Source organism: Dermacentor albipictus, chromosome 8, assembly GCF_038994185.2.
Source record: "Dermacentor albipictus isolate Rhodes 1998 colony chromosome 8, USDA_Dalb.pri_finalv2, whole genome shotgun sequence".
Lineage (NCBI taxonomy): Eukaryota > Metazoa > Arthropoda > Arachnida > Ixodida > Ixodidae > Dermacentor > Dermacentor albipictus.
The window spans coordinates 82,083,904-82,205,799 of NC_091828.1; the positions used below are offsets into that span (position 1 = coordinate 82,083,904).

The 121,896-nt window shown below is 46.3% G+C and overlaps 3 protein-coding genes and 1 long non-coding RNA gene across 5 annotated transcripts; 2 read left to right on the forward strand and 2 right to left on the reverse strand.

Annotated features, from left to right (window-relative positions):
- The first annotated feature begins 7,227 nt into the window (after window positions 1–7,227).
- Window positions 7,228–13,378, forward strand: LOC135898597 (uncharacterized). The gene is made up of 2 exons (XR_010563373.1): window positions 7,228–7,484; window positions 12,846–13,378. It is a non-coding gene; the product is annotated as an uncharacterized lncRNA (long non-coding RNA).
- A 15,915-nt stretch (window positions 13,379–29,293) lies between these two features.
- Window positions 29,294–97,897, forward strand: LOC135898596 (uncharacterized). Of its 2 annotated transcripts, none has more exons than XM_070522880.1 (3): window positions 29,294–29,429; window positions 88,854–89,049; window positions 96,381–97,897. In XM_070522880.1, the coding sequence occupies exons 1-3, from the start codon at window positions 29,373–29,375 to the stop codon at window positions 97,856–97,858; spliced, it is 1,731 nt and encodes a 576-aa protein (XP_070378981.1). In that variant the 5' UTR covers window positions 29,294–29,372; the 3' UTR covers window positions 97,859–97,897. The 2 variants fall into 2 exon arrangements, with proteins under 2 accessions (XP_070378981.1, XP_065283716.1); XM_065427644.2 differs by lacking the exon at window positions 29,294–29,429 and adding an exon at window positions 83,569–83,941.
- On the reverse strand, window positions 90,154–95,207 carry LOC135898681 (uncharacterized). The gene has a single exon (XM_065427782.2). It carries the CDS (start codon window positions 95,056–95,058, stop codon window positions 90,154–90,156), a length of 4,905 nt encoding a protein of 1,634 aa, XP_065283854.2. The 5' UTR covers window positions 95,059–95,207.
- Window positions 97,898–106,135: 8,238 nt separating the features above from the next.
- On the reverse strand, window positions 106,136–121,465 carry LOC135898595 (uncharacterized). Its single transcript, XM_065427643.1, has 4 exons — window positions 121,276–121,465; window positions 119,502–119,737; window positions 110,292–110,954; window positions 106,136–106,590 (listed from the first exon to the last, which is right to left on the reverse strand). The coding sequence occupies exons 1-4, from the start codon at window positions 121,366–121,368 to the stop codon at window positions 106,260–106,262; spliced, it is 1,323 nt and encodes a 440-aa protein (XP_065283715.1). The 5' UTR covers window positions 121,369–121,465; the 3' UTR covers window positions 106,136–106,259.
- Window positions 121,466–121,896: the final 431 nt, after the last annotated feature.

Below are 121,896 nucleotides of genomic sequence, written 5' to 3' on the forward strand. Positions count from 1 at the left end.
CTGCCAGGATGTCACAGCAAAGAATTGTATCCCTTGCCCTTAAACATTGCGGTGTCCGTTCCATTCAATTAGCACCCACGCATGTGAAAGTTTGTCAAGACTGTCTGAACTATTCTAAAGATCGCTTCATCTATGGCTAAAAAAAAGTCAGAATTTGGGTACTGGTGAGAGTCAATTAGTTTTCATGTATCAAGTAGCAGTGTATTCGGCGTATCTGTAGTAAAATGACGTATTGTGCTTCGTCGTGTTTCTTTGGTATTGCTGGCAGATTACATGTAGCATTGTCGAAGGATACGAAAGCCATTATTCAATTTCCTTGGTTTTCTCATAATTCTTTGTCGTCTGTGCTTTAGTGTTGCACATAGGGTTTACATATTCAAGCATAGGCGCTGGAATATGTTACGTGATCAGTCACTCTCCTATATTTTTATCTTGCATAAAATGTCTAAGAGATCAACCATGTTTCATGTGCAAGAATGCAGATTGAACAACAGGAATAGGAGCTATGTGTATTGGTAAAACCAAGCATGGTAATAGAATGCGTTAAACAACGTAGGTGAATTATTTTCTATATGGGATCGCAGCAATATATCGATGCCTTATACTCCTCAAACATTCCTGCATGGTGAGGTTATTGCAACCAAGGTGCAGCTAAACAGTATCGCGGTTCCTCCCGGAAAGTTAGCCGCTTGCGGAGCTTCACCAATGTTCTCGCGTGATAGGGCACTTTTTGAAGCTATGTGCACATAACGACAAATATTCAATCACTTGACCAACAGTATCTCCTAGTTACGCCGCAGATAATGTCGCATCCCAAAGGAGTTCTAGCGCGAAGCGGTCGGCATGCCTCTGCGCGTACAGAGTCAAGCAGCCTCTAGTGAACATCACATATAATGAAATCAGCGAAGATACTTGCGTACGTAGTAGCTTTCATACTTCTTTGATTACGCTGAATATTCTTTACACCAAAATACAGTCTTAAATGCAGTTTCCTGTGGAATTGAGCGCGACAATAGACGAAGCCACATCGACAAACGAATGACGATGGCGACATGAGGTGAGCCGGATGCCGAAGTTTTCGTGATGACGTCGGATCGTGATGGCTTCCCTGATGATGATGATTGAGGTTTAGTGGCGCAAGGGCATCAAGGCCAAAGAGCGCTTCCCGACGACTGTAAAACGGCGAATGCATGACTACGATTGCATGATAATGGCGCGTGGTACCGTGTTCTTAAGTGTAAATATGTTGACTCTAGCAAAATAAACTTTGCGATGCATTGCGCGTCAACGCGTTTTTTTAGTATAACTTTGACGATAACATGCACCATGGTCGGAAAACAGGAAACCGATATTTTTTCTTGGTTTCCTTGTTTTATTTTTGCTCTTTGCTATAGTGTTGTACTTACCATTTACACGCCAGTGTCGTGTTATTGTCTCCCTAAGAGCTTGTACGTTTAGCGCTTTTATTTTTCTAAACGACAATTAGCACCAAACCGTCCAAACATCCCTTCGCGTAGTTCAGATGTAAGTCAGCGTTGCGTTTGTCTCACCATCCTGTCCCATTTATTTCGTTTTTCATTTGATTTCTAAGTATGTACCAACCCGCCCAACCAAATATGTTGCTTTAGGCAGGCCGCTTTTCTTTCTTTCGCGCTACTTTCTGGGGGAAGGAACTTGGAGCTTCTGGGCCATTTGGCAAAAGAAAATTCATAAACATGCGAAAGAATAACGAGGAAAGATGCTTCGGTAAACTCCTCAAACTTTAATGAATGGCGTCGCACAGTCACTACTGCGTGACGCGATACGCTCATGGTGCCGAAAATAAGAAATGGCACCACCGCTCCAAATGACGTCTCTTGTAGGAGCGTTACAACTTAAAGCAGCTGCATAGGATCAGCTATCAACTACCTTGCTGACAAGTGGGCCAAAGGGGATTGCACGATGAAGTTATGCAGCACTTTTGCGATCCACTATCTGCCATATTGTTTTAGCCGATACACTTGTAAAAGTGCATCGATGCGTTTATAACGCATCGTTCTCGTGCCACTTATAAACAGTCTCCAACTGAATGAATGCAAAAATTAAGGAATAGCGTTATTGCTTCAGAGTCTTAGCAGTAAAACCAAATTGTCCATGTGATAAAAATAAGAAAAATGGCAAATTAATTGCCAACCTAATCCCGTACATGTTGCTATGACCGGCCAAGAATCCAAATTAAACTGCATGGCGCATTTAAAAAAAAAGCATTCATTATTACCAATGCAGGGTTGGTGAGAACCAATAACGATCTGGCATTGTGTTTGACAGTCCAATATAGGCGGCTGAATCAGAACTTATGGACAATGTGTCAGTGCCTATACAATTTGACGGACGTTTTTTACCCCTGCATCAAGGCGCAAAGCCAAAGATAGCATGGGATGCCAAAGCAGGCCCAGCATACGCAGTAATTTCAGCCGGCATACACATCGAAAGTCATTCACTGGCAAAGCAGGGCCAATGCAAGATGACGATCGCAGTGGCCTTGCCTAGGAGGTTTAAATAAACTACACAAATTCGGAGAATTCTCTACTGATGAGTAAGCACTGTTTGTCTTTGCTGTGACTTTTTTTGCAAAGTTTTGCAAAATGATCAAATTTGCTACAAACAATTTGAATAATTAAAGGCTTCTACTTGGTGTTCAGTCGACAGCAAGAATGTGTGACTATTTAAAGTAATAGTATTTTCGAGGTCATACACAGCTAAGCACGGTGAACATAAATTACGTGGAATACTCATAAGCAAAAGAGACAGCAGACGTCTGCGACCTGGAAGAAATATTTCCTAATTTCGATCGAAGCTGTTTCGTTCGAGGAGCTGCAATAACATTACATTCCCTGTATTCATATCCATCAACTAAAATGTTGCCCTATATCACTGTTCGTTTCCAAACGAGCATGAAATTCCTCAACACACAAGATACTTCGCCAGAAGACTGGCCATAATGTGCCCCCTCCTTCCCTCCTCATGAATTTATGGCTAGGTTTTATATCAATTGAGTTCACACTTCACCCAAGGCAGCTAGATAATTGCTGCTTAGTTCATAAAGCACATTCACTAAGCTGCAGAGGCTTGCATGCTTAATTTACGGTGAATGTCACAATTACTCGCGTGACATCGAAGTTCGCCTACTTGTTCTTTCTTAACACAAACTTTATTTTTCACCAACAATAAAGAAAATGGCTTGCTTACTACCCCAAATACATCGTTGAAACAAACTAGCAACGTCTGATGACGCAAGAGAATGCGGAGAAACTAACGGCTGAGTAATTATTTGCAGCGCGTCTAACTTTCCGGGAACCTAAAAAATGTACCACACATTTCAGTTACGATGACTGCCCCCGCCTTTGCACGAAATATAAGCAGGTTGTAACCTATACTTATTTCGGGCTACTAAGAAGCATGGCTAATAGCAGACATACCGAAAGCTGTAATACTTCAGTCATTCTTTACGAAGGCTGCATTGGAACCCACCACATTTTATGTCGCACAAATATTTTCCGTGGAGTACAACCAGCTTTTGGTAAATTTTGTTTTTGTGGCGTATATAGTGTGGAGACGCTAATAGTTCTCGTTGGTTACCTCACTGCAAAACCCTTCAAAGTGGTATATAACGTAATAAGCTGTGCAAATTTAACTAGGTGTAAATGAAATTATTTCGCTTTCCATTACACCAATTATTATTTCGCAGATTATTGAGCTTCCAGATTATCGATCATCGAGTGCTCAAATTCCGATTCACTTTTTTTTTCTTATAAGAGGCGTGGTGGTCTGCAACAATATTTCTCGTGCTGACGTGTTTTGATGCTGAAAAAATTTTCCATAACAGCCAGGAGCTATTATGCGAGAACTGAGAGAGCCACAAAAACATGGCCGACAACGTCGCTGATTATACTTATGCACACTGTATTGTCGAACGGACAATGGAAAGGTAAAGCAATATACTCGAGAGTCGCATTGACGTCAGTTTCCACGAATAGTACTATATCTAAGTTACGATACGTCACTCCAATCCAAGTTATTCGACAAGCCTTTGTTTTCCATTGTGCTTGCCTTTTCAACTCTGGAAGACGAGCCCACTTTCTCCCCGCTTCGCGCTACACCCACCTAGACCCATGTCGCTGACAGCAAACAGCTTCATTCACAGCTTTGTGCCCTGTGAAATGAACAATAAGAACTGCATATGAGATGTGAAATTTGATCTTTTTTGGCAATGCATATGGTATTTTGAAGCAACTCAACCGTATTGTTTTCTCTTCCTCAGCGCATTCACTTTCTACCCTTCTTCGCTCATAATGATTCACATTACCTTAAATTTCAAATAGTTGTTTTCCTAGACTATGCGTGTTTCCACATGGCCTTTTGCCGTGACAAAGAATGCTTAGGCTTTAGTGCCCAATCGTCAGATTTTCTCGCTTCATCTGGCCCCTTTAACGCAACCGCACGAAATTGAGACGGAAATTGAGATGGTTTAAGAACCGTATGGTCACGGTTAACGTTCGTGTCGTCTTGAAGTCCGGCTGCTTAGACTTCTGTCAACCAAAGGACCATGCAGGATTTTGTAAAGGCTACTCAACAATAGACCATATTCACACTATAAATCAGATGATAGAGAAATGTGTGGAATATAACCAATGCTTATATGTAGCATTCATTGATTTCGAGAAAGAATTCCATTCAGTCAAAACCTCAGCAGTCATGAAGGCATTGCGGAATCAGGGTGTAGACGAGCCGTATGTAAAAATACTGAAAGATATCTACAGCAGCTCCACAGCCACCGTAGCCCTCCATAAAGAAAGCAAAAAAATCCCAATAAATTGAGTGGTCAGGCAGGGAGATACGCTCTCCCCAATGCTATTCACAGCATTTTTACAGTAGGTATTCAGAGACCTGGATTGGGAAAAATTTGAGATAAGAGTTAATGCAGAGAGAGAGAGAGAAAGCACTTTATTTGCAATCGCCAGAGAGTATGGGTTATCGGGGTGAGACGCAGCTCCCGCTTTCACCATCTACCTCCCCCCTAGACGTCGGCCGGAATTAGATGGCTTCCGGCGGTGGTCTAGGCTTGACCTATGACTTGATTTTGGGGTTGTTCTTCCTGGTTTCGAAGGGAGGATTCCCATGACTCTTTGTTCTCATTTAGACCATTTAGCGCTGGGCAAGCCCAGAGCATGTGGTTTAGGGTCGCTATGTATTCACAGCTTTGCATTTGGGAGAGTGCACCTCAGGATGCCATTTGTTAATGGAGAATACCTGAGTAAAGCGATTCGCTGATAATATTGCCTGGCTTATTAACTCATGGGACCAATTGCAATGCATACTCGCTGGCTTGGAGTGGAAAAGCAGAAGTGCGGGTCTGAAAATGAATCTGCAGTAAACTTAAGCAATGTTTAACCGTCTCACAAGAGAACATCAGTTTACGATGGATAGCGATGGACTGGAACGGGTAAGGGACCTCTACTTAGGGCAGGTAGTGACCGGGGATCCGGATCGTGAGACTGAACTAATCAGAGGAATAAAATTGGACTGGGGTGCATTTGGCAGGCATTCTCAGATCATGAACAGGAGGTTGTCGTTATTCCTCAAGAGAAAAGTGCATAACTGCTGTGTCTTACCAGTACTCACCTAGGGGCAGAAAACTGGAGGCTTACGAAAAGGGTTCTACTTAAATTGAGGACCACGCAGCGAGCTATGGAAAGACGAATGATGGGTGTAACGTTAAGAGATAAGAAAAGAGCAGATTGGGTGAGGAAGAAACGCGAGTTATTGACATCTTAGTTGAAATCAAGAAAAAGAATTGGGCATGGGCAGGGCATGTAATGAGGAGGGAAGATAACCGATGGTCATTAAGGGTTACGGACTAGATTCCAAGAGAAGGGAAGAGAAGGGAAATTTGATTATGTTTGTCATGCGCGTGACACGTGGCTTGTTAACTTAACTGGAAAGCGATTGTTTCACCTGCTGCTTGGTCGTCATATGCTACTCTGCTTGATCTGATTGCGAGAAACATCGCGATGTTGACATAACTCCTAGATGATGAGGACCTGGGATGAAATGACAAGAGAGATTCTGTAAAAAAAGCAAATGTATAGTTTTATTGCGTGCACTGTCTCTCGTCTTGTTCTTGTTGTTGCGTTTCTTTCTTATCTTTTAATGGAATGATGGTGCGTTTGAATGATGCGGCTCCTTCGTGGAAGATTATGACAGGCCGATGCGTAGTGTTGTAACTGATGTAATTGAATGGGGTCATGCTTGGCAGACTCCGTACGTCGGTGTGGTCAATGATTGTGGTCATCAACCGTGATCAACTATACTCCGGCGGCGGCTGCGTATAGCGTGGCCACGCCGGCCTTACACTAAGGCAATGTGTGATTGGGAGAGATTGCCCTGAGCGTTGATAACTTCGAGTGCGCTGTGTTCTTGCCACTTTATTCGAGGTGAAGCGAGAGACAGCACGAACGTCAATTCGCTCGCTGCTGCACGCCTCTTCTTGAGAACGATCTGTTCACGTGGGTAGGCATCGAAATGCTTACTGATTTATACAGCGCGGCATCTGCATACAAGTATATAGCAATGAAATCACAGATCATGGACGTGTTGGAGTTTCGAGTTTCTGTGAGAGCAAGTGAGCAAAGATATTGAATTGAATTCTTGGGTTTTCCATGCGAAAACCACAATTTGATTATGAGGCACACCGGTGTGGGTGATTTGGAAGTAATTTTGACCACCAGGGCATTTTTAACTGGCCTTTCAATTCGCAGGCAGGGGACACGGGCGTTCTTGTCCGAGCAAAGGTATCGAACAATGGGTGTAAAAATAAAAAAATATACACTGTCCTTTCTTTTTTTTAGGTCATAAAGGTACGAGCGTTGTCAGATTATGTATTCAGAGTTATAAACGTGGCTACTGCAAGCCATAAGGCCGACTCATATTTTTATTATGGCGTGCAGTTCTAGCACTGCGTCTCAGAAGGGCATTGTTACACTCGTAGGCACCCTCATCTCCTGGAGTTGCTGCTACCTAAAATGCCCCGGAGAATTGCTCTTGAAATAAAACGCATTGTTCAAAGTGTGATGCATAATTATTTATCTGCAAGCCTGCCCCTAGAAGCTTACGTAGCAAAGAGAAGTACAGCAACCCAATCCTAAATAAAATTTATTCTTTAGCTTGATTGTTCCAAATGGAGCAAAGGTATCGGCGAATCGAAGTTGTAGCCACAAGGCTTCTCTTGCTGGAGACTGTAAAGATGGTTTCCAAACGGTTTCATTTAGTCGCTCTAGCCATATTTTATCTTTTGTCCCCGTTGCAACTGGCGGGCCCCACATGTGCGCAAGCAGGTTATAGCTGGACCGGTTACCACCTTTCAAGGCAGTGGAACAGAACATCATCGCGCCATACTACTCGAACGACTACTCGTACGACTACTCGTACGACTACTAGGCGGCCACGTAAGTATACATAATGCCATCAGCATTCGTATTCCACTCAACGCGCTTTCATAGGACTAGCCTTCTTTGGCTGTTATTATTTTCCAGACAATTTGGCTCAGTGCAGTGTCCGTGGTACATGTAGTGCATCGAGCTTCTGTGCCAAGGAAGCAGATTTTAAACCCAACCGTCAGACAAACTTGGGCAACAGGGTACGAGGTGCTGGCTAAGTGCTACACTTAAATGAAGTTCTTTCGCACAAACTTTTCACTACGATTGTGCCACTCGTCAGCGAATCTCATTGATGTAAACTTAAGTCGGGGGATTTGTGGCACTGATTACTGGACCACTTCAACGGCAACCTCGGTCACAGCGTATGTGCCGCTGGGTATCGAACCTGCGTCCTATATTATTTTATATTCATCACTAAACATACATTCACACTCCCGCCACGTGCTGACTGGATGCACACCTCGTGCATGACACGATAGGACGCTGACAGTAAAGTGCGTCCCCACATGGCTTCAATGCTAATTACGTCAACGTCAACATTCGCCACGAAATTGGATCTGCTGGAGGTTACTCACTCTTTGAATCATGTACTGTAGCTGTGGATTTGCAAGTGATTTCACTCATCACCTTCACAACTTATCGTGCGGCAATAACACGATCACCACCTATAGGTACTTCACGCACTTTCTCATGGTTGCCTGACTTTGTCTCTATATATGTCAAATGGTTTTTCCGCCACTTGAATCACCGAGTAGTCCACGGCTCATTAGGTACTGGAAGGTCGAGCGTCGGTATCGGTGAGTGCGGCACTCGGTATTAGGCCTGGCGTCGTAGCGGATGCCACTCCTTGCTTCCATGCAGTGCTCCTGTTGCTGCTGCTGCTGGCATTTCATGCTTTGGAAGTCAGCGAGCGTGCGTGGCATCAATGCTGTCTATGTGCCGTCCAGGCAAACACTACTAGGCTTAGCGGCCGGTGGCCGGTAACGCTGGCGAAATTGCGGCATTAGCTGCACAGGAAAGACCGAAATTACGTCTCACCAAAAGGTGAGCGCCTTTAGAGGTCTTAGCACACATTTGGACTCCAATCAGAGAGCTTTCCGCTGCTAGGGCCAAACCTTCCAGGAGCTGATATCGATCCGTGCTCACACGGTGGCACTTCACTCAGCAGGGGACGAGGAGCGTTCTCCAACTTTGCGGCCACCGTTCGGTACAGGGCTATCAGTTCAACATATTTTCCTACCGCCATTGGCCCCGCAGAGAGAAAAGCACTCACGCGCACACACAGACGCCGCCGGCGTCATGCGTTCCAAGGGGAAGGAGCGAATGCTCACACGAAGCTTAACCACCTCTCTCGCTGAAAGGATACACCTCTGGCTAGCCCACTAAGATACACTAGGGCGTCGTGCACATCGTGGCAAAGGAGGCGAGAATTCGCGCACAGAGGTTAACGACTTTTCGCCATTGTGGCGTCCTAGGTGTTTTTCAACGGTTGCGGGCTGCTAGGCGTATTTCATAGGTTGAATCTTTCGCTGTAGCTTTGGCAGCGTGGCGTAAGTTGTTCGCCTTCTAGGCCAGTCTTAAAGCTCCACCTGCAAAAATATGCAAAATATGCAAATACATGCAAATAATACGTAGTTAGGCACAACCAAGGTAATGTTGTTTGCCGTCATTAGAAGATACTTGCTTAACTTTTGCACTCTGCGTAAATATATGATTAGGCTTAATTATTCAATCAACTTCTCAAATATTATAGTTAGGTGAAACTGTTTTTCCTAGCCTAAAAGAAGCCCGCGATTAGTCGCAAAATTGCCGCGTGACTGGCGACTCGAGGCACTGTTCGTCTATTCGTAGGCTTCTCTCATGCTTGAAAAAAAGAACTCTTTGTGTAGCACGCATCGAGTAACAGAAAACTGTATCGGGAGCTTTTCATGTTGCTTAGCAATTTTCTCATTGACTTTTTCATCTAATTATATTATTTGAGAAGTTGATTGACAAATTAAGATCTATTATGTCGTCAGAGCCAACGCAAACAAAAATACTGAATATCTCGAAGCGACGGCTAACAATAATACTTTGGCTTTGTCCAGCTACGTGGCATTTGCGTATTTTTAAATCGTGGTGCATGATAGTTGGGATACCCTGTATAGCTTATGCACCTACCTTTTCTTATATGTAATAAATACCATCCAAATCAATGAAGCACTTCTTTATGGTAGTGTCCTTCTGGTAGTGTCCTTATGGTAGTGTAGTGCTTCTTTTTGATCTTATGAATTTGACTCCTTGCTAATAATGTATTTTTGGTGCAATCGAATTCCTCCCGTCACTTTTCTTTTAATATACAATGACGATAGGCGAACATAGTTTTTCTTTCTACGGAGCTGCATGGGACACCGTACCAGGCGCGTCGCAATATGCCACCCCAGTCCAGTGCTCCGGTGTCGAGCGCGACACCGATCCAATTTTCAGGTATGGCTCTATGTACCTGGTCGCAGTAGTACTCAATTGCGCCATAGACGACGGACAACTTTAGCACACCCCGCATCCGGAGACGCCCGATGTTCGGGCGGACACTTTGGTTTGTTTCATATGCGCACTGGTAGCAACCAAGCATGTTGTTTTCCCTTAAGGTTCCTTTAAAGGAAATATTTCTTTGTCTCTTCCATCAAATCTCCTGGTGTTGCAGGAAATTTGCAGGAAAAAGTCGTCATTGCGTCATCTTCACTCTAGCTTCCTCATTCTACTCACGTATTTCCGCCACTGTCATGTCGCCGTAAACTAGCAGCTATCTTAACTCTAGTGTTGTCCTACATTTGTTGTCGTGTCGTCGTGTCGTCCACATCATGCCATCATCGTCATGTAGTTATTACCTCTTTTATATGCTGTACAAATGGTTGCATGACTGCCTGGTACCGATATTGTACAAAAACCAGATGTAAGACTCTAATCGACACAGCCCACGGTGGCAGGCAATAAGAGTCAGTGAGAACGTGAGCTCATTCTCTACACCCTTACGTTTTCATGATACCTGCGTGTTTCTGTCCACGTCATTTCTTCACATTCATGGCATTGTAATCAGGCCTTCGTTGTAACGTCATCCTCATCCTCCGGTCGTCGTCATTCTCTCACGGTCACTGCCTTTTGAAATCAGCCATACCGTCGGCATCTAAGAGGCGTTGTCGCCACACCGTCATCATTGTTTGGTCATCATCACTCCATTGTCCACATCTCGTCGTCGTCACAGAGTAACAGTAATACCGTCGCGAGATCTCCAAAGCAATTTTGCCCTTGAGCATTCGAATTTCTTCAGTCCATCTCGTTCATGCTTCTCACGTAAAACCATGGTTGCCGTTCCGTAATAGGTATTGCGTTGTCGTCATTCCACTTTCATATATTCGTAATATAATTGCAGTCATGTCACCGGCTACATGACGTCGTCGACAAGCAATCGTGATCGCAAGGCCCTTGTTATTCTGGCTCGTCCCACCATAGCCGTCATACCATCGACGCTGTTTCACGATCCACATCGCAATGTCATCATGCCATCGTCATGTTCTCGTCTTCATACCATTCAAATTACATTAGGGATACTATGATGTCATCGTCTGTTCATTGCGGTCATCCCATTCACGTGATTTGGCCGCAGAAGCTCCAGTATCTATCAGCGTCATGTCAACATCGTCATCCCACCGTCTTCACCGCGCTGGCCCCACACCATCATGTCCATGCCGCTGTGCTTTTTCCGTCGTGTTTTACTTGAAACGATGTATTCTGTTGTGGAAAAGTGCCTATCTGCTCCTTTCGGTGCCTACATGAAAGTGATTTGTAACTATGTACAGCCTTCGTCCCCCCCCAATCCCCCCTAAAAAACATATAGGGGCACCTAAGTACTTCTCGTAAGGTGAAAATGAGTGACTTTTACATGTCGACGAGTGTGTAGCTCAGTTATGTCACCGAGTTTAGTGCTGCTTCGTTACGTTTCCGGGTCAAATATTGCAGCTTCTGAGATCGCAACAACCCAAGACAACAAACCGGCCACATTGCGATCTGTCAGATGAGTTCCATTTGGGGAGAACTCCTAAATGTAACGTTTCGCGCACATTGAGTAGAATGCTCTTTCTCCCTGGCACAATTTTTCCAGTATGATCACACCACTTACCCGAGTAGCACCATGGCGCTTACATTTCGTTACTTCGTCGAACTCCACTTCATACTACGGGGGACGTTATAATCGTCGTCCAACGGGTACCTCAAACGCGTTACATCTTATTCGTCATCGTCGTCGTTAGTGGGCTTCGGCAATGGCGTCTGCGGGCCTCCAAATCTAAAGGTGCAGCCAGTGCCTGCAGCTTGCCGAGCTCATCCCGCCATTGCTCCGCAGCCGCTCTCTCTTCTATCGAATCCGGATAAAAGAACCCAACTACGTGCACAGGCTTGGATATATTCGTCACTGTCACCTGTTGCAGTGGTGGTGCAATGAAACGGCGGTGCAATTCAACAATGGCGCAAGTCAATGGTGGTGCAAGTCGACGATGGCGCAAGTTAACGGTAGCGCATTGGTTAGCGCGCTCAGCTCGGGAATGGTAGCAGTGGAGGCAGAGCAGAGAACCGAATCTTCGCCGTCACCACTTTTTGTTATCCTGATGAAGACGAGGTTCTTTGTGTGCCGTTTTTCTGCCCCGGCTTTCTGAAGGTGGCGAGGCCGCACATAGGGCCAATTAATCCTGTCCAATTATTAACCCCTAAAAACTTCCTTTAGTCTAACTTCTACAGGACGTGGGAGCAACAGATTTTCTTTGTTGATCATGACAGGGTAACCGCCTATGAGTAGCGAGCAACAGACAGTGCGGCTCACCAGAGTCACTTTTTCGCTACAAGGTTGCCATGTCATGCCAATGACAGTGACGTATGAAATAGCCGAGCACGCCCCAAATTGTGGTAAATATGTGCACGTGTATATTCCGCTATAATTGCTGAGTGTCAAGACGAAACACTCGGAAAAAAAGAAAGTGAAGGTGACAAATTTCAATAAAAGAACAGGGGAAGCTCCGAAGCACGGCCTGCATAATTTTCAATTCGAATCCCCGTCCTAAACGAGGTGTGCCTCTTTATTGGATTAAATTAGTGGTCTGCGTCGACGAATTTGTTCTCTCACATATTCGCATTGGCCAAGTTGAGGAAGCTTCCTGGATATTAATTATTTTTCAAGATTAGATCATCATACCTCGCAAACTGGACAATAAAGTGGCTACGTACCTTGCCCCAGAACTAAATTGCTTTGTATTGCTCGCTGTTTTCCAGATTTATTAGTTTTCTCACGAGAGAAACATTTAACCAAATGTTCACCCACAGTCTCTTTTTTTTTTCTTGCAGCCCCAAGCTGTGGAGGCAAAGTGAAGGGATGACAAAACTGAAGTTCTTCAAGATGGTTAACACGGACTGCTGCGCCAGATAGTTACAGTGCCAAACAAGCAATATGTCAAACATTCTCGTGACGTGACGTTTAGGACACCGTCCATGGAAAAAAATGTACCTTTATAAGTTGCACAAATTTTGCGCTTGCTTCGCCACAGGTTAGGCGTTTCTACCCAACTTCTAAAAGTGTGGAGAACAAATATGTAGAATATTCACCCCATTGCTCTATCTTCTGGAGGAGATGATGTCGCACTATGGTTCACAATCTCTTTTTTTCGGAGGAATTAATTCCTACAACCAGCGTTCCGTCTCCGCTTAACACCGCAATGGTTTAGACCAGAGGCGCACGTTCCGGCAGGCAAAGAACAGCCGTGGACGGATATGCTACGTAAAGGTAACAAGCTGGGAGTAACAGTTATCACGAAGATGCACTAGGGGTTCTAATAATGGAGTAATAATCTTTAGAAGATGCAAATAAAAAAGTAATTTCACTTGCGCATCTCGGTGTCTCTGTACCACGAGCCATGTATCTCCTGGAACTCACAACCGGAACGCGAGTAAAAAAAATGTGTTGACAGCACTCTGGTGCACGATTAAACGGGCGGAAGGACGGACGGAACGCCTTAAGAACTATCAGCAATACTATGAAGTGATGCGCCCATCATCTTCTTCTTTGAGAATATATTGTGGCTAAACCATCAGTATTACTGGCGGAGATTTTTATAATTTGACAGCTTAAATATCAGAGATATTAAACGTAATTCTGCAAAATCTCAAAGAGATCAACAAGGTTTGCCTGCACTCCTTATGTAAGATGAATGGTACATTCAGACACTGAATGAACAACAAAGAGGTAGCCGGGCGCACATCATCAGTTGCAGTCATACTCCGTTAATTTGTTTCTTCCAGTTCAACAATACACCACCCCCTCCAGAAATTAATACATGAAAAAGAGTGGCAATCGTTTGTAAGAAACCTCGCAGCAAACATTAATGCAGTGCTTAATGTAACTCATGCACAGAAAGTGCTACAGGAACCTTGTTCAAGATATCGAAAGGCATTCCAAATGAAGTTCTCGGGCAGGAAATGAAGAATTGTCGGTGCGCATCTGCACACTATAAAACACACAAAGGAGACGGCAGGCCTCTTCTGTCCATGCCGCTGGCGCTTTTCTGTTTGCATGTTTAAAGCCGTTCCAATCAAGAGCCACACTTTCTGCGTTCAACATGACACCTTTCTTTCACGCTTTCATCTCCGGAAAAAGAATACGTTTGTGTTATTTTTTTACCCTTATAGATCATTTATCATGCACTATTAAACAAAAAAACCGGCAGATGCATGTTTCCAGAGAGGCACTTGCGATTATAATAAATCTGTGCCAGATTTTACGTAGCACGATAGGCTCCTTAGAAGAATATAAAAGTTCACCGCCATCGAGAAAGACATCCAATGAAAGCACAATATAGCTTACAGCCAATACAGAAATTCAGCCGTAAATGGTTATGCTTCCAAATTGCACAGCAGATTGCACTTTAAAATCTTGAAGCATTTTAAAATCACAGCCAGCAACATTAGCTTATACAAAGCACCTGGCTGTGCGCACTCCTCCGAATTATACACCTCTATGACTTTGTTAATGCACCACTCGAGACTGCGGGTGAGCCCGCGTAAATGCGCTTGAAGTTCAGCTCATAAATGCACTTGCGCCCCACGTCAACGATCCCCGATTGAGCGATTCCACACAAGTGGAAAAAGAAGATCCACGTCGGTGTAAAATGACAGTTATCGCAATAATACGAATAACTGCGCATACCAAACTTAACAGAAGCAATTGAATGACCAGTGGTATAGCTGCAGTAGGCGTAATGTCCGAACTATTTAAGCAAGTATAGAGAGGGGCATTTTTATTTATATACATTGTAATGACCAGAGTATGCTGTGTGAAAACCAATGTATGCATGCCATTGTCTCTGCCAGGCGAACACAGACGGTTCGGTTACAACTGACAGGCTACTCGGAAGTGCCTATGAAATGTAACGGACGTTGTTGGCCACAATTTGCGGAAGCATAGCCAGTCCTAATGAAAATGCAGGGCCAGGATTGCCACTATTGTCACCTGGTTTAGCCTACGAGAGCTATTCATCGTCAATAACACGCCCATACTAGATACCTGACAAAGCGGCACAGCCAGCACTGGCGCTATGGAGGCAACTGCGGGCCTGCGTTGGCGCAACCTCTTCCAAAACTAAATCCATAATGGTTCCAGCTAGCCTCATACGATGCCAAGAATGCGCCTCGAGTGGCCAGTCACGTGGCAATGTCGCGTATATTCGCGGACTTGTCTCACGCGGGGAAAAACCCTTTTATATAGCACGTAATAGGCAAATTAAAACTGTACCGCGAGTTTTTCATTTTGCCCTACAGTTTTCTCAATGAGACTTTTCATTTAATTGTAGTATATGAGTTTATTGGTTATATAGTACTCATTATCTAACTAGGCGGAATGCAAAAAAAAGATAACGTGAGTATCTCCAAGCCATTGGAAGCAAGGTTACCTTGGTTCGGTGCAGCTGCGTGGCATTTGCCTATTTTTTATAGTTTCGCTCAAGTTGCTTGGGGCACCCGATATATACATAATGAAGGAGGTCGTTCACTTGACTCTGAGATACCATTAACTTCTTTGACGTATTAGTTTCAACGCTAGAACCTGTTATCCATGTGCTGGCGTTGATGCATAGAAGACCATTGCCGTTGATCACAAAATTTAAAGACTGCAGGAAATAATAAACAGCGCAGCCAGAGGAATGTTTATGCAGTACAAGTGACTCTGTGCTAAGCTAGAACAAAACCATTAGCGCAAGGACATCAAGCTAAGGTCCTTGGAAAAGAAAGTAAAATAGGACAAAAAAGCGCCCAATACCACAGTGGTGCCTATAGCAAATCAAAAATAGAATACTACGTACCCTTATGGGTGTAAATAGGGTGTATTTATCTTTTCACCCTAGTAAACACCCTAGAAAAATCTTTTCTAACGGAAAAGGGTGTTCAATAAGAAAACACCGTCGGAACACCCCAGTCTTTCTAATTTACACCCTACTTTTACGGGAGTAGATGAAGAAGCTTACAGCATATGATAAATGGACATTGGCAGTTTACGCTTTGATACTGGCTATACATGAAACGCGCGCTACCTGCGCTTGAATCAGCTAGCTGGAATGATTATATCGGGCATCTAGGCAGCAGCGTACTGACTCCGAACCGCGGTCAAAAAATGATTTATTATTTTTATTTATTTGTAAAATACCTTACAAGGCCCCTTCTTGGGGATTGAGTAAGGGGGGCATACAATCAAGTACATACAATTAACAACAATAACAAATGAAAACAGCAGCCAAGTGCACAGCCTAAAAGTCATGAAACATATTAGCTACATAAAGCTGCATATGATTACAATAAAAAGGGACAATATAAGTTAGTAACAACGTATAACCCTGCAAGAAAAAGGCAAAGAAATAATACAGAGCAGTGAGTGTGTTATTAATGGTTAACATGGGTTAAGCGAGTTCAGTGAGCGCTTGAATTTATCACGGTCAGTTTCCAAAACTATGTTGTCGGGGAGGTCGTTCCAGAGCCGAATGGCACGTGGAATTGCAGATGAGTTAAATGCTTCTGTTTTACCATAGATGCGCGTGAAGCTATGATGATTGTATAATCTGTGCGACGTGTGTGACGACGTTTCTAGGTGTAAGGAATGTTTGTTAGTGTGGTGGGCGTATTTATGAAATAATGACAAAAGGGCTATGTCGCGACGATTACTTAGTAGCTGAAGTGAAAGGTGAATCTTTATTTGAGTTACGCTAGAACGGTAGTCATAATTTCGGGAAATCAAACGTGCGGCTCTATTTTGGATTGATTCCAGCATGGTAATTAGGTAATTTTGATGGGGAGACCAGATTGGAGCGGCAAACTCAAGTCGAGGGCGAACAAATGTTTGATATGCCAGTTTGCGGATAAGTGGAGGTGAGTTCCGAAGGTTACGTCGCAGGTAACCCAGTGATCGAGAAGCACTGGCACAGATGGTAGTAATGTGAGAAGTCCAGGAGAGGTTTGTTGAAAGATTAACTCCTAAATATTTAAATGATGAGGTCCGAGATAATGGGACATTTTTAATACAGTAAGAATAGTCCAAGTTATTGTGTTTGCGGGTGAAGGACATCACTTTACATTTTGATGAGTTTAGAGTCATTAGCCAGGTGTCACACCAATTAGTGATTTCGTTAAGATCATTTTGGAGGATCAGGTGGTCATCGGAGGTGTTAATAGAACGATAGATAATGCAGTCGTCAGCGAAAATGCGCATGCATGATGATAAGTTATTGGGTATGTCGTTAATGTATATCAGAAAGAGTAAGGGACCAAGAACGCTTCCTTGTGGTACACCGGATGAAACATCTGAAAGGGGCGAAGAGAAGCTGTTAGCGAAAGTAAACTGCTGCCTGTTAGAAAGAAAATTTCGAAGCCAGGATAGTGTTAGTGAATTAAGTTTTAATGATGATAACTTCAAAAACAGGCGACAATGAGCTACGCGGTCAAAAGCTTTAGAAAAATCTAGAAAGATGCTGTCAGTTTGAAGGTTTGAGTCCATGTTAAAATGTAAATCTCTCATAAATTCAAGCAGTTGCGTTTCGCACGACAAACCTCTTCTGAAACCATGTTGATTATGAAAAAAGAAGTTGTTCGATTCTAGATGTTGGTAAATATTAGATGCAATAATATGTTCCATCATTTTGCAGCATATGCACGTTAGTGATATCGGTCGGTAGTTCTCAGTTATGTTTTTGTCAGCGTCTTTGAAAATGGGTATGACTTTGGCTGTTTTCCAATCTTGGGGTATTGGACCTGTCATTAATGATTGATGAAAAATGTGAAATAAAAACTTGCTAGATACTGATACTGTATTTTTTAGTAATTTAGAATTAATATTGTCAATACCTGCTGAAGATGAAACCTTCCAGTTATTAATAGGTTGAACAATACCATCAATAGTAATGTTAATAGGCTCCATGTACCGGTAATCTAGGTCGCCAACAATGGGCAAATTAGTAATACTTTCTTTTGTGAATACGGATGAGAAAAATTTATTAAAAACTTGAGCGCACTCACTGTTAGGAATAGGAATGTTGTTTTCTTTATTGTGTAACGAGATGTCATTAGTATTGCGTTCAGGAGATAAAATTTGCCAGAACTTTCTGGGATTAGATTTGAGTAGTGAAGGAAGGTCTTGGGAACAATATTTATTTTTGGCTACATTGAGAGCGGAGCAGTAAGAACTTAAACAGTTAAGGTACCTTTCCCAAGCTGACGGGGTGCCGGTTCGTTTTGCAGTTCTCTATGAACGTTTCTTTTTGTTTCTGAGTAGATGAAGGGACTTAGTGAACCACGGTTTGTTTTTGTCTTCAGTTATTCTTATTAAAGGAATGTTCTGCTCAACCAATGCGCATAACTTATCTCGGAACATGACCCAGGTATCATGAACAGACCTGGCGTGGAACGAAGGTAGGAAATGATGTTCAAGAAATGATTCTAGCTCAGTGATGATTACTTCATAATTTCCTTTGTTGTAGTCACGAATTGTCTTACTTAAGATACCTGTAAATGGTAATGGGATACTGATGGATACATTCAGTAATCTGTGGTCACTGAAACCATCCGAGCATGTTACTTCTTCTATAGTTTCTGGGGCGTTAGTTAGTATAAGATCTAAAAGGTTAGAGCCACGGGTAGGTTCTTTAATGATCTGGAACAGATTATAATCTAATGTTAGGCTAATGAATTCTGATAAAAAACTGCAGGATGACGACAAGTTTGGCCAATCAATGAGAGGAAGATTAAAGTCTCCTATAAGGTATGTGAACTCAGTTGGACAGAGCTGGGTGGCTTTAGCAATGCTGCTGCGCAGTTCATCAATGAAGCAATGACTGTAATTTGGAGGGCGGTAACAAACGCCTATCAAAACTTTGGCAGAACGGCAGCGGCATGCGGCCCAGACAATCTCCAGACCTGAAGATGTGTCAATAATATATGATGCGATAGCTTTTTTAATAGCGAGGAGGACGCCACCACCTCTTCTATCTGAGCGATCGCAGCGATAAATATTATAGGTTAGTTTTACGGGAAGAATTTCAGGATCGGCTAACTCGGGGGAAAGCCAGGTTTCGGCGAGAGCAAGAATAGTGCAGTTGCAGTCTTCAAGATAAGATGAGACGAGTTCGCATTTCGACATCAGGCTTCTAATATTAGTGAATGATATTGTTTACGATGTAGCAATGCGATGAGTTAGCGGCGCTTCGCATGTGTCTTGGTCTAGCTATCTGCTGATTTCCACAACTGAACGCTTTGTGGCATCATATGCATAAGATTTGTTATCAATGCGCATTCGGTCAACTGAAAGTTTGAATGGTTTATTTAGTGTTTTCGCGAGATCAATCAATTGTTTTCTGGCTTGTCGTGTAGAAAATGAAAAGTCCTCTCGAACGTAGAAACCAGAACCTTTTAGTTTGTGCGCAGAAGACAAGATGCGTCCTTTATCTTTAAAATATGTTAGCTTAGCAATGATAGGTCTGCGCTTTTCATCAGCGAACTTACCCATTCTATGCACTCTGTCAAACTGGGCGCCCGTTACAGTGATACCAAGTTTCTCTGAGCAGAAAGAAATTATCTTCTGCTCCGATGCAGCCCAGTCTTCTCGAGCATTATCTTCTATGCCAAAGAACAGCAAGTTTGAGCGTCTCATTCTATTTTCGTTTACATCACACCTCGAAGAAATTTTTTCGATCTGCTCAGAAAATTTACGCAATGAATGAGAGCCAGGGTCCGGGCCACCTGGGCATTCGAGTGAAGTCCTCGACTCCACTGCAGAAAGCTTCGTACTCAGCAGCTTGACCTCGCCATGTGCGGCAGACTGCCTGTCGTGGGCTGCCTTTAGATCGGCCCGCAAAGTCGCATTTGCTTCTTGAAGTCGACGCACCGTTTCTGAAGCAGCTGCACGGTCATTTTTGACGTAGTTTAGTTCAGCAACTAAAGCAGCCTGCCCTTCCTCAAGTTTAACTATTTTTCCCGTAGTAGCGATATCAGCTGCCTCTAGTCTGCGTATTGTTTCCAATATAATAGCAAAGGAATCCGCCTCCGTCTTGGACATTGGACCCGGGTTTAGCTCAACATCCCCAGAAAGTACAAGCAAAAGTACAGGTAGAGCGGAAAACACATCACCCGAAAACGCTAGCATTCGTTTAAGTACATCAATGTTTCCTTACGAATATTAATTTCGAATGAATGACACCAACGTGCCGACTTTGCATAGCCAGATATCTGCAAAAGGCTTCGCATGATCAGTGGCGAAATCTTTATAGTGCTATCACTGAATATTTAAAGGTGCGCAACCAGTTTGACTGGGAATGGTTAGGAGTGAGGGAGAATGGTAAATAGCTTACCAACTTACGGTTTGTAAATCACATTGGCATACTCAGCAATGCTGCAGACTGTTTGCAACAAATGTTTGAGGACCTTAGCGAAGAAAGTGTAGGAGTCTGATTCAAGGTTAGTATGCAAAAATGAAAAGTAGTGTTCCACAGCCTGGGGAGAGAACGAAATGTCATGATCGGTAGTCAGCCTGTAGAACCTACGCAGAAATACATTTATTGAGGTTAATTTCTCGCAGGGGCCTCTGATAAAGGAATTTAACAAAAATAAACAAAAATTGTTGGAACGCTCATTGCAGGCATTACTAAATCACTGCCCTTTAGCTTACTGCTAATCATTGCTTTCTACCGTTACTAACATATGGAACCGAAACTTGGAGGTTACCAACGAAGCTTGGGAAGACGTTGAGGAGCTCGCAAGAGCGATGCAATGAAAAATCTTCGGCATGATGATAATAGATGGGAAGACAGTGATGTGTATCAGAGAGCCAACGGGGATAGCTGATATTCGGTTGGCATTAAGAGGAAGAAGTCGTGCTGGGTAGACGAGGCAATGCGTAAGGGAGAGAAGCACTGGTCAATTGGAGTTGCAGAATGGGCGTTTAGAGAAGGGAAGCACAGTTGCGGACGGCAGGGAATAAGGTGCGTGTAATGGAATTTCAAAATTTGAAGGCACATGGAACCAGTTAGCACAAGACAGGGGTATTGAAGATCACTGGAGAAGCTTTCTTCCTGCGATGGACATCAAAATAGGCTGATGATGATTATGTCATGGCATCCATGCCAGCTTCGTGGCATATCAGTCATGTTATATGATGCATGCATGTCATGCACGTTCTGATAGCTCGATTGCGTCGATAGTGGGAGGGGGGGCAGTAGCGGCGTAGCCAAGGGGGCACGCTGGGCACTTGTAACGCTTACTAACAGTAAAATGTTTTCAACTATACCGCTGGCCCAGCTCCTTCCACCTACACGGTCAATTAGCACCCCCACTCCCCTCACACGCAAAATTTTCTCGCTACGCCACTGTGTGAAGGGGGTTACGTGATGAGGTTGCTCTAGACCCGCCCCCCTAACTAGTCAACGGAAGCGGGGGAGGGGAGCTCCCACCGGGCCGCAAACCTTAGGCAGCTCAATTACCGGCTGCATTTCCTTTTGGACCTAAATACCGCTTTAATGTCATTACACAGTAGAATTCATGGTGGTAAGAGGGCATGCGACAATAAAAAAACTACATACAGCCATCAGCAAGTCTTAGCTTGAGTAGGTCTTTGTGAGCTGGGCAAGACTCTCATAGAAAGGAAAGCTTCGCACCCCTGTTACATGCATTGTCAGCTCTGGATCACCACCGACTGCACCTTTCCGATAAAAAGAATCACACAGAAACTCCTCTGGAAGTTGTCTAAGCATACGTCAGCATTGTGACACTTGCTCATCTACATGCAGTCCAATGTCATTATCAAGAATATGAGACTTGAACCAACGATTATAAGCGACTGCGCTGCGGTGACACAAGCTGCTGTGGTCGGTGGCGCAAAGTGAATGAAGCGAGTAAATACTGGAGGTGGCGGTGCCAGGTACGCTGATGACGTTGCATTCATTTTGAGCCGTTATCGCTCTTTAGCGCTTCACTCATCCGCGTCGAACCATAACCAACCATTCTCCGGTGGCGTCTGCTTGTGGCACGGCCGCGCCAATCGTATCTTGAAAGGGAACTGCAATGCGGACGGAGTGGGCCCACTGCTGAAAACTTCACGCGCTGTATTCTCGCCGTTTACTTAGCTTTGAAAACAGACGCGCGCACACCTATTTTGAAAATGATCTCCGAAAAGTGCATGGTGCGTCTTGTGCTGAGAGCTTCGTGAGCGCTGTGTCCTCGACGCTTAGGTCGCGTTGAAGCGAGAGCTAGCACGAAGGTCAATTCACTCACTGCTGCGGGTTCTATATTCAAAGATCTCGTACGGTACGGACTGACGGATGGATGGTTTTTCTTGTTGGGTAAGTATAGAAATGCTTACGTACTAAAAGAATTGATCGGCCCACGAATTTTGCGATAGCCACCAACATCAACCTACTCGCAACCCCCGCTGAGCGATGCCGTCTAGGTTACCACCTCCCCACACCCGGGATATGGGACACTACGCCTCTATCTGACGTTAACAAACGACGATGAAACGCTAGCAACGACAGAGAGAGAGAGAGAGAAAACATTTATTCGGACCATCGAGGTGGTTGCTCTTGAGGTCGAGTGGGTGGTGTCCTCATTCCAGGACACCACTGGCCATGGCTGCTCGACGTACTTGCTGGACGAGAGCTTCTTGTCCCGCCAGGGTATCGCCGGTCAGCTGTACCTCCCGCCGCTCAAATGACGTGCTAGGAGTCTTTAAGTGTTGAGGTTTGCCCCCGCACTCCCACGAGATGTGAAAGAGTGTCGGGCGTGTGTCGCCGCACCAGGGGCAGATGCCGCGATATGTATGTGGGAACATTTCACTGTATCTGTGTAGGTTTGGAAATGTGATGGTCTGTATTTATTTATTAATTTAAAAATACCTTACAGGCCTCAAAGTGAGGCATAGAGTAAGGGGGGCAGTACATAGAAAATACATTGAATACAAGACATCTATAAACCGTATCTGTTTACAACCTACAACCAAAGTACAACTGAGATGAAAAAAGAATTATTTAGATCACGATTCACTAGGGAAAAGAAGAAACATAAAAAACATAATATAATAACACGGAATAAATCACACAGATTGTTTTCAGTGAAGTCGTGTAATTAATACCAACAGTAATGATGAAAAGCAATGACAGAAACGTTACGGACGCGACATTCCAACGAAACGGTAAACATAGCGACATAACAGCAATAATGCGAAAATAAGCTGTAAATATAGTGCAAGTATAGAAAGCATTGTGCGACAAACGTAAAACTTCACTTTTCTTTAGTCATGTATTCAGTCAAGGCATGACGGAATGAATCGTAGTTAGATAGGCTTGCAATGCTGTCAGGGAGCGAATTCCATATTCTGATAGCACGAGGAAGAGCAGAGCAATGGAATGCCTTTGTAGACCCGTAAAGGCGGGCATAGCTGAAATGATTATGAAACCTATGTGACGTGGAGTAGGGTCGTTTCAAGCATGCGGGCGTTCGAGTGGAGTGAAGGAATTTGTGGAACAGTGTTAAAAGGGCAATGTCTCGGCGAGTGCTCAAGGATTGTAATGAAAGTTTAAGTTTTATTTGTGTAACACTAGACTGGTAGCTGTAATCGTTTATGATGAAGCGGCTTGCTCTATTCTGGATCCGTTCTAGCGTTTCAATTAGGTATTTCTGGTGAGGGGACCAAATGGGAGATGCATACTCGAGCTTGGGACGAACGAGAGTTAGGTAAGCTAGCTTGCGAACATTTGAAGGAACATTTCTTAAGTTGCGTCGCAAGTACCCCAACGATTGGGAGGCATTAGCTGAAATGGACGTGATATGCTCTGTCCAAGAAAGATTTGATGTGAATAGAACCCCTAGATACTTAAATTGTGTAGCTGTTGTAACAGTGTAATTGTTAATATGGTAGGGATACTGTGAGGTTGCCGACTTCCGGGTAAAAGACATTACTTTGCATTTTGTGGTATTTAATGTCATTTGCCATTTATTGCACCAGTTATTGATTTGTTGAAGGTCTTGCTGAAGAACGAGATCATCACCTGAGTTTTTAATTGGGCGATAAATTATGCAGTCGTCGGCGAATATTCTGATGGTGGAGGACAAATTTTGAGGTAAGTCGTTAATAAATATTAGAAAAAGCAAGGGACCGAGGACGCTACCCTGTGGTACACCAGAAGAAACGTCTGTTACGGAGGAAGAGTAGTTATTTGCAATAGTAAACTGCTGACGATTAGACAGGAAATTTCGGAGCCATGACAAGGTAAGACAGTCTAATTTAAGTGCGGAGAGTTTTGATATTAGGCGACAATGTGCGACACGGTCGAATGCCTTCGAAAAATCAAGGAACAAGCAATCAATTTGTAAGTTATAATTTAAGTTAGTGTGTAGGTCTGTTGTAAATTCAAATAATTGTGTATCGCACGAGAGGCCCTTCCTAAAGCCACGCTGATTATGAAAAAGGAAGTTGTTAGTCTCAAGATGTCTGTAAATCTGCGAAGCGATAATGTGTTCAAGCAACTTGCAGGGAATGCATGTCAATGAAATGGGACGATAATTCTCACAGGAGTTCCTGTTGCCATTTTTAAATACAGGTATAACTTTCGCCATCTTCCAATCTGCGGGAAGGTGGCCTGTCGCAAGTGATTGTCTGAATATGTAAAAAAGAATTTTGCTAGACATTTCTACGGTATTCTTTAAAATCTTTGAGTTTATACCATCTATGCCACATGAAGAAGACATTTTAAGGTTATTTATGAGAGAAGAGAGGCCCTCCAAAGTGACTTCAATAGGTTCCATGTATTGGTAGCCTAATTCTGAAACAAAAGGTATATTTGAAGTGTTCTCTTGTGTAAATACAGAGCTGAAGAATGAATTAAAGACCTCCGAACATTCACTGACTGGAATAGAAATATTGCTGCTGTTATGTAATGACAATTCATCTGATTCGTTGTTAGGCTTTATGATTTTCCAAAACTTGGTAGGATTGTTCTTAAGCAGCTCAGGAAGATCATTAGAAAAATATTTATCTTTAGCTTCGCCTAAAGCTGAGCAGTACGATTTAAGGTACGTTTTGTAATTCTGCCACGCTGCTGATGTGCGATCTCGATTAGCGATATTATACAAGCGTTTCTTCTTGTTCCTCATGCGATGAAGCTTTTTAGTAAACCAAGGTTGCAACTTATCGTTAGTTATATTAACGAGTGGAACGTACTTGTCTACTAATGCGCACAGTGTATTTTTAAACATGAGCCAGTTTTCTTCAACGGATCTATCGTAAAATGATGGCCACATTGTGTTTTCGAAGAAAGTTTCAAATTCTGAGATTATTCTTTTATAATTGCCTTTATTGTAATCACGAATTTGTTTTGTTGTTTTGCCCGTAACCGGTGGCGTTGTGTTTATCGTTATTTGGAGCAAATGGTGGTCGCTGAAACCATCCAAATATTCTATGTGACCTATTGTTTCAGGTGCTGTACTAAGAATGAGGTCTAGAACATTGGCACCACGTGTGGGTTTCGTGACAGCTTGAAATAGATTAAAGTCTAAAGACAAGTTGATGAATTCAGACGATATATGACAAGGAGATGATAAATTCGTCCAATCGATTAGTGGATAATTGAAATCCCCAACAAGATAAATTAAATCAGCCGGGAAGAGTTCAATGGCTTTGTTGATTGTGTCGCGGAGAGCATTAATGAAAGAATCGTTAGAATCTGGTGCACGGTAACAATTACCTATTAGTATTCTAGAAGATGACATCGTGCAGGCCACCCAAACAATCTCGAGATCATTATTAGTGTTGACTAAAAATGACGTAATGGTTTTCTTTACACCAATCAAGACACCACCTCCTCTTTTAATAGAGCGGTCACACCTATATATGTCGTACATGTTTGAAGATGAAAAGATTTCATTATTTGTTATTGCAGAATGCAGCCATGTCTCTATGAAAGCGATAATGTCCGATTTACTGTCTTCCAAGAAGGAAGAGATGACATCGCGCTTTGATAATATGCTTCGTATGTTGGCGTACGATAATGATAGCGAGGGTGAAGTCGGGGTTAGCTTTAGTACATGGTGACTCTGTGCGCATGCTCCAAACCGTAGCTATCTATTCAGCGGGACAACTGCACTTGCAGAACCATCGTAGATATAAGTTCTCGATTCAATACGCAGCTTGTCCACTGAAAGCTTGAAAGCCTTATTCTGAGTTTTCGCAAATTCAATTAGCTTTTGTCTAGCACGTCGAGTTTCCGGTGAAAAATCTTCGCGAATGGAAAATGACGTTCCCTTCAGTTTGTGTGCCGAAGAGAGAATGCGATCTTTGTCCTTAAAGACGGTCAGCTTGGCTATGATTGGTCTCCATTTGTTCTCGCTGTATCTTCCCAACCGATGCACCCGCTCAAATTGTTGTTCACTTATTTTGATGCCCAGCTTATCCCCACAGAAGTCAATTATTTTTTGCTCCGACTTTATCCAGTCTTCTCTAGGGTTATCTTCCAAACCGAAGAAAAGCAGATTCGAACGTCGCAGCCTATTCTCGGAGTCGTTGCAGCGTGCCTTAATAACCGCCACCTGCTCAGACACCACGCGTACGGCGTCGGAATCTGTCCCAGCTTTAATTTAATTGTGCAATTTAACTGCATTGCCTTTTCCAAAGACACAATCTTATCACTTAAGATTTTAATTTTGTCGTCAGCTTCCACTTGCTTCTCCCTGGCAGACTTCAAATCGGCTATCAGGGAAGCTTGACCCTCTTCAAGCCGGCGGATAGCATCTATAGCTTGGGCAAGTGAATCTGCTTCACCTTTTGTCATAGGGCCAGGATTAGATTCTATATCTCCCGAAAGCAACAGTAAAATAGCAGACAAGGAACGAAATTTGCAAGTAAACAGAGCCATCAAAAACTTCAATTTTTCAACAGACTGTGGTGGGCACGACACCACCAGCAAAGAGTAATTACTACTTCTAAAACAATGCGCAGCTTTCAGGTAACTAACCTGTAATAATAACCAGCGTGAGTGCGACATCTTGGATGTGATGTCGTGCCCGAAGTGGGAGCCAGCCAGCTGTCCTTTATATCCTGCCTCGGCCGCCGTGAACGCACGTGTAATCCCAGGTTGCCAGGTGGAGCACTTGGATTCATCTGTAACTGGTGGGTGATGTCCTGAAGTAAGCAATCGTCGATGCGGATTGTCAGGCGGCAGCAGCAGGTCGGCAGGCGGTTGTCGATCCGGGCGAAGACACATGGACGATACCATGAGCGTTATCGTAGCCTGTAATAATAACCAGCGTGAGTGCGACATCTTGGACACCGGAGAGCTACGGCATCTTCGGTGCTGAGCTTTTTGTGAGGCGGAGGATAAATCATGCGGTTGAGTCGCTGGATCTCGAGTCGGTCGCAGTAATTGGATGGCAGGGGCTTGAAGGTAAAGGGTGGGGATTGATGAGACGATTGTTCTTGCCCCGCTCGGTTGATTAGCGCTCGAGCTAGGGCGTTCGCCCTTTCGTTCCCCTCCAGACTCGCGTGACCCGGCGTCCACGTGATTTGATGGTATTCTTGCAGCCTCGGGCCTAGAATCTGAGCTGCCAGCAACGGTGTTCGTCCGTTCGTAAAGTTACGGCAGGCCTGTTGCGAGTCGGTAACGACATGGACTTCCCTGCCTATCCTGTCTTCTTGTTTTATAACCAGCGCCGCGGCTATGGTCTCAGCCACAGCTGGGGTCTCTGCCCTTACGGAGGCCGCGAGGGTCAAGGAGTTGTCTCTTCCGTTCACGGCGGCTACCGCGAAGAGGCCCCCTACAGGGTACGCCGCCACGTCCCCGTACGTTACGTACGGGTCACCCTTGAATTGTCGGCGCTGTCTCTCGACGCGAGCTTTGCGTCGTCCTTCATGGAGTTCATGACTCATGTGCTTCGGTATCGGGTTCGCCTTGATCTTGCCTCTGACCTCAGGCGGGAGTGATCGTTGCCCATCGAGGGCACGGAGCTCCGTTGCCGTTCCGGTCCGGTGGAGGATGGCTCTGCCCGCCGACGTGTTCTGTAGTCTGGCCTTTTGCGAAGCCACAACCGCGTCCGACAGCTCAGTGAAGGTGTTGTGGATCCCGAGGGCAGCTAACTTCTCGTTTGAGGTGGTGACAGGGAGACCCAGGGCCGTTTTGTATGCGCCTCTGATGATGGCATCGACTTGTTCTTGGTCGCGTTTGTTTAGCGAGTGATAGTGATGCGGCATGCTATACGCTATTCTGCTGATCACCAGAGCCTGGACGAGGCGAAGCGTGTCCTCTTCTCGCATGCCCTTGCGGCTTCTTGTAACTCGCTTTATAATCCGCGAGATCTGGTTGGTGGCAAACCTTAGGGTTTGGATGGTGTGGGAGGCTTTCAGGTTGCTCTGGATCCAAAAACCCAGAATCCTAGTCTTATTGCCTTCCGTTATCTTCTGGCCCTCAAGATAGAGGTCGATAGGGCCGGGGGACTTGTAGATTCCTCCTCCGTGCACCCGGATCACTTCGGACTTTTCGGGCGCACAACGCATCCCGCTCACTGCCGCAAATCTCTCCACGGCCGTCGCGGCCTCTTGAAGGGTCGTCTCTTTTCGCGCTAGGGAGCCCTTGGTGGCCCAGAGCGTGATGTCGTCTGCGTACAGGGCGTAACCTAGGTCGGGGATCTTCCGCAGCTCTTTGGTCAGCGCTAGCATCGCGACATTGAATAGAATCGGGGAGATTATCGCCCCTTGCGGTGTTCCTTTGTTCGGCGCGTCGATCGTATCCGATCGAGTCTTGCCTATTCCGATGGTTGCCGTCCGACCCGTCAGGAACGATTTTACGTAATGACTATAACGGCGTTTTCTAACGCGTTGTCTCATGGCCTCCGAGATTTTCGCGCCAAGCTGGGGCGCGTGAACCTGTGCGGCCGTAGTTGAGTGCTAGTAACATAAAAATACAAAAAGATAATGCCAAGCGACGCAGTAAAATAACTGTAGACAAAGAACTCATCTTAACCATACTCGTTGGGGAAAAAAATAAAAATTAGGCAGCCGCCACATCCGCCACCAAAGCCACCACTGCCGGCGTAACGCGGAACCAACTATTGGCAACATTCATTCACGCTTTTCCGCTACCCCGCTGCTTCGTCTCCGCAACGAGAGCCGCCATCTTTTTGCGCATATCGTTTTGTTTTTCTGCAAGTCCGCGCACGCTACTCATCGGCGGGTGCACGGCTGCACGGCGTCGCACTGTGGCCTGCGTCCTTTTCTCGGTTTCGCACAATCGGTGTGATACATGTCGCATGTGAAATGTTTGATAGAAGTGCCTCACGTCCAAGTGAAGTGGCCGTACGGGTGCTATGGCGGTGTGCCCCGTTCTAGAAAGTGTCGTCGGGTTTTCGGCATGCAGATTTCGGGTACGTGCAATGTGTTTCGCCTTCCTATTGAGCTCCGGAGGAAAGCGTGCAATATTTCATGTGGTAAAGCAGTGCCTGTCATCATGGTGTGAATTTGGAGCGCCAAATAAGAAGTGCGGAACTTAGCGCACACTGGGGCTGCTAAGTCAGCGTGAAAATTGTTTTACGTTGCCCTAGTATATTGCTGTCAGTCTAATCTGCGGCTTGTGGACAGCTAGCCCATTGCTTGTTGGTTGTGCAGCCCCCCCCCCCGCACGTTTCCTGTATTGAAATATTGTGGGTCATGCTGCAGCGGTCATTTGTAACTTGTGCCGTTGGTGCTTGTAACTGTCCTCCAGACTCGCAAGACGCGTTCCTAAATGCCTAAACGAATCGCTAACCTTTATATGTAACAATTTTCCCGGCTCACTTATTATTCTTGCTGGTGACATTATTTCCCGGGAATTAACAAGCGGATGCTTACAGCTGAAGGCGGCCCAAGGAAAGCTGAATGTACGGATTTGTTTTGACGTGATTTCTTCTTACGGATTAAGCCAAATAGTTTCCTTGCCAACGGGGCTATGCTATTTTGGACCTTGTGCTGACCAGTAAACCTGTCAACGTGCCTGTTCATGCGTTAGATTGCATCAGTGACCACAACGTCCGTCATTGTGAATACGATATAAAGCGCAAAACAAGTGTACAGGTGGTACAGGTGGTACAGGTGGTACAGGTGGTGCAGTAGAAGAGGCTTCTTCGAACAGCCACGTTTGCGATGAGCTCCGCTGGAAACAGCGCATCGGCCCTTGGCCGAGGATCACACCCACCATCATCTACCGATTCCGGTAATTATAAAGTCGTTCTTCCTCGTCTACCGACTGGCAAACCATCCTCAATTCAGTTTTCCTGCATGCTGACCTGGCAGGGTGGCCGTATCGGGCCCCGGACTTTCGCGATGCTCTCCTTTCAGTGCTAAATGCAACTGATATCCTCGGTGCTGGACAATACCAGATGAGCCATTTGTGGTTGGTGACATGTGTTAATAGCATCGCGAAAAAGAAACTTTTCGACAAAGGCGAGTTGTTGGTGAAGGGCCTCAAGTGCCTTGTCATTGACCCGGAATGCAAGAATATCAACATGAAGCATCTTTGGCTTCCCCCACACCTCGAACAGAGACGGATTGTTGAAGCGCTAGAGACATATGGCACAGTTCAGTCCATCACGAGAGAAATGTGGCGGTGTGACGGCATGGAGGGCTGGTAAAAGACGTGGCATTCACGTTGAAAGGTAGCGCTTCTGCCAGTAATCTGCCACATCTGTTGAGCATATATGGCCACCAGTGCCTTATCTTGGTACCTGGCCGACCACCACTTTGCCTCTGGTGCAACAGAGTTGGGCATATCCGCCAACAATGTCGAACACCACGCTACAGTAACTGTCACCGCTACGGTCACCTTGCAGATGCATGCGTCGGAACCTACGCTGACAAGCTTCGTGGAAATAGATCAGCTGAGGATGATACCATCACTGATCATCTCATGGACGTGAGCAAAGTTGTGGATGCAACTGGAGAAACACTCCCTGAGACTCATCGACAAGAACAGATTAAGCCGTCATTGGCTGACATTAGCCTCAGCCAGAAGCCTGCGAGCGAGGATGAGACTAAGGCGCCTGACGACGAACCATCTGTGTCATGGGCAGAATCTCCACCAGTTCAAGATCGCCCACCGTCAGGGGAATCTGGATCGATGTGCGAGGCCGCTAAGAAGCGTCCAGCGCCATCTGACAATTCATCGCCCTCCAGAGTAGAGGCTCGCGTTCCCAAGGTGTCAAAGTTGACAAAACCGCTCCGGGGAGCGCCTACTCCTGCAGATGTCCCTTGTGTTACCGTGCACCAGAAGGCCCATTGTGCATCACCTCATCAAGAAGCGAGTGGTGCACCTCTGGAGCAGTGTTTAGACGCTGCACCTACATAGGTAATCATGGCGGGCGCTCTTCCCTTCCATTTTGGCACTTTAAGTGTCCGTGGCTTACGAAGTAAGCGAGGGCAAGTACAGCTTCATTTGTTACGCAATAGAAAATTAGATATTGCTGCTATCCAAGAAACAAAGATTGAATCCGACGAAAACACAGAAGTAGCTCTATCTCCATTCCTATAATGTCTGTGTCAGCCATGCAGTCGGCGTTTCCGCAGGCTGTACGTTATTTGTTAGAAAACATTTACCATGTGATTTGCTACATTTGTTTACAGATAGGGAAAGGCGCCTAATCTGTTGCGATATGGATATCAGTGGTATGAGCTTTAGATTTGTGTGTATGTATGCTCTGAACAAGTTACGTGAACGCGAGGGCTTCTTCTTATTTCTAGAACGTCATTTCTGTACTGATCGTGCATTGGTCCTCTTTGGAGACTTTTAATTGTGTATGTAACGCGCAAGATTGTACGTCACTGAAGCTGAGACATGATCCAAGTAGTGATGCATTGCAACGCCTGATATGTGATTATCAGCTTGGGGACATTGGGGAAAATGAAAAGGCAGGATGTCGATATACGCACTTCCAGGGCATCTCACATGCAAGGCTTGATCGAATTTACGTTTCACTTAGCGCACTACCTCTTATTTATGGTTACACTGTGCAGCCTATATTCTTTAGTGACCATTGCTTAGTCTCAGCATCGTTTGGCAGCCGTCGGTGTCAAAGTCGGCGTATGTGCTGGGAGCTGTGGAAGTTTAATAACCAATTACTTTCGCGTGAGTGTTTCTTAAATCGTGTTACTGAGCTTACAGCTCATGCGTGATGCCGCAAGGACTTGCCACTCTTTGCTGTGTGAGAATTATTCAAACAGGAAGTTAAAATGATAGCTATCGAAGAATCGTCAATATTGCCCTCTGAAAAAAAAAAGAATAATTACAAAGCATTGTATAAACTTCTGAATGAATTGCATGAGCTTGAATGCCTACATTCGGGTCAATACATTGATGATATTTATAAGGTGAAGGCACAGTTACAAACTTTGAACGCAGAAAAATACAGAGGTGCACTAGTGCGTGCGCGAGAGCAGCGTTTCATGGAAGAACAGCCTTGCTGTAGGGCCCTTGGTGATGAACGCCGACACGCGCTGTCGAAACATACTACATATAGAGTATGGCGGAATCATTGTTAATGAGCCTACTCTAATAACTAAAGCATTTTCCGAGCATTATCAAAAACTATTTCGAGGCCACAAGCCATTGGATAGAGATGCTGCCAAAAAATTGTATCGTTGCTGCCCCAGTTAAATCAGGATGATTACAATTACACAAATGAAAACATTAATATCGATGAGGTAACTTCATGCATCGTTTCGTTAGCGAAGGGCAAGACGCCCGGCCCCGATGGCCTTACTGCCGAATTTTATCAGTGTTTTCGTTCCCTCTTATTACCATTATTACTTCAGGTGTACCGTGAGGCCTTGGAAGTAGGTTACCTAACCGCCACAATGTACGAAGGACACACCGTCCTTATAGCCAAAAGCGATGATGAGATTAAATTGCAAAAAGTTGACGGATATCGGCGTATCTCCTTATGCAGAGTTGATTATAAAATTTTTGCTAAGGTGTTAGCTAACCGTTTGCAAATTGTAATAAGATCTGTGGTCGGTGATCATCAAATAGGTGGCATCAGGGGCCGGTCCATTCAGACGAACATTCATGTTGCGAGATCGGTGCTAGAGTGTGTAGCTGAGGGGTTTGGACAGGTGGCAATGGTACAGCTAGATCTGGCTAAGGCGCCCTCGTCACCTCTGACACCGCCATTACGCTGATCATATTCGAGTGAACTTGAGCAACGGTTAGTGACACGAAAACAATCATCATCATCAACAGTGCTATGGAGAAGAGCTTCCAACAAAGTCTCATTACGTTCATGGTGTATGAAAGTTCTATGTAGGGCGTATTTCAATCCTTCACAGTAGGTTTTTCTTAGGTCTGTATATCTGGCTGCTGGAGTCGCTACTTCAGCCGAAGCAAATGTGTGGTCTCGTGCTCAGAATACGCCGACCAAGCACTCTCGTCAAGCAAACCCGTTAAAAATGGTTTTTAAATGCTCGCCTTAAGCAGCAGGGAAAAGGTCTGTGCTTCCTCCACATTATTCAATTGCCCTCCAAGGTCATGCTCCATCCGCTGTAGTTCATTGCCAACCCCTTACACCGCAGTTTGCTGATTTTCTCTTCTTCAGAAAGTGACACCGCTGACGCCACCAATGTCCACCGGATGCTTGGCCGTTTTTTCTATCTGCCGGACCAAGAGTTCGACTGCCAGAAGACCGAGCACAATGTGTATATAGGTCAAGGTGTGCGATGTGTAATAACATGCAGAGGCTCCAAACCGAGCCCCTCCAAGCACCGTTTTGCAGCGCACACAAAATTTCCTAGGTGCGCACGCTGAGCATGTCGATTACCCGAACGCAGACACCCCGACATCAATACATATGAAGATGATAAACATGTTCGGCTAATTTCACATGCACAAAAATTTGGGCGCGGCTCATCAAACTTCCAGGCACTTTTTGCATATTTAAGAAAGTCCGTAGATGCACCCATGTCTTGTCACGCTCGGTGCATGCTGAATAGCAAAATTTTCATACGTCGTCAAAACGACGCACATGTGAATGCTGTTTTCACGCATATTGTAGATATACAGCTTTTGTTCCCCTCCCGCAAAGGGCCATCACAGACCCGCTGTAGCAGCGCATTCCGCCGACAACACTGTCCCCGTGCGCCGGGTGGTGTATGTGCGAGGGAAAGCACGCCAGGCAAGCCGACTATGTGCAAACGCGACGTCTCCCGCCCCTCAAAGAGCCGTAGGAGGATGGGGAGGAGGAAGAGAGAGTGGCGCCACAGTGCTCCAACTAGCAACTTCTCATTTTGCGACAGGGCGCAAGAGGAACTGACGATGCCGGATCAATCTCTAGCGCCTTAAGAGTGAGGAAAACGGGAAGGCAGCGCGGGAGGGAATGGTGGTGGCTTGGACTCCGCCAAGTGTGACTAGAGGGTACTTTGCACGGCCACCTGCCATCGCTCGCACCGTATCTTGAATGGGATCTGCAGACGCCTCGTGCCTTTGTGCGCTGTGGCTTATTGCCGATTTTGCAATGAAGGAGTAGGCCGCACGAAGGTCATTTCGCTCGCTCCTCATTTCCCGCGTGCTCACACCAGCGTTCTGACAACGTGTCCGCTTTCAATCGTGTGTGATTCGCTCAGGTTCTCATTTGAAACCTAACTAAATATTGCACATGCGACTCAGGATTTTAATTGTACGTGTGAGTAATATATGTACATTGCGTAAAGTCAGACGTTTTCTAGTGTCCTCATTTTAATGGGCGCCAATTTTCTTTCGAATGCCTGCATGTGCTAACACACCAACAGGACGCAGCATTATCCGCAGTCGTATATTTATGTTAATGGATTTCAGGAATCTGTTTCCGACGATGCATTCTAAAACGCATTGCGATACACTTTCATGTGGGAATTTTAACGCCACTTCCAAAACATTTACACCACTGGAAATTCGTCATAAGAAATTGATCGTGACCTTACAAACTGAGTATTTTATTACAAGGAAATCCAATGCAAAATGAACGTTTTTTTTCAAGCCGAAAAGAGTTTATAATGTGACTAGTATTGCCCATTGACATCATGAAAATTGAAGAACATAGTTACATCGAATACGCCGCTGCTAACAAATTTCAAACCGGTGCTGACAAAGTTGCAGCTGTAATGGCGTAAATCGGAATCGCCGGTTGCGAAGTTCAATGATGCGAATATTCAACAAAAAAACACGATAAACTAGTTGGTGCATCGGAATAAGCTAACATTTCAGGCAGCAGTCGCTCGGAGAGGCCGCAAGTGACGTCCCCCAGCCCATTCTTATTCTTCTGGTTATTTCAGTCTCATGATCCGGATCCGTGGTCACTACCTGCCCAAAGTAGATGCATTCCCCTTACCACTTCCATCGGAAGCTAACATTTCAGGCAGCACTCGCTCGGAGAGGCCGCTAGTGAGATGTGAAGAGTGGCTTCACCATCTTTCAGGGATTGATTTCACCATCTTTCCACCATCTTTTAGAGACGACCGAGCGACGGTCAGGAAAGGGCACGACGCTCCTACGACAGGCCCTACGGAAGAATTTGTCGACTCTCCGACTAGGCGCACAGAAGGCCCCAGTGTCAGATCGCCGACAACCATGGGTTTATTCAGCGAATATGCGGGAAAGTTCGACAGTCACGGTGATTTCGAACAACCCCCCCCCCCCCCCCGCAAGACCGATCGAGTAAGCGACCCTGCTCCGCTAGGGCTAACCGGGTAGTGGTCCATCAAGCTCGAGAACGAGAAGCCGCGGGAGCAAGGTTAAGCTCCTTGTTACGGCATGTGAGCATCTGCCGCGGTGATACAGAGCTCAGAAAAAAGAAAGCGGGAGGAGAGGGCGCCCTTGGGCCACCAATGGTGAGGCCAATCAGGGAACGTGCCAGTGACGTTGGCTTTCGCGGTGACTCCAGCCGGGTAGAGAGAGGTACGGTTTCCACGGCAAGTTAGCTCTGTCGCGCTAGGCGTGTCCGCCTTGTTGCCGTTACGGCGGCGGTTTCCGTAGATCGAGCTAAGCACAACACGCTTACGGGAGGATGAGAGGCGGGAAGGCACCTGGATCCTAACAACTTAAAAAAAATTTCCCTGGCATTCCCTTCTATTACCTTGAACTTTTATATGCCATTGACGGAGACGTATCCGTGGACTCGAGAGGCTCCATACTTAAAGCTAAACACAGGAAGCCAACAAACGCTTCGGCCCTCAGAGGCATCAAGCATGGGATATCGGTGTTGTTCAACGCTTCAAATGCATCCATCATCGCCAGGACTTCCGGCGGCGCCTTAATGTCTCCTACGGAGCGACCACAAGATTGCGTGGCCGCTCTGCACTTCGAATTTTTGGGAAACATATACGGAAATGCTGCGTCGCTAGCAAAAAGGCTGGAAGCTGTCACATTGACGCGCCGTCCACATCTCCGGTAACGCTCAGCAGGACCGTTGATGCCTCGAGAAGTGACGCTCACCATATGGCAGAGCACTTCCGGAGAAAACTGTCGCAGATTTCGATTGTGCTCCTCCGAGTAAATAATAAACTGAAGGTGATCGTACTTCCATACCTCCATAATTTTTCTTTCATGCAACTGATGGATTGTCGAGACGAATGGCAGATATAGTATCTCGGGAAAGGCGCAAAGTCATCGATCTCTTCATTCGATAAACCACAAATTGCTTCATCGTTGAAGGCATACAACTCGCATTCTATTGGGCGGTGCGTTAACGGCACAAATTTTGCAGCAGTCGACAACTCTTTCACTCGAGGACAAAACCATTGTCTGTCGGAGGTGGAGAACAACAAGACCATGCGCGCCTTCGTAACATTTGACGCCACCATTGCGCTGGTCATATTCGAGGGAAATTGAGCAACGGTGAGCGACAAGAAAGCGAACATCATAATCCACAGAACTATGGAGAAGAGCCTCAAACAAAGTCTCCTTAGGTTTATCGGGTGCAAAAGATGTATGAAGATCATCTTTCAATCAGTCACAGTCGCATTTTCTTTGGCCTTTATATCATGCTGTTACTAAATAATCTCGTAAAGCAGGCTACTGTAAGATGATTTATAGATGTGTCGCTTTTTGCAGGAATGAAAATATTAGACGTTGCTTGACGTGAATAAATCGCCTTCGAAATTATACTCCAACCAGTGATATTCCTTACCAACCTCTTCCACTCTATTTCATTTCTTTTGTGTTCTTTAGAAAGCGACACCATTCAGACTGCCGAAACCGCTCACTTCACCACTATCTACTGGATGTCAGTGCCTTTCTTCGTATCCGCCCAGACAAGAGTTCTACCATCGACTACCAGAAGACAAAGTAATGCGCGCATCTAATTCGCAATAGACACGGTGCGCACCTCGTCTAATAACTTACAGTGGCTCACAACCTAGTGCCTCCAAGCACAGTTCTCTAGTTACAGCAGCGTGCCATTTACAATTTCTCGAAGGTGACACCTTCACCACATCATGCCAGATCATGAGTGAATATGTGCTCGACCTATTGTCAACGCCCTAAAAGCTAACCGCAACTTATCAAAGATCTAGGCACAGCTTGCATGTTCACGAAAACACGGGCACGAGTAGGGCTGTTGCCAGCCTAGGCGTACACAACAAAGATTTGCATACGGAGGCAATATACTGCGGATAAGGTGGCTGGTTTCACGCATATTATATGTACCTCTAGCTCCTCTACCGCAAAGGGAGAGCAAAAACCGACTGTAACAGAACTTTCTAGCTTTTTCTCTTCTTTTTTTTTCTTTTTTTCAACATCAGGCTTTTGTTTTCCATCACGGTTGCAGAATGACGAGTGATTGTGACTTTGTTCCTAAGCTGGCTTTGTGGAAGGCTCATCAGTGCACTTTCGCAACCCTTATCTGTACATATGTTCTGATAGTGTGCACTTCCCCCCACGCTAGGTTAGTGGCTAGGGCGTGGCGCCGTACAGCTCTAGGTCGTGGGTATGATACCGGACCCGGCCACCACATTTCAATGGAAGTGAAACGCAACAAATATCGTGTACTATCATTTAGGTACAATTGAAAGAAAGCCCAAGTGGTCAAAATTAGGACGGAATCCCCCACTACAGCATGCCTCATGACCAGAGACCATGTTTTTTCTAAAACCCCATAATTTCACTAAATGTAATTGGCGCTGAAATGGTACAAGTGCGCCATGGTGTCCAGAGTAACGCCGGTATACCGGAGAAATTCAGCCATGTTCGAGAGATCAATCAATTGCGGCCCTTTCGCTGTCGCCATGGCGACCGCCGTGCTGTCGCGCTGTCGTGCTGTCCCCGGCGCATGCGCGGGTCTCGGTTCTTCTAGGGTGCAAGGTCGCCAGAGACGCGCGTGGAGCGTCTGATTACAAAAACTTGCAGAACCACTTGCTTGCATAGAACGGTAAAGCAGTACGACTATTACGGTCATGTTCTTTTGTTGGGCAGTAAATTGTCAGGGTCCGCAGGCCAAATTTCTGGAGTGTGCCAACGGAATTTAGAACTAGGCCAGGCCGAGTTTGAACATAGGTGAACACAATTTATGAATGGGGCAACGTCGCTTATGAGGGTGAGGCACCGAAATTTTCGGGGTTGGCCAAGTAAAATTTAGGAGTGGGCGAGTTCCCTATTGAACGTGGGTCAACTCAATTTCCCAATGGGGCACATTAAATTTTTTGTGTGTGGGCCACGGTGTCCGTCCGATGCCCAGGCAGTTCACTGCGGGATTTCGAAGTTCCAGCTTCACCACATCCAGCGCGGGGAACGAGACGGGATCACTTTGTCGTGTGGCTTTTGGTGCCATCACACATATTACAACCACACGCGAAATTTTTCGATTCATGGATAATATAACGCTATCGCAATAAATATGACAAAACTCATTGTCGACATACCTTCGAGCTTTACTCGGGACTTTCCTCTAATCAGGACAGCTTTCTGTCTTTGGGGGCTGATCACAATAATGTGTCCCGTTAAAGAAAGCGATTACCGTTTTCAGGCAGTCGTTGAAAGCCGCTGCGTTTACCGCTATGTTCTTAGGGTCACAAGACAACCATACGTACGCCCACTTCACATGCAGTGAAAATAGGCGCCATTTAGAGTGTACTAGCTCTCAAAACTTTAGCGTAAAAGGTTGAATATTGGGCTTTGAAAATAATTACAGCATCCGTGTTCTGTCCCTATATGGATACATTGATCATATATTGAACCTAATGAGTTCTATTATTCTGAGGAAACTTTCGGCACCGCATGACGGATGTGTAGGCACAGTTGAAAGAAGTTTGGGATAATTGTATTCCTATGTTACTCTTATGTAAAATGTGTTTTAATTACTGTGTATGCTCAGGCAGTATGAGAAAAATAAGTGTCTGTTGTAGAAGTGCCGGTTTTCAGAAGAATTTCTTGAAAAAGTGCTAAAAGCCTTAAATGTTGGTAACGTACGTGTGCCCAAACGTTTGACACAAATACGGGCAACCCCGCGAATGTTGTGCTTGAATACCGAGCAAGGAAAATTCTTCATGCAATTGCTGAAAATAAGAAACCGCTTACCTGAAATGCTGGTTGTGATTTAGCATTGCAGTGAAACAACCCTGTAAAGACACCTTACTGAAATAATTTGCAATGAAGGCAGACGTTGTACAGCAGTGTTTCAGGTGATGGAATGTGCTGTTGTACGCATGTTTAGATGTTGCGCACTTGAATTTGATATATTGTTAACCATGACAGTAAAGTAGAAGAACTGGCGCAAAAATTCTGGTGATAACTATAAAATCTGGCGACAATATACATTACGGTCACTGTACTGAAATGAGGAATTAGGATTTGTGTTTACTGCCTATAAACAATACCATGAGAATGGGCTCAAAATGCATTCATTTCTTCATTTATTTAGCCTTTGTGCCTTAAAATCCAAAATATGATAACGATAATGTAAACGAAACAAAAGTGTTGTTCAATATTGCAACAAGAGGCCTCACTCCAACCACAGTACGTGTTTATTCGTCAAAGTGCAAAACACGAAACATACATCAAGGAAAAACGTGCGGTCAACATCGTTTCCAATACAGCATGCTTGATGCACTACAAATGCGACACGCATTACATGATCAGTGTGGTTCTCAGTAAATTAACAATTATAATTACGCTCAGGCCAGGGACTTAGAACTGCCGGCTCTCCAATCCTGTGGTGCCAATTGGCACCGCACTTTACTGTCTCAGCAGTAGAACGCACCATGTGTCGCAGGGGCCTCTCTGCCGGCACCTACCTAATGCCTTCTTTGATGCTTTGGGAGCATACTATCTTTTTTTAAATGCTTCCTTCACTTCCCGTGCCAAATGAGCGTTCCGTGGTGACCTCAAGTGGAGTTGTGATTGCGTCAGAAGCTATTTGAGAATGCGTTATAATAAGTTCGTCAGTGATTCTCCATAACATACAGTTGTCGCTGCTTGAAACGTATCGCCACAATTTTTTTTTTGTGTGGTATTGCATTGAAAATACAACCCCTGAAATCCAATCATCCTATTTAAAAAAGCAATGAATTGTTTTTTCCAGCGAAACCAAAAATTTCAGTCCCGCTTTCATTGAATTGCTGTAAGCAAATTATCATCTTAACCGAAATATGCCATTTTTCTGTGGGCCTCCGGCGTTTGGTGGTGCAATATCAACGGTGTTCTCTGCTGTAAGTAAAGTGATGGATGCATAGAAACACCGCCAATGACTAGAGGATTTTTCCATTTCTTCATCGTGGAGAAGGGGGCAGTAGCGAGCAACAAATTGAGTCAACGAAATTATATCCGTCTACGAAATCGTGGCCTACACTCTTCACGTTGTGGGCAGTGCACTGCTGAGAGCATACAACATAAAAGAATTTACTTTTCATCTTTCTCCCTCATTTCACTGCCACAGGTAGACTACTAACCCCCATGCCAGTACACTCCACCTGAAAAATTATGGTTGTAATATTTTCATTTTTATTTGAACTGCGGAGCAACGCTAGCTTGCATACGAAATTTATTTTCCAAAAATAACTGTTTAGCCTACTACTACGACCATCACCCTTGATGTCGAATAAAAGACTGCCCGTTTATAACAATGCGCTTTGGCGTGCTTAAGGAACTTCGCATTTAAGATTTTGTTCTCCTTTAGGAATCAAAAACTTCGTGGGTGCTTACGACAGATATTTCTATCGGTATTTCTCCCAGACTGGGCATCAAGTGAAATATTTCTTAGACCACCCGGTAATCCCGAGCACAATGGTACATAAACTCGTACTGCAAAAAAAATTGCTTAGACATGTTACTCTTGTTACTCTAGTGCGCTGATGGGGCACTTATTATTTTCATACATTTACTCAAACGTTTGGCAAAATTCACCGAACGTGTTGAAAAGGAAGGGAACACAATGGACCAAGCAGATTTCAAAAATTAACGGCCCTCCAATAGGTGCATAAGTCACTATGACAAGCATTTTTGCATTTTTCAGTCACGAATGGCCGCACGGATACGTTTGTCGAGCATTGCAACATTCCCTCACCTATCAAACACGCCGTCAGCAAGATGGCGGAAGCAGAAATATTTCCAGATAGCTAGGCATTTTCGATATCGCCCTTGCTGATGGCTGTAACGCAGCTTTTTCATAGGCGACGTTATACCCGAGCTTTGCAGTGAAGCCTGAGTTTTACCTTCAAAATAATTAAAGAAAGAGCAGTACTTCTCCAACGTACTCATGAGCACGGATACTCAAATTTAGCCAATGAAAGGGCTGACACAGGGTACTGTCAAAAATACTCAATTTCGGCACTCCTTTGCGGTCTTAAGGTAGGAACCGGTGAAGCCCGATGTGAGAAAGAAAAATTCCTCACTCTAATATAGCCCGCAAGGAAGTGGTCTATATTGGCCTGGTGTATACACAAAATACGCTTTGATTTATGACCACCGACAACTACGCTTGAAGCCCATTCGGGACTCCGACGCAGACTGCATTGATGGCACTTCGGTTATTGATATTCGATACCGATCACATCGCTACACGTCGTCATTCAGTGACGTGGCTTAGCTACGGTACCCGAAAACCATTGCGGAAAACTCCTAAACATCTTCAGCAAATAATAATGGAATCAGCCTAAGATGTCACCGCCTGCACACGCCACCGCAGAAGCCACATCTAAGCTCCATAGAGCGGTGACCGCTTTTTGTCGCTCACGTTTGACTGCGATTGTGCGCTTCAACATGCTGATAAACGATTTGCGTGACTAGAAGAAGGTGCCCTTCCAAACTTTTTTACGTGGGTGTAACGCTCGGAACCACTTTTCTGTTTGTGTGAATAAAAATATGCTGTCCTACATACTAAATTTCTTATCACGAAGGTTACATTTCTGATGCTTCAGTTAAATGGCCTGACAATTGAATGAAATTAGCATACCTTACGTGCATTTCAAGTTCCCTCAAATAATGTACCCAACTATCCACTCGTTATTGAGATCCTGCCGAGTGAAGCGTGTCGTAGTACACACGTGGTAACACAGGACTGCATTTCCAGGTATTTGCTTCAAAGATGCGAGCAACGAAAAATCCCATCCGGAAAACAACACGTGGTGCATACGAATTTGAACTTCTGCAAGCATCACCGTTTTTCTGAACAAACGACATTTCCCTTCTTTCGCGCTTTGTCATGACAGCTGTGGAGGAACATCGGTTGTACCCCAATCGCCACCTGCGGTTTCTCAAGTCGGCTTTACAGTTTCATTACTCAATGTGGATCAATGAATACCGGGACAACTTCTGCGGCAAAGGTGACATGGTGTTGTGTTGTATATACACTGTGATACCGGGCACAAAACTGCATAAGGTTAAGTCCTGATTTGTGCACGTTCTGCGCAGCGCAAGCTTTTCCCTTTGACCCCATCCGCCTACACTAAGCAATTGACGTAGAATGCGTGAAGAGAATCAGCATTCGCTCGACTGCCAGCGCGCAAGGAAACATATCTAGGAGCCTTGGGAGACATTGGGCTTCGCCTGCTCGTGGCAAAAACATTTGCAGGATTATTATGGGCAAGCCTGTGTGTGCCAGCATGTGATATAAATAAATGATCAATACCAGTGTTGCCTATTAAATCGTTATATTGGTTGACACACATCTTGGCAAACGTTGTGCTTGTATGTGAAGTAACCTCTAGACTAGTGGGTGTGTTCTGCACTTAACAGGGGCCACTGCACATGCATGCTCATTGCACCATTTCTACGTAATGCCTAAACCTCTTCTCCTTTTTACACCCCTTCCACTTTAGCAAAGTTCGTAGTACCGGTTCCGCTGGAACGTTCCTCAAATCATCACCGGCGTCTTATTGAATTAACCTCTCTTTTCGTCTAGTAAAAGCAGTGTACAACACCCAAATAGGAAAATAAAACGAGTGTGGCCGACGACAAAAAATCTGCCACAGTTTCATCTTGTGAAAGCCGATGTACAACGAAGCTGTTACCCACCTAGAGGACGATACACAACACCAGCACCACACGTGTGGGGAAGTGCAGCATACATGCTAGTTCCTCTCCACCCTACGCCAAGCGCAAATGCCTCGTTTAACTTATTCAATTGTGAAAGGTAACTTAGGTTGGAGAATTCGTAAATTCTGATTTTGAAACCAGCTGCAGACAGGATATTTTTGGAGTGTAATTCCAACATAATTGAAAACCCATTGTTGTCACGTGGAAACTCTCAGACAAAGCCCATTTCCTGCTGTCGTTTGAGGGCGGTCCGAGAGGCCGCCGCAGCTAGGTGGAGCGTTTGTTAATCTACAGTGTTTGCCATTAGATCGATGACGATCTCAGCACACGCGGTACGGCAGATGCAACGGTCAAAGCTCGCAAGCATCGAAGACAGTCACATTGTGCGCACGCGTACGTACATGTTTCATACATAATCGTTCTCTTGGCCCTCCTTCAAGCGCCAGTGCGCAAGTGTGACTTACACTAAAGCCGCAGAATTCATAACTTCGGGCTGTGATTCGATTATACCAGAATATTGGCATCGTCATGCGGTGTAATCTGATGACGTAATCATGTCAAATGTGACGTCATGCAATCACGTCTTTGTCAAATGATGATGTCACCTAACGCAGTCCTGTGATGCCTCTGAAAAAAAAGCAATCTCCTGTGCGCAAGGCGATTCCATTCAGTGTCTCCGGGATGGGCCTTCATTATTTTTTGGGGGGGGGAGGGGGGGGCACGACGGACGCGGAAAGAAAACATCTCAACCAACTTGAGGCCAACAGCCTCGCTGTAAAACACAGCGCGCATTGTTTGCATTTTCCCATTACCAGCGCATCTATAACCTTTCCCGCGCTTTCTGGATACTCACTGCTTTCGCGCCTCAAGTTTCGACCATCTCGGCTAAATCGCTTTCGATGCCTTCTTCTCTTTTTGCGTGTGTTTTTGACATTATTTTTATTTCGCAAGCAGCATCGTCCCGAGATCGCCGCTATGGCAATCAGGGAGGCGTAATGTCACCCACTCTCGGTCGGTGTTTTAACCTGCACAGCAACTCTGCTGCCAAAGCAGCACATGAAATCGCGCAGCCCGCAAGGTAGACGCCGAAGTACAGATCAAACGACTCCGCTCCAGGGTCCTGGTCGACAATCTGCGGGGGGAGGCGTCTTCGGTAAGGGACATCCAAGCCATGTTCCGCTATGGCGAAGAGTATCCGTCGATGCTGATATCTGCGCACGTGGGAAAAACACAATTACGAACGCCTTGAAAAACAGCCAGTAACGTTGAAGTACTCCGCGAGTTAACAGCTGATCATGTGCCACTTCAGTTGGGAAAAAAAAACAGAAAACAATACTCCATGGTTTCATTACACGCTGCTTTATAATGCTAAGCCTCCAAACAACTGCGACGGTTTTTCCGACATGGCAAGTTGGTCTTGCACCCATCACGCCTCTTTGTGCATTTACTTGTGGATTTCACACGTACATAAATCATTAGATGCGACATGCATTACGCACGTAAAATATTGGAAAACATTCTTCTCGGAAACACCCCACACTTCACCTCTCGCCAGTTACCGGCATCTGATTTCATGTGGGTCCCCACACGGTCTATATACTTACGGTACAATGCTAGCTCTTACACATAGCAAGCAAGGCTTGGGCCAAAAGACAACGTAAGGTTACGTTCAAGTTCGTATTTATTATAGGTGATATTGAAGACACTATATGGGTACTTCAACATAAGCTTGTCTCCACGACGACACATTACCATACTTTATATATATATTTTTATTTGCTTCTTCGTTTGAGTAATTCTCCGCTGTTTCGTTGCTCCACAATTTTAAGGAACAGACCAATATTAAATGCGGGCACAGTGGATTAATTGTATCTGCTGGAGTAATGCGGGATTTCTTATTTCTGCTGGGTGTAGCGCGCCCCGCATTCAACTATGAAGCGCGCGTGAAGCTGCGAACTCGAAAATGCTACCGCATCGTCTTACCCAAACCTCCGGTTGCGCCGCATTCCATGAAAAAAAAAACGTTTTGCAGTTTACGTGCCAAAACCACCGCCTCCAGAAGAGGCATATCTCCAGAAGAGATATTTACCATGCACCTACCTCGGACAGTAAATGAACCATTCCACATTTCGCCCCATCCGACCCTCAAAACTAGGCCGCTGAGGTGAGGATCGAAAGCGAAGTCTTGCAAATTCCAAGATATCCAATGTTTGCTCACTCCAGTTTTCGATATACATGGTTCAACTGACGCGCTATTTGTGCGCCGATATAAAAGTCGCTAAACGTGCCCTTACGTGCACGTAGCATCTCTCATTTTGAGCGGTTTCTTCTATGGAGCTCCTCGCCCCAAATTAGGTCTAATGGTAAAGCATCGCACGCGCAATGCTAGAGGTGTGGCCCAATGAAAACTGAGATATACGTTGACATTGACATAGTGGCAATATCGCACCGAAATTCAGGAAAGGCTTCTCTCAAATAAGTTAATACACCCTTATACAGCTCATACACATCTAATCTCTTCACACGTACGGGTAAAAATTGTGTCTAACGAACACGCACACGTCGCCAATGAAACATGACGATGCTATTCCTCATACTCGTAAATGACAAATTACTGTAATAGACGCTGCGCTGCAAAGCACGAGGTCGTGGAATCGAATCTCGGCCGCGGCGACAGCATTTAGGCGGGAGCAAAATGCAGTACCGCCCGTTTTCCGGGCAGTGGCTGAACGTTAAAACACCCCAAATGGTCAAAAGTAATCCAGTCACCCATTATAAGGCGTGCCTCATAATCAGATCGTGGTTTGGCCACATGATATCCCAAAAGTAAATTTTCTATTCTCCAGTGATCTCGAATGATAATGTGGTTGTTGTAAAATGCTGGAGGCACTGCATGTTATGAAATGCGACATCGCATAGCACGGAAGTCTCGCCTGTGCAACTTCCTCCGCTCGATGGTTATCAAAATTACCAGTATCAAAAGTAATCAAAAGTGCTCCCACCTGGTAGGATGTAGCCAATGGATGGCGAACAGTTGAAGATATGTGAAGAGGTCGTCGCTTGGAACGAGGCCCCACTGTGAAGCGGCATATATCTCTTGGTCACTGCACGCCGACAGCACCACATGGCTACCAGCCTGCGCTTTTGCGTGACAGGGCGAAATGTCTCCTGGAGTGTAAATGCTTTCTCTGCACTGCAGCATGGATTTTTGCAGAAACGGGAATAATGGCTCGAGACTGGGTATTAAGACAGAAAGGAAGGTGTCTGCACAAACGTCACTGTAACACGGAGCCATCGCGCAAGTCTTTATGTGCGGCTGCAGTTCCTCGAGTGTCCTAATGGGATCCGAGAAACTGGGAAAAATGCGAATCGCCGTGATGCTGGTCTGCACGTAATTGCCTATGAAAATCATGCCGAACAACCACGACACCACTGCCAGACTACGGTAAGAGGACGCCTGTGCCTCAGGTATTGCATGGCACCGACCGAAGAACGTACCAATCATAAACAAGAGAAAATCCGCCAGCGTCAGTAGCGTTCGTCCTCGGAACAGAAGACGGCTACGGGTATACAGACACAGTGCGATAATTGCGCCAACTAAGGCGAAAACTGCAAGAAATTCCAGAAACGACTTTGAAGAAACGGGGAAAGCCATCCGAATTTCTCTTCGTGTTCTGGTGTAAAAGCAACAATGTACGAGTGAATAATAGGCACCTTTAAAGAGCACCGATTCCGTGCTAAAGTCCGTGATTACCGGGAGTAATACAAAGTCTATAGATTTCTCAATAAGCGACGACCAGCCTGAGACTTCTGTCACGTTGACGGTGTTGTTCAACGCTCTAAGCGCATCTATCATCGCCAGGACTTCTGGCTGCGTATTGATGTCTCCTTTTGTCATACCACGAAGTTGCACGGCTGCTCGGTATTTCTGGCCTTTGGGAAACTCATCACGCCGTGCTGCGTTGATAGCGAAGAGGCTGGACGCTGAGACATTGACGCGCTGTCCACATCTCCAGTAACGGTCAGCAGGGGCGTTGATGCCTCGAGAAGTGACACTCACCACATTGCAGAGCGCATCCGGAGAAAAAAGACGCAGAGTTCGGTTGTGCTCCTCCGAAGAAATAATAAACTGAAGGTGATCGTGCTTCCACAAATCCATAACTTTTTTTTTACGCCACTGATGGATACTCGATACGAAGGGCAGATATACTATCCTGGGTAAAACCGAAAAGTCGTAGCGTTGTTCTTCCGGTAAACTGCAATAATGTTCTTTGTGGAAGGCGTAAAACTCACATATTATAGCGCGGTGCGTTAGCTGCACAAATTTTACAGCAGTCGGCAACTCATTAACTCGAGAATAAAAGCGTTCTATGTCGGAGTTGGCGAGAAGCAAGACCGAGCGCGCCCCCGTCACCTTCGAGGCCGCCATTACGCTGATCATATTCGAGTGAACTTGAGCAACGGATAGCGACACGAAAGCGAACATCATCATCAACAGAACTATGGAGAGGAGCTTCAAACAAAGTCCCATTACGTTCATCGTGTATGAAAGTTGTATGGAGGGCGTCTTTCAATCCGTCACAGTTGATTTTCATTAGATCTATATTTCCGGCTGATGGAGTGGCTACTTCAGCCTAAGCAAAGGTATATCTTTCTGTGGATCAACCGACTAAGCACTCTCGCAAAACAGGGTACTGTAAGGTGATTTAAAGTTGTCTCTCTTTTCACAGGAATGAAAATGTCAGAGCTTGCTTCACACAATTAAATGGCCGTCAGAAATTATGCTCGAACCAGTGAAATACCTTATGAACCTCTTCCACCGCAGTTCCTTTTTTTTTCTCTTCTTTCGAATAAAGCTAGCTACACCGCTCACTCCCGCAATGTCCACTGGATGCTTGCGCCTTTTCGTATCCGCCCGAGCATGGGTTCTAGCATCGACTGCCAGAAGACAAAGTAATATGTGCACCTACTTCGCAATACACATGGAGCGCACCTAGGGTAATACCATAGAGGGGTTCGCAACCTTGCACCTCCAAGCACATCTTCTAAGCGCACGCAAAAATTCTGTAGATACAGCCTTTCGCCAGTTGCAATTTCTCGAAAGTGCCACCACTGCCACCTCATGGCACATCAGGACGGAATGAATAGTCGTCCTATTTTCAACGCCCTAAAAGATCACCGTGACTTATCAAACGTCTCGGCGCTGCTTGCATGTTTATGAAAACACGGGGACGAGTGGGTCTGTCGCCAGCCTAGGCTTGCACTGGACAGCAAAGATTTGCATACGCTGTCAATACGCCGCAGATAAGATGGCTGGTTTCATGCATAATAAATGTGCCAGGTGTTACTCTGGCTCAAAGGAAGAGCGCACACCCACTGTAACACCACTTTCTGGTGTTTTCGTTTCTTTTCTCTTTTTTTTTCCTTTTTGTTGAAGAGGCTTTTCTGTCATGGTTCCGGAATGACGACTGATTATGACTGTGTCCACAAGCTGTCTTTGTCGAACGTTCATCAGTGCAATTTCACCACTTTTACGCGGCCCCTGCATTTCGATGGAGGCGAAATGCTACAACTGTCGTGTACTTATATTCAGGTATAATTGAGAGATCCCCAAATTGTGCTGTACTTATATTTAGGTACAACTGAAACAACCCGAAGTGGCCAATAGCCAATAGCCAAAAAGCCAATAATTTAACTCATTGCAATGTGCTCCCGAATTGGACGCTTCGCACTGCTCTCTAATTATGCATATAACAGAACAGGAAGCTTGAATTATGGAATGTTTCTTCTCTGCACAGTTTTTTTTTCTTTTCCTTTCTTTTTTTTGTTTCGATTCACATTAAGCTACCTTTGAATAGGGCCCTCTTTCTCGCCTCTGGAGGGCTCCAAAATGTCGCGCACAGTCACGTGAGCGCGTTCATTAGCTAGTGACAGGACTGAAAACTCAGACACGTGAGGCTAAGTGCGCTTTCCTACACAACGAAATAGTAATGCCTCAGTAGAAGAGACAAATCGTTGACTTTCTTATTTTCAGTCAGTCCCAGCATTCAACCTGGCACTTCCCGTCACGCCACGCACATTGCGTACGTGGGTAGGGGGGGTCTCTAAGTCAATCCGGGTTCTTACTGACCAGATGTTCTTGCGCTTGTAGGCGCCAGCCATCTTGTCCTGGTGCCTGATAACAAAGTTGAATAAGTGCATAGGTGGACGACAAAAATCAGGCACAGACTGTGAATTGTCTGTCAAAGAATAATGACGTAACTAGTGAATATTTCAATTTCGATTACTTCATGAGAACCAAAAAAATGGAGGCTAACACTTTTAGCATCCGTTCTCGCTCATGTTAAATACTAGCGTGCGCTGGCAAATGCTGTACTTAGTACGAGTTGCTGTTCTATATTGGTAAATTCCTATACACAACTCAACGGGACCACCCCGCAGAGGCGTTCGCGTCAGCAGCCGTTTCGTGTGTTGTGACACCACGTACCTGAGCACACGAGGGTTGGACTCTCCCGCGTATAGCCGTGCGCGGTTTAGCGGTGTCCGGCGAAAAGGGGACACTGGGGGTAGAACCGATGCCGAGTGTTCGCACCTATAAGGCCCCTCGACGGAGGCAACACACCTCTTTGGCCTCCGCTTCACGTAGACGGTACCACTCGGCTGACCCACTTCAGGGGAAATCGGCTGGTTTCCTTTACCTATCCCCCTCTCCGAACTTTTTCTTTCCTGCATACTTTCTCAGCTGTCCTGTCTTCTCTTCTGTTACTTCTAAATTTTCGTAGGTGGCGTAGGTTAACTTTATGTATATGCCCTCTCTTGGGTTTGGCATATCGGATTATAGCAGCAATGCACGGCTGGCCTCTGCAGCCTTACACGTTAAGTGCTACAGCATCGCCAAGTTGGGTCCATGGTGGATGGCCACCATTGCCGCCGAAAATGACCGATGTATTATGGGAACACCTGCATTTCCATGTTCACTTGATCGTCACCCTCAAAAGAGGGGACACACAGGCATAATTATAAGCATCTTCAAACCGAAAGAAATTTTCCCCCGATTTCAAGTTGTACACAGTGAAAAAAACTGGAAAACCAGCTAGAACCGTATATCATTTCTTGTTGCAAAAGGCTTGAATTATATCCTTGGCCCAGGTTATAAGTTCACCGAAATGGCGAGCGGCGACCTCCTGCTTGAGATCCGTGATAAAGAACAACACAATAAACTAATCAAACTTGTGACATTCCGGGATATTTCTGTTACCGTTTCTCCTCATCGGTCCATGAGTACAGCACAGTGGGTATTGTTTGATGCAGATCTGATCGCATTGTCCGTGACAGAACTATTGGAGGGCTGGCTGGAAAGAGCAAAATGTAACCAACGCACAATGCATCATTATCAGTTTAGTTCTTTAGATTTAGCTTTCTGCTCGCCTTCACTTTTTACTGATCTTAAATGGGAAGCTCTCGACACGTCATATGGCAGCGATCACACCCGCACTCATCAAACTCTTATCATCACCACAAACCCTAATAACTAGACCACGTCGTTGGAAATTACAGCTCGCGGAGTGGCCGGTCTTTATGGAGAACGCGATACTGGAAGATGTCTTTTCGCCGAGCTAAGTATAGAGAAACTTAATAAAAAAGTCACTGAGGTTATAATCTGTGTGGCAGAAAAGACCATACCCCAGTCATCAGGTATTGTGCACAAAAAGCTAAACCATTTGTGGGCGAAGGAGTGTACCGACGCTAAAAAAGCACAAAATAAGGCCTGGGGAATCCTACGAAGGTACCCCACCTATAGCAACCTGTTAACCTTCAAACAAGCCAAAGCCAAAGCATGGTTCATTCGAAGACATGCTGAAAAATCATCAAGGCAAAAATACATCTCTTCAGTTAATAGCACGGTAACATCGAAACGAATGTGGGACCAGGTGAGGAAATTTAGAAGAGAGTACTTAAATGCCCAGGCACACATACAACACTACAGGACCAGGCCAACTCATTCAGTGAACACTTTTACAACATCTCCAGCTCAGCACAGTATTCAAATTCATTCTTAAAATATAAAGAATCAGCGGAGAAACAGAGACTGCGCACCACTGGGGCTTCAGCTGAAATGTATAATAACCCCCTTACAATACATGAATTGAACAGAGTTCTCTCTGCCGGTAAAAAAACGGCAACAGGTCTTGACCATGTCCACTATACATGCTGGCACACTTACCTCATGCATCGGTAGGGAAATTCCTTAGGTTTTTCAATATGATATGGGAGTCTGGGGTAATGCCCACAGATGGGAAAAATGCGATAGTAGTGCCGTTTCTAAAATCTGGTAAAGCAGCAGCATTCCCCAGTAGCTATAGACCCATTGCATTAACAAGCTGTCTAGCTAAATCCTATGAGAGCATCATAAACATAAGACTCACATTTATCCTTGAAACAAGACGCCTAATAGATATGCACCAGTGCGGATACAAAAAGGGTTGCTCCACCATTGACTATCTCGTGCGACTAGAACAGGAAATATGTGACACCTTTCTACACAAGCTATATTGTGTGACGGTTTTCTTCGATTTAGAAAAGGCATATGATACGACGTGGCGATATGGAATCCTTAGAGACCTGGCTGACCTGGGAATTCGCGGCAAAATTCTAAACTGTCTATTTGATTTCATGTCAAATAGAACAATTCAAGTACGTCTCGGCACAATACTTTCAGGCACATTTATACAAGAAAATGGCGTTCCACAAGGTTGCATCCTGGGCACGACACTTTTCATAGTCAAAATGAACTCTGTTAACAAAATCATCCCAACATCTGTTATTCACTCATTACATGACGATTTGCAAGTGGCTTGCCACGCTTCAAATCTACCCGCCTGCGAAAGTCAACTACAAATAACAATAAATAATCTGACACAATGGGCTGACAAAAATGGTTTCCGTTTTTCAACACACATAACTGTTCCAGTTCTCTTTTCCCAGAAGCGAGGTTTACACCGCACTCCAGTTCTCGCATTGTATGGTAAACCGCTGCCGGTCAAAGAATACTACAAATTTTTAGGCGTAACTTTTGACACAAAACTGAATTTCCTTGCCCACATTAACTCAACAAAAATAAAAGCAAACAAAGCACTAAATATCATTAAGGTTTTATCGCACAAGCACAGGGGATCTCACTGAACACGTCTATTACGTATATACCGGTCTCTTGTACGTAGCATTCTCGACTACGGTAGTGTAGTTTATGGTGCAGCTAGGCAGTCCTACACTAAGCGACTTCATCGAGTTCACAATCTTGGCCTACCACTGGCGAGCGGCGCCTACGCAACATCGCCTGTCCAAAGTTTATATGTTGGCTGCAGTGAGCCTTCCTTATAGCAATGCAGAGCACTAATTACACTTTCCTATGTACTACGAATTCGGTCATCACCACAACATATATGCTACAGCATCGTAACACAGTGCAAATCCCGGATATACTACACAAACAAACCCAACATGATTCGGCCACTAATCTTACGACACGAAGAATACTGTCAGAATTATGAAGTTGCTCATGAGGCCCTGCAGGCTGCTTAAAGGCCACCAAGATTGCCACCATGGTACAACTTTTCACAGTTATGTGACTGGACACTAATACATCTAACGAAAAAAGACATTCCAAAAGAACACATAATACAAGAGTTCCGAGCTATTCAAGAAAAATATAAAAATTGCACGGAGTTTTACACTGACGGCTCCAAAACACAAGAATACGTAGGTGTCGGGATCGTAACAAAAAATTGGCAAAATAGCATTCAGATAAATAATTTTTTTTTAAGTGTTTACCGCCGAAATTTTTGCAATATGGACGGCAGTAAAAAAAAAAATTACCAGCGACAAGCAGATGAATGCTATCACATATACCGATTCGTTAAGCGCACTCAGAGCTCTAAACCTTAACTACGCGTCTGAACCCCTACTTGGTGATATCCTAAACATGTTGGCCTATAATGAATATGGTAGAACCTTACGATTATGCTGGGTCCCAAACCATGTTAGGATACCAGGGAGTGAAGCAACTGATAGATACGCGTTTATGGCAGGGCACAAAGGTATAACGAAAACAACACTTCCATGCAAAGACAGTATCCGAGTGATTTTTAAGGCCCTGACATCAAAGTGGCAACTAGAATGGGACTCTTGTATAAATAACGAGTTACACACAATAAAACCCCTGCTTAGAGATTGGCAGTCGTGCAGTCACCAGCAACGCTTCTATGAGGTGATCCTATATAGACTCCGAATCGGGCATCCACACCTGACACACAATTTTGTACTTCAAAACGAAAACCCGCCAACTTGCGAGAAGTGCCATGAACCACTCACTGTAATACACATTATTATGACATCTCTAAATGTTGAAACACCGAGAAAAAAAGCTATTACAGAATCTCTATAACTTACACATACCTTTACACCCCGCCTCAACACTCGGAGATGAACCGCTAATACCCTTCACTGACTTGTTCAGCTTTCTAGAAGAAACTGTTTTTTTACACAGACTCTAAAGTACCGCAGCTTGCGCTGCTTTACCATTTGAATTCTTAATATCTTGTGGCTGGCGCAGCATGGCCTTAGTCGCTTTGCGCCATTAAACCCGAATTAACTAACCAACATTATTGTTATCATCGGAATGTTCAGATGGCAACCTCCGGATAAGGAGAAAGTTGAGAAATTGTGTGCGTAATTCACAAAGCTGCGTTAATTACGTTTTCCATAATTGATCTTGGGGGGCAAAAGGAAGTCGTTATTTTGTAGGATGTCTTCCGGATTCTGTAGCTGAGCGAATATATGTTTAATAAGCACGCTCCTGTAAGAGCTAAGAACAAATACTTTACAATTAGGCCCTCTCTGAAAGCGTAACCGACGCGGAAAAGCATCATCGGCAACATCGACCTAAGTGCTTCCAGCCTTCTCCGATGTTGTCATCATTGATAAGGATCCGTGAGCATGTTGCTTTCGCCCTGACGACACTCGTCTTCGATTCCAATTGTTTTTCCGAAGGCAATGTAAATGTAGCAGCGAACGTGCGCCGCCGAAAGCTTGCTTGGCCTCATAAAAAATAGACGATTCAATGATGGTGCATATTTAGCGCGTCATCGCCGTCAAGACATGGCGCTACTGCCGGCGTAGGCGAGATAACGAAGATGAACTACTTAGCCGCTTCTCATGGGGTCATGCCAAACAAGGGCGGGAATACTGACGTCACAGGCGCTTCCTTCTTTTTTCGGTGTTTTCACTTTCAGAAAGAGATAATGCTATAAACGCAGTGTCATTCGATCTTGTCTCGTCGTTTGAAATTTCGGTTTAGTTGATCTCCGCATTGCATATGTTTGCAAGAGGGCACCCTTAAAAATATTCACACGCTTTGGGGCAGGACCAAAAACAGTAATCGTGATCTGGCTTGACCGCATTTCTTTTCATAAACCTTGCCATCCCGGTACGTGCAGGTCACGAACGGTTTGCGCGTTATCACCGTGGCACGACATTCTCGACAGGAAAGTAGCGAGTGCCTTATTTTCTTGAAAAGAAACGCATGCAAGGCAGATGACGATTGTTGTTGTGGAACGAATACACAACCACAAGGGTGCAACCGTTCGAATAGCGTAAGTGCAAGCCGGAAAACATTCGCTTACACCCACAAGCGCATTTTTCAAGCACACACACAAACACACACACACACACGCACACGCACACACACACACACACACACACTCACACACACACACACACACACTCACATACCAATTCTGTCACTCCTCATTGTACGCACGGATATCCGTACACACAAAAAATCGCAAACATTTGTCCATATGCATGCATGTTGAAACAAGAACACACACGTTCGCACACGTACACATTCACACGCGTCCGTGTATACACAGCTAACCCGCACATATGCAGTAACAGGAGCACGAACACGCAAATGTCGTCGAGCACACGCTCCGCGAATGCTCACACACGCGCAAGCACACTCGACTGCATGCGCCAGTGCGTGTATGCAATTTCGCATGCAAATCTTACTATATGTACACTAAACTGAGAAACGCATACATTAAAGAGAGCGAAGCGATATATAGCAGTTCTCGCAGCATTCTAAGTCCGACAGGGACCTTTTCAATGAAATTCCTATACTGAGTCCTAGGACTCTCGATTCCACTGCCCTAAATCTAACAAAGAGTTACCAAACGCTTCACAATATCCATTGCAACAGCCGATATCCAGAATATTAAGCGTCATCTATCTACATGTCGAAAGACAATATCCACCACCTTCTTTGACGGCGCCACCATAAGAAACTTCTCACTCGAAAGCATAGCAACAAGCATAGCTGCTGCTTTCATTCCTCTTTCGTGGTGCCGTATCACCCGTGTTCTCTGCTATGAGGCAAGGGAAAGATACACAGCAACGCCGGCCGCAGTGACTTTGGACTTTTGATTCATTTATTCGTTTTAGAACGGGGGGGGGGAGGGCGTAGGTACAACAGATTCGGTGAATAAAATAAAATCCGCCACCCAAGTGGTGGTCGACACTGACAACGCTGTGGGCACTGTACTGCTGTAAACATGTAACACTAAAGAAATTATATCTTATCTTTCTCCCAAGTTTGACTACAAGAGCTAGAGTAATAACCCCCCGCCCTCACCCCCCCCCCCCCTGATAAACTATATTATTGTCACTTTTCATTTGAATTTGCTCTCCGTGGTTATGCCAGCTTCCATACGGAGTATGTCTGGAACATATCTGTTTAGCCTAACGCTACGACAACCTGTGTCGGTGTCAATTATATCACTGCCGTGTTATAACAATGCACTGAGACGTGTTTGAGAAATTTCGCTGTTAAATATTATTTCCGCAACAGCAATAAAAATTTTGTGGCCGTTTGCGGCACATATTTATGTAATAACCTACGTGGGCGCAGCAACAGTGCTCGAAATTGACTTTATTGCAAGAAAAACACGAGTACATGTAGGCACGATGCGTGGCTCATCGGAATCCTTGCGATAAGCTTAAATAAAGAAGACAAACATACACAGTGGACACACTGCGGAGTCAACTCATGCTCTTTTAGCAATTTCTCCATGTAATTCTTCCAGACTCAGCAAAAAAAATGAAACACTTCTGAGACAGCGCGATATTACCAATCATAACGGCACTTAGGTTCTTAATACGAAACACATCGAATTGACTTGTTAGTGTAGCGTACAGATGGAGCACTCATTAAAGCCATTCGTGAACTCCTGAACATCTTTAGCGTAAAATAATCGAGTTCACCTAAAAGGACAACGCCCGCACTAGCTCCAGCATGAGCTACATCTCAACTTTCGAGAGAGGTGATACTGTTTCTGTACCTTCATCTTCTGCACCTTCTGTACGCTTCATCAGTCTGATAAGTTGTTTACGAGTCGAAACGAAAGTCCCCTTAAATCTCGTGTTATGTTGCTTCTCATATGTCAAACAATTGCCTCGCGCGTGAAATAAAATTTTCTGGCTTACGTACTAAATTTAATGGCAACGGGCATAAATGTGTGATGTTTCCAGTAAATGCCGCGGTAAATTGAATAAGAATAACTTACGTGACATGTACTTGAAGTAAGTTGCAATTTTGTACCCAACCAGGCACTCATGAATGAGAATATGCTGAGTGAAGTGTGCCGTATAGTGCAGACGTGGTAACACTGCAGTACATACCGAGTCTTTTGCGACAAACATGCAGGCAACAAAAAACTGAAACACAAAAATACACATGAGTTTGACGTAGTAGTTCTGCGGAAACCCGCAAGGTGGAGAGAAGTAATGAATCAAGGGAAAATGAGACATCCACCTGTTCGTAGCAATTGCTACAAAGGAAACCCATACGGGTTCCTCGAAAGAAAAGCCTCATAGTTGAAGAAAAATTCGTCCTGGTCCGGGACTCGAACCCGGGACCACCGCCTTTCCGGGGCAGCCGCTCTACCATCTGAGCTAACCAGGCGGCTAGCAGATGGCAGGGCGAAGTCGAATTTGTCGACAACACGAAGCAAAGGCAAGAGTTTGACGTAGTCAAACTCTTGCCTTTGCTTCGTGTTGTCGACAAATTCGACTTCGCCCTGCCATCTGCTAGCCGCCTGGTTAGCTCAGATGGTAGAGCGGCTGCCCCGGAAAGGCGGTGGTCCCGGGTTCGAGTCCCGGACCAGGACGAATTTTTCTTCAACTATGAGGCTTTTCTTTCGAGGAACCCGTATGGGTTTCCTTTGTAGCAATTGCTACGAACAGGTGGATGTCTCATTTTCCCTTGATTCAAAAATACACATGGTCCACATGAATGTGAGCCTCTGCAAACATCACGTTCTCCTGAAAAAGCGACATCGCCTTTCTTTCGTGCTGTATCAGGACACCTATGGAGGAACACCGTGGGGATCCTAATCACCACCTCCGCTTTCTCAACTCGGATTTAGGGTTTCATAAATCAGTGCTGATGCATAAATACCAGGAGTGCATCTACAGCAACGATGATAGGGTGTTGAATATACACTGTGATACCGTACACGAAATTGTAGACGATTACAGTCTCGATGTGAGCTCGTTCTGAGCACCGCAGAATTTCAGCATAACCTCATGCACGTGCACTAAGCAGCTGAGCACAAGAAAACGTGAACAGATTCAGCATTGATTCAACTAGCGTTCCTGAAGAAAACATGTCTGGGTGCCTCGGGAGACGTAGGGCATCATCCGCGTGTGGAAAAGCAATTTCAAGCTTGGATCGGCAAGCTGGTGTCTGTACAAATGCGATACAAATAAATGAACAATATCACGCTTCCTTATTAAAAATATTTTGCTGGTTGCCACGCATGTGCATATATGGCGTTTGTGGATAATGTAACACTTATATTAGAAGGTTTCGTGTGCACTTATCAGGGTTTACTTTGAGTGCACGTTCATTGCACCATTTCTTTTCAAATCCTAATCCTCCTCTCTGTTTTCGACTCCTTCACCTTTACCATCGTGCAAGGCACCGGACCCGCTAGAACGTTCACCAAGTCATCACCGCCTTTCTATTGAATAAATACTCTTTCCTGCAGTAACGGCAGCGCAGAACACCAAAACAGGAAAAACAAAGGTGTGCGGCTAAATACAAAAATATTTCCACCCAGTGAAAGTCGATGTACAGCGAAGCTGTTGCCGACGTTCAACGATGGTAAACACGCACCACAAGCACCTCAGGCCCGCAAGCACATGTGTGGAAGTGCAGCATACGTGTGAGTTTCTCTAGGCCCTACGGCACGCGGAGCTTTGTCTTAGAGGTAATACAATATTGCAGAGTAAATTTCGGCAGTAATTGTGTCAATTCCGACTTACAAGCTAGACAAGGTAGCTTCGCACGGCAATTTGAATACACGAGAAAGCACAATTTCCTTACGCGGAAACTCCTAGACGAAGCCCATTTACAGCTTCCATTTGAGGTCTGACCGAGAGGCAACGGCCGCTTGGTGGAGGTGCGGTTCTTTGACACGGTTTGCCATAATGTCGATTACTACTGCTGCACACGCTGTATGACAGGTGCAACGGCTAAACCGGGCTCGCATCAAACACAGATGCATTGTGCGCACACGCAATTCAGGGGCTCACACACGCATTCGGAAGTGCAGCATACATCCTCATTCTCATAGGCCCTCCGACAAGCCGAAATGCGAAAGTACCACTTACAAACAGAACATGACGAACATACAAATATTCTTACAAACCGAATGTATGAGAATACCGGAATCGTCAAGTGACAATATCCTGCTATTACATAATCAGATGACATCATGCGATGACGCCTTCGTCAAGTGATGATGTGCCCTAATGACCTCACGTGATGCCTCTTGGAGGAGCACCCCACTATGCCCTTATCGCTTCTATGCACTGTATCCAGGATCGGGTCACATGTATATGTAAGCAAAGCGCACACGGGCTCGAAAAATTTCGGCCAAATACAGGCTGACAGCTTCGCTATATAACGCCACGCAACTGGTTGCATTTTCGCTTCACTAGCGCATCTATATCTTGTCACGCTCTTTGTGGACTTTCACTGTTTTCTCGCCTAAACCCTTGACCAAGTCGTCTAAATGGCTCTCTACGCGCATTCCGATCTCTTTGCCTATCTTCTTTCTTTCTTTGTTCTTTCTTTTGCGAGCAGCGTCACACCGACACCACCACTAACAATCAGGGTTCCGTATATCACCCACTCTCGGTCGGTGTTTTAACCTGCAGAGCAGCTCTGCTGCCAAAGCAGCACAGGAGATCGCGCAGCCAGCGAGGTAGACCCCGAAGTACAGATGAAACGACTCCGCTCCACGGTCCTGGTCGATCATCGGCGGGGGGATGCGTCTTCGGAAAGGGACAGCCAAGCCATGTTCCGCTATGGCGAAGAGTATCCGACGATGCTGATATCTGCGCATGTGGGTGGAATACAATTACGAGCATCTCAGATAACAGGAAACGACGAAGCGACCACACTGCTTATCACAGCTCATCATGTACCACTGCAACTGCGAGAAGAAGATAATTACGCGTTGTGTTATTATAGGCCGCATCACTAACCTAAGCCTCCGATCAGATGCGACAATTTCTTCGACGTGGCAAATTGGCCCCACACGCATCGCGGCGCTTCCTTCATTCACTTGAAGATCTCATACATACATCATGCATTACATGCGACATGCATCTCACACGTAAAACAATGCGCAACATTATTTTTGCAAATGTATTTCTGTTCTGATTTCACCCCTCATTAGGACGGGGCGAAATGCAGAAATGCGCATGTGCCACGCATTCAGTGAACGTTAAAGAAATACAGGTGGTCAAAATTAATCCAGTCACCAACTATAGAGCGCCCCTCATAATGAGATAGTGGCTTTTGCGTATCATATGCCAAAAGTTGTTTCTTAATAGTCAATTGTTCTATGATGATGATTCGGATATTCATAAATGCCATAGATACTGCTCTTTCTCAAATGCCGCATGGCATAGTATGGCACCCTCGTCAGTGCAACTTCAACTGCGAGACACTTAGCAAAATAAGTACCAGCAAAGTGAGCAAAGTACTCTCACCTAGCGGGATGTAGCCAGTGCATGGGGAACAGTTGAGGATACGTGAAGAGGTCGTCGCTTGGAACGAGGCCCCACTGTGACGCGGCAGATATCTCTTGGTCGCTGCACGCCGACAACACCACGTGGCTACCCGCCTGCGCTTTTGCGTAACAGGCCGAAACGTCTCCAGGGGTACGAATGTGGTCCGTGCACCCCACTATCGAGTTTCGCAAAAATGGGAATAATGGTTTCAAACTGGGTATAGACACCGCAAGGAAGATCTCTTTGCAAACATCACTGAAACATGGAGCCATTGCGCAAGTCATTACGTGCGGCTCTAGTTCCGCGAGGGTCCTAATGGGAGCCGAGAACCTAGGTGTAACCCGAATCGCCGTGATGCTGGTCTGCACGTAATTGCCTAGAAAAATCATGCCGAACATCCACGACACCACTGCTAGATTACGGTAAGAGGGCGCCTGTGCCTCAGGTGTTGTGTGGCACCGACCGAAGAACGTGCCAACCATAAACAAGAGAAAACCCGGCAGCGTTAGCAACGTTCGCCCACAGAACAGAACGCGGCTACGGATATCCACACACAGTGCGACCAATGCGCCAACTAAAGCGAGAACCATCAGAAATTCCAGAAAATAGCTTGAAGAAACGGGGAAAGCCATGCGAATGTCGATTCGTCTTCTGGTGTAAAAACAACAACGCACGGGTGAATAGTAGGCGTGCTTGAAGAACTCCGTTTCAGTAACAGATTCCGTGCTTGCCGGAAGTAATACAAAGTCTATAGATTTGTCCAAAAGGGACGAAATGCCTGCGATTTCAGCCACATCGATGGTGTTGTTCAATACTCTAAACGCATCCATCATCGCCAGGACTTCTGGCTTTGTATTGATGTCTCCTTTTACCCTACCACGAAGTTGCACGGCCACTCGGTATTTCCGGCCTTTGGGAAACATATGACCCGATGTTGAGTCGCTAGCGAAAAGACTGGACGTTGTGACGTTGACGCGCTGTCCACATCTCCGGTAACGGTCAGCAGGGGCGTTGATGCCTCGAGTAGTGACGCTCACCACATGGCAGAGTGCTTCCGGAGATAAATGTCGCAGGGTTCGATTGTGCTCTTGGGAAGAAATAATAAACTGAAGGCGTCGGTACTCCCAAAAATTCATAATCATGCTTTCGTGCTGCTCAGGGATATTCGAGTCGAAGGGCAAATATACTATCCTAGGCAAAATCGTAAAGTCGTAGCTCTGTTTTTTCGATATACCGCAATTTCCTTTTGCGAAGATGGCGTTGAACTCGCATTCTATAGCGTGGTGCGTAAGCGGCACAAATTTGACAGCAGTCGGCAACTCATTCACTCGAGGATAAAAGCGTTCTGTGTCGGAGTTGGTGAGCAACAACACCGTGCGCGCCCCCGTCCCCTTTGACGCCGCCATTACGCTGATCAGATTTGAGTGAACTTGAGCTACGGTTAGCGACATGAAAACAAACATCATCATCAACACAACTACGGCGAAGAGCTTCCAACAAAGTTTCATTGCGTCCATGGTGTTGAAAGATGTATGCAGGGCGTCTATCATCCGTTGCAGTTGATTTTACTTAGGCCTTTTAATCCGGTTGCGGGAGTCGCTACTTCAGCTCAATCAAAGGTGGTTACCTGGTGCTCTGGACCAGCCAACCGAGTACTATTGCAAAACAGACGGCTGCAAGATGATTCATAATTGTCTTCCTCTTTTCGCAGGAATGGAAATGTTAGAGCATGCGTCACGTCATTAAATGGCCATACGAAATTATGCTCGAAGCAGCGATGTGCCTTACGAACCTGTTCCACCGCACTTCATTTTTTTCTGTTCTTGAGAATTAGGCTAGTGACACCGCTTACTTCACCAATTTCCCCCGGATGCCTGCGCCTTTTCGTATCCGCCAGAGCAAGGGTTCTACCATCGACTGCCAGAAGACAAAGTAAAATGTGCATCTACTTCGCAATCCACACGGAGTGCACTTCGCGTAATAACATAGAGGGGCTCGCAACCTAGCACCTCCAAGCACAGCGGATGCCGAACTTCTCTAGACACACCAGCGTGCCAGTTGCAATTTCTCGAAAGTGACACCACTACGACAACATGACACATAAGGATGTAATATATACTCGACCTATCTTCATCGCCCTAAAAGCTCACCGTGACTTCTCAAACATCTAGGCACTTCTTGCATGTTTACGAAAACACATGGACAAGTAGGTCTTGTGCCAGCCTAGGCGTTCACTGGACAGGAAAGATTTGCATACGCTGTCAATACGTTGCAGATAAGATGGCTGGTTTAATGCATAATAAATGTACTTGAAGCTCCAGTATCACAAAGGAAGGGCAGAGACCCACTGTAAGAGCAGTTTCTAGTGTTTTCGTTTCTTTCCTTATTTCCCTTTTGGACAACAGGCTTTTCTATCGGGGTTCCGGATAGATGACCTATTTTGACTTTGTCCACAGGCTGTCTTTATGAAAACGTCATCAGTGCATTTTCACCACTTTTACGCGGCCCTTGCATTTCGATGGAGGCGAAATGCAACAACTATCGTGTACTTATAATTGGGTACAATTCAAGGAACCTCAGTTGGTAAAAATTGGGACGGAGTGCCACACTATAGCATGCTTCATGGTCACAGATCTTGGTTCTTTCCCGTAAAAGCCCATAATTTGAATAATTAAAATGTCCTCTGAAATTGGACGCTTCGCACTGCCATATATCGCTCTGTAATATTACATGTAACACAACAGGCTAAATAAGCTTGATATGTGCAATGTTTTCTTCTGCACTGTTTTTTTTTCTTTTTCTTTCTTTAATTTGTTCCTTCGAATCACATTGTGCTACCTTCAAGTTGGGCGCTCTTTCTCGCCTCCAAGGGGCTTCGAGATGTCGCTCAAAGTCACTTGAGCGCTGTCAAGATCTATGCACGGGACTGAAAACGCAGTCACATGAGGTGAAGTGCGGTTTTCTGCAAAACGAAATAATAATGTCTCAGTAGGGAAGACAAATCCTTCACTTCGTTTTTCAGTTAGTCCCAGCATTCAACCTGGCACTTCCTGCCACGCCGCGCGCAATGCGTACGTAAAAAAAAAGGGGGGGGGAGGAGTCTCTGCGTGAAACGGGGTTCTTCGTAACCAGAAGGTTTGCGGTTGTAGGCGGCAGCCATCTTGTTCTGGTGCCCTGCAAAAACAGGTGGTTGCTTCAAACGGTGGACGACAAAAATCAGGCGCAGACGTTGACGTTGAATTGTCAGTCAAAGGATAATGGCGTAACTAGTGAATATTTCAATTCCAATCCGTTCATGTAAACCGCAAAAATTTGAGGCTTATACTTTTACAATCCGTTCTCACTCATGTTGAAATTATAGCGAGCGCTAGCAAGTGCAGTACTTTGTACGAGTTGCTTTACTGTATTCGTTAACATCCTGTTCATAACTCAACGGGAAAACACCAGAGGGGCGTCTGAGTTAGCAGGCGTTTGGTGTGTTGCGCCACCACGTACCCGTGAACACGAGGTTTGGACCCTCCCGCGTGTAGCCGTGCGCGGCTTAGCCGTGTCTGGGGAAAGGGGGATCCAGGAATTTGAGCCGATTCCGGCTGTTCGGACCTTTATGGCACCGCGGTGTAGGCAACACACGTCTTTGGCCTCTGCTTCACATAGACGGCACCTCCAAACTGAAGCACCTGGAGGAAATCGGCAATCGCCTTTTCTTGTCTTCCTCTTCAACGTTCGTCTTTCTCTCTAGCCTTTTCATCTTTCCTATCTCATTTTGACTTCTTGGTTCCGAATTTCATGGCGGGGAGGGTTAACCGTGTGTAATATATTCAGTCTTGGATGTACACGTTAGGTTATAATGGCGCTGTATAGCTGGCGCCTGCACGTTTCTCGGAACCAGCAGCGTCAACTTGTAGGGTTTGGTGGTGGTTGGCTCCCACCCTGCCGGAATTGGAAACCATGCTATGGCAGAAGCCTCCCCTTGTCTTCCAGATCGGGCTCTGAAACGAGGTCGCACCGAAGTACCTTTCGAATTCACCTTGAGAGAAAATCTAGAAGCATTCATACGTTATCATGTCATGCACAGGGAAGAGATCACCCCTGTGCGTCAACAGTCCCCTTCCATTGTGGCAAAATGCCTCAAAGAAAAATCGGAGAATACTACAAAGCTTCTAAAAGGACAAGCGGAGGCGTTCTCCTGTAATGTAAAAAGAAAGAACAATTGCAAACGATCCCGCATCTCACCAGCATTAGTGACATCAAAGTAACCATCTCACTACACCGATCACTACATACAAGCACAGGCGTGAACGCTGAAGAAGATTTCATTAACTTAACAGATGAAGAGCTCGTAGAGGCTTTCCGAGAGCAAAATGCAAAGTCCAGAGAATAACAATCAGGAGACACTTTGAACAAGTCCCACCCAAACATGTGATATTTCCTCTTCGCGCCAGCATTCCTCCCAGTTCACTTGAAGCAGGGAATATAAAGATCACGTTCGGCCCTACGTGCCGAAGCCGACACGGTGCTTCAAGTGCAAAAAGTTCGGGTACACGTCGCATTCATGTAGAGGTAAAGCGACATGCGCAAAATGTAATGCCGATGACCATCCTTCGGAGCACTGTTATGCTCATCCACATTACGCAAACTGCAAGGATCATGCTGCTTTTTCGTAATCTTGTCCCTTCTGGGGGAAACAGGAAGAAATAATTGCACTCACGGTGAAAGAGAAAATCTCTTTCTATGAAGCAAGGAAAAAAAATGGCTGTGGCTTAGGTAAGGTTAAGCCCAGGATGCGAAGCATACTAGCCTTTATTTTAGTGGTTGAACCACTGTTTAGCCTGGTGAACTGCTGTTGCTTGGCTATATTTGGTTCGGCTAGACGAAGAAACAACTCATGCATTACTGCTTCGCCTTCAAGAGTGGAACGCGACAGCGTTCCCGTCGACCCGCCAAGGGGTGTAAGACAATGGGCTACAGGGCAGCGACTATGCGCCCCGCATTGGACGCGGTGAGCGTCGAGCAAAGCAGCGTTCGGCGCGGCAACGAAATGTGCGCCTGAGCAAGAGACGCACGCCTTAGAAACAGCTCGTTTCTAAGGCAACACCGCATTCACTAGAGGCGCTTTTGTACCGCTTTGAAGCATCGTACTCGTGGCTCAGTGGTAGCGTCTCCGTCCCACACTCCGGAGACCCTGGTTCGATTCCCACCCAGCCCGTCTTGCAAGAGTTGAGCCAAAGCCACTTCTCCTCTGTGGTGACGTCACGGTGTCACGTGGTTTCATGGCGACACCGCCGCGCCTGAGGAGCTGGGTTGAGCTCTCGTAATATGCTTCGCATAAAAACTATCTTACCTACCTCAAACGAGCTATGCCACTGTGGCGCGGTAGGGGCAGCACCACATTGGCTCCATAGATCTATAGGGGTCACAGCCAGTCACCCCATAGTTCGTCCATACGCCCCCTAGGCGGCAGCAGTCAGTGTTCCTCCATCATCATCTAAGGCGGGCCCAAAGACAGCTGTGTCGCAGGGCTCAAGACTTATTCCAACTTTGTGGCCCGAGACGAGCGTCTCACGGCCTTGTACTCGATCCTCAGCGCCTGGGAGAAGGCTATGGAAGTCGACCCAAAAACCACGGCCTCGTCATTGCCAAAGGACCAGTGCTCCCTGGAGCGCACTAAAATACAAACTTTTTTTAACTGCGCCATGAAAGGGCCGGTTGCCGCCCTCATTTAGACTAGCTATACTATCATAACAAGTTACCTATCACATTCTAGCACAGACATCACATTCTAGCACAGACACATATAAGTAAACAATTATAAATGCTTGACAATGGCTTTCATCATCCATTGAAACTGTAGAGGTCTGATACATAATTTAGGTGACATAAAAGACATAATAAATAAGTTCTCGCCAGTGGTTTTCTGCCTTCAAGAAACAAACGTAAGGACCAAGAACAGTCAAATCATTAAAGGTTTTTACGGTTGCTCAAAGGGACCGCGAACACTCTAGTCCTTTGTCAAGAGGAGTCGCCATAGTCGTTCTGGACTGCACCACCTACACGACATGTTCAGTTGAATGCCTGTTTTGAGGCTGTCGCTATCACCATTCACAGGTCGCTGGAAACGAGGTCCCACATTGATGCGGCAGATCGACAACACCACGTGGCTACCTGACTTAGCTTTTGCGTGATAGGGCGAAATGTATCCAGGAGTGTAAATGAGTTTCCTGCACTCCAGCATCGAATTTCTTAGAAATGGGAAGAATGGTTATAACTGGGTATTGAGTCAGAAAGGAAGATGTCTGGGCAAGCATCAGTGTAACACGGACACATTGCGCAAGTCTTTATGTGCGGCAGCAGTTCCTTGAGCGTTCTATTCGGAGCCGAGAAACTGGGAAGAACGCGAATCTCCATGATGTTGGACTGCGCAAGATTGCCTAGAAAAATCATGCCAAGCGTCCTCGACAACACTGCCACACTACGGTAAGAGGGCATCTGTACTTCAGGTATTGTGTGGCACCGACTGAAGAGCGTGCCAACAATAAGCAAGAGAAAACCCGGCAGCGTTAGCAACGTTCGCCCACGGAACAGCAGGCGTCTACGGAAATGCACACACCATGCGACCAATGTCCCAACTAAAGCGAAAGCTATCAGAAATTCTAGAGAGGACTTCGGTGAAACGGGGAAAGACATGCGAATGCCGATTCATGCTCTGGTGCAAAAAACTGCAACATACGGGTGAATAGTGCGCGTCCGTAAATAGCATCCTGTCCGTCTAAGGTTCTACTTTTACCGGTAATAGTACAAAGCCTATCAATTTGTCAATAAGGGACGACCAGCCTGGGACTACGGTCACGTTGACGGTATTGTTCGACGCTTTAAGCGCATTCATCATCACCAGAATTTCGGCCTCTGCAATAATGTATCATTTTACCCTACTATAAAGCCGCACGGCCGCTCTGTATTTCCGGCCCTTGGGAAATTTATTACGCGACGCTGCGTCACCTGCGAAAAGGTGGAAGCTGTGCCATTGACGCGTTGTCCGCATCTCTGGTAACGGTCACCAGGGGCGTTCTTTCCTTGGAAACTGACGCTCACTACATGCCAAAGGGCTTCCGGAGAAAAAATGTCACAAAGTTCGATAGCACTCTTGGGAAGAAATAATAAACAGAAGGCGTTGAAACTTCCAACGTCAACCTCCAAAAATTCAGAAAGCAGGGGCGCTATAACGTAAAACTATTCCAAACTTTTCTATTCCAATTCTGCAATCCACCCACCGCGATTAGCCAAAACATTTTTGGACTACCCCCACTTCACCTGTCTGTCACGCAACGTCACGAAAACCGTGACAGTTCGCCATCTGATATGACGCGTACACACTGATTATGCATGATTTGACCAAACAAAAGAAAATTGGTATTTGTGATTCGACCCCTTTTCGCCATTAGCCCTCGGCTATTGGTCACAAGTTTTCTGGCTGCACCCACTTCACCTGCCTGTCATGCGACGTCACAAAACCGCAAGAACTCACCGCGTGAAAGTGACGTGTACACGTTATAAATGCACTAATATGCCGAACAAAACTGAATTTTCATCTGAAAACCCGCAGGCTGCCCCATTCCGAAAGGAATAAGAGATCGCTGCTGCCGATCGCTCAGGCACTAGCGGCTCACACCTGCCGGAGAGCATAGGTTTATTTGCGTAGAATAACACTTTTTTGCGTGGCCGTGTAATATTTTCGTGCACTTTCGACACGTTTAGGACCTCGTTCTGCCAACTCTTCTTTTCTGAGGGTGAGTTTTAGCATCATTCTTAAGCTTCCGTTGCATGCGGCCGTGATTTTCGACCATCCACCACAAGCTAAGTAAGGGAAAGCGGACCAATCACCGGCGCCGGCACCACCCTCTTGATCCGGTTATCAATTTTGAGTGCAGTGGGTCGGCCCCATCGAATGCCTCTCCACTTGAGCGTGCTCCTCGGCTCTTGTCAGCTAATTAGATAAAACAAGCCGTTCAGTGTAGGCAATGTTATTCGTTTTTCAAGCAAACAACAGTGACCTCCTATGAAAAATGAGAGTATTACATTGGTCTGTTCAGACAACCCCGGGGTTACCGCCTGATGCTTGCGTCAGCGGACACGGAAATTTGACGTCAGGAAAATGGAATAAAAACATATTGGAATAGTTTTACGTTATAGGTCCCCTGGCCAGAGCATACAATCACAACACGCAAGTATTCTGACAGAAAGTATATCACAACTGTAGGGGATAATGTTTTCTAAATCAAAGCTTGGGCCACTATGATATGCTCCTCTTATTCCCAATGATGTCAGGAAACCAATCCTGATGCCACCCCCACTCAGAAGTCTAATCGGGAACAAAGAAATGGTTACCACATACCTTTTCTGAGAATTACCATGGCGCTGAGGTGTTTCTTGTATATATTAGGGTGTCCATTGTAAAGGCCGAGATGCATGATTGAATGCATGCGTTCTAAGTTCATGAACTTGAACTACGTCAAGACAACCTCTCATAGCATTCGCACTTGCCGTATCAGAAGTGAACTGCACCATAGATATAACGGCAGTATTTTTTTACGGTACCAAATTTTAAGAAATAGGCCAATGAAAATCGCCCTGACATTATTGTTATCGTTGGAATATTCAGATGGCAACCTCCGGGTAAGGAGAAAGTTGAGAAATTGTGTGCGTAATTCACGAAGCTGCGTTAATTACGTTTTCAATAATTGATCTTGGGTGGCAAAGTCAAGTCGTGATTTTGTAGCTTGTCTTCCGGATTGTGCAGCTGAGCCAATATATGTTTAATAAGCACGCTCCTGTAAGAGCTAAGCACAAATACTTCAAAATTAAGCGCTCTCTGAAGCGTAACTGACGCGGAAAACGATCTTCGGCAACATCGGCCTGAGTGCTACCAGACTTCTTCGATGTTGTCATCATTGATAAGGCTCCGTGAGCATGTTGCTTTCACCCAGATGACTCTCGTCTTCGCTTCAAATTTTTCCGAAGGCAATGTAAATGTAGCAGTGAACGTGCGCCGCCGAAAGCTTGCTTGGCCTCATAAACAATACACGATTCAATGAAGGTGCATATTTAGCGCGTCATCGCCGTCAAGACATGGGGCTACTGCCGGCGGAGGCGAGATAACGAAGACGAACCACTTAGCCGCTTCTCATGGGGTCATGCCAAACAAGGGCGGGAATACTGACGTCACAGGCGCTTCCTTCTTTTTTCGGCGTTTTCTCTTTCAGAAACAGATAATGCTATAAACGCAGTGTCATTCTATCTTGTCTCGTCATTTTAAATTTCTCTTTAATTGATCTCCGCATTGCATATGTCTGCAAGAGTGCACGCTTAAAAATATTCACACGCTTTGGGGCAGGACCGAAAACAGTAATCGTGATCTGGCTTGACCGCATTTCCTTTCATAAACCTTGCCATCCCGGCACGTGCAGGTCACGAACGGTTTGCGCGTTATCAGCGTGGCACGACATTCTCGACAGGAAAGTAGCGAGTGCCTAATTTTCTTGAAAAGAAACGCATGCAAGGCAGATGACGATTGTTGTTGTGGAACGAATACACAACCACAAGGGTGCAACCGTTCGAATAGCGTAAGTGCAAGCCGGAAAACATTCGCTTACACCCACAAGCGCATTTTACAAGCACACACACAAACACACACACGCTCACGCACACACTCACACACACGCACACACACTCACATACCAATTCTGTCACTCCTCATTGTACGCACAGATATCCACACACACAAAAAATCGCACACATTTGTCCACATGCATGCATGTTGAAACACGAACACACTCGTTCGCACACGTACACATTCACACGCGTCCGTGTATACACAGCAAACCCGCACATATGCAGTAACAAATGCACGAACACGCAAATGTCGTTGAGCACACGCTCCGCGAATGCTCACACACGTGCAAGCACACTCGCCTGCATGAGCCAGTGCGTGTATGCAATTTCGCATGCAAATTTTACTATATGTGCACTAAACTGAGAAACGCATACATTAAAGAGAGCGAAACGATATATAGCAGTTCTCGCAGCATTCTAACTCCGACAGGGACCTTTTCTATGAAATTCCTATACAGAGTCCTAGGACTCTCGATTCCACTGCCCTAAATCTAACAAAGAGTTACCAAACGCTTCACAATATTCATTGCAACAGTCGATATCCAGAATACCAAGCGTCATCTATCTACATGTCAAAAAACAATATCCACCACCTTCTTTGACGGCGCCACCATAAGAAACTTCCCACTCGAAAGCATAGCAACAAGCATAGCTGCTGCTTTCATTCTTCTTTCGTGGTGCGTTATCACCCGTGTTCTCTGCTATAAGGCAAGGCAAAGATACACAGCAACGCCGGCAGCAGTGACTTTGGACTTTTGATTCATTTATTCTCTTTAGAACGGAGGAGGGGGGGAGCGTAGGTACAACAGATTCAGTGAATAAAATAAAATCCGCCACCTAAGTGGTGGTCGACACTGACAACGTTGTGGGCAGTGTACAGCTGTAAACATGTAACACTAAAGAATTTATATCTTATCTTTCTCCCACGTTTGACTACAAGAGCTAGAGTAATAACACCCTCGCCCTCACACCTGATAAACTATATTATTGTCACTTTTCGTTTGAATTTGCTCTCCGGGATTATGCCAGCTTCCTTACGGATTAAGGCTGGAAAATATCTGTTTAGCCTAACACTACGACAACCTGTGTCGGTGTCAATTGAATCACTGCCGTGCTATAACAATGTACTGAGACGTGTTTGAGAAATTTCGCTGTTAAATATTATTTCCGCAACAGCAATCAAAAATTTTGTGACCGTTTGCGGCACATATTTATGTAATAACCTACGTGGGTGCAGCACCAGTGCTTGAAATTGACTTTATTGCAAGAAAAACACGAGTACATGTAGGCACGATGCGTTGCTCATCGGAATCCTTGCGATGGGCTCAATAAGAAAAAAAGAAGATGAACATGTGCAGTGGATACACTGTTGAGTAAACTCATGCTCTTTTCACAATTTCTCCATGTAATTCTTCCAGACTCCGCAAAAAAAATGAAACACTTCTGAGACCGCGCGATATTACTAATCATAACGGCACATAGGTTCCTAATACTAAAAACATCGGATTTACTTGTTAGTGTAGCGTACCGATGGAGCACTCATTAAAGCCATTCATGAACTCCTGATCATCTTTAGCGTAAAATATTCGAGTTCACCTAAAAGGACGACGCCTGCACTAGCTCCAGCATAAGCTACATCTCAACTTTCGAGAGAGGTGATACTGTTTCTGTACCTTCATCTTCTGCACCTTCTGTACCCTTCATCAGTCTGATAAATTGTTTGCGAGTCGAAACGAAAGTCCCCTTAAATCTCGTGTTATGTTGCTTCTCATATGTCAAACAACTGCCTCGCGCGCGAAATAAAAGTTTCTGGCTTACGTACTAAGTTTAATGGCAACGTGGATAAATGTGTGATGTTTCAGGTAAATGCCACGGTAAATTGAATAAGAATAACTTACGTGACATGTACTTGAAGTTGCAATAATGTACCCAACCCTGCACTCATGAATGAGAATATGCTGAGTGAAGCGTACCGTATAGTGCAGACGTGGTAACACTGCAGTATATACCGAGTCTTTTGCGACAAACATGCAGGCAACAAAAAACTGAAACACGAAAATACACATGGCCCACACGAATGTGAGCCTCTGCAAACATCACGTTCTCCTGAAAAAGCGACATCGCCCTTCTTTCGTGCTGTATCAGGACACTTATGGAGGAATCCGTGGGGACCCTAATCAAAACCTCCGCTTTCTCAACTCGGCTTTAGGGTTGCATAAATTAGTGCGGATCCATAAATACCAGAAGTGCTTCTACGGCAACGATGATAGGGTGTTGAATATACAGTGTGATACCGTACACGAAATTGTAGATGATTAAAGTTTCGATTTGAGCTCGTTCTGAGCACCGCAGAATTTCAGAATGACATCATGCACGTGCACTAAGCAGCTGAGCACAAGAAAACGTAAACAGATTCAGCATTGATTCAACTTGCGTTCCTGAAGAAAACATTACTGAATGACTCGGGAGACGTTGGGCATCATCCGCGTGTGGAAAAGCCTTTTCAAGCTTGGATCGGCAAGCTGGTGTCTGTACGAATGCGATACAAATAAATGAACAATATCACGCTTCCTTATTAAAAATATTTTGCTGGTTGCGACGCATGTGCATATATGGCGTTTCTGGAAAATGTAACACTTATATTAGAAGGTTTCGTGTGCACTTATCAGGGTTTATTTTGAGTGCACGTTCATTGCACCATTTCTTTTCAAATCCTAATGCTCCTCTCCGTTTTCGACCCTTTCACCTTTACAATCGTGCAAAGTACCGGATCCGCTGGAACGTTCACCAAGTCATCACCGCCTTTCTATTGAATAAATATTCTTTCCTACAGTAACGGCAGCGCAGAACACCAAAACAGGAAAATAAAAGGTGTGCGGCTAATTACAAAAACCTTTCCACCCAGTGAAAGTCGATGTACAGCGAAGCTGTTGCCGACGTTCAACGACGGTAAACAAGCACCACAAGCACCTCAGGCCCGCAAGCACATGTGTGGAAGTGCAGAATACATGTGAGTTTCTCTAGGCCCAACGGCACGCGGAGCTATCCTTTAGAGGTAATACAATATTGGAAAGTAAATTTCGGCAGTAATTTTGTCAATTCCGACTTACAAGCTAGACAAGGTAGCTTCGGACGGCAATTTGAATACACGAGAAAGCACAATTTCCTTACGCGGAAACTCCTAGACGAAGCCCGTTTACAGCTTCCGTTTGAGGTCTGACCGAGAGGCAACGGCCGCTTGGTGGAGGTGCGGTTCTTTGACACGGTTTGCCACAATGGCGATTACGACTGCTGCACACGCTGTATGACAGGTGCAACGGCTAAACCGTGCTCGCATCAAACACAGATGCATTGTGCGCACACGCAATTCAGGGGCTCACACACGCATTCGGAAGTGCAGCATACATCCTCATTCTCATAGGCCCTCCGATAACCGGAAATGCGAAAGTACGACTTACAAACAGAACATGACGAACATAGAAATATTCTTACAAACCGAATGTACGAGAATACCGGAATCGTCACGTGACAATATCGTGCTATTGCATAATCAGGTGACATCATGCGAAGACGCCTTCGTCAAGTGATAATGTACCTTAATGACCTCATGTGATGCCTCTTGGAGGAGCAGCCCACTATGCCCTTATCACTTCTATGCACTGTATCCAGGATCGGATCACATGTATATGTAAGCAAAGCGCTCACGGGCTCGAAAAATTTCGGCCGAATTCAGGCTGACTGCTTCGCTGTATAACGCCACGCGACTGGTTGCATTTTCGCTTCACTAGCGCATCTATATCTTGTCACGCTCTTTGTGGACTTTCACTGTTTTCGCGCCTAAACCCTTGACCAAGTCGTCTAAATGGCTCTCTACGCGCATTCCGATCTCTTTGCCTATGTTCTTTCTTTCTTTGTTCTTTCTTTTGCGAGCAGCGTCACACCGACACAACCACTAACAATCAGGGTTCCGTATGTCACCCACTCTCGGTCGGTGTTTTAACCTGCAGAGCAGCTCTGCTGCCAAAGCAGCACAGGAGATCGCGCAGCCAGCGAGGTAGACCCCGAAGTACAGATGAAACGACTCCGCTCCACGGTCCTGGTCGATCATCGGCGGGGGGATGCGTCTTCGGAAAGGGACAGCCAAGCCATGTTCCGCTATGGCGAAGAGTATCCGACGATGCTGATATCTGCGCATGTGGGTGGAACACAATTACGAGCATCTCAGATAACAGGAAACGACGAAGCGACCACACTACTTATCACAGCTCATCATGTGCCACTACAACTGCGAGAAGAAGATAATTACGCGTTGTGTTATTATAGGCTGCATCACTAACCTAAGCCTCCGATCAGATGCGACAATTTCTTCGAGGTGGCAAATTGGCCCCACACGCATCGCGGCGCTTCCTTCATTCACTTGAAGATCTCATACATACATCATGCGTTACATGCGACATGCATCTCGCACGTAAAACATTGCGCAACATTATTTTCGCAAATGTATTTCTGTTCTGATTGCACCCCTCATTATGACGGGGCGAAATGCAGAAATGCGCATGTGCCACGCATTCAGTGAACGTTAAAGAAATACAGGTGGTCAAAATTAATCCAGTCACCAACTATAGAGCGCCCCTCATAATGAGATAGTGGCTTTGGCGTATCATATGCCAAAAGTTGTTTCTTAACAGTCAATTGTTCTATGATGATGATTCGGATATTCATAAATGCCATAGATACTGCTCGTTCTCAAATGCCGCATGGCATAGGATGGCAGCCTCGTCAGTGCCACTTGATCTGCGAGACACTTAGCAAAATAAGTACCAGCAAAGTGAGCAAAGTACTCTCACCTAGCGGGATGTAGCCAGTGCATGGGGAACAGTTGAGGATACGTGAAGAGGTCGTCGCTTGGAACGAGGCCCCACTGTGACGCGGCAGATATTTCTTGGTCGCTGCACGCCGACAACACCACGTGGCTACCCGCCTGCGCTTTTGCGTAACAGGCCGAAACGTCTCCAGGGGTACGAATGTGGTCCGTGCACCCCACTATCGAGTTTCGCAAAAATGGGAATAATGGTTTCAAACTGGGTATAGACACCGCAAGGAAGATCTCTTTGCAAACATCACTGAAACATGGAGCCATTGCGCAAGTCATTACGTGCGGCTCTAGTTCCGCGAGGGTCCTAATGGGAGCCGAGAACCTAGGTGTAACCCGAATCGCCGTGATGCTGGTCTGCACGTAATTGCCTAGAAAAATCATGCCGAACATCCACGACACCACTGCTAGATTACGGTAAGAGGGCGCCTGTGCCTCAGGTGTTGTGTGGCACCGACCGAAGAACGTGCCAACCATAAACAAGAGAAAACCCGGCAGCGTTAGCAACGTTCGCCCACAGAACAGAACGCGGCTACGGATATCCACACACAGTGCGACCAATGCGCCAACTAAAGCGAGAACCATCAGAAATTCCAGAAAATAGCTTGAAGAAACGGGGAAAGCCATGCGAATGTCGATTCGTCTTCTGGTGTAAAAACAACAACGCACGGGTGAATAGTAGGCGTGCTTGAAGAACTCCGTTTCAGTAACAGATTCCGTGCTTGCCGGAAGTAATACAAAGTCTATAGATTTGTCCAAAAGGGACGAAATGCCTGCGATTTCAGCCACGTCGATGGTGTTGTTCAATACTCTAAACGCATCCATCATCGCCAGGACTTCTGGCTTTGTATTGATGTCTCCTTTTACCCTACCACGAAGTTGCACGGCCACTCGGTATTTCCGGCCTTTGGGAAACATATGACCCGATGTTGAGTCGCTAGCGAAAAGACTGGACGTTGTGACGTTGACGCGCTGTCCACATCTCCGGTAACGGTCAGCAGGGGCGTTGATGCCTTGAGTAGTGACGCTCACCACATGGCAGAGTGCTTCCGGAGAAAAACGTCGCAGGGTTCGATTGTGCTCTTGGGAAGAAATAATAATCTGAAGGCGTCGGTACTCCCATAATGTCAGAATCACGCTTTCGTGCTGCTCAGGGATATTCGAGTCGAAGGGCAAATATACTATCCTCGGCAAAATCGTAAAGTCGTAGCTCTGTTTTTTCGATATACCGCAATTTCCTTTTGCGAAGAGGGCGTTAAACTCGCATTCTATAGCGCGGTGCTTAAGCGGCACAAATTTGACAGCAGTCGGCAACTCATTCACTCGAGGATAAAAGCGTTCTGTGTCGGAGTTGGTGAGCAACAACACCGTGCGCGCCCCCATCCCCTTTGACGCCCCCATTACGCTGATCAGATTTGAGTGAACTTGAGCTACGGTTAGCGACATGAAAACAAACATCATCGTCAACACAACTATGGCGAAGAGCTTCCAACAAAGTTTCATTGCGTCCATGGTGTGGAAAGATGTATGCAGGGCGTCTATCAATCCGTTGCAGTTGATTTTACTTAGGCCTTTTAATCCGGTTGCGGGAGTCGCTACTTCAGTTCAATCAAAGGTGGTTACCTGGTGCTCTGGATCAGCCAACTGAGTACTATTGCAAAACAGGCGGCTGTAAGATGATTTATAATTGTCTCCCTCTTTTCGCAGGAATGGAAATGTTAGTGCATGCGTCACGTCATTAAATGGCCATCCGAAATTATGCTCGAAGCAGCGATGTGCCTTACGAACCTGATCCACCGCACTTCATTTTTTTCTGTTCTCGAGAATTAGGCTAGCGACACCGCTTACTTCACCAATTTCCCCCGGATGCCTGCGCCTTTTCGTATCCGCCAGAGCAAGGGTTCTACCATCGACTGCCAGAAGAAACAGTAAAATGTGTATCTACTTCGCAATCCACACGGAGTGCACTTCGTGTAATAACATAGAGGGGCTCGCAACCTAGCACCTCCAAGCACAGCTTCTCCAAGCACAGCGGATGCCAAACTTCTCTAGATACAGCAACGCGCCAGTTGCAATTTCTCGAAAGTGACACCACTACGACAACATGACACATAAGGATGTAATATATACTCGACCTATTTTCATCGCCCTAAAAGCTCCCCGTGACTTCTCAAACATTTAGGCACTTCTTGCATGTTTACGAAAACACATGGACAAGTGCCAGCCTAGGCGTTCACTGTACAGGAAAGATTTGCATACGCTGTCAATACGTTGCAGATAAGATGGCTGGTTTAATGCATAATAAATGTACCTGAAGCTCCAGTATCACAAAGGAAGGGCAGAGACCCACTGTAAGAGCAGTTTCTAGTGTTTTCGTTTCTTTCCTTATTTCCCTTTTGGACAAGAGGCTTTTCTATCGGGGTTCCGGATAGATGACCTATTTTGACTGTGTCCACAGGCTGTCTTTATGAAAACGTCATTAGTGCATTTTCACCACTTTTACGCGGCCATTGCATTTCGATGGAGGCGAAATGCAACAACTATCGTGTACTTATATTTGGGTACAATTCAAAGAACCTCAGTTGGTCAAAATTAGGACGGAGTCCCACACTACGGCATGCCTCATGGTCACAGATTCCCATGGTTCTTTCCCGTAAAAGCCCATAATTTGAACAATTAAAATGTCCTCTGAAATTGGATGCTTCGCACTGCCATATATCGCTCTCTAATATTACATGTAACACAACAGGCTAAATAAGCTTGGTTTGTGCAATGTTTTCTTCTGCGCTGTTTTTTTTTCTTTTTTTTCTTTAATTTGTTCTTTCGAATCACATTGTGCTACCTTCAAGTTGGGCGCTCTTTCTCGCCTCCAAGGGGCTTCGAGATGTCGCGCAAAGTCACGTGAGCGCTGTCAAGATCTATGCACGGTACTGAAAACGCAGTCACATGAGGTGAAGTGCGGTTTTCTGCAAAACGAAATAATAATGTCTCAGTAGGGAAGACAAATCCTTCACTTCTTTTTCAGTTAGTCCCAGCATTCAACCTGGCACTTGATGTCACACCGCGCGCAATGCGTACGTAAAAAAAAGGGGGGGGGGGTCTCTGCATGAAACCGGGTTCTTCCTGACCAGAAGTTTTGCGCTTATAGGAGGCAGCCATCTTGTTCCGGTGCCTACGAAAACAGGTGATTGAGTCAAAAGGTGGACGACGAAAATCAGGCGCAGACGTTGAATTGTCAGTCAAAGGATAATGGCGTAACTAGTAAATATTTCAATTCCAATCCGTTCATGTAAACCGCAAAAATTTGAGGCTAATACTTTTACAATCCGTTCTCACTCATGTAGAAATTATACGGAGAGCTAGCAAATGCTGTACTTTGTACAAGTTGCTCTACTGTATTCGTTAACGTCCTGTTCACAACTCAACGGGACAACCCCGGAGGGGCGTCTGAGTCAGCAGGCGTTTGGTGTGTTGTGACACCACGTACCCGAGCACACGAGGGTTGGCCCCTCCCGCGTGTACCCGTGCGCGGCTTAGCCAGTGTCTGGGGAAAGGGGGATGCTGGAGGTTGAGCCGATGCTGGGTGTTTGGACCTTTAAGGCCCCCAGGCGGAGGCAACACACCTCTTTGGCCTCTGCTTCACATAGATGGCACCCCCGGACTGACCCACCCGGGAGAAATCGGTAGTTGCCTTTTCCTGTCTCTCTCTCCCTACAACCTTCGTCTTTTCCTTACTTTCCAGCTTTCCTGTCTTCTTCTTGCTTCTTTTTATTCCAATTTTTCCAGGCAGCAAGGGTTAACCTTGTGTGAATAGCCAACCTAGGTTATTTCATATTTGGTTATAGTGGTAATGTACAGCTGGCGTCTGCAGGCCGTGTTTCACAGGTCCTGCAGCGTCCCCTTGTAGGACTCCATGGTGGGTGGCTGGCGTTACTGCCAAAATATCACATATATTTATGGATAGCTCATTTCCTCAACTAACTGATCGCCCTCAGAAAAGAGGGCGCACCGATGAAGTTTTTCAGCTTTTCGGACGCCAAGTCCACAACTTCCCACGCTTCCATGTAGTTCATTGGGAAAAACCAGGCAAACCAGTGCGCACCATTTCACCTTTCCTTGTATTGAAGACTCTGACTGATGTTTTTGGAGCCGGTTATAAGGCGACCAGGATGGCAAGCGGTGATCTCCTCCTGGAGCTCCGCGATAAGAAGCAATACGAAAAACTGCCTAAGCTAGTGTCATTTTGGGATCACGAACTAACAGTAACACCGCACCGTACTATGTACACCACCCGCGGCGTTGTGTCGGACGATGACTTGCTGGAGCTCACTGAGGCTGCACTCTTGGAGGGCTTCAGTGACCAGAATGTAATCAATGTCAAAAGAATTAGGATGAGGCGAGATGGCAAAGAAATCCAAACCAAGCACGTGATAATCACCTTGGGATCAAGTGTCCTGCCCGAGTCAATCGAGGTAGGGTACATCAAGCTCCGTGTTAGGCCATATGTGCCAAATCCGCTCAGATGTTTCAAATGCCAACGTTTCGGCCACAGTTCACAGAGCTGCCGAGGCCGTCAAACCTGTGCCAAGTGCAGTGCCCATGAACATACTTCTGAAGCTTGCAAGAACACTCTCCATTGTGTGAATAGTGAAGGGGAGCACGCCGCATACTTGCGGTCATGCCCATCCTGAAAAAAAGAAAAAGAAATTGTGACGATAAAACTAAAAGAAAATATTAGTTTCAAGGAGGCACGCAGGCGGGTATCCTACCTGCCCAAAAACACATTTGCCGAAGTGGCGCGTCAGGGGGCAGTGCCACAACGGTCTCTGGCGGCTGTCCGACTCACACCCAGTGAGGCGGCAGGAACGCCATCTGCCCCCGCGGCGGTTGCAGCTAGCGCTGCTCCGTCAACCCAGAATGAGGGATCATTGACCCCGAAGGCTTGCGCAGCCGAGGCGCAGCCGACAAAGAAGGAAAGTGTCCAACTCAAGAGAGAAGATAGAATTCGCAAAACTGTCAAAACTGATCAACAAAGCGAAAGTAAGTGATATTCGAAAATATAATGTGAGAAAGACTGAAGAGGCCGTAAAAACTGGACGCAGCTTGAAGTCAGTGAGAAGAAAACTTGGCATAGGACAAACCAAGATGTATGCACTGATAGACAAGCAAGGTAATATCATCAGGAATCTCAAAGGTGTAATAAAAGCAATGGAAGAATTCTATACTCACCTTTACAGTACCCAGAGGACTCAGGAATACCCGCCGTGGTTGCTCAGTGGCTATGGTGTTGGGCTGCTGAGCACGAGGTCGCGGGATCGAATCCCGGCCACGGCGGCCGCATTTCGATGGCGGCGAAATGCGAAAACACCCGTGTACTTAGATTTAGGTGCACGTTAAAGAACCCCAGGTAGTCAAAATTTCCGGAGTCCTCCACTACGGCGTGCCTCATAATCAGAAAGTGGTTTTGGCTCGTAAAACCCCATAATTTTTTTTAGGACTCAGGAATATTCTATTCGGAACAATAATGAACAGTATACAGAAGCTCCTCCTATAACTGGGGATGAGGTGAGAAGGGCCTTGCAAGGCATGAAATGGGGAAAAGTGACATGATAGGATGGAATAACAGTCGATTTAATCAAAGATGGAGGAGACATAATGCTAGGAAAACTGGCGGCTCTCTATAGGAAGTGTCTATCGACTGCAAGGGTCCCAGAAACCTGGAAGAATGCAAACATAATAGCTTACTTACTTACATTAGCTTGCTCCCAGTATTATATACAATATTTACCAAAATAATCTTTAACAGAATAAGAACAACACTGGAATTTAGTCAACCAAGGGAGCACAGATCGCCTACGCAAATACCCTAGAAAATATCTACAGAGAATCCACAGCCACCTTAATTCTACACAAGAAAAGTGCCCATCCAAAGGGACACATGTTTGATTTTAACAATGTAACCACACTAGCACGGGAACACCGATGGGGCCCAAGAAAGTTCGTAGAATCATGGTTCATCCGTCGTAATCAATCTTCATGTAACTCTAACCGTGGCCCCCTGCCGGATGTTTACGGCAGTTTCATAGATAAATAGGATGTATTTCTCATTTGTTGCCATCGTGTACTGACGATGCCACCCGCATAGGTGGCGAAACGTCTATGTTTTGTTATTTTTCGTTAAGTAAAGCCAGTGAAAACAACACTTTGAAGCATGAGTTCCCCTGGCTTTTGGAACATTTTCTCACAAGAAAAGTAGGAAGATACCTATAAAGAAAGGTGTCAGACAAGGAGACACAATCTCTCCAATGGTATTCACTGCGTGCTTAGAAGAAGTATTCAAGCTATAAAACTGGGAAGGCTTAGGAGTAAAGATCGACGGCGAATACCTCAACAGCCTTCGGTTTGCCGATGACATTGTCCTATTCAGCAACAATGCAGACGAGTTACAACAAATGATTGAGGACCCTAAAAGGGGAAGTGTAAGAGTGAGACTGAAGATTCGTATGTAGAAGACAAAGATAATGATAAATAATTTGGCAAGGGAACAAGATTTCAAGATCGCAGGTCAGCCTCTAGAGTCTGTGGAGGAGTACGTTTACCTAGGTTAACTAATCACAGGGAACCCGGACCATGACAAGGAAATTCACGGAAGAATAAAAATGGGTTGGATCACATACGGCAGTCATCGTGAGCTCCTGAATGGGAGCTTATCGTTATCATTGAAAAGGTAAGTATACAATCAGTGCATCTTACCGGCGCTGACATACGGCGCAGAGACTTGGATGCTGACAAGGAAGCTTGAGAACAAGTTAAGAATCGCGCAAAGGGTGATGGAAAGAAGAATGCTAGGCATAACTTTAAGGGACAGAAAGAAAGCAGTTTGGATCAGAGAGCAAATGGGCATGGACGATATTCTAATAGACATTAAGAGAAAAAAATGGCACTGGGCAGGTCATGTAATGCGCAGACTAGATAACCGCTGCACCATTAGGGTAACACAATGGGTACCACGAGAAGGGAAGCGCAGTAGAAGATGGCAAAAGACTAGATGGAGTGACGAAATTAGGAAATTTCCTGGTGCTATTTGGAGTCGGTTGGCGCAGGACAGGGGAAATTGGAGATCGCAGGGAGAGGCCTTCGTCCTGCAGTGGACATGAATATGATGATGATGATGATGATGATGATGGTTGTGGTGGTGGTGGTGGTGGTGGTGGTGGTGGTCAGCTCGGAAAACGCTTTTGCATGTTCCCTGAAGCTGTGGCCAAAACTTCGTGGCGTCCACCCGGGCACCGTCTGCGATATCTCCCGAAACTGAGGCTTGCCAAAGCACACCGGCGACATATACATTCATTGTAAACACGAAGGAGACGGTGGCAGTTGAGGCAAGCAATGGACGCGTCACCACGTGATCAAACATGGTAGCGCCCACGGGATCACCTGAGCAACATAAGGTATAGACTTGAAGATGACGAAGATACTTTTACGAATTGTCCAAGACCATTGTGGGGGACAAGCCATGAACCAGGTGGTGATGGCAAGAAAATTTTAAAAATCGAGGACACATAAGCACTTCTTTTGAGTTGTGAGTGCGAAATCATTAGTTTCCAATTGAACGCCCCTAAGCGGTCCTTAGTGTTATGAACTCCGAGGCGCAGTTAGAAAGCAGGCGAGAGCTTGCGCGAACAAGGCATGCGTGGATGACACAGGCTTTCGGGAGCGAAAGCGAGGTTGACGTGGCGTCGCAGTGAGGTCCCCTCCTCTCACGCAGCACCGCAGCAGTGGGCGTTTCCTTCCGCCCGCTCTGCTCCGTCAAAGCCCAAGCCAGCAAGCGCGAGCCAGCGTCACGAGCGCACGCGAGGCGGGTTCGTGACGTGGCGTCGCAGCCAATGTGAAGTTAGGTGCCGTTTCGCTGCTACAGACGCGGCCGGGTTTATCGCTCAACCGGCAATTTGACGCTTTCGTATCAACAAAAGATGTAAACGAAGTTGCGACAGAAACCTGTCATGAATTAAATATTGCGTAATAGAGCAGTGAGCGTTGCATAGACCGGAATAAATGGCTTTGCACTCTCTCTTGACTTTTTCTCCTTGTCTTTAATCTTTTACTGCGCTTTACTTCCCTCTCTAAGTAACGGGTAGCCAAGGGGACTCTCACCTCGTTAACGTCCCCTCCTGTCATTTGTACTTTTCTCCCTCGCTGGTGTTGTCGGTATCCTCCTTCACGTCTGCATTACATTTAAGCTTTTCCTATTGTTCTACGCCCCGCTGCTTGGTAAGGCCCCGTTGCGGGCACGTCCGATTAACTAGAATCATCATCGTCAACATGATCACACCAGTCAACCAGCCAACCAACCGGCAGCGCATCGCCAGGCAGACAAATGACGACCATGTCCGCGAAGGCCTACGGAGACCGCAATCCTGACAGGTTCTTTCGTCGCTCCCTGAGGATCCTCGCCCTCGTGGCTGTGCTCTCGTTTCTCGTCTTCGTGCTGAGACCCCTGCGGTCTATCGAAGGTCCGTTGTCCATCGGCGCGTACCAGGCTTCGGCCATCGGCTCGTCCGTGGCGGCAGCCGCCGTCCGGTACGGCTGCGACCAGGCGTCGGAGGACGCGCGCGAGGCCATCGACTTAGTAGTCGATGGCCTCGCGATGGGTCGTCGGAGTCCTCGCCGACCCATGCGAGGACTTCCACGCCTACGCCTGCCACCCGACCCGACGCAGGGACAGGGGACAGGTAACGTTTGATACATACTCGATCGTCCAAGTTAAGCTGTCGGTAACCTTAGTAACGAAAAATGGTGATGCAGATCCAAGCCATGCACATGCTGAAATCTCAGACGCAAAGCTTTCGTGACGTGGTTAAATAAATGTCATGCAAGTAAATATATTTACACAGCGCCCTGCACCATAGCAAATATTTTTGAAGCGCTAACAAGAGACACGGCATAAGAGAAAGGTCATACACAGGACAGGCGCTTTTTCTGTGTATGACCTTCCTTTTGCGTTTGCCCTGTGTATGACACTCCTTTTGTGCTGCGTCTCTTGTTTGTGCTTTGAAAATACTTGCCAAATATGCACCAACTAGGCCAACAGAAAGTTCTGCATCATAGCAGTTATCTGCCCTCCAGTGAAAACGCCAAGACGCGCGAGACCTCCACCACGTGACCCACGTGGCCGCGCATTATACTGTGTCCATAATTGGCCCCCTCTACTATGACACTGTACCCAGAGTCAGCTTACCCTCTAGGGCGGGCCGATCCCGGAGATTTGGCCACTCAAAACTGCACTTTACTACGCAAAAGACCGAACGATCAGATGCACCAAACCGTAGAAAAGTGCACATAAAAAGGTTTCATTCATTTACGAATGGTGATCTTGATAACGTAGATTTGTTGTACTTGAGATATTTGTGTATCATTTGTCTCACCACTGAGTGATTCCGCAGAAAACAAGACCAACGATCAGGACGCCGTTAAGGGTAGTAAAGACAGTAGTGGTGTCCTGCATATGAGCTGTTCGAGAAGAGGGCAGCACCTTGCAGCCACGGTCAGGTAGGTGAAATCATAGCAGCTTTCACGTGTCACATGATTTCGCATTTGCGCAAACGAGGAAGAGAAAAGCAAACAAGTAAATGAAATTTAGTACTCGATGGTCTCTTTTGCCTTATAGCCTTTCAGTAAATGATCATTTCTGGGCGCTATCTTTTTTTAGAACAAGGCCTTCTTAGTTGACTTTATACACGGTTGGCGTATCTGCGATCTCATTATCTTGCAACAACTGCCAGAAAATTACGGTCTCTTAGGTGACTTGTAAAATTCACATGATCTTGAAAATCCTATAAAATGTTTCTCCATGCCAAATGTCATATGATCTTGAAAATGCTATAAAATGTTTCTCCATGCCGGAAAGACCTAGCAATAGCAAGCAGCTAAGGACACGATAAACGTTAGTATAAGGACCCGTAAACGGAGTCGGATGTGCTTGCGTGATTGTCGCCTTCTGCCGAACAGCCACTTAGTGCTAATTTACTTCGCGTCCTATGCCAGATGGCGCGAGGTGCCTGTGTCCATTACATGGGAAGGAAAAAGACGTGGCTTGGAGTAGCTTACCAGTGTACAGGTGGTGCATCGCAAGCAAAAATAAAGAATTGATTGACTGCGTTAGAACCGATAATAATGAATTCGAGAACTCTGGCCAGGTGATATTCGAGGGAGATATGAATGTGCACATGGACGATTCAGGCGGATATACTGATTACAACAGTTCTCTAGCGCTGGATCTGTGTGATGAACGGAAAATCATAGTAGTTATCAGGGGAGAATAAGTGTTGTGAAGAGGTAACGTGGCAATGCGGAAATGGGAAGTCTTGTATCGATTACGCCTTAGTCTCAGAAACAGTCTTTGAACGACTAGGCCAAATGAGGATAGATGAACATGGAAAAGGTATTCTTTGTAGTGACCATGATCATTTGTACTTAAAATTAAGGAAAGGTACAAAAGCAAAACACGCACTAATAGCATCGGAATTTCTAAAAATTAATGATCGGCAAAAAACAGAGATTGCGAAAAAAACAGAGAGAAGAAAATGGAGGCGTTTCCTACAACAGTCTGGGAACATAAGGAACTGGTAGACGTTATGCAGCGGAGATACACAGACACGGCAGAAAAAAAAAGGTAAACCAAATGTCTATGCTAAACTAGAAACATCGACGTAATTGTGCCGGAAGCATGATACGAATAAGACACGTACGAAATGAGTGAATAGTGGACAATGAAAGTAACAAGGAGACAAAATAGTGAAATACAGTCAACATTATACATCGAATCATTTGAACCACCGTGTACATCGACTTTGCCTTTTTTAACGTCCAGATTTAGTATACCCCCTTTCTCTTTGTCCAACTCTTCCAGTAGTGGCAAGGAAAAAAAACATGGAAGCTGAGCTGTGGGCCAACTGATTATTCAGCTTACAAAATGTTACACCAGTTTACTTCTGACTGCAGAGCGCTGCTACACAGGGCACATGACATCGTTAATAAAGACACCACCACATTTTAGGAGATGTGCCACTTGCCGCACTCCGTCACTAATGGTTAAAAAAACTGACAACCAGTTTTCATGGTACCCATATTTTTATCATCATCATCATCAGCCTATTTTATTTCCACTTCAGGACGAAGGCCTCTCCCTGCGATCTCCAATTACCCTGTCCTGTGCCAACCGATTTCTACTAGCGCATGCGAATTTCCGAATTTCATCGCCCCACCTAGTCTTCTGCCTTCCTCGACTGCGCTTCCCTTCTCTTGACACCCAATCTGTAGCTCTAATGACCCACCGGTTATCCATCCTACACATTACATGCCCTACTCAGCTTTATTTTTTTTTCGCTTAATGTCAATGAGAACACCGGCTGTACCCGTTTGCGCACTGATCCAAACCACCCTCTTTCTGTCTCGACGTTGTGCCTAGCCTTCTTGGTTCCATCGCTCTTTGCGATGGAACGAACTTGTTCTCAAGCTCCTTTGTCAGTCTCCAAGTTTCTGCCCGATACATCAGCACCGGTAAGATGCACTAATTGTGCACCTTTCTTTTCAATGATAATGGCAAGCTTCCAGATAGAAGCTGGCAATGTCTGCCATAAGCGCTCCAACCCTTTTTTTATTCTGCTGTAAATTTCCTTCTCATGGTCAGGGTTTTATGCGAGTAATTGACCAAAGTAAATGTACTCCTTCACAGACACCAGAGGCTGACTGGCGATCCTGAAGTCTTCTTTTCTTGCCCGGCTATTCATCATTATCTTTGTCTTCCGCATAGTAATCTTCAATGCCATTCTTACAGTCTCTCTATTAAGGTCCTCAATCATTTGTTGTAACTCGTCTCCAGTGTTGCTGAGCAGTGATGTCATCTGCAAACCGACGGTTGCTGAGATATGCGCCGTTGATCCTTACTTCCACGACTTCCCAGTTTAACGGCTTGAATACTTCTTCCAAGCACGCAGTGAATAGCATTGAAAAGATTGCGTCTGCTTGTCTGACCGCTTTCTTTATAGGTATGTTCCTACTTGTGGAGAATTAAGCTAGCTGGGGAATCTGTAGATATTTTCTAAGATATTTACGTAAGCAACCTGTACTCCTCGATTACGTACTGCCTCTATGACTGCTGGTCATAGAGGCATGACCAGTATAACCATAGAGGCTGCTTATCATTTTTCTTTAGTTCAATGGAAAGCTCACCGGTCAGATTGTCTAATCATGAAGGGCTAACGCGGAAAACTCCGTGGAACATTTTTATCGTATTTTTTCTGTCTTCAGTGATGTAGTCGTTCAGTGAGGGCATGCTGGTGAGCGCGAGGCATGCTGGTGAGGTGAGCGCGATAGCGATTATACGCCGGCATTAGTGGGAGGCAGACGACAAGTGTGGACGTAGCTGTAAAAAAGTATGATTTTGTTTATCAAGTTGATGTTCCCGCGATTCATGTTTCCCGAGATGTTAAATTCTTTCTGTTTTAATAGCTATGTGTGTTCATGGTTTCCTGTCCAACAGCTTTGGCATTTAAACAGTCAAAATGGAACCAATCGGATCGAAAACGAAACGACGCCTTTGCACGTGATACGGAGTTCAGCATGTTGTCGTACCGAAGCTTACGTTTTGGTTTCCGAAGCACAGAATAGTACGCAACTGTTTAATAATATACCAACTGCAATTTTAAGCAATAATTATGCTGTGCTTAATAACAGTCGACTTATGTACAGTAATCTAATAAAATACACTCGAAGTACCAAGGATTCACTGCCAGGCCCTCGCCACTTACTGGTTTTTGAGACTTTCTTTGCCAATATAAAATTATAATCACTACTTCAATCGCGAACAGCGTGCTGGATTTTACCACTATAAATCTTGGCAATGTTATTTCCATCAACGTCTCACAACATATTATGGCTAGTTATCAGGCCCTTTGAGTAGTAGTTTCTTTTTTTTTTTTTGCTGCTCCTGCAGGCAACATTTGCCTTGTGCATGTCGTTCGATCCTGTGATTAAAGTATTTTTATGCAAAAGCGCCCTGTTCTTGAGTCAAATTTTAATTATTCAGTAATTGTGAGGACTCGCTAGAAAATGCAGAATGCATCTTTCTACCAACATCGCGTTCTTTCAAGCTGCCTACGACACCTTCAAATAAAATTATGCAACACTTGGCGCATTTATTGACAGGTACTCGCAAATTGTAACTGAGGATGTTATTTTACTATTCTAAATCAGATGATTATCTCTCCTTCTTCCCACCCTACACGGACGTGGATTAAGAATGCAGGGGCAACGCTACGCAAAAGCTACTTCCAGAAGTGTTTTATTCGCTTTGGAGGACACAGTTTCCGCAAAAAAAAGAAGGTAGAGCCGGTATGCATATAACAGCACTTTTCTAAGATTTTCAATTTCGCGTATGCGGTATATGTTTTCATTAAACACTTCAAGACAATGATACTAGATTGCACCTCTATATTGCTTTACTGTTCTGAAGCATTTACGCTCCGGGACATGCACAACGAGTACGCACGACGGTAGGTAGCGTCCATCGCAGCGACAACGTGCCCTTGAAACGAAAATACAATTTCTGATTTTCTGCGCACACTTCTTTTGCATATGTTTTAGCCCGAGGACGAAAGAAGGACGCTTCAGCGCGTGCTGCTCGAGCTGTCCTTACGGAACGACAGCGACCACGTGGCCACGCAAGCGGCCACGCTCTTCAAGTCGTGCCTCGGGACGCCTCTCTCACTGGAGGTCGTGCTTCAGCAGAACATGCTGGAATTCCTGAATATCTCTAAGTTAACCATGGAAACCGCATTGGGTGAGTATGCGCAGGTGCCTGTATTAACAACCAAGCCTCCGGCGTCATAAGCTAACGCTGACGCGCTTTTAAGATTTAATTCACTTCGCTAATGGTTTCGTTAGCCTAGCTAGTACAGGCGAGATGTATTCGAAGGTTGTAGTGCGAGTCCATTGGTAACACAATATACCCGTTCTCTGATAAGATTGGCCCATGGACTTTTAGAATCAAACACACGCAATGAAGCCGTAGCTGTCGCAATGTATCATAAAGCACTACAAAAAGGTTTGTGCCCCCATCGAAGGCAAAACATTACTAAGCTTTGGTAATTAACAAAAACCACCATGAATGGGCCCGGTATTGCACAGACTCTGCGATTGACCTATGCACCTTGGAGCGAAGTATTTAGCTGCTGCGCTGCGGGCGGTGGCTTCGCGTCGCTGTGTCCAGGGTTGCCAAGTCTTCGGCAAAAAAGTAGGTGAAATTCCGAAAAGTAAACAAAAAAACATCGACAACTGCGGCAAAAGCTTTAATTGGTAGTAAAAAAAAGTAGACACGGTTTGACAAACCAAAACTGCCAATTTTTGGCATGAAAATAATGAAGAAAAAAGCGAGAAAGGCCTGTAGTTTCCTGCTTCACTGATGGCAAGAAATATCAGTACAAAACAAACTTTATCACTTATTATTGTGTCATAATTTACCATAATGACCAGCTGACGTCCTTTGATAATTTTCACCGCCCACTTTTGTGCTTTCTCATGGCAGAAGCGGTGTTGCCAGTTTCACTGCAATTGTGAGGCTTGGGCTGAACGCAGGAAGACTCGCATAGTAGGGTAACTGTTTAATGCGGGTTAAGGTTACATTTAATACACCGACTGATCACTCCAGCGGCAATGGCTTGACTGCCTCGCCCATCGCGGGCAAATAGCAAAAACACAAGCGAGGCTCCCGGAAACGGAAGCAGGACAAGGTAGGTGACGATGTCGCTGCGGCTACTTGTTGCGCAGGTCACGTTGCGCCATCTGTAGCAGCCCACACCAACTGGGCCTAGCACACCATCACGTCACTCACATTCCACCCCGTCCGGATGACCAAGTCCCTTGGTCTAACTTGGCGTTCATATAGTCACTCAAGCACGAAGTCTCGCAAGTGACGGGGAAGGTGGCGCACACGCTGTTGGCGCTGAGGCTGTGTTTGGTGTATGGCAGTTTCATCATCAGGGACTGTAGTGGCGGATGTTTCCCCTTCAAGGCTGGACGAAAGATGTGCCACAGGAGATGACGGAGGTACATACAACTTAATTTGTGAAACATGCACAGTTCTTGGCTGGTTAAGCAGGCGAGCTGTCATTCCTGACACACGCAAAGCCTTAAATGTGGATGCAGTCAACTGCTCAGTGAGACGGTAGAGCCCTCTAAAGCGCGGTGCCATTTTCTCGTGGGGCGCTGGCGCTTGACGTTTGATCCATACTAGGTCACCTACTGTGAAGATATGAGAGCGATGGGTACTGTCATAGTGACGTTTGCGGGAGGCTTGAGCTGCTTCGGAATTGGCAGATGCCTCTGAACGTTGCGCTGTTACATCAAGGACGCGCTCAACAAGGCCGGTTTGTTGGAGCGACCGTTGTTGCTGGAGAGGAACCTTAGGCACGTAGCTGAAGAGTAACTGGAATGGCGAAAAGCCGGTGCTCGAATTCACTGAAGTGTTGACCGCAAAGGCTGCTTCATGGAGCTTCGCAGGCCAAGATAAAGGTTCCAAAGCACATATTTTCCTTAATACTGTAAGTAATGTTCCATTGCTTCGTTCAACGAGGCCATTCCCTTCAGGTCGGTAGGCTGTTGAATAGTGTAGCTCAACGTTATGTAAATGCATGAACCGCTTGAACTCTGTCGACTCAAAGGCCGACCCATGGTCTGAGAGACAGTGGTCAGGTGCACCATAGCAATAAAATACTCTATGCAAAGTCTGAATAACTTCGCGTGCCGAGGTTGACGGAACGGCTCCTGGAGCAATAAAGCGAGTTGCAAAATCAATCACGTTCAGTATGTACCGTGATGAGTTGCTGGGAGGCATAGTTATGTGGTCGATAGCAATGCTCGAGAATGGAACATCTGAAGTTGGCATTTTGCCAAGAAAACCAACACTTCTTGAGGTTGGACGGTTATACTGCTGGCAGCATTGGCAGGATGACACGTAGCTCTTGACTGCCTTTTCCATATCTGGCCACCAGTAGCGGTCTTGCACTTTGTGTAAAGTCCGCTTGACGTCGAAGTGACCTGCACCATCATGTAGTGCCTGGAGAATGGCGGGACGCAATGACGATGGCGCTACAACAGCATATGTTCCTGAAGGTGTCCGATGGTATAGCACGTTGTCGATTAGGTTGAACTCGGCCGGGGCATCTCCGTTAGCAAGGCTTTGAAGAATTGCACTGCATTCGGGGTCTTTTTCTTGAGCGGTAACCAGCGCTTGAGCGGAGTGTGTGACTGCACACGAAAGTCTAGACAAATGGTCAGCTACAACATTCTGCCGTCCAGGCAAATGTCTGACCGAGAAGTCAAATTCAACCAAGTCCATGAGCATGGAAGTAAATCTGCGAGATGGTTTCACACACTTCGTCAAGCAAGCAACAGTCCAGTTATCTGTAACTAGGACGAACTTCATTCCGATTAGATACTGACGAAATTTCACTGTTATTGCCCAATGTACTGCGATGCCTTCCCACACGTTACTGTGAAGCTTGCGTTCGTCTAGCGTCAGGGATCGGCTAGCATAGGCAATAACACGTTCTTTGCAATCCTGAAATTGTGACAATACTGCTCCTATGGCTTCACCAGAAGCATCAGTGGTTACTGTTGTTGCTGCATATTGATTGAAATGAGCAAGTAGCGGTGGCTTTGTAAGGGCTGAGCGAATAGCTTGGAAGGCACTTTCGCATTCTGGGGACCACAGAAATGTGGACGACTTGACAAGGGCTTGAAGAGGGGCTACCACTTTAGCGAAGCCCTTGATGAATCGACGGTAAAAGCTGGCTGTCTGTATCCAGGAAAGGACTTCCTTTTGGTTTCGGGGAGTTGCGATACGGTACATGGCAGCTGCTCTTTCTGGATCCGGGCGATGGCCTTCGCTTGAAATGATGAACCCAAGAAATTTGATGCAAGCGAGGCCGAAGGAACATTTCTCAAGTGAGGCCTTAAGTCCACTGGTATACAGCAACTGGAGGGCCTCTTCCATCAAGTCTGCAAATGTGGCGAATGACTCTGCATATATAAGGATGTCATCGAGATACACTCGTATGCCGCATTTATCCGGGCGAGGCTGAAGGTCTTGGAATACCAGTTGCATGGCTCGCTGAAACGTGGACGGCGCATTCTTTAATCCGAATGGCATTCGGGTCCACATGTAAGTTCCGTGGTGGGTGATGAATGCGGTTTTCTCATAGTCCTGGGGTCTCAAGCTGACTTGCCAGTAGGCGCACTTAATGTCCATTGTGGCGAAGTAGGCGCAGCCAGCGATGTCCTGGATGATGTCATCCACCAGAGGTAGGGGGTGCACAACCTTGATTGTACGTTCATTAAGTGGAATGTAATTCACACACAAGCGTTTCTTTCCACTGCGAGACACCACAACGACTGGGAATGCCCACGGGCCAGATGCAGGGAGGATGATATTTTGAGCAAGAAGCTTTTTAATTTGCCTTTCGAGGAATTGCCTGTCTTCTAGCGTATATCTGTAAGGGCTGCGGCTGTACGGCACGGTATTGGGCAGCAAATCAATGCGATGTTGAGTGTCAGTAAAATGACCAATGTCATCTTCATGGCGAGAAAAGACGGCATTGTTCTTGGCCAGTATGTCAGCAATGACAGTTTGCTGTTCAGGGGAGAGCTGGCTGCCTAGGCTGGCTGGTGGAAGTTCGGGGTGGATGGTCACGGGCACCGTAGTGCAGACTTGTAGTGTGGCAGTGCTGCTTTCCAGCGGCACTGTCTTCGCCACCAAAACTTGCCAGGGAGGCTCTTCTGGCGAAGGTAAGGGTTCTCGTTGTAGACAGTCTTGTGATGCTGCTTCTGCCGGCGCAAAAAGTTCTGAGCGGGCTAAAATGACGGCATTGGCCATTCGCGGGACCAGACGCTGAGTGGCTAGAAGCGTTACACCCGTGGCTGGATGTTGTAGCTGAGTGGGCTCTGGTGGCTGGAAGATCAAGCGAGCTCGTGCTGCTAAAAACCAGTCTTCACCCAGAATAAGGGGTAGGACGTTGTTATCCAAAACTGCTGCCTCAACCACACCAGTGATAGGGCCAATAGTTATCTTAAGGAGGGCGGACCCAACTGGTAGCGCTGTACCACCTCCAACAACGGCAAGAGGGAAATTAGTCCATGGCAAGATCATTGCGGAAGGTAGGATGGCTTTAGAAATCAATGTCACGTTCGAGCCAGAGTCCGGATATGCTTCATGTTCTCCGACTCCTGCAATAGCCGCCGTGAAAAATGGACATTGATGTTGGGAGCCTTCAAGTTTTTCAGGCATACTGTGAAAGGCCCGTGGCTGCTGGGCATCAGGGATGGTTGACGGTGGTGCCCTGTTGCTACGCGAGGGACATGCCGACGCCAAATGCCCTAACTCTTTGCACTTGTAACAAGTTGCTTGTGCGATGTCTTGGCCGCTCCGGAATGCTGGGGCCCCATACTGCGCAGAAATGGCTTCGTATCTTCGTTCCTGTTGTTCCTTAGGCAACTCGGAAATGCGCTGTCTTGGCTGTGCTGTTGTAGCTGTTGGCGGAGCTGGTGGCTGATAGTTATATTGCTGACGTCCTGAATTGCCACTTTGAAATGAACGAGGGGGTGGCTTCTGTGGAAGCAGCGGCTGTTTTACGCTTGCCCTGTCATGGGCACGTTGAGTGCACTTGTCTAGGCTTGTGCACGTGGACATGAAGTCACGCACTGTTAACGGCCTATTAGCCGCGATGGCCGCAATGACATGTGGTTCTTGAAGACCTTGTAGTAGGTAATCAATCTTCTGGGCGTCGGTAAGGGTGACGGGGCAGCTTTCAACCACACGCAGCTTTGCGTAAGCGTAGTCTTGTAGGCTCTCACCTGGGCCCTGTCTGATCTTTATGACGCGTTCCTGCCATTCGATGAGGGTCAGCTCCGATGAAAATGTTTCCTTCAGGGCGGCGCTCCATGTTTCCCAGGTTGAATGGTGATTTCCAAAAGCGAGGTGCCAATTACGAGCTGTGCCTTTCAGTTTACTTGCGGCAATGAGACGGGTGGTGGCGTCGTCCCATGCGGCAAGCTGCTGCACCCGGCGGACGTCATTGAGCCAGACATTAACATTTTGTGCTGGAGACTGATCGAAGTACGCAATCGATGACGACAGGTCTGGCAGTGTGGTAACTGTAGTCGAGGGGCGTGGCAGCTGTTGAAACAGAAGTGCCAGACTTTCGAGCGTCGCGGTATCAAGGGTCAAGCCTGAGTTGCCGGCGGTACCCGCCCTCTCCACGCTTGACCGTGGCGTTGCTTCACGACGTTGGTGAATGTCGGCTTCGAGGCGCTGAATGAGCTCTTCCTTAGAGCCGGTGCTCTCTAACTCGCGTCGGGCCAATTCATCGCGGATAAGGTCGACTCCGAGCCGCGACATGGTCGTTGAGTCAAGCTCCTCCCAAATAATTCCTGGCATGACGCACCGCAAAGTGAGGCTGGGCGCACGGGAGACTATAGGCGAGTGAGCGCTAAGCCACAGGTTGTGCGCGGGATTCAAGTTAGTTCCGGGCTGGTTGTGAACATTCACGGCACTCTTCATCTGACGGCCGTGCTTTTCTTCTGATGCGGAGTGAACACAGACGAGCGGTAAAATGGCAGAAGTATCTTCAGGCGTGAGTCTTCGGCGGCGTGAGGGCGCGACTACAATGACGAATGCGGCTGAAGAGGCGTACTGACCGTCGTTCTTGCGCTGCCGTGGCTGAATGGCTTGGCAGAGGTTCGGGGTCGACTGCGCCAGATGTGAGGCTTGGGCTGAACGCAGGAAGACTCGCATAGTAGGGTAACTGTTTAATGCGGGTTAAGGTTACATTTAATACACCGACTGATCACTCCAGCGGCAATGGCTTGACTGCCTCGCCCATCGCGGGCAAATAGCAAAAACACAAGCGAGGCTCCCGGAAACGGAAGCAGGACAAGGTAGGTGACGATGTCGCTGCGGCTACTTGTTGCGCAGGTCACGTTGCGCCATCTGTAGCAGCCCACACCAACTGGGCCTAGCACACCATCACGTCACTCACACAATAAACTCGCTGCACATCGTCCTTGCACCAATGTGACATCACGCTTCAAACGTTCCCGTGCGAAACTGTATGACGTCACAACCTTCTCTCCCTGGTACGCAGTCGCATAGTCACATAGACATTGACACCTGTAATGTCATGGCTGCCACGACGCGTTTTCAGTTGTTGCTGTCGTTTCTGGCGCCATGAACCATGGTCTTCGTGATTCTCTATGCAGCTAACCATCGCTGGGGGCGCTGTTAGGACCTATTGCTTCCGTTTTACGAAGTACGCAGAAGCATTTCCTTTAAGACTAGTTAACTCCTGTTATTCAGAGGGAGCTGCTTCGGCCTGTTGAATTATCTGTCCATGACAGCCCCGCGCTGTTCAAAACGTTTATTTCAACCAACTAGAGTTGAATATGAAGCATCTTGGAACAGTCCTGGACAGAGCCAGACAAGTTGAAGAGGCTCAGTGATCATATGACGGCTACGATATATTTTCAGCTCCTGAATTTGCTTCCGGAGCTGGCAAGACACAAAAGCGTGCCGTTTAAGATTTGGCGTTTGGGACTGTTGCTTCAATGGCGCTGCCGGGGGTAGTATGATTCGGACACCACATATGCCAATTAGCACCGCCAAAAGTAGCCAGGAAGTAGCAAAGTCGCCAAGCAAGGTTTTCGGTCATGCCAAACCTGGCAACCCTGGCTGTGTCAGGGGGCGTTAGGTGTCTACGCTGCGCTCTGCTTTCCGGTGTGTAGAGTACGCCGGAGAGGGAAATGAGGGAAATGAGGGAATATTAGGGGGATATTCGCTCCCCTGCCTCAACAACTTGCGTGGTCAATTTTGTTGTTACGAGTCGTTTTTGTAACGCAGTGAATGCACAGCATTCTGTATACTTCCGTGTCGTTGAATATAGCTGCATAGCGGTACGCAAAGTTACAAATGTTCGCCGTGTCCGACAACTTAGGTCATTGTTGCGTAGCGTAACAGGCGCCCTTTTTCGTGAACTCTGTTAGAATGGCGCAAAGCGGGCCATCACGTGATGAATGTTCTTCGCGGTATTGAAAAGTGAGTGCTTTTCTTCATTGATCCAGGTTTCATAAAGACGCCGCACGACATCGCGAACTTCTCGTCGTTGCTTTGGAACGCTCATGGAATTATGCCATTCATGTATTTAGAGAGCGGCCGAAATGAAACTATAGCGATCAGCTTTTCACGACCTTTCTCTGCATACTTGAACACAAGCTCTGTGTACGCCGTTTTAAAAGGCGTGACGCAACTTTTCGAGACATCTAATGACGTGCGCTCTAAGGTCACCGACAGACTCGTGGGCGCCGACCGGGAGCTGGCTGCAGCTTTGACCGAGGTCGACACATTTCATCTGACGATAGAAGGCCTCGCGGCCACCACTGAAGGAGACATCGCCAAATCTGCCTGGCAGAAGATCATCCAGGCATACAGTTCTCGGAACGGGATCGTGTCAAGTTCAGCAGCAACTGTCAGCGTGGAAAGTCTGAAGAGAATCTTCACCGTCCTTTTCGACAAGCTGGCCCCGCGAGAGGCAGCCATCTACTCCATGGCCCACGCGCTGCTTCCAACTCAAGTGCTCGCAGTTCTGCTCGATGACCACCGCATCGACGCCTGCTTCCGGCTAATCGGAGACACCTTGGGCACGAGTTGGCGGGACCTTGAGTCTTACCTGTTGGGCTTCTTCGACGAGAACCACGAAGCGCAGTCAGTGGCCGACTCACTCGTGTCCACTCTCGAAAAGATGCTTCGACAAAACTACGCACTGGACAAAGAGAAAGCTGGTGCTGCTGTGGCCAAACTGAAGAAACTCAGACTCGACATGCTCTCAGTAGAGGGCCTGGCCAGCATCCTGAAGAGCACGGCGTGTCGGGGCAACGTGAGCGATCGCAGTCTGTACAGGAACGTCATCCAATGTCGAGGCTCTAGCCAGAACGTAAGGAGCGCCAAGAACGACACAACACGCCGACGAGAAAGGTCTAGCCTTTCCACGACTACCATTCTACTTCCCGTCGAATCCTTCAAGCCTTCCTCTTTCTGTCATGGACGCGATAACCTGCTAAACTACGCCACCCTCGGAACTGACCTCGCATCTAGGATTCTGCGCTACGTCTCAGAACCGCTTGGCGGCGCTGCTTCGTCAGTATCAGAGGCGGGAAGCAGAGAAACCCTCGTCCCTGCCTTGACCACTAACGTCTCGACGTGCCTGTCGAAAAAGTCGACACGCAGGCCCCTCGGCAAGGTGCTGGAAGGCGTAGCTTCGCAGATGGTCGCCTTCCAGGTGGCGCTGCAAGCCAGCAAATCTCACGCGAGCGTCTGGTCTCGCCTCGAGAATGCAGCCGACGCTCCGGCCTGGAAGCAGACGTACTTCGTCAAGTACTGCCAGAGACTGTGCAGCAAGGCCATGTCTGACTCGTTTACCGCCGCGTTAGACGCGGCGCTCGTGTGCAACTTGGTCGTCATGAACTCGCCCGAGTTTGCACAACTGTTCGCATGCGAGCGCGGCGACCCGATGGTTCCTTCCGAGTACTGCTTGGCGTTATAATGAAACGAAATCAAAAAAGGGTGTACGACTTGGCTTATTTGAATTGCGTGACGAACGGGCATATAGGAAGAATAGTGAAAGAAATGGAATCGGAGATGGTACATGACGTGGAATGCTGTCTCGTCATAGCGCTATTATTCATCTGTATGTTCGCGCATCAACTATTCCAACTTGAATATATTGTAAATTGCAAGAACAGGAAAAGTCGCAGTGTCGCGTATAAGGCGAAGAATTTATTCATCCTCATCATCATCATCAGCCTATAATATGTCCACTGCAGGACGAAGGGCTCTCCCTGCGACCTCCAATTACCCCTGTCCTGCGCCAACCGATACCAACTAGCACCCGCAAATTTCCTAATTTCGTCGCACCACCTTTCTCTTCTGCCGTCCTCTACTGCGCTTCCCTTCTCTCGGTAACCATTGTGTCACCGTAATGGTCCAACGGCTATCTAATCTGCGCATTACATGACCAGTCCAGCGCCATCTTTTTCTATTACTGTCTATTAGAATATCGTCTATACCCGCTTGCTCTCTGATCCAAACCACCCTCTTTCTGTCTTTTAAAGTTATGCCTAGCATTCTTCGTTTCGTCACTCATTGCGCTGTCCTTAACTTGTTCTCAAGCTTCTTTGTCAGTCTCCAAGTCTCTGCCAATTATTAGACAGCTATACAAAGTATGTTCAGCCGTTTTATTAGCTGCATAAACTCGTACACTTGCCAACTAAATTAGCAAGCGCGTTTGTCACATGCGCACAGGCAACCACGAACACATCTCACTCGATGACGGAGGGCACCCATTGTAGAAACGCTGGCTTTGTCAGCGGCAGCAGCGGCGATGGAATTTCCGTTTGGGCTACTACTCGCTTAGACGCGAGAACACAGTGCACAGGAAGCCATCAGGTAACCCGGGTAGCCTAACTTGGAAACCATCTCAAGCTACCTCCAAGATAGGGCGCGCGCGAAGGCGCTGAGTCGCCGCAGCAGAAGACAAAGATGCGCACTAACCTGTCCCCTAGCGCCTCCCCGAGCCCCTCCCCTAGCCTCCCCTAGCCCTAGCCTCCCCTAGCCCTAGTCTGTCATCTAGTCTTCCCTAGCCCCCTCCTGTCCCCTAGCCTGTCCCCTAATCTCCCCTTCTAGCGCGCACACATCTACCCTCTTCCATAGAGCTGCACACAATCATTCCTAGAAGGAACACTGGCGCTAGTCTCTACAGGAACTGCAAGCGGGGTGCTTTGATCAACCTGGGAACGATGATTAGTACATGGATTTGCCTAAACTTGGTGCTTCTGGCTCCAAATGGCTTCGTGACTTTATAAACTCGTCATTTTCAACAAGCACTGTGTCCTAAATAACACATAATCGTCATTAAGGTTGTCCGACGACAGGATCCAAAGAAAGACCTTCTAGCACAGATGCCCGATATCGAAATCATTACACACTCGACGAATGCATGCATCCATGCAAAAGCGGTGTACAACATCCTTAAGAACTTCTCGCGCGCAAGCCAGTGCGTTGAAACGTTTGGCGCGTTTCGATTTGGCCATCTCGAGAGGCTGAACCGCTGCAGTAAGTAGCCAATTTACGGTTCCGCGCAGTCTTCTGCATTTAGAAAAGCGTAGATGGTTTTGAAATTGAAATTTCAAAGCGTAAAAGAACCACGCCACAGGAACGAAAATCATACGTCCATGTTTAGCCATCATTCCCAGGGTGGCTGAGTGATCGGAGCGCCCCCTACCCTTTGCTCCCTTGTGCGTGTGATATCCCTCCCCACCTTCCTCACTTGCGAGCGCAAAAAGACACCGCCGCGCCAAGCCACCATCCTTCTCGGCTCACCCTCGCAATCCTTCCCTCGCACCTACAAAAAACAGTGCGCGGCCGCGGTGTTATAGCACTTGGACTCTATTCGAAACATCACGGCGGCGACGACGACAATGACGACAGCTGAAATGCGCCTGCAGTGAACTTATCATTGCTATTGCAATAAAAACGATGCTCATGACACTGACAAATCTCCCGATATACAACAACTGCATAGTTTGATGGCAAAAAAGTAAATGAGAACTGCTGTACAAATGCCGCGTATACAACACTTCCCCAAGAGACCGATAATCTCTTGCAAGCGTCGACCCACGCAATGGTCAGCCCAGTCTTGCGGAGCACAGCTACAATATTAGCGACGTGCGCAGAGCAGGCTGCTGCCCAACAGTCTGTGCGTGTTGGGCTATTCCGTCGAGCGCAACGTAGGCGCTATGCTCTTGATCCGCTTCCCAACGGAAACAGAAATGCGAACACGTATACTCCTGCGCTATCATTGGTTTACAATAGGAGGATTCGCGCTGACTATCGGCAAGAGCTGTATGGGCAATGTAATAAATTGTTAGTAATTAACGATTCACATTTAAGGTAATGCATTTAAATCAAATGAAACTGGGATAGCCTTGCAGGCGATGATCAGGCGCCGGGACGCTCGGCACGTATACCCGTACTCGATACTTAAGCAATTGCGCCGCGTGGCAAAGTGCTGATCCACGCTCCCGTCGTCAAGCGGCAAATATAAATATATTCACCGTATACATAACACATAAAATATTTAACAGCTCTATACCCGACAAAAAGAAGTGTTCGGAGCACGGAATTTGGGAATATTTTTGCATACCCAAGCCTTCGCCCCGGCTTTGCCGGTATTTTAGTAAAGCAATAATGTGGTGCGCATACGGAGCAATGTCGACTGCGCTTTTCATTTTCAGCAGGGCGAATGCTTTGACTGCGCCGGTTTACCGTGTTTTGTAATGTCCATTGCTTCAAAATCTTGCGCAGATTGGCCTTGAAACTGGGTTAGGTAGTGATCCACCTTTTCAAGACAGCGCGAAATCAGACAAAAGGCAAGAAAAGGGGGCCGTAGAGGAGCGCTGTCTTCTGCAGTTGGCGTTACGTTCATACATTTTTTGAGCGAACATTTTAAAGCTGCTCCGTCTCGGCAACCTCTAGCCGAGCTTTTACTGAACTTGATTTTATTTGGAACTTCACAATTGCAGGTAGGCACACTTCAAATCTACCTTAGAGTCCACAATCATTGCATTCTACTAGTACTGACATGTGGCGCAGATACTTGGCGGTTAACAAGAAAAGTTCCGGCCGAACGCATCTCACGATGACTGTCAACGGTAATGCGTTTAGCATTAAAACAACGTAGCGACGCAGCTCATTGCCACGGTCGTGGCGTGTTATGTATGAGACATGTATTACAGCGGGACTCCTCTCTCGCACTTTCTCATAGCCACTGTGCACCATCTAGTCGTGCCGCCGCGAAGCCTGCGCGCAGCCTCTGAAGTGGCGGCAGAAGGCAAGGAAACGCTACTTCTGTACACACGACGGGGGTTACGAGCAAACGGGATAAATTCATGGTCAAGGTACGGTACGTTTCTGATATTTTTTGAAAAATGAACAACGTGCAAATTTGTCGAGCCGACAACTTATGCAGGACGTGCAGAAGCAGAGCCGCATTAAAGCGCACCGCAGGGCTATTAGCCCCGAGAATTAGGAGTGGCGCCCTCTCGCGAGTGACGTCACGGCCAGGACGCCGCTCGCTCCGGCTCGCTCGGCTGCCGCGCGCGCTCGTTCCCTTCGTGTATGCTTTGGGTATGAGTGGCTCGAGCCGTACGTATTGAAGAATACGTCGGCTTCTTTCAGCTGCCATACCTTAACCACAGTTTCTTCTTCAAAAGCGTGCGAGTCGAGAAACTTTGCGGCTAGGATATCGCAAGCTAAGTAGCGTTAAAGGGGTCTACTAGGTTTTGCTATGCATATATGCGCCGTGTCTATCGGTAAATTTTGACTAAAAAAAGAATATCTGCAAATTCAACGCGCGAAGTTGTGTATGATGCTTCTCTAAACATTTAACATTCCTTTAGTATTTCGCTATGAGAGGCATTGCATTTTACGTGGAAGAAAAATTTGGTAATTGGCGTCAACATGTTATCTGATTTTAGAAAGACACTGCCCAGCGAAGCTCTAATCATGATTTCTATTACTCTGGTGTGTTGTTCTATTCAAATATGGCCATTCATTAATGCGTAAAAAAATAGTTAAGCGCATTTCTTATGAAAAAGTTTGCTGCTACTTTCATCCCCCTCTGAAACAGGCCTCCAAAAAAACGAATTGCTCATGGCTGCTAACACGACGGCGCGTCATGTAGAGTATTTACATAGTTAATTCACAAACATCATAGTAGCAATCACCTGAGAGAAAAGTTTCGTTGTTAAGATCGAGAGCCACTCAATTGAAAGTGATGAAATGTTTCATAGTGGCCCTCAGTAGCCTTTATCGACAATATGGCACACCCCTGATAACGTAACGGTAGCAATCGACTGTCCGTATGGCGAGGCACGCTATGTTCGCGAAACCCATCAGTTCACTACAACTTCGTATTAAAACCATAAAGAATTTTTTTACAGCGCCAACTGGAATGGCTAAAGTATTCTCGAGCTACTACACCACAGCTTAGATTTCCTGTATACAAAAGGAAAATTCAAGCACCTTCTGTCTCACCATGTCTCGATCCAGCGTTATTCAATTATACAAACGGATAACTATTCGCTTCGTCGGTACATAAAAGAGAACCTTGCAGGCAAATTAAGTTTGCTCCAATCCAATCGCAAACATTCATAAAGAAAGCACCACAAGCCTTGCATATACTTTCACTTGATTTCTGACCCTCCACCGGGGGAATTTCGATATCTTCGATATGTCCCATACTACTAATCACTGACGCTTCGACTTCTTTCTGGCTGCAGCTATGCGGTCCAGCAGGCATACTTCACTAAAAAAATTGGGCCGAGCAACCTGTGTCAGTTCGCCAAACAGATTCGTCATGTATATTCCTCAAGCAGCAAGCACCAGTAAATTTCTCAAGTGAGTTTGACTTGATTTATTAATTTCCATTTACACACACACACATGTACAGAGGAGCGGTAAGTGGAGGTGGATGAGGGAAAAAAGTCGCACAGACGCGGCTTGAGGTAACCTCACCCCCTTAGGTACAATATGGCTGCACGGGGTAACACATCAAGCGCCATATAAATTACATTTATATAGTGGCCATAAAACATTGCAGTTATACAATATATGAAAGAACAGTGAAATATTTCCACAATAACAATGCAAAACACACTGCGGCATTGAAATAAATAAATGATATACACTTGGTAATATAGACAAAAAAAGAGGAACTTAACTTACATTATTAATCATTAACAAACGCGCCCTAAAGAGGTGAGTTGAACGAGTAGCACGGAAAAGGAAATATATATTGGTACATTCCTATTTGTACTCTGTAAATAGCTGTAAGGTTTCATTAACTTTACTTCAAATTTCCGCCGCTTAAAAAAAATAAACACGTGAAGAACCGCCTAATGTTGACAAGCAGTTAAAGAAGCAAGTGAGGCGTGTAGAATCTAAGCTCCAGTATTAGTTAAGTCCCCGTGCTACTGCCGAGCGTTTCTGTGAGGAAATGCAAAAATTCGATATTATACCATGAACTACTCGTCGTGAGCAAACCTATTTTAGCGGAATAAAATCAACGTAACTGCTGTAGAAGTCATATATAGCCAGCTTTGTGACATACTTGTTGCACCGCGGCAGGTATGGTATCATAACTGGATTCCTATAGGCTATGCTTTTGCGATTGTCTATCCACGCATGAAAAACCCGCAATGGGCTGGTCTGCGTCGCTTCGGCTGGCACTGTAGCGTTGCCTTCGAGAGCTGCATTGTTGTCTAAGAAATTAGCTCTTTGAATAAATGTTCGCAAAGGAAGACGTCGTAAAAATGTATTTGAGACGACCACCATAAGTATAGAAGCAGAGAGAACGAGGGCGAACAAACGAAAACACCGCAGAAAGCGCCCGGACAACGCCCGAACTGTAGCAGACGACAGGCGCGAGTCCGTGCCCTGACGTCACGCGAGCGGCGCTCGCAGCGCCGCCCGTGTTCGTTCTCGGGGCTAATAGGGGGCACTACAGAAACGGTCACGTGCCAAATCAACACTTCTGTGCCCGCCGCGGTAGCTTTCCGCCTGTGGCATTTGCTAGAGGTGACGGGCTTGATCCCGACCGGGGCAGCCGCATTTCAACGCGGGCATTATAAAAATGGCCGGTTATTTTTTCTTTTATGCGAAGCATATTACTAGAGCTCAACCCAGCTCCTCAGGCGCGGCGGTGTCGCCTTCAATACCACGTGACACCGTGACGTCACGACAGAGGAGAAACGGGGCTCCAACTCGCGCCTTCGCTCGCGTCGTCGCGGCGGTATATAAGCAGCTGCGCTTGCCTCTGCTAGACACTCACGAGGTGAGATGCCTCCTGGAGACAGAGCTGCTCGTTGGAATAAGAAGCGAAGGTTGCGGCGTGCTACAGAGACTGTTTCTAGGTGGCTTTGCTACGGCGCAGCGACTACGCGCCCCGCATCGGACGCGGTGAGCGTTGAGCAACGCAGCGTTCGGCGCGACAACGAAATGTGCGCCTGAGCAAGCGCCGCACGCCTGAGCCGATGCCGACGACACCGGCTTTTCTGCGACACGAGCTCCTTAACGCTGTCGCGTTAAAATAAAGGCTAGTATGCTTCGCATCCTGGGCTTAACCTTAGCTAAGCCACAGCCAGTTTTTTTTTTCTTGCCATTGCCAATCTTTGAAAGGTAGACGTTTATTTGTAGATAATATATAACTGCATGGATGGGTTCCAGCATATATCTATAATGTGTTGATATATCAGTAAACGATATAGCAACCTCTGTAAATTTAATTACAAAAATCGTAGTGTGTGTTCTCTATTGAGTGGCTCCTGTAAACTTGATGTTAATTGTCTTTAGTGTTTATACTTACGGAATATAAACTGAAGAACTGCATAAGTTTATCTGCGAAAATCATGAGCCATTCCACTCTGTGGAGGTGGATGACCAAAGAAGTTGGGGACGTATTCTGAAGCGATCTACTAGAGCGATACTATCGCCGAGGTGATAGTATCGACGAATGATAGCTATCGGCACGCTCTGATTGGCTGGTTGAGCAAAAGTTTGATGACGTAGTGCTCAACCAGCCAATCAACTCATCCGATTTTGCTAAAACAGCCAATCAGCGCGCGGTGATGGCGAAAGCGTGGCCAAGGCAATAGTATCGCCAAAAGTGATCGTTTTAGGATATGGCTCGTGTTTAGCACGACACAGAGCAAACAGGATTTTGAACAATGGTACGAACCCATTTATTGGCCTCATCGACGGTCATCGTCACGACACATGTACGCACATACAATCTTCCATGAACTATGTTTCTGTGTCTAATTGCTGTGTCTACCCAACGAGAAAATTGTCCGTCACGTAAGACAATGAATGGATCATACCCCCTTAAGCAATGGCTCATATTCCTGTAAGCAAGCAAAAAAAAATATACTCTCATCTACCTGAGAGTCTATTCATCTTGAAAGAGGTGCTTATTGACAATCTACTGAAAATGCATATTTAAGGGATGAGACGTATGAGGTTTTGCATAGAATAAAGCGATTTTGCGTCGATCAGCTAAGTTTTCGCCCACGCACATTTGTTCATGGGCACGAAAACCCAAGGAACCCTAGTCGTAAAGAGCTTCGCTGTAAAACGCTCGTTCACTTACATTTACGGACCCGTTAAGAACCCCACTGTGTCAAAATTATTACGGAGTCCACTAGTACGCCGTGCCTCATAGCACGATTATGGTTTTGTCACGTGCAGTAGCATAATTCAATTAACGTTTAGTACTTCTGCCGCGATGCGATGTGCCATGTGAGGCAATGAATGTGCTCAACCCTCTCAGGGGTTATGAAGTACGACGCACAACAACGCCTCACGAAAACGAGTCCCCGTGTGTGTTCTGTGCACTACGCAAAGAGCAGTGGTTCACCCAGTGTAACGTTTAACATCAACTCACCACCCTTGTGTTAGACTAAACGTTGAAGAAATTAAACATTCCCCGTCAACATCACCACCGATTATCGTCAGTCAAAGCAAACAAAACAGAAAGCTTCGCTTACATCGATTCCCACAGTGGGTGGAATCAGCATAATTTTTTTTCCAGCGCACTTTGGTGCGTTATCTTACGTCATACTTTGAACCGTACCCAGTTGAACAACGAGATGCCAGTTGACGATATTTCAGTCTAAGAAAACGTGACGGGCTACATTAAGCCATGTATATATGGTTATTCGTTGTACCGCAGAGATGTTATTTGAAGTAGACATTCAAATATAGATTATTGTTGTACGTAGCTACCAAAAACAAATTCGTTTTATTTCTCTGCTACGCAAAGAAAAGTCACCTTCGAAACAGTGCAAAAGAAAAAAAGAAGCTTGCACAGGGGAGGCAGCCGAACACCGCTACTCTGGTGAATAATTGAGCATGTATGACGTCTCGTAGATACGCCTGAGCAGTGGGTAGGCGCGTCCACACTGACCCCGGACGTCGTCGAGGTCGACGTCGACCGCCGCTACGCAGAGCAGTGGCCAGTGCCTGAGCACCTTGGCCGTCTTCTCGAAGACGGTGAACTGGTCCTCGTGCGCCACCCACGAGTAGTTCTCGGCCGTATACGCGGAGTCGTCTTCGATCCGCTTGACGCGACCGGGCGCGTCGGCACACACGTCGGAGAACGAGGCCTTCCTTGGCCGTCCTGGAATCACGGGATCGCCTACGTCACGCTGTGACGGAGACCTGCGGGGCGTAGAGATAGGGTTACCGACTACCGATGTTTAGTCGTCAAAACATCGACCTTTGAAAAATCCCCAACATGTCGCACATGTCGCTGTGAGTTTGATACCGACAAATTCTGTTGTTGTTGTTGTTGTTGTTGTTTTGTTGTTGTTGTTGTTCCTTTTAGTGTTGTCTTTGTAGCGTAGGAAACCTAACGTATAAAAGCGTTTCACATACACTGGGGATTGAGTCGGCTTCCAGTTGCGGAGAGCTCAGCAAAGCAGTTACAAGTCGATTATTGATAACCCGATTGTTTCGACGCACAAGACTTTTTCACTGTTTTCTCTTTCTTTTTGCAACTTCACTCTTTATGTCCAGATATAACGAGCGAGCAAGTCGTTCCAGTTTTAAACTCTATTCGCGCCTTTCACGTTCAAACAATCCTCGATATTTCTCGAGTATGTTTTACACATGTCGCTTCCACAAATTCTAAACACTGTTCTACGTTAGGGAAGGTTTGAACAAGTTGTTGGCCTTTCCTTGAAGAGCAACAACAAGAACCAAGACCACAGGACATGGACAGGTGCATGTGTATCATGGTAAATCTAGCACGTTTGAACCGGGGGTATCAGCGATTAGAGTGTTCGAACGACGTTATGATGAAGTTGTAACTAGCGTTTAACTTTATCAAGAAAGAAAAAGGTGACTGATGTGTAAGAGTGCCATCTATCTTGCTTACGGGTAATGAAGTCACCTTCATGACACATATCTCGATTACAATTTGGTGGAGGCTCCTTTTTTGGCATTTGTCCAACTAGGTACTGGATTTCTGTAATGTGTCTATTTTTATATCAGTTCATGTTTTGAATCAATTGGAAGTGCGTTTGTTCATGTAGATTTCATCGCCTGTGTTCCTAGTCCTGCGACATTAGCTTGGCGAGCACCGTGAACTATTCCCACGACATGTTTTATTGTTCCCCTGGCTACGGAGAGTAAATCGTGCCGAAAAACAAATGTAATTTGCGGTAAAACGTTATTAGTATAACTAATGACTCGTTATTTGCATTTTTTTAGCTGATACTTACTACAAGCATAGTAAGAACGCTAGTGTCAAGTTTCTCGCGCCTAAATCAGTATATTTAGGGAACAAACTCAGTGTATGAGAATTTGTATGTTGAGCTTTCTGGCGCTTTGGTATGCTGCTTCTTTGAATGACGTCAGCTGTTTGCAAGTTCACTTGAAGACTGCGGCCTTCCTTGCAGGCTTGGTTCAATTTTCCTTTTTTTTTACCCGACGTGGTAAGCTTAGTTGCAATGGCGTGGCTCTGCTGAGGATGATGTCCTGGGTACGATTCCGTGTGTGGCGGCCGCATTCCAATGACCACGGAATGCGATGAAGCTCGTGTGCCATGCTTTTGGGGAGCATTAAAGAACTGCATATGATCAAAATTATTATTGTGCCTTCCTCTTCGGCGTGCCTCATAATCAGATTGTTGTTGTTGTTGTTGTTGTTGTTGTTGTTGTTGTTGTTGTTGTTGTTTACATTATTTATTCAAAACCATTTATCTTGGGAGGCGTAGCAAAAGGCCCACGCAAAGTTCCTCATTAGGCTACGTCGTCCAGACAACACCCGCAGCAGTGCGATGCCTTTCAGGTTGTTAGCCTGATACAATCACAATGTGGTGCATAGGTCAATGTAAATACAAAGAATAGAAGGAGAACGAGCAAGCGCTTGTTTTCACACATGTATCATGTTTTTATAGTAAACACACATCCTGCACCAAAGTGAAATTTATAATACAACGCATAGCGCAAACCTAGCCCTCAGAAAGCAATATTGCCGTAACTTGCTTCTTAAATTGTATATCTTCTGCAAAAACTTCAATATATTGGGGTATTCGTTCAGGAGTTGTAGTATTAGTGATGTTAATTTCTGTAAGCCATAAATTGTACTTGATGTGGACTTAACTATTCTATTTCTTCGTAGTTCGCGTGGTGCCTGCTTAACCTGATATGTTTTTTTTTTCACTTGAAACGTGGCACTTGAAATTCAAGAATGTTTTTTTTTTTCAGTGGCTTTCACTTTGCTTGTATAGCACGTTTGCCATTGACCGATTCGACATGAAAGATAGGTTGCTCTGCTGTACGTCATTTCTCCTTGTGATCTTCGTTTATTTTATCGCATATGTTAATCTGTTCGGGTACACTGTAAGACGTGCAGCTCTAATGAGCATTTTTATTTGCGAGTCAGCGCTGTTTGCTGGTGTTCCTCTGGTGTCTCACCTGTGACCACACTGTACGTAAAATAAACCTAATCAGCCGCCGTGGTTGCTCAGTGGCTATGGTGTTGGACTGCTGAGCACGAGGTCGCGGGATCGAATCCCGGCCACGGCGGCCGCATTTCGAGGGGGCGAAATGCGAAAACACCCGTGTACTTAGATTTAGGTGCACGTTAAAGAACCCCAAGTGGTCGAAATTTCCGGAGTCCTCCACTACGGTGTGCCTCATAATCAGAAAGTGGTTTTGGCACGTAAAACCCCATAATTTATTTTTATAAACCAAACCGAACTTGAATAAAAAAAGAAAGTTCACTTCATGTGCTCTTTTCGGACCTTTCTACGTGGCTTCCTAGCTTAAATCTACACGCCCCAAAGCATGCCGATAGCGCTCGTCATTGAATTCGCGGCTTTGTCGTGAAACACATCTTGCACGCTGCAGACGCGAAAATTTCGCGCGTTTCTGGCACACATTTTTCGAAGACAGCACGACAACGCAGGTGTACGCCAGAGAAGCGATTTGCTGATGGAGAAACATATTTCGGTCACGAGGTACTAAAGAAGGAAAATGTGGAATCATTCCAGGAAATTGTTGCGCTATTTCCTGGAATGCTTGCGCAGACGTTTAGGGAATGAAATTGACACGTCTACCTAATTCCACATCGAATTCCTTGCCCTCTTCTATATTCGTTATCTTTTCGTCTAAACACAGTCTATATAGATTCTTTATAAATGTATGTCGTCAAAAGCTAGTTTCATCAGGCAGCAGACGTACGAACGTTTGCCGCAAATTTATAGTCGAAAAGGGACTACGAGCCGTCGCTTTGAAAACTTCGGAAACCTTGTTGACGTTCGGCCTAATTGTTAGCTCCACTCACGGACTTAAGTACAACTAATGGCTGAGATGGCGAGCTTCGCCAACTATCTTCAGGAGTTGCTTATGCGACAAGGTGAGCGCGACGTGCAGTACATATTTCTGCAATTTAGCTATACCGGGTGCTCAGAAAGCCCCCTCTTTTTGCCACTCTATAGAATTGATACTTTCCTACGGAAGTACGACAGAAAGTTACTCGCGTTCGTTAAATAAACGTAAGCAGGATGCGTTTTCAGCTATTCGACATGGCAAGCCACGTATGTAGTCGCGAGCAAAAGTAACGGGCCCCTGCGAATGCGTGCCGAAAGAAAGCTTGCCATCGCCACCTGGCACCTCGACACTCGAGCTCGCGTGACGTCAATTTCAGCGCAGTACGCATGCGCAAATACAATTTTGACGGAAAAAAATTGTGTGAAAAGCTGCTACATGAACGATGTGAACGACTGGCGATAATATACTTCACGTTGGTGTCATCCTGTTTGTCCTATGTGTGCATGCCTGCTTCCACTTGTCGTCCATGTGTAAATGAAGCGTAGTCAGACCCCGCGTCAGTCACACATGCAGTTGACATACCTTAGCGTGAAGGCCGTTCCCGAGAGGGAGATGGTGAAGCACGTCTTATTCCCGAGGTTGTCCTCCAGTTCTTCCAGGACACCCATGACCGTGTGCTGGTTGGAGCGACGGTGCGTCAAGCCGGCGTAGTCCAGCGGGGCGGCCAGCTGCGTCGTCCCCGAGGACTCGTCCAGGAGGCCGTGGGTCTTCAAAAGGATCCGGTCCAGGACGAGGGACAGCTCTTCGTGCAAGAGGACCGTCACCCCGTACGGCATCATCGCGGACAGGGTGAGGTTGCCCCATCGGCGGTCGGCCTTTGCCCAGGCGAAGAAGGACACGACTTCGCCGGCGGCGTCGAGGTCTTCCAGGAAGGCGTCGTCGTCAAACTGGAAGTTGAGGCCGTCGATGCGGCGGTGCTCGAGCCAAGTGAAGAGCGAGTCGAGCAACTCGCTGCTCTCGCCTGGCATTTTCTTCGCCGTGTAGCCTTCAACGAATACGTTGGCGACGACCTTCCAGTGAGGGTAGAGGGCGTCCCGGACGCGGGTAAGCTGACGAAGAATGGCTTCGTCCGTGGCGTCGGCCAGCAGGTGCAAGGTGCCGTTCTCGAAGGCCAGGCCGTTGTACACGATCTCGTTGCAGTATAGGCCCGGGAAGTGGCGCAGGGTCAGCGTGTCCGGAGGCGGTCTTTGCAGGGGGAGAAAAAATGCAGACGGTAAGGTGGACAGATGGGTGGGCTAAGAATGAAAAAATAAATTCACGCAGAAACTCCTGTGGGAGTTGGCTAAGTATGCCTAAGCAATGTGCAACATGCTCATCTCCACGCAGCCCGGTGTCATCATCAGTGTTATGAAACTTGGTCCAAAGTCCATCTAAATAAGTTGCGAAGCTTGGAACGAAAAGCGTGCCAAAGCCTGTCGCCAGAGATGTCAGTTAGTGGTGCACGATTGAAGCGTGACTAGGAGAGAGAGGGTGAGGGCGGGGACATTAAAATTAGGAAATCTATGTCAAAAAAAATATTTTCAAAAATTGTTAACCAGAATACTGTCTTCCGAGTAAATATTCCATTTCAAATATTGTTGGTGTACGAAAATAACAAATGTTTTTTTTTCTATTTCACAATTTATTAGTCCGTCCGTGGTGACCCCTACCAACTAGTGCTTCTGGCGCAACACTTGGCAAGGCTACAGTGAACAAGAAGGCTATAGCAAGGCTGCAAACGAGCTATTATATCGTGTGGCATGGCGTTGCTCACATGAAAGCGGCGGTTTCATCCGAATTTATTTATTATTATTTATTTCCGTGTTTGTGTAAAGTGTAGTGTGCGCCTCACTTCAAATTTTGCCTGACCTAGGGCACGGCACTCATTGGCGGAAGCTGCGAGTCCAGGATTTTTTGTTATCGTGCAAGTTCACGCGGCGGCGTCTGACGCGCTGTGTCTCGTCGTGACGGTAAATGCGGAACGCTCGCCAAGAAACTTCGCGCTCTCTTCGTTCACTCTCCGTAACACAGCGTCTGAGTGTCCGATGGGCAGCAAAATTAGTAAGTCGAATGCTTTCTAAATGATGATGTGGAGCAATGTTGTCCGATAAGTGTTGGCTATGTATACATGGTGTCGCACGGAATTGCGAATGATTCTGCGAAAAGGTTTCGCACATGTTGCTATACACGATGACTGTGCGCATGCCATAGCACTTTTCGTTTCACTTGCCGCCAATACCAGCCTCATTATGTTCAGATTAAGACATACGCCACTCCTATAGTTTAATGACAGAGTTGTAGAGTTACAAATTTGTAAGTTCCGTGCTTCTAGTTAATAACTGTACACGTACCAATTTCCTGAATTCTAGTCAAGAAGTCGAGGTGTTAAACATCTGCTTCCTAGATTTGCTAGAATTTAACTCTCGTATTCCAGTACGACAAATTTCAATCGCAGCGGTTGAGCGGTTGCCTCATCGAAACATTTTTACATGTATTACATGTATTATTACATGTATTATTACATGTATTATTACATGTATTTACAGTACGGAAGTCGAAGTCGATCCAGACTTACAGCTTCCTTTTCACATGGCTAAATCGAAAGCCATTTACCAATTTTGTTACTTAGTAAACGAACAGCGACGACTACTTGGCCTCTGCAGGGAATAAAACATGTTGGCTTAGGTCATAACTTATTCCTTAAAAAATATTCTCCCGTTATATAGCAGTCAGCACGCAACGAAAGCAGCAACAGTGCAGGAAAATGAAATACCCTCTGTCTGCATGCATTCATGCATCTGCTCTTAACCTCTGATATATATATATTTTTTTTTCAACAGCACAATAGACGGTGCCCAACTTTCCTGCAATAGCCACGGGGGACTGAATTCATGGAATGCGCAGTTCCGAGACGCATGCGGCAACCACTGTGCACGTGCGCATACTTCCCGCTTTGAAGTTTATGCGGAGTTTTGTGCACCATGTTGACCCTGGGATCGGTGACGCCTGTGCGGGTGCCTCGGAGGCCACAGCAAGCAGTACATCAGTGAACGCCAACGGCGTAGTGCGAAGTTCTAGCGCTTGGAGGCAGTCGGAAATGCAACTGCTGTCTCAGTGAGCCATTTGAAAGCAAGAGCAATCGGTGAGCTCTGCTGCTAGTTTTGTGAGCTCCCCAGCGATTACCTTAGCGCAACCTCACCCTGTCATTGAAATATAATCGACCTCAGTCCGAACCCTACTACCGAGGATGCACCCAAAGTGTAATGCCCAGATGAAAACAGAAGTCGCAGTTTCGCGCGAGAGGCAAAGCATCGATTACGGTAGCGAATTAGTAAACAGCTATACGAAGTAAGGATAGTAATTTTATCGGAATTATAAACTTGTAAACAAAGGCATACTAACTTAAATAACGAGCACCGTGTCACGCGCGCGCGCAAGGAAACATGAACACATGTCACTCGACGACCGCGGAAACTCGCTGTCAAAGCGCTGCAGTGAGGAAAGACGGCAGCAGCAGCGAGCGAGTTGGCCTTCGTGCTGCCGCTACCATCAGAGTGAACTAATCCGCGAGAGAGAGAGAGAGAGAAAACATTTATTCGGACCATCGAGGTGGTTGCTCTTGAGGTCGAGTGGGTGGTGTCCTCATTCCAGGACTCCACTGGCCATGGCTGCTCGACGTACTTGCTGGACGAGAGCTTCTTGTCCCGCCAGGGTATCGCCGGTCAGCTGTACCTCCCACCGCTCAAATGACGTGCTAGGAGTCTTTAAGTGTTGCGGTTTGCCCTCGCACCCCCACGAGATGTGAAAGAGTGTAGGGCGTGTGTGGCCGCACCAGGGGCAGATGCCGCGATATGTATGTGGGAACATTTTACTGTATCTGTGTAGGTTTGGAAATGTGTTGGTCTGTATAAGTCGGAGAGCTACGGCATCTTCAGTGCTGAGCTTTTTGTGAGGCGGAGGATAAATCCTGCGGTTGAGTCGCTGGATCTCGAGTCGGTCGCAGTAATTGGATGGCAGGGGCATGACGGTAAAGGGTGGGGATTGATGAGACGACTGGTCTTGCCCCGCTCGGTTGATTAGCGCTCGAGCTAGGGCGTTCGCCCTAGCTCGAGCGCAGCGGCGCAGCGCGGACATTATACCCGTCGCAGATGGCTTTCAAGGAAAAACGGCGCGAACGGGCGCGCCCCCCGCCCACCCTACTCTGAACCCTTGCGCGCGACGGAGGGCGGCGCGCTTCCTCCCCGCTTTCCTCCGACGCGTGCGCGATGTTGAGCCGCGATCGCCGGCTTACACGCGCACGCTTTTACTCGCACATGCAGCACGCTGCGCGCGGCGATGATTTTGTCGCCCTTGGACCTTACAGGCAACCTCACAGCGACGCCGATGCCGACAGCAGAAATGCGCCTGGAGTGTCCATATGATTGCTATCGCAATAAAAACGTTGCGGGTACTTTTTCTTTTCACAGCAATGCTCTCCGGGGGAGTTCTACAACAGTTCCCGTTGGTTGGCAGAGTGGTATGTACAGTCAACAGCAAAAGCTTTCGAGATGCGGTTTCCCCTTCAAATGTGAATTCCTGCACTGTTAAGGCATGACACTTCGTATTTAATGAGTCACTGCGTAGGTGGCGAAGGCTACTACATGCTGGAACATTTAATTCGGGGCTGTGTGACCATGCTTCGCGAGAATTCAGCTCCTTGGCAAATACTGCGTCCCGTAAAGTTTTGCGGTTGACTGTACATATATAATGTCTGAAATAGATCCAGCGATGCAGCCAGCATCGGAGCTCCGAAGTGGCCGTATACTACCCGGGCATCAGTAGACCTCTTCGTTTATCCATCAGTGGACCTCTTCGTTTATTCCGTGCGCTGCCAATGAGCGCACGAGGTAGATGAAGAAAGACTTGAAGCAGCCGAGGAAAAGCTGAACAGGGTCGCCATTGTGAACGAGAATGTGCGTGACAATGGAACCCAGTCTTCCAACGTGACAGGAAAGGGAGTGCTAGCAAAGTAGGTGGAATGCGTGCAAGGTGGTGAAGAGTTAGCTGGAAAGAGCGGCACCTACCTTGAAGCCACCACGTGGAAAAAGCAGGAACACAGGGGCCAACGCCCATTGTCCAGTATGAATCACGCGGAAAAGGACAAAGGGAAGCAGGGAGAGGTAGCAGATAGTGAAAGGGTGATAATCGCCGGTGACTCAAACCTGGCTGTGCTCAGAAGCAATTGTGGAGAGGATGCAAGATGATAAAAGAGTGGCGGTAGGGACATTTCCAGGGGGGGCACTGAGTTCTGTCATGGAGCGCGCAAAAGAAAAGTTCGCGGAAAATGTCCACGTGCGCAACCTTGTCATAGTAGCAGGTGGGCTAAATGACGTCCTAAACAGGAAAGGGACAGGACTAGCCCAGCGCTTGGCAAAGGGGGGTGGACGACTTGCGCGAGCTATCCCCTCAGGTGCAGATCGTCGAGTGCACGGTACGGGAGTTGCCTGTACGTGACAGTCATGTACAAAGAGCCGTAGTGGCTGCTAATGAGGCGATATGGAAAATGAGCCGAGAGAAATGCTTCGAGGTTGTCGAAGTAAACAGGGAAGTGAGAAGGTGTGGTGGTTTTAAACGAGACTAGATCCACTTCAATTACAGGCTGGCACGAGAAGTGGGCTGGCGACTTGGTGGTCATGCTGTTTCTTTCTTAGGTGGCCCACGGGCGCTCAGGAGGCCAGAGTAGGTAGTAATGAAGAAGGTTCCCTAGGAGAACCTGAGCATAGCCGTCGATAACAGAAAAAGGAGGAATGCAAGAAAGGGAGCTCACCATGCAATGGGCTGCATAAACATGCGGGGCGGCAGAAGAAAGGAAAAGGGGGCAGAGATTGAGGAGCAGGTAAATAGAGAACGAATAGGGGTGTATGCGGTAACAGAAACGCACCTTAGATACTCAGAAGAGCCGCCAGTGATTGAGAATTGCGTTTGGCAAAGGTGCAACAGAACTAAGTCGGAAAGAAAGGGAGAGGGAGTCGGAATGCTCATCCACCAGGGAGCCAAATGGAAAACAGTCAATTCAAAATGTCAAGAGCATCTTTGGTTATCAGGTACAATGAGTGGGAAAAAAACTTTGGGTGTTACGTATTTGGGGACTGGCAATAATTACGCAGAGAAGAATAAAGAATTAGTAGAATGCAGAAGCGCTGATATTAAGGGTTTCGGGAATGGTGCTGAAATTATCCTATTAGGTGACATAAATGCCCACATACAGGATTTAGATGGCTATACGGACAACAACGGGTAGTCAATGCTAGACCTCTGTGTGCTACATAACCTCGTTATCGTGAATACAGGGCCTAAGTGTGAAGGGCAGATCACGTGGGAAGTGGGAAACCGGCAATCAACCATTGATCACTGTCTGATGACAGAAGAAATTCATGATAATTTGAGGGAAATGGTCATTGATGAGGAAGGGTATAGCAGCAGAGGGAGTGGCCATAAACGCATCATTTTGAAAATGGGACATGTAGTTGGGAAAGAGATCAAGGAGTGCAAAATGGCCAGTACAAATTTGAACGCTGAACAAATAACAAATATAGTAACTAGAGTAGAGGAAGAACTTCGCAAATGGCGAAATAAGGAGCGGGAATATAGTGAGCTTCTAAGTCTAATAACGACAGAAATACGGAACGAGAAACAAAATATTTGTAAAGCTGGTGGAATCTGGTAAAGGTGGAAGCTGGTAAAGCTGGTGGAAACTGGTAAAGCTGGTGGAAACCGTAAAGCTGGTGGAACAGGCAAATACGAGAAGCGATCGCCGAACGACAGAAAGCATCCCGAGAGCACAGGCAGGCAAAGATGGCGCAGTTGCCGCAGGATGAAGTAACCAGTAAATCGGAAATATACCGGGAGAAAAAGTCTGTGGCTCAAATACTGATGCAAGCAAAACTAAAAAGCGAAAGTGAACGTTGGTTGTCAGAAATACGTGAGAAAAAGAAGGCCACACCTAGAATATTTTAGAACCACATAAAATTATTAGGCAGGAAGTCAACAACAACACCACACATCCTAGACGAAGATGAAAACAGACTGGAAGGAGAAGCGGCAATAAATGACATCCGAAAAATAACATCTGAATCCTTCCAGGCCAATGACGAGGTTGTATTCGAAGAAAAAAAGAGCTTGAAAGAGACCCAAGTGGAAAAGGAGCTGGCGCTGAAAATTTTCAACTGGAACAAAGCCGAAGAGAAAATTCCTAAGCGCACAGCCACAGGGCTCGACGAGGTTCCCGCTAGGCTGATTAATGAACTAGGACCAAAAAGTAAGGAAGCTCTGGTGAAAGCAGTGGAAGAAACTTTAAAAGATAGGCGAATACCATACAGTTGGCGACAAAGTAGAATGAATTTAATTTATATAGGTAAGGGGGAGAAAGATAGAATTCACTCGTATAGACCGTTGACCATTACATCGGTAATATACAGGCTAGCAATGCAGGCAATGAAATTAATGCTTCAAGCATTGGCAGAGAATAATGGCATTTTGGGAGAACTTCAGAATGGCTTCAGAATAGATAGGCGTTTATATGATAACTTATTTGTTCTTACTCGGTGTACTGATATATCAAAAGTAGAAAGCTGACCATTACATTTGGCCTTTTTAGACATTACAGGAGCCTATAACAACGTGGACCGCAACATTTTGTGGGATATTCTGCAAGGGGAAGGCTTAGGTGACGATTGTCTACAGCTTTTGAGAGAGATCTACCTAGAAAATACCGTTTGCGTTGAATGGGAAGGGATGAGGAGTGAGGAGAAAGTTCATATCAACAAGGGACTGAGGCAGGGCTGCCCTTTATCCCCACTGCTGTTTATGATGTACATGGTGAGGATGGAGAGGGCGCTAGAAGGAGGTAATATCGGCTTTAATCTCTCATACAAACAGGCGGGTACAGTAGGAGAGCAGCAGTTTCCCGGTTTATTTTATGCGGACGACTTTGTGTTGCTAGCTAACAAGCAAAGTGATTTGCAAAGTCAATCTGTGGACAGGAAGGGAACAATTTTGGTTTGAAATTTGGTGTTAAAAAATGAGGTGTTATGGTATTCAATGAAAACAGTGAACAGACAGTGGCGATACACGGGCAGGAAATACCTCGGGTAAGAGAATACAAATACCTTGGTATATGGATAAACGAAGGCAATAGATATATGGAAACACAGGAAAAAACAGTAACAGTGAAGTGGAAGAGAAATGCAGCCATAATGAAGCACAGAGCGCTATGGGGATACAATAGGTACGAGGTTGTCTGAGTTATGTGGAAAGGTGTAATGGTTCCTGTACTTACTTTTGGAAATGCGGCTGTTTGCTTGAAATCAGGGGTACAATCAGGACTCGATGGGAACCAAAGGTCAGTGGGTCGCCTCGCATTGGGCGCTCACGAGAAGACTACAAATGAAGCTGTGCAGGGTGATATGGGCTGGACTAGTTTTGAAGTGAGGGAAGCTCGCAGTAAAATTGAGTATGAAGAACGACTGAGGAATATGGAAGAAAGTAAATGGGCTGGGAGAGTGTTGAGGTATCTGCGCAGAAAAAACATTGATTCACAGTGGAAGAAGAGAACTAGGAAGCTTACCAGCAAGTATGCGGTCTGTATGGTGGGCAACACAGTAACAAAGAACGTCAAGCGAAAAGTCAGAGAGGCTGAAATAATCTCATGGGTGGCGGCAATGGAAAAGAAAGTTGCCATGAGCAACTACTTAAGAGGAAAAACGAAATCAGGAAAGAAACAATTTATGATAACTCAAAAGGAAGCTCACTGCTTTTCGAAGCGAGATCGGTATGCCTTAGAACACGCACCTTTAAATCGAGATATAAGAAGGAAGAAGAAGCATGTGCTTGCTGCGGTAGAGCTAGGGAAGCTATGCAGCATGTTTTATTTGAATGTGAAGGTGTCTACCCAGCGGTCGATTTAGGCACCACTGGCCTCCTTGGAGCCCTTGGGTTCAGCAAGAGCAGTGGAAAAGTAAACATGTCCGCAATCGGGATTAGTAAGAGGCGATTGGAGGACTGATGGAAGAAAAGTAGGGAAACGACAAAAAACGGAGACGCACGAAAGCACAGTTCGCCATAGGGGATCAGAAAATTTGGTTGTGGTAGTTCATAGTGTTTTTTTATTGTTTAACCTACGTAGGACATTAGGGAGTATAATAGCAAGAGCTTGGTGGCGCAACCCACCACCCCCGTTCCAAAGGGGACGCTCATAACATCCAACCAGCCATCCGTTGCCTGTGCAGCGTTTCATGCACTCCTGGACAGTCGGGAGGGATAACGAATCCAAGAAGCCCAATGGGAACGCGCATTCGTTGGAGCAATTACTAATTACCGCCAGCAACGCGGCCCTACTTGGTCGTCCGAACACGCAGCCAGCCGACGGTTTCTGAATAGCCGGCGCGGTATGCGCGAACATGTGACAGTTATCACAGAGTGTATACGAAAGTATTACGCACGGATATAGCGACACATGCGAGCAGGCTCTGGTATAGCAAGATGCCGCGAAGCTTCGGCAGCTTCTTGGGTAGATTTCAGGCCGTGACAAAACAAGCCCGTACGACATTGGAAGGCATGCGAGAACTCCCTGATACACCCTCTGTGTCTTTGATGCGCGACCTAGTCGCTCGAATCGGCATATACCTGGGACAGTATCTTGTTTCTTTCCGATCGCGTACACGTCTGCCACCGCGAACGTGGTCAATTTGTGACGAGCAGCTGGCAGTGTGGTACCTGAGGAATCCCTCGCGGTTGAGGAAGCACAGGATGGGCCTAGGGCTGGGAATGAGCCTTCGCCACTCGTCGGCCGTCCAATGGTCGAGCTGCTCGTCGGCGTCCGGCAACAGCGCGACGGCGGACGCCTCGGAAGTCGCCACGTCACGGCCACTGGCGCCGCGGAACGAGACGACACCCACGCTGGTGACGATGGCGCACGTGGCCAGCACTACGATGCCGCTGAGCAAGTTGAGCTGCGAACGACCAGAGGCGAAGAGCGTGCAAAGTCGATGAGAAAGTTTGCGGCTGCAGCTAAGACGAAGAATTTCTGTGCATAGAATCGAATAGTGCATTCTTTCATTCGCGGTCGTCGCAAACGACTCTCCGCAAAAACAACGAAAAAAAAAGAAACAATCGTCATCTGGGCTCCCGTTTACACGCATGCTTTTACACCACGCCGTGTCAACCGCCGGCATATGGCGCCACACACGCACATCGCACGTGCGTGTGTGGCGTGTGTGAGAAGTTGTTTGAGAAGAAAAGCCCCAAAGGGTGCAATTTTTTAAGAGTGTGTTGTTGTTGGACGAGATAAGCACCAAAGGGTGCCAGCTTTCTTTTAATAGTGTACGATGCCAATCTGCCAGTGCACTGACCGCCAGACTCAGATTAGTGGAGCGTTCGACTGGCTATCACTCGCGCTATCTCTGCCTGAGACACGCGCTTACGCAGACCGCGGAGATACGCGCTAATTCTGACGCTGCCTAATGTCGGTTGTTTCGGATTGCCGACTTTCCCCTTGAACCGAAAACCGATCAAAGATATTTCGGTTTCCCTCTGAAACAAACTCATAAGTAACGTTTCGGTAACGTTTTCGTTCCGGTCAAAAATGTTGTGCTTTTTTTTTCGTTTTCCGTTTTTGTTTTCATTCCGTCCCGACAAACGGCTTTTTTTATATATAAATAAAACGCGTTTACGCCTGCGTTGGCATAAACCGGTAACAAGTGGTAGAAATTGACAGTAGCTAACTTGTAGCGTTGCCAGCACTGCTTCTGCAACAGAACGAGTATTGAATTGAAGCTCGCACGGAGCCACCACAACACGGTTGAACTCACTCTCAAACTTGCAGCATGCGCTCTATCATACAATCCATTGTTCCGTCGACCACTCGTTTGCCTGAAGGCAGCGCGACTTGCCAGCGTGACATTTCTGCACATCGTAATAGGCGCTGAATAACGTAAAAACACTTATAAAATCTAACAAACACATTTTTTAACAAAAGAAAGACGCGTCGCTTATTAGTAGATATCTTAGTACATCGATACGTGTTGATGTGGTGGGGCTCCAACGCTGTAGTACCAGTGTTCCAGCTTAGAGTGTCGCAGGGCGAGCTTTTCGCGACTTGCCTTATTGTCGATTCAACACTACCAGTTTCATTGAAAACTTAACACTTTGTTCAAGTATGCCTATACAAAGCACGTTCTTCTCATTTTTCACAAAATTTCGCGGCACATTTTTGGTCGCTCGTCGGTCTCTTGAACGCGCGTTCGCATACTGTCACCTGTCGAATTGATATATTGGGCAATACCAGCCGGGATGATGCACCTCCGTTATACTCTATTTCCGTTGGCTCGAAGTTCCTCAATTACAATTAACAAGCTTTGCTCTTTTAAAACAAGAGAATAAAATAGACTTCTCACAACGCAGATGTCGGCTCGTTATTTCCCTGGTGGCACAATGTCGACCATTTCCCGATTCATCCTATAGATTCGTGGCATTAATTGGACGTTCTCACCAAGTAGTTGGTAACGAACACCTTCTGGCCTTTGTTGGTCGCCTCGAAGTCCAGAGGCTTGACGTAGTTCTCGAAGTACATCGGGTCCCGCATGTTTACTCCTGGTTCGGCAGGAAGCTGTTCGTTGTAGTTGTGTCCCTCAAATCGCGGCTGTTGGTCGCGAGGCCAACGACCATGTTCTTCTTCCTCTTTTTTGTCATCCTTCGTGACGACAGAGGTGCGATTTGGTTTTCCTTTTATGATGGCACATATCCACTTCGGGGGACTGGCCAAGACATGTTATTAGGAAATTGCAATTACTGCTAAAATTGGTAAAAATGTCAGGAAGAAATGAATGAGGAATGACGTATGAATAGCTTAAACGCCAACCGGAACGAAATGTTCGACTGCGTACAAAGCCCACCATCATCGTCAGCAGCAACAGCCTATTTTATGTCCACTGCAGGACGAAGTCCTCTCCCCGCGATCTTCAATTCCAACACCGATTCCAACTAGCCCCCGCATATTTCCTAATTTCGTCGTACCCCCTAGTCTTCTGCCGTCCTCTACTGCGCTTCCCTTCTCTTGGTATCCATTCTGACACCCTAATGGTCCAACAGTTATCTAATCTGCGCATTACAT

Coding starts and splice junctions, on each gene's coding strand:
- LOC135898681 (XM_065427782.2), bottom strand. CDS start 95,058: ATGCGAGTCTTCCTGCGTTCAGCCCAAGCCTCACATCTGGCGCAGTCG.
- LOC135898596 (XM_065427644.2), top strand. CDS start 83,846: ATGGCCTCGCGATGGGTCGTCGGAGTCCTCGCCGACCCATGCGAGGAC. Junction 83,942..88,853: donor GACGCAGGGACAGGGGACAG/GTAACGTTTGAT, acceptor CATATGTTTTAG/CCCGAGGACGAAAGAAGGAC. Junction 89,050..96,380: donor AACCATGGAAACCGCATTGG/GTGAGTATGCGC, acceptor TCATTGATCCAG/GTTTCATAAAGACGCCGCAC.
- LOC135898595 (XM_065427643.1), bottom strand. CDS start 121,368: ATGCGGGACCCGATGTACTTCGAGAACTACGTCAAGCCTCTGGACTTC. Junction 110,955..119,501: donor AACCGCGAGGGATTCCTCAG/GTACCACACTGC, acceptor CCCCCTGCAAAG/ACCGCCTCCGGACACGCTGA. Junction 106,591..110,291: donor GGAACGGCCTTCACGCTAAG/GTATGTCAACTG, acceptor TACGCCCCGCAG/GTCTCCGTCACAGCGTGACG.